Source organism: Panthera onca, chromosome X (assembly GCF_046562875.1).
Source record: "Panthera onca isolate mPanOnc1 chromosome X, mPanOnc1 haplotype 2, whole genome shotgun sequence".
Classification (NCBI taxonomy): domain Eukaryota; kingdom Metazoa; phylum Chordata; class Mammalia; order Carnivora; family Felidae; genus Panthera; species Panthera onca.
The window spans coordinates 76232469-76376647 of NC_138357.1; the positions used below are offsets into that span (position 1 = coordinate 76232469).

General features: G+C 37.9%; 1 protein-coding gene and 1 long non-coding RNA gene across 15 annotated transcripts; one reads left to right on the forward strand and one right to left on the reverse strand.

The window, feature by feature from the left end:
- Positions 1-2374: 2374 nt before the first annotated feature.
- LOC145714572 (uncharacterized) lies at positions 2375-97383 on the reverse strand. 13 transcript variants are annotated; one of them, XR_014136900.1, is made up of 8 exons: positions 96308-97383; positions 93402-93460; positions 92840-93222; positions 55733-57240; positions 53965-54066; positions 11730-27069; positions 9131-9324; positions 2375-6006 (listed from the first exon to the last, which is right to left on the reverse strand). It is a non-coding gene; the product is annotated as an uncharacterized LOC145714572 (long non-coding RNA). The 13 variants fall into 13 exon arrangements; XR_014136901.1 differs by having other exon boundaries at positions 26822-27069; positions 96308-96946; XR_014136895.1 differs by lacking the exon at positions 11730-27069 and having other exon boundaries at positions 51737-54066; positions 96308-96956.
- VSIG4 (V-set and immunoglobulin domain containing 4) lies at positions 48878-89857 on the forward strand. Of its 2 annotated transcripts, XM_081794172.1 has the most exons (8): positions 48878-48991; positions 54809-55165; positions 55901-56182; positions 75495-75557; positions 76085-76162; positions 86539-86643; positions 88780-88801; positions 89140-89857. In XM_081794172.1, the coding sequence occupies exons 1-8, from the start codon at positions 48937-48939 to the stop codon at positions 89375-89377; spliced, it is 1200 nt and encodes a 399-aa protein (XP_081650298.1). In that variant the 5' UTR covers positions 48878-48936; the 3' UTR covers positions 89378-89857. The 2 variants fall into 2 exon arrangements, with proteins under 2 accessions (XP_081650298.1, XP_081650299.1); XM_081794173.1 differs by lacking the exons at positions 88780-88801; positions 89140-89857 and adding an exon at positions 87544-87590.
- Positions 97384-144179: the final 46796 nt, after the last annotated feature.

A 144179-nucleotide genomic window follows, 5' to 3' on the forward strand; every position in this document is an offset into this window, starting at 1 on the left:
TGCTAACATTGCTGAGTAGAGCATTCTTAGCTGAAGATATTCCCCATTCAGCACGTTGAATATAGCATGTCACTCCCTTCAGGCTTGGAAAGTTTCTGTTGAGAAATCTCCAGCTAACATTATGTGTGTTCCTCTGTAAATTAAGGACTTCTCTTGTCTTGCTGCTTTCAAGATACTTTAATTATCATTATATCTTGCAAATTTAATTACAGTATGTCTTGGTCTTGACCTGCTTTTGTTGATTTGGATGGGAATTTTCTATGCTTCCTGAAACTGGATGTCTGTTTCCTCCTCCAGATTATGGAAGTTTTCAGCTTTTATTTGTTTACATAATTTTTCTGCCCCCTTTTTTCTCTCTTTTCCTGGGACTCTTATAATACAAATGTTATTATGTTTGATGGAGCCACTGAATTTCCTACATCTACTCTCATGCTTCATACTTCTTTCTCACTTTGTTCATCTTTATTATTTTCCATTATTTTGTCTTTTATATCATTTTTTGTTCTTCTACTTCTCCCAGACTTATGTTCTTTGAATTAAGCCTGTTTCAAATCTGTTATTACATTTATCATTTCTTACCAGTTCCTTTTTCAACTCTTTTATCTCTGTGGTAAGGGTCTCACTGAAGTCTTCCATACTTTTCTCAAGCCAAGTGAGTATCCTTATGATCATTGTTTAAAGTTTTCCATCAGGCATGTTACTGATGTAAGTAACTTACATCAGTAAGTTCCATTTAGACCTGTGGCCATGATCTTATCTTGTTCTTCATTTGGAATAAATTCCTCTGTCTTCACAATTTGCATAAGTCTCTGCTTTCTTTGCGTTAGAAAAACCACTTATGTCTCTTGCTCCTGAAAATAATGGCCTTATGAAGAAGATGTCATATAGCACCCTGGCCTGATGCTTCAGGGAATGTCCCTGAATTTACTCTGCTCTTGTATTTTAGCTTCTCTATCCTTCAGGCCAGTCATCTTGAAAGGCTCTATTTGCCTGAAGTGGGTAGTGTTTTGTCCCTTCTCTTAATGGTGGGTTTGAACTAGGTGTGCCCTGTTCTGATTGTGAAATGAGACATGTAACCACCTCTACTAGAACTGAGGCCTTTCAGAACTCTCTGCTCAGGATGCGTGAGGTGGGCAGAGGTTTGTGGTGGTCTTCTGGGGGAGGGACTAGCTACACTGGGACTGAGGCAAGAATGACTGAGAAGGGCAGTTCCATCAGAGAGAAAGGGGGTTGGGCTTGGTGTAAACAAGTTAGGCAGCCAATGTCAGCCCTGTGCTGCTTCCCACAGATAACTCTGTTTTTATGCTGAGGGGCAGGGTAGGTAAATAACGATAGCTAGCTCCTTTTGCCTGGAAGGGTGTCTCTGTGAAAGCTTCATCTCAGAGATGTGCTCTGAGAAGAGCAGATAATCTCCCTTTTGTGTGCTTCAGGTACTCTTCAGATAGCTGTTGGACTGTGTTCTCTCCAGGAGCAGCACAGTGTCCTCTGGGTTCTATCCCAGCCAAGCCTGCTAGCCTGTGAAATTCCAGGCTTTAAGCACTGCTGGTTGCAAGAACTCACAAAATTCAGCACCCTCATTTTCCAAGACATAACCTTGGGGAAACATTCTCCATGTGCATTCCCCTGGGTGCTCCTTTCTCTCTCTCTCTCTCTCTCACCTTTCTCCATGACCATGGCTCCCTCACCTCCACAGCATTCATGATCCATTTATCTTCTAAACAATGTCTTTGCCCTTCCTACCTTCTTGATGTGGTCTGTTCTTTACTTGTAGCTATAAAGAGTTCTGTCAGTGTTCAGGTCTATTAATGGGGAATTTAGCAGAATTTGATAGTTATCTACTTGTGTTGATGGAACGTGGTAAGCCTAGGATCCTCATATTATGCCACCATCTTCCTCTCCAAGCAAAAATTCTATTGGAATCTTGGTAAAGATTGTATTCAATATGTATAATGCTTTTGGTAGTAATAACATATAAAGCAATATTAATTCTTCCATTCTTTGAACATGGGATACTTCTCAATTTATATGTGTCTTAGATTTCTTTATTTTGTTTTCAAGGTTTTGTTTTCAATGTTTTGTTTTCAGGATATAGATCTTTAACCATTTGTGTTAAACTAATTCCTTAGTGTGCGTGCATGTGTGTGTGTGTGTGTGTGTGTGTATGATGCCACTCTAAATATGATCATTTAATGTCTTTCTTTTTCCAAATAATTTGATAATAGTCTACAGAAACAATACTAAATTTTATGTTAATTTTATATTCTGAAAATGTAACCTATTTTTTGCTTACATTTAATGGTTGTTTTAATTAAATCTTTAGACGTTTTCCTATATAAAATTATCTCATCTTCAATTAACAGAATTTTACATCTCATTTTCTAATTATGTTTTTTAATAAAATTTATTGTCAAATTGGTTTCCATGCAACACCCAGTGCTCATCCCAACAGGTGCCATCTTCAATGCTCATCACCCACTTCCCCCAGCCCCCATCAACCCTCAGTTTGTTCCCAGTATTTAAGAGTCTCTTATGATTTGCCTCCTTCCCTCTCTGTAACTATTTTCCCCCTTCCCCTCCCCCATGGTATTCTGTTTAGTTTCTCAGAATCCATACATGAGTAAAAACATATGGTATCTGTCTTCCACTGCCTGACTTATTTCACTTAGCCTAATACTCTCTAGTTGCATCCACGTAGCTACAAAGGGCCAGATTTCATTCTTTCTCATTGCCAAGTAAATTTCCATTGTATATACAAGCCACATCTTCTTTATCCATTCGTTCGTTTCTGGACATTTAGGCTTTTTCCATAATTTGCCTATTGTTGAAACTGCTACTGTAAACATTGGGTTACAAGTCCCCCCATGCATCAGCGCTCCGATATCCCTTGGGTAAATTCCTAGCAGTGCTATGGCTGGGTCATAGGGTAGGTCTATTTGTAATTTTTTGAGGAATCTCCACACTGTTTTCCAGAGGGGCTGCACCAGTTTGCATCCCCAGCAACAGTGCAAGAGGGTTCCCGTTTCTCCACATCATAGCCAGCATCTATACACTCCTGATTTGTTCATTTTAGCCACTCTGATGGGTGTGAGTTGGTATCTGAGTGTGGTTTTGATTTGTATTTCCCAGATGAGGAGTGATGTTGAGAATCTTTTCATGTGCCTGTTGGCCATCTGGATGTCTTCTTTAGAGAAGTGTCTATTCATGTTTTCTGCCCATTTCTACAATGAATTATTTGCTTTTTGAGTGTGGAGTTTGGTGACTTCTTTATAGAGTTTTGGATGTCATTTGCAAATATATTTTCGCATTCCATTGGTTCCCTTTTAGTTTTGCTGATTGTTTCCTTTGCAGTGAAGAGGACCTATCTTCATGAGGTCCCAATAGTTCATTTTTGTATTTAATTGCCTTGCCTTAGGAGATGTGTCAAGTAAGAAATTGCTGTAGCTGAGGTCAGAGAGGTTTTTTCCTGATTTCTCCTCTAAGGTTTTGATGGTTTCCTGTCTCACATTCAAGTTCTTTATCCATTTTGACTTTATTTTTGTGAATGGTGTCAGAAAGTGGTATAGTTTCTTTTTTCTGCATGTTGCTGTCCAGTTCTCCCAGCACGATTTGCTAAAAAGACTCTTTTTTCCATTGGATATTCTTTCCTGCTTTGTTAAATATTAGTTGGCCATACTTTTGTGGGTCCAATTCTGGAGCCTCCATTCTATTCCATTGGTCTATGTGTCTATTTTTGTGCCAATACAATGCTGTCTTGATGATTACAGCTTTGTAGTAGAGGCTAAAGTCTGGGATTCTGATGCCTCCTGCTATGGTCTTCTTCAAAATTACTTTGGCTATTCTAGGTCTTCTGTGGTTCCATACAAATTTTAGGATTGCTTGTTCTAGCTTCGAGAAGAATGTTGGTGCAGTTTTGATTGGCATTGCATTGAATGTATAGATTGCTTAGGGTAATATTGACATTTTAACAATATTTATTCTTCCAATCCATGAGCACAGAATGTTTTTCCATTTCTTTATATCTTCTTCAATTTCCTTCATAAGCTTTCTATAGTTTTCAGCATACATATCATTTACATCTTTGGTTAGGTTTATTCCTAGGTATTTTATGCTTCTTGGTGCAATTGTGAATGGGATCAGTTGCTTTATTTGTCTTTCTGTTGCTTCATTATTAGTGTATAAGAAATCAACTGATTTCTGTGCATTGATTTTGTATCCTGCACTCGAGAAGAAAGTATATTCAGTTGCTTTGGAATGAAGAGTTCTAAATATATCTGTCAAGTTTATCTGATCCAATGTATCATTCAGGGCCCTTGTTTCTTTATTGATTCTCTGTCTAGATGATCTGTCAATTGTTGTAAGTGGAGTATTAAAGTCCCCTGCAATTACTATGTTCTTATCAATAGGGTTGCTTATGTCTGTGATTAACTGTTTTATATATATATAGGTGCTATCGAATTCCGTGCAAATACATTTATAATTGTTAGCTCTCCCTGATGGATAGATCTTGTAATTGTTAGATAATGCTCTTCTTCATCTCATTTTACAGTCTTTAATTCAAAGTCTAGTTTGTCTGGTATATGTATGGCTACTCCAGCTTTCTTTTGACTTCCAGTAGCATGATAGATAGTTCTCCATCTCCTTACTCACAACCTTAAGGTGTCATCAGGTCTAAAATGAGTCTCTTATAGACAGAAAATAGATAGGCCTTTTTTTTTTTTATCCATTCTGATACTCTATGTCTTTTGGTTAGAGCATTTAGCCCATTTACATTGTGTTATTATTGAAAGATATGGGTTTATAGTCATTGTGATATCTGTAAGTTTCCTGCTTCTATTGGTGTCTCTGGTACTTTGTGGTCCTTGCAACATTTCACTCACAGAATACCCCTTAAAATCAATTGTAGGGCTGGTTTAATGGTGGTGAATTCCTTCAGTTTTTGTTTGGGAAAACATTTATCTCTCCTTCTATTCTGAATGACAGACTTTCTGGGTAAAGAATTCTTGGCTGCATATTTTTCCTTTTCATCACATTGAAGATTTCCTGCCATTCCTTTCTGGCCTGCCAAGTTTCAGTACATAGGTCTGCTACTACCCTTATGTGTCTACCTTTGTATGTTAGGGGCCGTGTATCCCAAGCTGCTTTCAGAATTCTCTCTTCATCTTTGTATTTTGCCAGTTTCACTATGATATGTAGTGCAGAAAATCAAGTTGCACCAGAAGGGAGGTCTCTGTGCCTCTTGGATTTCAATGCCTGTTTCCTTCCCCAGATCAGGGAAGTTCTCAGCTATGATTTGTTCAAGTACACCTTCCACTCCTTTCTCTCTCTCTTCTTCTGGAATTCCTATGATATGGATAACGTTCCGTTGGATTTCATCACTTCGTTCTGTAATTCTCTCCTCATACTCCTGGATTTTTTTTATCTCTCTTCTTTTCATCTTCCTCTTTTTCCATAATTTTATCTTCTAATTCACCTATTCTCTCTTCTGCCCCTTCAATCCGCACTGTTGCCACCTCCATTTTATTTTGCACCTCATTTATAGCAGGTTTTAATTCATCATGACTATTTTTTAGTCCCTTGTTCTCTGTAGCAGTAGATTCTCTGCTGTCTTCTATGCTTTTTTTCTTGACCAGCAATTAATTTTATGACTATTATTCTAAATTCTTGTTCCATTATATTGCTTAAATCGTTTTGATCAATGTGTTAGCTGTCGCTACTTCCTGGAATTTCTTCTGAGCAGAATTCTTCCGTTTCATCATTTTGGCTAGTTTTCTGTTCCTTATGCATTTTAAATGCTTGTTGTGTGCTCTGCACCTACAAGCACTGCTATGTTAAAGGAGGGTCGTCATCCACTGTCCAGGGTCTGGCCCTTCAAGAGATGTTTTTTTTTTTTTTTTTCAGAGAATGTTATTTTCTCTCTGTTGTGACTTTTATTATTCTATTACCCTACTCATAGTGATATTTTGGACCCTTCACCAGGTATGCTTTGATTTGTTCTTTGGAGTATCCCTATAAATGAAAAGAGACAAACAGAAGACAACATTATGCAAACACACAAATAACACAAACAAACTAATAAACAAAAACAAAAATACTAAAGACTAAAAACAAAACAAAAACAAAAACAAAAACACCAAGTACAAGTAAAGAAGAGGGTTGAGGTGGTGCTGATGGAAGAGCACATACACAGAGAAAAATGACAGGAGCCAGGAAAAAGCAGAAGTAAACATTGACTAGGCATAGACACTAAAAGGTTTAATCCAGAGAGAGAGAAAGGAAAATAAAGAAGGACCCGGTAAAAACAAACTGAAAATAAAGTTACCCAGAGAAACTAAATGGCTTGATTATTTCAGAGAGAGAGAAAGGGTGTAAAGAAGGAGGTGTAGAACATATATATGTCAAGACAATGGATTAAATATGTGTGTTTAGACAAACCAATAACTAGAGTAACCAGCCTAGGGCAGGGAAGAGATAAGGAGAAATGGGGGTGGGGGTGGGGCGGGTGAAATACATCTATATATCCAGAATTGACCTAGAGTTAATCCAGGCAATGCTGCAGAGCTTGTCAGGAGGAGCTGTCTGCAGGGTCTGTCCCACTCTGGTAGATAGGCAGTTACCTAGTGCAAAGTGGCATGGTTTGGTGTAGTCTGGACCCACCTCCACTATGGGCCCTGGGAGTGATCCCTGAGGCCCCACCTTGGTGGTGATGGAGGGGATATGGTGATCCCCCAGTCTCTTCTCCTCTGAGCCGGAACTGGTGGATTCAGTTTGAGTCATCCTCACTATGCCGCAGGCGCAGATGGGGCAGTCTTTCTCACTCTGCCAACTCCACTGACTCTGTGCTTGCCTAGGATTCAAAGTCCTGCTCCATGCACTCTGGCACTGAGGAAGCGCCTCTCAACATGACACAATATGTGGTCCTGGCTGGCTTTGTCTCTGCTGTTGCACTTCAGGGAGGACAACCTTCTCCTCCTGCAGACTGTGCCACCACCCTTGCCTCTGAACCTCGGGGGTGGCAGACACAGGCAGACACAGGCAGGTTTTATATTTTCCCACAGTACTCCAGGGAGGAGCTTTTTCCTCCTACTGTAGGCTGTGCTGCTGAACTCGTCTCCAAGCCCCTGGGGTGGCAGACACAGGCAGGATTTGTCTTTTCCCACAGCACTCCAGGGAGAGAGCTGCCTTCTACTGTAAACTGCACCCTTGGCCCAGCCACTGAACCCTAGCATAATTGCTTTAAATGCAAATTGTCCAAATACCCCCATCAAAAGGCATAGGGTGACAGAATAGATGAAACAGTCTCATCTATATGCTGCCTATGAGAGGTTCACTTCAACCTGAAGACATTTAAAGTAAAATAATGGAAAAGCATTTACCATGAAAATGGAAGTGTAAAAATTTCAGGGTAGCAATACTTATTCAGACCAAATAGACTGTAAACAAAATACTGTAAGAATGAAATCTTACTTTTTGCAACTATGTGGATGGAACTAGAGGGTATTATGCTAAGTGAAATTAGTCAGAGAAAGACAAATATCATATGACTTCACTCATATGAGGACTTTAAGATACAAAACAGATGAACATAAGGAAATGGAAGCAAATTTAATATAAAAACAGGGAGGGGGACAAAACATAAGAGACTCAAATATGGAGAACAAAGAGTTAATGGAGGGGTTGTGGGTGGGTGGATGGGCTAAATGGGTAAGGAGAATTAAGGAATATACCCCTGAAATCATTGTTGCACTATATGGTAACTAACTTGAATGTGAATTTAAAAAATTTAAAAAAAATTAAATAAGAAATACTGTAGCAAAAAACAAAGATGGGAATTATAAAATTATAAAGGGATGAATCCAAAAAGAGGATATCTATACAGTTAACATTGAAACACCTATATTCAAAAAGCAAATATTAATAACATAAAGAGATAAATTGATGGCAATACAATAGTAGGGGACTTTGACATCAAACTTACATGAATGGATCCATCATTAAGACAAAAAGTCAGTAAAGAAACAGTCTTTGAATGACACTTTAGACCAGAGGGGCATAACAGATATATATAGAACACACCATCCAACACAACAGAAAACACATTTGTTTCAAGTACACATAAAACATTCTTCAGAATAAATCACATTTTAAATCACAAAACAATTATCAATAAATTTAAGAAGATTGAAATTATAGCATAATCTTTTCTGACCACAACAGTATGAAACTAGAAATCACACACACACACACACACACACACAACTGTAAAATGCATATGTAGGATAAACAATGTGCTACTAAACAACCAATAGGTCAATGTATAAATCAAAGAAAAAAGTTAAAATACATAGTGACAAATGAAAATAAAAACACAACATTCTGATTTGGGGGGGGATGCATAAAAAGCCTACCTTAAGGCTCAAGACAAAGTTTAAATAAACAATCTAACCTTATACCTAAAGAACTAAAAAAAGAAGAGCAAAGCCCAAGATAAGTAGAAGAAAAACAATAACAAATATCAGAGAAGTAATAAATGATACAAACTAAAAAAGTGAAATTTTTAATGAAACAAAAAGCTTGAAAACATTTAAAAACTTTTGGATAAACTCAGTAACAAAAAAGTAGAAATCAATTTTAAAAACCAGAAATGAAAGGGGAGAAATAATAGCTCACACAACAGAAATACAAAACGATATAAGAGATTACTACAAAAAAATTATATGTCAACCAATTGGACAAAATAGAATAAATGGATAAATTACTTGAAACATAAAATATTACAAAACTGTATCAGGAAGAAATAGAAAATCTGAACATACCAATTACTACTAATGAAACTGAATTGGTAATCAAATAATAAAAGTTCAGAATCAGATGAATTAACAAGTAAATTCTACAAAACATTTAAAACATAATTAATATTATTCAAATTATAACAAAAATTTAAAAAAATAAAAGTTTCCAAACACATTTTATAAGGCCATCATTACCCTGATACCAAAACCAGACAAAGGCATCATAAAAAAAGAATACTACAAGCTAATATCCCTGATGAACATATATCAAAAAAAAAAAAAAAATCCTCCACAAATGATTAGCAAACCACATTCAACAGTATGTTAAAAGAATAATTTACCAAAATTAAGTGGTATTGACAGGAATACAAGAATAATTCAGGGACCCCCGGTGGCTCAGTCAGTTAAGCATTGGACTCTTGATTTTGGCTCAGGCCATGATCTCACAGTTCATGAGATTGAGGCCATCATTAGGCTTCACGCTGAGCATGATTCTGTCTCTTCATCTCTCTCTGCCCCCTGCTTCTTCCTCTCCCTTTAAAAAAATAAATAAATAAAAGAATAATTCAATATTTGCAAATCAATTAATGTGATACACCTCACCAACGAAACAAAGAGTAAAAAAATTATATGATTATCTCAATAGATGCAGAAAAAAGCATTTGAAAAAATTTAACATCCATTCATAATAAAACTCTTAACAAAATGTATTTATTTTTTAACAAATTGTGTTTATATAGAATGTACTTCAACATAATAATGACCATATATGAAAAACCCACACCTGATATACTCAGTAGTGCAAAACTGAGAACTTTTCCTCTAAGATGAGTAACAAGACCAGGATGTCTACTCTTGCCATTTTGCTAAACATAGAAATGGGAATCCATGCAAAACAATCAGATAAAAAAAAGAAATAAGATGTATTCATTGGTGGGGCACCTGGGTGGCTCAGTCGGTTAGGCGTCTGACTTGAGCTCAGGTCATGATCTCATGGTCTGTGAGTTCAAGCCCTGAGTTGGACTCTGTGCTGACAACTCAGAACCTGGAGCCTGCTTCGGATTCTGTGTCTCCCTCTCTTTCTGCCCCTCCCCTGCTCATACTCTGTCTCTCTCTGTCTCAAAAATAAATAAAAACATTTTTAAAAAATTTAAAAAAGATGTATTCACTGGTAAGGAAGAAGTAAAATTTTTACTGTTGGCAGATGACCTGATACTGTACATACAAAACCTTAAAAACTCCACCTAAAAACTACTCGAATTAATAAATGAATTTAATAAACATACCGGATACAAAATTAATACCTAAGTGTGCATGGGTGGCTCAGCTGGTTGAGCATCCAACTCTTGATATTGGCTCAGGTTATGATCTCATGGCTCATGGGTTTAAGCCCCACATCAAATCCTGTGTTGAAAACATGGAACCTGCTTGGGATTATGTCTCCTCCTGTCTCTCTGACCCTCCCCTGATGTGTCTCTCTAAATGGGTTAACTTTAAAAAAAATTCAAAATTAATACCCAGAAAATGGTAGTGTTTATATAAACTAAAAACAAAGCAGCAAAAAGAAAAATTAAGGAAACAATTGCATTTCAAATTGCACAAAAATAATAAAATGCCTAAGAATAAACTTAGCCAAGGAGGTGAGATATCTGTACCTGAAAACTATAAAACATTCAAAAAAAATTGAAGAGGACAAAAACAAATAGAAATATATTATATCCTTATGGGTTGGAAGAAATAATATTGTAACATGTCCATATGAGGCAAAGAAATCTACAGGTTCAATGCAATCCATATCAAAGTACCAACAGCATTTCTCACATAACCAGAGCAATTAATACTAAAATTTGTATGGAACCACAAAAGACCTCGAATAGCCAAAATAATCATGAGAAATAATAATAAAGTTGGAAGTATCATAATTCCAGATTTTAAGGTATACTACAAAGCTGTAGTAATCAAAATAGTATGGTATTGATGCAAAAATAGACACATAGATCATGGATCAGTGGAACAGAAAGAAACTCCAGAAATAAACCCATGTTTATTATTTGGTAATACTTAATCCATTATTATTATTATTATTCTTATAACAATCCACAATGAAGGAAGCATGGATATACAATGGGGAAAAGATAATTTCTTCAATAAATGGTGCTCAGAAAATTGGAAAACTACATTCAGAGGAATGAAACTGGACCACTTTCTAACACCGTACAGAAAACTAACTCAATATGGAGGGAGCCTGGGAATATGGAAAAGTATGAAGATCTTAAGCTGACGTCATCACATGGATACAGCTAGAAAATACCACATCAGTGTAACTATCACAAAAAATAAACAGAAGACTGGCATAACAGACACTCTACAGTTTAATTCCATAGAGGAGGTCATATCAAAAATGGTAAGAAGGGCATAGTCCTAGTAGGAAACCAAACTAACCTGCACGACTAAGCAATAACTGGATGTACCCAAGAAGCTCAGAAAAGTGAAAGAAACAAACCTCACATCAGGCCCCGCAGACATGTGGGACCATCATTGGGAAGACAAACCCCCATAATATTAGGCTTTGAAAACCCAAGAGGCTCAATTTTATAAGTTTTTAAATCACTGTGGCTTAACACTTTAAAATTGTTTTCAAAATCAGCAGACTCAGCTCTGGGAGACCTAGAGGGCAATAGAAAACTGAGTACCTGCCCTTAAATAAACAGCAAACAAACGACCCCATAATGATAAGCATGGAAACAGCAGTTTGAAAAGCACCTAGGGTATACAGGAAGGAGAATATATTTATTAATCTCAGAACATGTGCTGGAGGGTCATGGATCTTTGAGTGACTACTCCAAGAAGAAAAGAGCTGGTAGATACCATTTCTTTCCCCACTCCCCAACCTAGGTACCTGAACAACTGTGAAAGCCACCACACACACTCACCACCGACCTGGTTAACACTGTGTGCACTGGCCCCTACTTTCTCCTGCAGACTTTCCCCATCCAACCTGCTCCACTCAGCAAGTCACTCAAAAGCATCAGCTGATACATCTCATTCTGCAAGCAGCCCCAACAGTGGTCAGCATCACTCCTAAGCAACGCTTGTCCTGTGGAAAGGGGAAGAATCACACATGCCAGTTTGAGTGCAGCTCCAGCAGTGGGCTGAGGTCAGACATCTTATTTGACTACAGGCCCTGACCACCAACAAAAAACTCACAGGAGGCAACACAAAGAGGCATCCCTGTAGTTTGAGATCACTACAACCCCAAAAGATAGACAGGAAATGTATATCTACTCTGACTGTAAGCCCTGACCACCAACAAAAGCCTCTCAGAAAAAAATGCAAGAAGTGTGGCCTGCAGTTAGGTGCCACTTCTCTGGAAAATGAGCTGACAGTGAGCATCTGGTCTGATCCAATTACAAGCCCAAGGTAGCCCTAGACTAGCCACCTAACAGCACAGAAACAAAACCCTTCCACAACAGGCAAAGAGGACTGTTGCAGCTGACTGGATTAAAGGAAACTGTAGCTCAACCACAATAATAGGATACATTCAACACACATAAGAGACACCCCTGAAAAGCCAGGTTCTGGTGAACAGAAGACATTACACTACAGAGCACTACAGGACCTCTTCTTCATAAGGCCACTATTTTAAAGCTAAAGAGACATATATTACTTTTCCAATACATAGAAACACACACACAAGTATTTAGACTAAATAAGAAGACAGGGGAATATGTCCCAAATGAAAGAACAAGACAAAATCACAGGAAAAGACCTAAATAAAACAGAGATGAACAATTTGCCTGATAAAGAATTCAAAGTAATGATAAAAAAGATAATTACTGGACTTGTAATTGGATGGATTGTATGGGAATCCATAATGAAGAAAGAGAAAATGGGGCAGAAAATTATTTGAGGATGATAGCTGGAAACTTCCCTGATCTAAGGGGGGGGGGGGGCAAACATCCAGATGCAGGAATTACAGAAAACCCCTCACAAAGTAAACACAAAGGGGTCCACATCAAGACACCCGATAATTAAAATGACATAAAGTAGTCACAAACAGAGCATTTTGAAAGCATCAAGAGAAAAGAAGACAGTTGAATAAGTTGCATACAAGGAAAACCATATAGAGCTAACAGCTGATTTTTCAAAGGAAACTTCAGGCCAGAAGGGAGTGGCATGATAGATTCAAAGCATTGAAAGAAAAAAAAAAAAAAACCCTGCAACCAAGAATATTCAGAAAATCCCATCATAAAATTGCAGAATACACATTCTTTTCAAGTGCACATGGAACATTCTCCAGAATAGATAACATATTAGGTCTCAAATCAGGCCTCAACAAATACAAAAAGATTAAAGTCGTACCATGAAACTTTTTCAACCACAAAACTATGAAACTAGAAGTCTACCAAAAGGAAATATCTGGAATGACCACAAATAACATGGAGGTTAAACAACATGCTACTAAACAATGAATGGGTCAAACATGAAATAAAAAGAAATTTTAAAAAATATGGAAAAAAAAATAAAAATGAAAACGCAATGGTCCAAAACTTTTGGGATGTAGCAAAAGTGGTCCTAAGAAGGTAGTATATATAGGCATACCACAACATTCATGAAAAATCTCAAATAAACAAAATAACCTTAAACCTAAAGGAGATAGAAAAATAACAAGAAATGAAGCCTAAATCCAGAAGAAGGAAGGAAATAATAATGATTAAAGCAGAAATAAATGATACAGAAAGTTAAAAAAAAAAAAAACAGTCAATGAAATAAAAAGCTGGCTCTTTGAAAAAATTAATAAAAGTGATTAACCTCTAGCCAGACTTATCAAAAAGAAGGATAAAGGACTCAAATAAATAAAATCACAGATGAGAAAGGAGAAATAGCAACCAATGCCACATAAATACAATTATAAAAAATTAGATGCCAAAAATTGGACAATCTGGAAAAAAAGAATAAATTTCTATAAACATGCAAACTACCAGAACTGAAACAGGAAAAAATAGAATACTTGAACATACCAATAACCAGTAAAGAAATTGAATCAGAAATCAAAAAACTCCCAACAAACAAAAGTCCAGGGCCAAATGTTTTCATACGTGAGTTCTACCAAACATTTAAAGAAAAGATAATATCTATTGTTTTCAAACTATTCCAAAAAATAGAAGAGGAAATAGAATTTCTAAACTCATGCTATGAAGCCAGCACTACCCTGATAGCACAATCATGTAAGACTCCACTAAAAAACAGAACTACAGGACAATATCTCTGATGTACACGCATACAAAAATTCTCAATAAAATACTAGAAAACCAAATCCAACAATACATTAAATAATAAAAAAAATTTAACTACCCTATGAACCAGCAATTTCACCACTAGGAATTTATCCAAATGATAAAAAAAACTGCTGATTTGAAGGGGCACATGCACTCCAATGTTTATAACAGTGCTATCAACAATAGCCAAATTATGGAAAGAGCCCAAATGTCCATCAGCTGATAAATAAAGAAGATGTGGTGTGTGTATACACACACACACACACACACACACACACACACACACTGGAATACTACTCAGCGATGAAAAAGAATGAAACCTTGCCATTTTGCAACAATGTGGATGGAACTGGAAGGTATTAAACTAAGTGAAATAAGTCAGTCAGAGAAAGACAGAGATCATATGATTTCACTCATATGTGGCATTTGAGAGACTCAACAGATGAACATAGGGGAAGACAAGGAAAAATAAAATAAAAACATAAATGGAGGCAAACCTATATTTGAGGAACTCAAATACAGAGAACAAACAGGGTTGGGTGTCATATGTAAGAGATAAATCACTGGGTTCTATTCTCGAAGCCAAAACTATACATTCACCGCAATCAAGCAGGATTTATTCCTGGGTTGCAAGTATAGTTCAATATTTGCAAATCAATAAATGTTATACACCATATTAATAAAAGAAAGGATAAGAACCATATGATCATTTTAATAGATCCACTTGTTTTTCAGGAGGATGTGCTTTTTAAAAAATGTTTTCATAGTCCTGAAATTTCTTTGTGTAGACCTGAGAAAAGGAAGAAATATGTCAACAATAGCTTAAAAAGTCTTTGAGGAGTACCTCTGTGCAGTCATTCCCTTTCTTTCTGAGAAGCCCAGGAGCATTGTTTGGAATAGTGATAGGGACTTGGAAATTCAAGTCTTTAGCTAATAACTCCCAAATCTAGCTAACAGGTAGCATAGTTTTATGCTATATTTATGGTTTTACAGTTTAATATTGAATCTACATTCACGTCAAAATATTTACCAGACAACATTTTTCATTAAATTTAAAAAAATGTTTATTTATATTTGAGAGAGAGAGAGAGAGAGAGAGAGAGAGAGAGAGAGAGCACAAGCAGGGGAGGGGCAGAGAGAGGGAGACACAGAATCCAAAGCAGGCTCCAGACTCCGAGCTGTCAGCACAGAGCCCGAAGCGGGGTTTGAACTCATGAACCGCAAGACCAGGACCTGAGCTGAAGTCGGATGCTCAACCAACTGAGACATCCAGGCACCCCGACCAGAATTTTTGTTTTATGGAAAAACTAAACTGTGTTCCATATCTTATACTAGGACTTAGCTCTGGTGTATGGTTTATGTTTCTGAGGTAGTCTGTATGTTGATTTTTCAGATATGTATTTTTCTGGGGTTAGAAAATCACCTTGTAGTTCAAAGAGTAATATTATAATGATGGGAGTGAGATGTGATTAAGGAAGCATTTTCCTTGTATCTCTACACTGAATATTATCATTGTTTCTCATATACCAGAGATACACTTTTTCTCCCTCTGTAGTCTTCTGAGAATGAGACCCAGACATCCATACATTCGCCCTCCATCTTACATCTAAAAGTACACTTTTTAAGTAGGGTGAAACCTCCTGCTTGGCAAGGAACTGTAGGAGGGAAAAAAAAGATGTCTTCATTTCCCGAAACTAGGCGGTTGTGTTTGCTTCAGCATAAATACAACTAAATTGGAGCCATGAAGGCACTATCATCAGCAAATCTCTACCTATAAAATCCCTGAGTGGCATGTGGAGGAGGGGTGTCTGCCTAAGTTTCACCATCATCAGCAATGCTTACAATCATCTGTTTATATGTTTTATCATTTTATATTTTTACTATTACCTACTACTGATCTTTTTTTGCCCAACCCCAAGGAGAAAAAGATCAGGTGTGGGCCTTGATATATCTTTTCACATAAATAACTTCCTGAGAAACACTCAAAAAGGAGCCCTATGAACTTTCTTAGTCTTATCCCAAACTTTACTGCAGGTAATGTACCCTTGGACCTGTACCAAAGGGAACTAATCTAGACAATGAAATAATCTTTGTTTTTCTTGGCACTGAAGCTCCTTAGAACTTAGCTGATCATAGAAGCTCTGTCAATTGATGATTATTTTAGACAGCTTTAACACTAATGTCTGTGTTAGCCACGAAAGCTCAGTTGAAATTCTGCTTGATTGAGAATACTATAGAGAACACTCTTCCTGTGTTAGTGGGCCATAAGAATCTAGTGGCACCTGGGCCTCTTGAAATCATATTAAACATTAATAGTTGACAGTAATATCATAAATGATTTTCAGAGAACCTGATTTCTTAATGAATGGAACCATAAAATGAAGTCAATATCTGTGCCACAGGCTAAAGTCAAAATATGCAACGTTTTTTCCCTCACTGGCAACTGAGGTGTCTCCCTCCCTTCAAGTCTGAGGCTCTTATGTATTGATGAAATTCAGGTTGAATGTTTTTCACTGGGAAGAATATAGTCATTTCAAAGCCTAAATTATCTGTGTGTAGATTTTCATAGGCAGACCCTAGAGGTCATTTGGGTTAGCCACCTACATTGTTGTAGTACCTCACACCTCACTCTGTTCTGATTTATTGTCTACCTGACACCACATGAGCAAAACGGCATCCTTTGAAATGAGAGCTTTCTTTCCTATTTAGGATTCCTAAAATCTTATCTAGACTAAAATAGTCTTATGCCTTCTTTCTTCTATTCTTTTCTGGGTTTCTTCAGGTTACAAACCCTGGCACATTACTTGGAAGAGGGCCACTGTGATTGAATTATAACCAATAAATTATGTACTAAGATCTCATGAATGGGGTACCTGTGTGGCTCAGTCGGTTGAGTCCAACTTTGGTTCAGGTCATGATCTCACAGTTTGTTAGTTTGAACCTCATCTCAGACTCTGTACTGACAGTGCAGAGCCTGCTTGGAATTCTCTCCCTCTCCTCTCTCTTTCCCACCCCCAAGCATGCTTTCTTTCTCTCTCTAAAAAAAGACTTAAAAAGATATTATGAAAACAATAGATTTTACTGTCTGGAACTGAAATATCTATGAGTGGAAAATGTCATATGGTTTGTAGTTTCTTTATTGAAAACCTGCCAATCTGTGAAATTTATTACCTTTGGGACGATTTCTGAAAGACTGATTCTGGTAGTAGTTTCAGGGTTGTGTGTCCTTTGAAAGTCAGATTGTCATTTTCCCATCCTGCTTGGAGATGAAATTTATTGATTCCCCAACCCTCCATTTGTCATTTAAGGGATGAGATGTGCAAGCAATGCATTGAAGCTAATTTGATGGAGAAAAAGTCATTGCTGTCTGGGAAGGAAGTGTATGTGACTGATCATGTCAGTGAAGTAAGTCTGTCAATTCATTCTTTTTTCTTTTTAATTTACTGGCCCCAAAACTGACACATAGATCAATAGAACAGAATAGAAAACCCAGATAGGGACCCACAAATGTATGGTCAACTAATCTTCGACAAAGCAGGAAAGAATATCCAATGGGAAAAAGACAGTCTCTTCAACAAATGTTGGGAAAACTGGGCAGCAACATGCAGAAGAATGAAACTGGACCACTTTAGTACACTATACACAAAAATAAATTCACAATGGAAGAAAAACCTAAATGTGAGACAGGAGGCCATCACAAACGCCAAAAACAGGTGTTGGTGAAGATGTGGAGAAAGGGGAACCCTCTTGCACTGTTGTTTGAAATGCAATCTGGTGCAGCCACTCAGGAAAACAGTATGGAAGTTTTTCAAAAAGTTAAAAATAAAACTACCCTATGAGCCAGCAATTGCTCTACACTACTAGGTATTTAGTCAATGGATACATAAAATACTGTTTTGAACGGGTATGTGCACCCTGATGTTTATAGCAACATTATCAACAATAACCAAATTATGGAAAGAGCTCAAATGTCCATCGACTAACAATTGGATAAATAAGAGTTGGTATACTCCCCACCACACACACAATAGAATATTACTCAGCTATCAAAAAGAATGAAATTTTGCCTTTGGATGGAGCTAGAGTGTATAATGCTAAGTGTAATAAGTCAGTCAGAGAAAGACAAATACCATATGATTTCACTCACATGGAATTTAAGAAAGAAAACAGATTAACATAGGGGAGGGGAAAAAAGAGAGGGAAGCAAACCATAAGAGACTCTTAAATATAAAGAAAAAACTGAGGATTGATGGGTATTAAGGAGGGCACTTGTGATGAGCGCTGTTATATGTAAGTGATGTCACCTTATATGTTAACTAATTGGAATCTAAATAAAAACTTGATTCAAAAAGAAGAGAGTTTATTGCAAATACTTGTATTATGCAACAAAGAAAATGATACATGAAAACAGATACTGAGGATAAAAGGCCTGGTATTGAAGAATATTTGAATTCCTACCTTAGTTTTTTCACCACTTTAATGTATATGATATTTATTGTTGGTGTTCTGAACTGGAAAATGAAGAGGTTATTATAGCCTATATTCCTCATAGTAATACCACATTCATTTTTGCTATTATGTGTTTTGTTTTGTTTTGTTTTGTTTTTTCACTTGCTCCAATAATGTACAGTCAATATGAAAGTAGCCATAGAGGAGTGCCTGGGTGGCTCAGTCGGCTTAACTTTTCAGTTAAGTCTCTTGATTTTGGCTCAGGCCATGATTCATGGTTCATGGGTTTGAGCCCCACATCAGGCTCCACACTGACAGTGCAGAGCCTGCTTGGGATTCTCTCTCTCTCTCTCTCTCTCTCTCTCTGTCTCTCCCTCACTCACGTTCTCTCTCTCTCTCAAAATAAATTAATTAATTAAAAAAAGAAAATAGCCATTTAGTAGAATTGTGATGCTTTAATAATAGTTTTTCATGTATTCAAAGTTCCTTTTCTTGTCACATTATCTTTCTTCACTGTGTAAAATCTTTTTATTTCCCTATGATAACTGAAGTCCTAGAATTTAAGTTATTGTATTTAAAGGACTTTATTCATAATTATTTCTTTTTTTTCTTTTTTTTTGTAACTGAGTTTTTATTTGTTGTTCTGAAGATCAGTTACAGACACTTCAATTTGTTCACATTCTTATATACTGAAAATATAAAGAATCATGTAGTTGTGATTCTTTTGTAAAAGTTATCCCAGTGAGTTTCCAGCTTAAAATCTGGAGGCAAATTGTCCCTTAACAGTATATCAAGTACCAGTGTCTTCAAATGTTGATACACTGTTACATTGTTAAGTCCCATTAATTCACAATTTAATATCATATACACTACATACTCAAATTTTTAATCTTGCACGGCACATTAACAAAGTTACTAGAAAAACTGGACTACCACACAATCAATATTTTACAAAGTGCACAAAATTCTGACAGGGAGAGCCAAGATCAAGGAGTTGTTTCTGTTAGGAAATAATTCTACCAAAAACAACATGAGAATAGAAGTAATTTAAAATTTTCATGACATATTAAATGCACGAGGGACTCCAAACTGCCATTTCTTATACTTGGTATTATAGGATATAAAAACTATCCTTTCCATGGAATTTTAAACTAAGAGAATCAAACCCTCCCATATTCAATACCCCCCTATTTTCTGGTTGTACCAAAAAGTAAACAACCAGCAAATAATTTCACCTGCTTGAAAAAAGCATTTACATTTTAAAAATGAGATAAGGTGGAATTCCCTCCTTGTAGTTTATTAACTATAAAATAATTAATAAAAACATTCCTCTGGATCATACAAGAAGGGATACAGGGACCATTTATAAGACATGGTATATGATACTAATCAGACTTGGCTTCTTTCTCTCCTGCTTCATCAGAAGATGGACTTTCCTCATTTTATGCAAATTAGTACAGCCATTGGGAAAACAGTATGGAGGTAATTTCATTATTGGTTATTTATTGAAAGAAAATGAAAACACTAATTCAAAAAGATGTATGCATCCCTGTGTTTATTGCAATCTTTTTTTTTCTTTTTAACAAAACAGTTCTAAACTTCCTACTTTGATAACAAGTAAAACTGAAACTTTACTCAATATGGACATTATGGCAGAAATAAATGTGAGATTTATTTCTCTACTCTTCTATATTGCTGTTATATACTACCCAGCTGTAAGGAGCTGTATTGTACCTACACTAAGGAAGATCACATTATAGTTATTTTAAGCAGGAAAACTTTTCAGTTAAGTGAATAAAGCAGGGGGGCTTAAGGTATGCCATCTATATCCTTCCACTGTCTTGTACATGCTTTTTCTCCTCTGCCTTAATATTGACTAATTATAGAAAATTCCAGTCTAAATTAGTAATTTTTCAATAATGTATTACTTTGGTGTACATATAAGATACTTCAGAGACCAGCTTAGTAAAATACAAGTTATTTTTTCACACATTTGCAAATGGCTAGTGATGAAAATAATTGACAAGCCCTTCTCTTAAGTAAACTGTCACTTTTCCTGGCAGTTTATTTCTTTATAAATTATACAAACAAATTGTATTCTATACTCGTCTATATGACCACAAACTGAAAATATGTCTATTTTTAGTTGGCTTTTACTCTAGTTACCATGTTAAATAACAGAACTTTTTGGAGTACTTCTCATTTGTTGCCAATGAAACTGTGGAGAGTATTTAAGGGGGAACATTTAAAAAAATACTTCATCAGTCAGAAAAAAAAATAAACATGGGCAGTTTAAACACTAGCATTACCACATTACCCCTCTGATTTATTTTAACATTACTTTATGCCCTAGGATACCCACTTCATTTTTTACACCATAAGTTTGTGTTCATGGGTGACATTTTAATGAGAATATTTGATAAAGAGATAATCTATACATTTTGGACTGTGATGTGGTTAAATGTACTACTGTGAAAATATTAGGTATGTAACAAAATTTAAGTTATAAAAAGAAACCATACATTTTTACTGGACTGATTCAGGTGGTAAAAGGCCACGATTATAACTGGAAATTGTATGAGGACCAAAAAGACCAGAGCATCTGCTTTCTTAAATTGCCTTCATTAAGCTTTTCCTCAACTTTCTGTGAACAGCAAAGAAACGTAATTCCTGGCAGATAATTGTCTTTAATACTGTTCTTACAGGTGTCTTTCTCTTAGTTAATAAAGTCTTATTATTTTCATTGCTATTTTAAAACCAAAAAATTAAAAATAATTTAGTTTTTCTTCTCTTCCATAATTGTTTTCTCCAGCAAGGGAAGATCTATAGGTGGAACTTTTTTTGTTAATTTGTTTTGTCATTGACCAATAAGTAATGAGGGTAAATCCTGACACAAATCAGTTCTGGCTATATTAGTAAGGATAAATTGAAAGAAGTGTTTTTTCCTGTATGCCAGACAGACTAGGTATGTTTTATTAGTGCCATCTTTCAGGTTAAAATAAAACATTTACTATCGTTGTTCTGTCTTGGCAGATAAATATTGGTCAATATTTGTTCAAGCTACATGACAACTGGACCTACATTGTACAGTTGGTTCTCACAGCACCATCTATTGATTTTCTCTTTCCTGTATAAAGAACAGTTAGTAAAGAAAACTACAGTCTTTAGAAAATTAAGTAAATGAAAATATTTTTCTGTCCATTTTGTTAATCTCTCAAGAGATAGGCTTGCTACCCAAAGTATTTAACGAATCTCTAAAAATGATAGGCTGATAAAATACTAGTGCTTTCTAGACTCTAAATTTAATTTAAAAATGAATAAGGAGAGATAAGTCCACTTGAAGCTGATGGGAAAGAAAAAGTATGAAAGCATATTTGCAACAGGATCAGTAAACTTATGTCTTAGTCTTATCCCTACCTCTCTCTTACTACCTAGATGACTGGGAAAGTCACTTAACCTCTTTGAATCTGAGTTTACTTTTATGTAGACTGAGGATAATAACAATTGTTTTTCTTACTTTATAAGGTATTGTAAATATCAAATGAGACAAATATATATGAAAGAGTCCTGAAAAATATTGTGTAAACTTCAGACAATATATTATGATGTCTCTGATTTTAAGAAAAAATTATGGAAAAAAAAACCCAAAAGTGATATACTATAATAAGTTTGGGTTTGCATATAGCATTCAAATAAGTTCTTTCTTGGAAAGGGCTTCTTTGCTGCTTACTGGGCCTAGTCCTCCACAGTCTGCCTTAGATTTTATGGGAAGCAGAGATCTATGTTCTAGTGTTTAGCACTATTCCAAAATCAATGGATATTGATGTGACTACATGAATGATCTTTTTTTTTAATTTTGTTTTTCACATGAAAGACCTTTCTTCTGCTGTAGAAGCAATAAATTGAAATAGTGTATATACTAAAGAAGCTTTTAAGACTGGAGATTAAAGTACATTATTCATGGTTGAGATACCCTTTCAATAGCCAATTTGGAGAATGTGCTCAGAAAAGTGAGAGAATAACCCAAATCCTGTGCTATGATGCATTTAGAAGTATAAGATGTGAATTATACTTTCTCTTGGACCCCCTCTTCTTCCACATTATGTATAAAAAGCATAGTCTCTTGGATGTCTGGTTGGCTAAGTTGGTTAAGCATCCAACTATTGATTTTGGCTCAGGTTGTGATCTCACAGCTCATGAGTTCCAGACTCACACTGGGTTCTGTGCTGATAGGTTAAATTGTTACTTCCTGATACCTAAGCAAGATTTAATATCTAGGATGCAATTAAAGACCACACAGAACACATCAAAATTCTATTCTTTGATAGGGAATACATCAAAGCTAGAGGGAATTAAAAAGTTTTATTAAAAAAAAACCTCTAAGCATTCTTCTAATACCTTTTTGATATTTTAGAAAAGGAATTTGTGTTAAACAGCACAAAGTTTGGCATTTAGCTAAATAATTTGCAAATCCATGTAGCTTGATTCTACTTACAAAAAATGACTTATATCATTCCAGGTTTTTCTGAAACATATCTGATTTTAAAAATCAGGATTTTCTGTTAATATTGAAAATATGGGACTAAAGTTTTTCCTAGATTTTTCAGGCATATTTATTTTACAATTTTTAATAATTAATCTATAATTAAAGCTAGTTTTATTATTTATACAATTTGTAATTCTTGTGAAATTTAATTTTCAACATAAAATGTTCTTTTTATAGGGGCACCTGATCATCTGAATTTGGCTCAGGTCATGATCTCACAGTTCATGAGTTCAAGCCCCATGTCAGGCTTTTTGCTGACAGTGCGGATCCTGCTTCAGATTCTCTATATCCCTCTCTCTCTGACGCTCCTCCATTCACACACACTCACTCTCTCGCAAAAATAAACATTAAAAATGTCATTTTTATATACCAGTGGCCAGTCAAAGTTTTCTCTTTACTCAATGCCTTAAATCCAACCTAAAGCCTTGTGCAAAATCATCAAGAGTCATAATCTAGGTAAATTCTTCCCTAAAACATTAGGAAATCCCATAACAAGTGGATTATTAGAAAGAGAAATGACACATACACAGTCAATCATTTCTCATATCTCCCTTCTCCAAGATCTTTCTGGTTGCTTCAAGTACACTCTGACATACATGCAATTCTTTTCAAATTAATTATGTTTCAGAAACATTATGATGTTTATCAACCTGAAAAAGTTTTTATATAAACTTTTTTTGCAACAACATTCATATTTGTCCATTAAATGGGCACTACCACTCTTAGAATTTAGATCATTTATTTGGTAAATGGAGCATCTAAAACATTTTAGGTTTACAACATGAATATGAAAACTTCAAGCTAAAATTTTAAAAAGATATGTTAGTACCAATTTTTTACTATTTTACTCCCATCATTTATATTCCCCTTCTATAGCTACTTATTTTGTGCTTCTTCAATTTTATAGTTCTATGTGTGCTTTCGTAGCCTCTCAAATGAAGTCAATTAAAAAAAGACAATTTTGTCACTTTTTTTCAGTCAGTATATCTTAGAGCATTTTCATTTAATTTAAATATAATGGTTTGTACAATCTTTAATTTTTTTTAACATTTATTTATTTTTGAGAAAGAGAGAGCAAAGGAGAAAGAGAGCAGGAGAGGACCAGAAAGTGGGGTGGAACAGAAGAGCCAAAGCAGGATCCACATAGTGAGCACAGAGCCCTACATGGGGATTGAACTCATGAACCATTGAGATCATGACCTGAGCCGAAATCAAGAGTCAGACACCTAACCAACTGAGTTACTGACTGACCGCCTCAGGCGCCACTGCACAATCTTTAAAATTGGTAATGGAACTTAGCATGTATTTCCCACTATCCTCTTCTTTAAGGTAGACTGGGCCCTATAATAAGAAGCAATAAAACTTCTAGACATGTGTGCATGTAGATGTAAAATATTGTGTAAAATATGTATATATATGAATTTGTGTTTGAAGCATTTTTTATGATACCAAAAAAATCCAGACTGAGTGCCTTCTCATTATGTGGCTCTATGCAAGGTAAGAACATCACAGAATCATATGTATCACAAAGCAGCATGAACAAAAATAAGTTAGATTTATAGGTACTTCTATGTTTACCAGATAAGTAGACTTCAAGCTACTGTTAAAGATTGCTGAAAACAGTTAAAGACTGTTAAAAAAATAAAAAATGGAGTATTAGAGGTGCAGATGACATAGTTGGAGCAGGGACTACAAATAAGAACAACGAAATGAGTAAGAAAGGCAAAGTAAGGCAGTATTTCCAAGTCCATAGTTCAAGAGTTTATATTATATATATATATATATATATATATATATATATATATATATATTTAAGTTTATTTATTTTGAGAGACACAAAGACAGAGTGGGGAAGGGGCATAGAAGGAGAGAAGGAATCCCAAGCAGTCTCCAGGCTGCCAGCTCAGAGCCTAATGCAGGGCTTGAACTCATGAAACCACTAGATCATGACCTGAGCTGAAACCAAGAGTTAGACACTTAATAGACTGAGCCACCCAGGTTCCCCAAAAGTTTATATTTTAAAGTGATAAGCAATAAGAAGCAACTGAGAATATCTGAGGTGTGTGATGAGATTAAATTGGTGTGCTGTATAAATAATCTGGCTGTAGTTCTGCTAGTTTTAAGAATCAAACATTTATAAGTCTAGCAAATATTTTCCCAAAGTCCACAGATCACCCTAAATAGGTAATAAAATAGTCAATATACTTAGCTATTAGCCTCAAACAAAAGACCAAATGAATCAAGAGGTCTTAATGTTTACCAAGTGAATATTGAACTTGGGCTTTTCTGTTTTGGTAAGATTTTTTTTTTCTAATCCTATCATTGCATTGCTTTGCACAGCCTATAGAAGAAAGGAAATGACTGTGCTGAGTGGTATGACCACCTCAAAGTAATCTGTAAAAAATTTCCTCATATCATATCACTAAGTAAATTCTAAGAATGTGGGATTTGCTTTTCTTCTTCCCTTTCAGGGAAGTCATGGTCTCTTTACCAGGCCAGGCAAGTGTCGAACTGCTTTTATGGACACTCCTTCAAGGGAAAATGCCTGAAAAAGCTTAAAATCCTTTATTATAACAAATGTTTACTATGCAGAGGGTGGCAACTTTCCCTCAAAGTAGAAACATCGTGTATTATGAAATGTATAATGAAATATATTTTGGTATTAACTTGCTTGCTTCATGAAGACTTAGAAGCTACTAACAGTTGACCCAGCAATTTGAAAATATGAAAATCTTCAGGTCATACAATGAAAAGTTTTCAGTAAAATGTCCTAGCTCATTTTATTTTGCCTGTGCTCAAGGCATTATCCTTCAGCAATCAGAACTAGTAGATCTGAGTTTAGAACAATGGAGGAAAATCTCAGTTCCCATTTCTCAAGTGCCTTTTCAAGACACAAGGTCTTTAGGCAAAGATAAATCTTTGCTATTTAACTATTGTGCTTTGACAAAGATAGAGTGGAATAAAAGTAGTGAAACCCATCAATTGAAAAGGTGATAAACAACACCCTGATTTTCTATTGCTATGAGTCCTTTCATTTAACAAATATTTATTGACTGCTTACTCTTTGCCAAGAACTGGAAGTTAGAGGTCATCAAGAAAGGGTCCCTGCCCTCCCCTTAGTCTATTAGGGGAGTCATATTAATCACAAAACTATGTAATTGTGTTAAATGCAAAGAGTAAAAGTGGAAAAGAGACTTTGTTTATGTATTTTTGTTCATTCCTCCTAACTAGTCTATAAATTTCAAGAGCAGGGATTTTATCTTTTATTTCTCCCTATATTCCCAGAAACTGGAAAATAATAGCCTCTCAGTATGTGTTTGTTGAGTGACTAAATATATAAAGAATCGAACAAGCTCTCTGTTGATTAGAGGGAGTGGTTTCATGGTGCTTGAACAAAACCACAAGATCTTAGGACAATGAACTGTCTCTACACCCAGTGAAATTCCTAAAGAGGATACTCAATCTGGATCATTTCACTTACAGCAGAGAAATATACCTGGGAGAGCACTTGAAATAAAGCTAAAGGATATTCCACCTTTTATGGAGAGCCTGAACCTATCCTGTTTCATTGTGGAACCCATCCATAGACTGGAAAAAAAGTCTACTTTTTTTTTTCTGATTGAAATGCTAGTAACTATTTCCTTTTGTCTGCCTCCCAGTATTCATTTATTTCTTTTTAAAAATCTATTTAAATTTTAGTTAGTTAACATACAATGCAATATTGGTTTCAGAGTAGAATTTAGTGATTCATCACTTACATACAACCCCCAATGCTCATCACAAGTGTCCTCCCATCATCCATGTAGCCCATCTCCCATCCACTTCCCTCCATCAGTCCTCAGTTTGTTCTCTATCTTTAAGAGTCTCTTGTGGTTTGTTTCCTTCTCTTCTTGTTTTTTTTCTCCCCCTTCCCATGTGTTCATCTGTCATAGACTCTGGATCTGGAGTTCTCTTTTGTCCATCAAGACAGTGGACACAGGCTTGAAATGCAAGAGAGACTAATGTCCTGGAGGAGAAAAGAGTCCTGAGTAAGGGTTCTTGCTCCATTTTTATTAGGATCAGAGGGCTTACAAGTGTGATGGACATGCACAAAGAGACAATAGTACCACCGTGAACATTAACTCATGTGTGTCAGGGAAAGGGGGCTTTGAAGATATGCGGTGTTAGGGGTTTGGGTCAATACAAAAACAAAGTCCTGGTGCTGGGCAGATGGTTGTTTATGGCAGGCATGAGGCGACATGCCTGTTTATCTTAGCTAGCCTAGGGGACAAGACAGAGCATGCTACCTCAGGGTCAAGAAGGCACCTTTCTTTTGCTAATTAGCTCAGCTTTGGGCAACTTTGTCCTGCTGCAGTCTATAGCCCTGTTTACTTATTTTGGTCCTTCCTTCCTGTGAAAGCAGCTTTCTGCTATTGTACTAAATTGGGAAGCATTTCTGCCCTGAATACCTAATCTTGTTTACCTAATTTTGGATGCTTCCATCCTGAGATTTCCTATTCCTATACTTTTGTCCTATACTGGGGACCTTTGCCCTGTTTACCTAATCTTGTTTAACTAATCATGGATGCATTCATCCTGTTACTTTATATTTCTTTACTGCTTGTTAACCCATTGGTGCAAGCACAGGGAATTACTAAGCTTATTCCCCACCGTCATCCATTTTGTTTCTTAAATTCCACATACTCATTTATTTCTTTATATATATATATATATATATATATATATATATATATCCCACACTGTGGTGATGATCTGTAAAAGTGAGAGCTTAATCTGAATACAATAGGAGCCCAAAAGATTCCTATTCTAATTTTATCTTGGCATAATGAGCACAGTTATTGCATATATTATGATATAGATATAGATGATATAGATATAAGTATAGACATAGATAGATATAGATACCAACAAAGTTGACTAGGAAATGAATTTCTTAAAATAAAATTTTAAGTAGCATTGGTTTCCATTAAAGAAATAAATCACAGAAGGAAATAATAGAGTAGGAAATTTACCAAAGAATTGATTAATGTGGTTGTGTCCCTTTACATACAGGAGAGTGTTAAATAATAGCAATGCTAGAGCCTCATGGGATGGGAGGGTATTTGGCTTCTGTTATCTAATTCCAAGATCTCCCATTCCCTTTAATCTATTTATGCACTTTCTCAAATCATAAGAATTCTTCCCATACCTGGGAGCCACTGACTATACACTTTAATCACATGCCCATTAAGAGTAGCAGTTAGTTTGATTTCCCAGGATAGTATTTCTTATGTATGTTTATACCAAAAAGGAGAAAGAAAGAAGTTGTAATTCCTGGAAATCTTTCTAATTATATCTGTCGTCACAGTAATTTAAATGACACTTGGGTTTACACAATGATTACTCTAATGCAGTGGTTCTCAAACTTGGCTGCATATTGGAATCCACTGGGGAGTTTACAAAGCACTGATGTCTGGGAATACTTCTAAAGACTCCAATTTAATTTGTTTGAAGTACTATCTGGGCATTGAGACTTTAAACATTCCACTAGATGATTCTAAAATTTAAGCAATACTGAGAAATACTGCTTTACATATTTGATTGATTTTACACCATTCATCAGATGTGATAATAGTGACTTTCTAAATCCATAAAGTTGAGAACTTACCCTGAAGTAATTGGAACAAAACCAACTTTTGAAGCACCTTCTAACCAGCAATATGAATATATGTGGCCCAAAATAATATGAGGAGTATACATTTCTTCTGAGTACCAACTATCAGGCCTTTGGAAAAATAAAGCACTTTTGAAAGTGCTTTTTTTATTTCTTGTTTTTTTTACATTTTCATTAATGTATAACTCTCACTTAGAGACCATAAGAATTAAAGGGAGACAGACAAAAAGAAGTAGCACTCACTACAAGACTCTGAGATACTTCCTTGCAATGGCTTCCAAAGTGGAGATGGGCAACAGCTGTGTTTGAGTTGTTATATGGTCTGTGTATGTTGGAAACAAAGCAGCATTTACTGTTTAACACTTTGTATCCCTTCATATGATACAGCACCAGTGCAGTTCCATTAAGCTACTTTTCCCATAGGTAGCTGGGTCTATAGATCTTTGTCTTCCTGACTTATCTTAAATAGTGCCAGCAAGGAGCAGTTTTACAAAGTAACACAGTAATAAATTTAATATCACCACTCTTCATCTAGGTGAAAGTGATCAAAACAATCAAAGAAGTACAAGTGGTAGTGACTTCTGAAACTTTAAGAATTCTGGTGACTCCTTTTAATTCTGTTTTGGTTGTTTCTCTTACCTTCTCTCTCATTCCCAAATTTGCCCTATTGCTACATCATCCTAGTTGCTCCATAGTCTAGGGAAGTGGAGAGATGATTATACTATTAGGTCACCAACAGCATTTTTCCATCTCTGTCAGCACACCCTCTGAGAATCCTTTAATTTCCCAACTTCCCAGTCATGGGGTTGATTATCATGGCTTACTAGAATAGCCACTAGGAAGAAAACTTAATAAAGGCTCTCAGAAACTGCTCAAGGTAATGAGATCATGACCTGTGAATCAGGGTTAATGGAACTGGAATTATATATTATATAAATATATATATATTTATATTATATTATATTATATTATATTATATTATATTATAGAAATATATATATATATATATATATATATATATATATATAATATATTATATATTATAGAAAAGGCTTGGAGAAGGACTATTAAGAGAAGGAGGCATCCTTGCTAAGTGAAGCTATGCTTCACTTTCCCCACCCTTTCCACGTCTGGATTATTTGGTATGTATAACATGACACTTATTGTATGCATCCTAGAAGTCTAATTAGTTTTGTATCTATGCCTCACTCTGGATTTTGGGTTTTCTGAAAGCAAGAATATTTTGTACTCATTTTTGTACTCTGGCACCAGTTCAGGTTAAGACACATAGTAGGCACTCAACAACTTAATGAATGAGTACATGAAGAAAAGAACAAACTCTAGCAGTAAGTAGCTTAAGTAGCTTTACAAATTGGATTTTTTAGAAACATTGTATTCTTATTTAGGATATATGACTTCTAAGCTTTAAGGGCATGTTTAATTTCCTATTTGATCACTAGAAAGGAAGATGATAAAATATCATATCTTAAAGTGTTCATCTATTAATTAATTCATTCCTTCAACAAATATTTATTTAGCCCTCAATAGTTTTCAAGCATTGAAACATATCAGCAAACATAATACATGAAATCCCTCCCTCATGCAGCTCACATTCTAGCAGATAATAAATTAGAAGGAAGTTATATTTGTTTTATCCACTTCTACTTGTCTTCCATAAGACTATCTGGGATATTTAAGTTCAGAGGAGGAGTTGGTGGAGTTTTGAGAACTAAGAAAAGATGGCCAACATGGAGTGTTCGGTGGAAATTTAAAGCTAAATTTAATATAGCTAGGTCCATGAGGAAAAGCTTGTAACAATCCAGCTGTGAGCCACAAAGAAATTTACGGAGATATTTGACTATAAGGATAAAAAGGAGAGCACACAATGAAACACCTAAAAGAAGGGAGAAAAGGGAAGGAAAGAGTACTTAGTACTTCTAAAATTAGGGATACATTAGTAAAATGTATAAGCATAAGGAGCAGAATTAAGTTTAGAACATTTATATTGATTATGTTCATAATGGCATGTTATTGTGTCGATTTCAACATTCCTGCTTCAGCTAGGCCTTGTCAGCTTTTGCCACTTCTGCTTTGCTCCCAGACCAACAAGATAGAAGAATTTAGTTTGCTCAAGGGTTCTCAACCTCTGTGGTCAGTGAAAGCCCATGACCTAGCAGGACACATAGCTACTCTTGAGTCAGTCCGGAAATATCCCAGAACAGAACATGAAGGGTTCCACTTCTGCTTTCTAGTCCCTAAAGCAAAGAAACAGTCTGGGCGTGAAAGGTAATAGCTGTGTAAGGGACAAAGGGGATGTACCAGGGAAAGTCTCACTCTTTACTTGAATTGGTCTTGACAGTGTTGCACAATATGAAAAAGCACAAACTTGGAATCACACAGAACAGGGTAAGATTTCTGGTTCTACTATGTGTGACCCTGAGCAAGTTACTTAATTTCAGAGCCTCTGTTTCATCTATAGAGTGATAACTGACAGAGTTTGGTTAATGTGTGTGTGTGTGTGTGTGTGTGTGTGTGTGTGTGTGTATATAATTAGTTTTCAATAATCTTTAAGATCAGAGATTTGAGTCTTTTCCCATCCAGAGAGATCTTTTTCAGGTTACAATTTTCTGCTCCCCATAGGAAAGTTTTGGACAATTCCTGCTGACTTTGCTTGCCACTCTGACAGTTGTCAAACCATTATCTAAATGTAGGTTTTTAGGTATCTAAATGTAGGTCGTCAAACCATAAAGAATGCATGAAAATTATTAAAAATTAGAACTCTACAAAGCAGAATAAATGATATTTATTGAGCATTTACACACACACATTCCATTTTATCTTCAAGTCAGTCTTATGAAATATGTACAATTTTTAGGTTTCTGTTACATATGAGAAAACTGAGCTTAGAGAGATGATGTAACTTACATAAGTTTCTATGCCTTAGTAAATAGCAGGTCTAAGATTAAAATTCAATCCTCCTCTTTTGTAGAAAGTGAAAGTCCCCTATAAATCCACTCCATAGATTACAGTTTGTCATTTTCTCTGCACATAATTGTCCTATATTATCCTATAATATTGTATACTTTAACCTATTATTTAAATAAATTCATTACATATTCTTTTAAATTTTCTTTCTTCAAGTAAGAATATGTTGTAGACATCTTTTGTATCTGAACATACAGTATATATTTATCCCATTATTTTTATGGAATTCTTTATTATATTGATAAATTTTGCAAGTCATCAAGTTAACCTATTTACAGTGTACAATTCAATGGTTTTTAGTGTATTCACAGAGTAGCACAGCCATTATCATAATTGATTTTAGATTCTGTTAATAATATCCAAAAGAAACTTTGTACCTATTAGCAGTCACTCCTCAGTATCCCCTGTCTTCCAGCCCTAGGAAACAGCTAATCATTATTCTATAAATTTGCCTTTTTTAAAAAAAAGTTTTAATGCTGGCTTATTTGTTTCTACCTACCAATATGGACCCAGACACCTTCTTGAAATCTCTCAGATTATATGTGTCAAGTAATGTAACCTTATATTTAATATAGTATAAATTTTATTTCATGGTATGCAATTACACAGCTTTGGGTATGCCCTAGGTCAAATCTTTTCTTGAGGCAAAACAGCTGCTCAAGTCTGGGTGCTGAAGTCTAACATATTAGTCAAGGGTGGAGGTGCTGAAGAGAAAGTCATCCATCCACTCAAAAGTGGTCCTGCTTCACCCTGAACTTCACTTTATTTATTTATTTTCCTCTAAGACCAAGCAAGTCTTCAAAATCCATTTCAAATACCACCTCAAACACTTTCCCAACTCTTTGGGGGATTTAATCCTTCATTCCTCTATGGTTTTATAATACTTTAAGGTACTAGTTATACCATCTTTCACATTCAGTTTGGTTAAACGTAACAGACACTAAGCACCTGGTATATACCAGGCCCTTCGCTGGGCCCAGAATTACAGAGATGAAACTCATACTGTAAGACACAATATTGGATAATGGTAGCCAAAACATGAATTCTGGCTACAAAGTGTATAAGTTGTAAGGGTTAAATAAGGGACACAATCCCTGTAAGAAACCTAACACAAGCCTGACAAAAAGTTAGTGGTGAAATAGATTGGAATTAAAATGAAAGTCCATTCAGAAGTGGTCTAGGGGAAAGACTGGCAGGCACAGCCTGTCAGTGATCTTCCTAGGCATTGGGATATCAGTGTCGCTTGCTTAACTCTCCAAGTCAGTGGGTAGAGTGGGTGAGAGTGGGAAATTCATGAAATGTGGGCAGTGTGTATATATCACATCCATGCACTCACATTCACCACAACTGTTTTGCTTCCTTTTTTTCTGTCACCTTAAGAAGCAGAGCTCAAAAAATTTTAGGTTCTAATGTTCAGTCAAAAAGGAGCTGGTGGCATACGCTTGTTTCATTTTTTTTTTTGTTTCCCATTATGTGTACATGCATGTAACCAATGGATCCAGTCTTAATTTTTAAGTGCATTCTTGGTTGTTCCAGGAGATTGATCAATCCTATTAGTTTTATACTTTAGAGAGAGAAACTGGAACACAATAAGGACAAAGTAACTCTGCTCTGAACAGTATAGAAGAGACCTCTCCCAAATACATTACTGGGAGTTATTTAGCAAAACCTTCAGAATTAGGGGATGTAGCAGCCAGAGTGGCAGTGTGAGGTAGTTAAAAGCAGTCTGAGTTCTAATCCAACCTCTGACACTGATTTTTACCGTGTAGCGTTGAACAAATTCCATTTGCTTTCTAGGCTTCAATTTTTCCCATCTGTGCAGTTGAGGCAAAATAGGACCCATGGTGATCTCACAGGGTCTCTAGGCTCTGACTTTCTGTGATTCTAAGTATGGGTCTGGAATTGGTGGCAAACGAGGGAGTTGGATGTACTTGAACTGGTTTACCATTCATGGGTCTCTGCTCCTTTTTCTACTCTCCTCTTCTCAAGGGTATGACAAACTCCTGTGGCTTCACCATCTCTAAAGGATTGTCAAAGATCTCCCTCTAGCCATGACTTCTCTTCTGAGCTCCAGTCCTGCCATATTTCTTTAGGAAGACATCTCAGTGCAAGAGTTGCATCACTCTATTTTCACGTGACTAGTCTCAAACTATCTTCTGTTAAAAATAACAGAATTCCGTTGTTGCCTAGGTCATCCAGATCTACCACATAAGCAGTGTCTGTGTTTTCCATTTAACCATGATTCACTCTGATACAGCCAAATCCTAGCCACTCTTCTTTCTCCAGTCTCTGGCATCTACTTCTATTCTGATTTCTCTGCCACCATCCTACATTTACTCATTTTCTGTATAATCATCCAGACCGGTGTCACTGTTTTTACCTTTGCCTCTCTAGAGTCTACCATAGAGAAGCCAGGGAACTCCTTTTAAAACACAAATCAGGCCATGTCATTCCCATGTTCAGATCCCTCCAATCATTCTTTATCCCAGAACAGAAACAAAGGTCCTTTAAAAGACCTAAAAGACCCTGCATGATATGTTCCTCCTCAATCATCCCCTTTCTCACACATTCTCTACAAATTTTCCCCTTCACTCACTCTGCTCTAACCACACCTACTTGCACAAACCAGGCTTGTTTTCTCCTTAGGACCTTTCCATTTACAGTCTTCCAAACTTGGAATTATTTTTCCCCAGATATCTGCCAAGCCTGTTCCCTCACTGTATCAAATCTTTGTTCAAATGTCACTTTCTCATACATGCCACCTTATTAATCTATTAGTTTTATATTACTGCCATAACAAATTACCAAAAACTCAGTCACAGAAAACAACACAAATTTACTATCTCACAGTTCTAGAGGACAGAATTCTGCCACGGATATTATTGAGCTAAAATCAAGATGTCAACAGGGCACCATTTTTTCCTGGAGACTCTAGGGGGTAACCTATTTCCTTCTCAGGTTTTAGAGGCCACCCACATTCTTTGGCAAATGCTTTCCTTCCTCTATCTTCAAAGTCAGCACTGTTATACCTTTTATGATTTTTTTCCATAATAACATTTTCCTCTAACTCTGACTCTTCTGCCTCCCTCTTCCACTTTCAAAGACCCTAGTGATTGCATTGACACTACCTGGATAATCCAAAATAATCTTGATGTTGAAGGAAGCCGATTAACAACCTTAACTCTACCTATAAATATAAGTCTCTCTTGCCAAGTATTCTAGCATATATGTACAGATTCTTGGAATTAATGGACATTTGGGGGGGGGAGTCCAGTATTCTGCCTACCACACTCTCTGCCCCATGACACTTAATTTTAACAGCATGGTACTCATCACCACTTCTCACATTATATCTAGTACTCTTATTTTCTAGTTAAACATGCATGTAATCAAAATTATCAAATAGTTTTATGATGGCTGTTAAAGCATTTCCCCTTCTTCAGAGACAATTATTTTCAAACACTTTAACTGATTTTGGGGGAGATTTTCACTTCATAATTCTAAATAACATCCTTATATTGCTACCCCTCCTTTCATCTTTTATAAAAGATGAGATTCTAGCTCCCATTTTGCTCCCTTTATTCCATTCACCCCAATCCTGCACATACACACTCATGCATATTTCTTGTTTTCCCATTCTTCTAATAAATTCATAAATAATTTTGGTGGTGAAAGCAAGATTTGGCATTTATTTTGCTGAGACTTCATAGCTAAGCTATATTATATATTTTACTTTTATTTTCCATATTTTTAGTTGTTTGTTTAATATCTATCTCTTCCCATTAGAGACTAAGCTCTATGTCTGTTTGGTTTTATATTCCCGGGACCTGGTACAGTATCAGAAATATTGAAGGTACATAATAAGCATTTGTTCAGTACCTACTCTGTGTCTAGTCTCATATGTGGGCTTTTGTACCCAAACCTTGTAAAGCCAGACCTAGCAGGGCTTTTAATGACAAACCATGTCTGTGGTTTTCAAACTATTTAAGTTATAGACCCCTTTCAGACAAAAGACATGTTAGAACCCCAATAGATCTAGCAGATAAAATCAGAATTGTAGTGGTTAATGTGGGTTTAGAGAATTGAAACTGGTAGTATATGGGTAAATGTTTAAAAACAAGCTCTCTGAAGAAAAAAGAAAAAGAAGCCCTTGCTTATGGCATTTGCTGATTTTTGTGATGTAAATTTTCTACCATGGCTGATTTCAAACTATCAACATGATGTTACTGAGCATTGATTTGGGATGAAATATGCACAATTAGTTCTTCAGATTTGATTTGCCTCCAGTACACATTGGTTGAAATAGTCACATAAACCCCCCAATTCTCCCTATAGTGACACTTTTACAGGACTTCTGGGGGTCCCCAGAATGTAGCTTCAAAATCCATGGGTGAATATGACATTGTTAGGATACATATTGGAACACTGAGGCCCAGAGAAGGTGATAAATACAGGCCTCCCCATTCCCATTCCGATGTTTTTTACATTATTATGCTGTCAATAGCCTAATAGTCTCCCATCACCCCACCTCCCATTTTTCCACCTTATTCCATTGGTTTTCTGCCAACAGATTTGGCCCTGAAATACCTCCTTGAACAGCAGTGGCAGCAAGTGCCGGCCACACTCTAAAACCTTCTATAGCTACCATAGAAGCTTATAAGGTTAAGTTGAGGCATCTTGGCTTAGTTTTCAAGACCCGTCACAATCTTCTCAAGGTTTCCCTGTCCTTACCTTTATATATATATATATATACAGCAAGCTAAAGTCTAATTTTCTCCCTCTTTACCAGCATTCTTCTTACCTTTGTTGACTCCAGGCTTTTGTTCTCTTTCTCTCCTTACTTCTTACCTGGAATTCCTTTCCCCTTCTCTTTGCCTAGCAAATGCTAATTAAATCTTACATCCCAGCCCATGATCCAGCTTCTCTGGGGAGCCTTCTTAGATCACTGAAGTTCATGGGATTTGTTAACACGTCACTATTTCCATTATGCAAATTAGATTCTGTTTTTCCCCTGTTCCTTAGTATGTGAGATATTGCTAGTTTGCTTTTAACCAAATCTGCCTACCTTTTAATGTATCTTTTGTTAATATTTATATATTCATATATGTGTGTTTACATGAATGTTCATATGTTTATATGTATGTGTTGTCTGATGTTCTAATTGGTTGGAGGTGTCTGTTTCAATGTTTTTTGTGTGTATGTGTGTGGTTGTGTATATTTATGTGTCTATGTGACGATTTTGTGTGTCTGTATGCTATATACTTCTGCATGTATATTTTGTGTCTTTTGTGTAAATATGCTAATATTTTATGTCTATGGCCATTTCATATATGTGGGTACATCTGTGTGTTTCTGTGCATCTCTGTTTATATGTGGTATTTATGGGTTTATGTGTTTGAGTGTACTTGTGTTCTCAGGCAGGACTTGTGTCGACTTCTTGTTTGCACCACTGCTTCCCTCCAGTTCAGTCAAGCCCAAGGTGCACATGCATAGAGAAGGGTCTTAACTAATGTTTGTACACTAATGAATTATTCCATCTGTCTTTTCAACTGTTTTTTTCTACGATGGTAGGCTTTGGAAGTATAAGTAGGCACAGAGTCACAATAACTTCTGAATACTGGGCTTCAAAAGTTATAGGTTGTTTTCTCTGCTTATCACCATAGTCTGTGAGCTCTTACCATATGTATATTATCATCTCAGGAAGCACTGGGTTTAAAGATAAGGAAAAGGTCAACTCTCTAGATTAACATAACTGCATTTATCCCTCCTTTTCTTTTCAACCACCTCATCATTCTTGGCTCAGTTCAAGTGTAGCCCTAGGGAGTGGAGAAGAAGAACACAGACTTTGGAAATAGACCAACATGAATTGAAAATCTCCTTTCTTACACTTAATAGCTGTGTTATGAGGGAAAGTCCCTTGGTGTCTCTAGACTTTAGTTACCTCAACTAAAAAAAGAAATTCATAATGTTTTCCTTGCAGGGTACAGCCTAAAGATTCGGAGCAGAGTTCTATAAATGGTTTTCATATTATTTCCTCTGGGAAGTCTTTCCATATTGTTCAGTAGATGCTGTCTAAACCATAAGGCTTAAAGCTAAATTAATAATCCACCTTGTATGTACATATGTATGTATGTATGTATGTGTGTCCACTGGTGTGTCCATACATGTGTTCTGACACTATCTATACTAAAATTTAAATAAGCCAAGGGTCATGCCTAAAATTTTCTCTATGTTACAACATTCAGAGAAGGTCTGGAAATACTTCATAAGTGGTCATCAAAGGAATGAAAAAAAAAGAAAAGTGTGATGCTTAACAGTATCATTTTTGGAGACATACAGAGATGGATTTGGATCTTGTCTAAGCAGCAATTGATTTCTTTTCTAACAAGGCAATTGATTTCGTTATTCTAGGCTTCAATGTCATTTGTGAAATGTTGATTTATTTAATTAATTCATTAAAAATACTGTCTATGACTCTTTATGGCACTGTTCTAGGCACCGGGGAATATAGCAGTGAACATGCAAAACAAAATTTCTTCCTTTTGTGAGACTTATATCCCAGAGTGGGAAACAGAAAACAAACAAGTAAACCAGGAAATATATGATACGCCAAGTAGTGGTAAATTTTATAAAGAAAAAGAAAAGCAATATAAGAGAGTAAAGAGTGACAAAAGAAGACCATGACCAGCCACTGTGCAGCCCCCAGTCACATGGCCCCAGCTACCATTGTGAGTAGACCCAAGATATGCCCCACCATCACTGTGCACCACATCCAGTCTTGCACTTTTGGCCACCCCAGCGAACAGACCTAGCCATTGCATCACTTTTGGGGAGCCAGCATAGGACTAGTGGCCCAGCACAAATATTGAAGCACTGCTGCCTCACTCCCATGTTCTCCAACAAGCACACCCCCTCAGAGTTGGCCAGCCTGGGTCCCACTAACACCACAGAGAACAAGCACAGACCACAAAAGGCAGAGTCAATGCAGACATCTGCAATGAAAGTAAAAGTGACTCAGACACAACTGCAGGGGGTGAGCAACAAATAGAATACTGAAATGCCAAGTTCTGTGAACAGGAGACCTGCAAAAAATATTAAAGGGGATTTTTTTAGTGCAAAGGAGACCAAAAGTAACAAAGACAACAAAAGATCAGAAAAAAATTTCCACAAAGAATGACACAACAAAAAATACAATGACAATAAATACATATCTCTGAATAATTACTTTGAATGTAAATGAACTAACCACTTTAATCAAAACATAGGGTGTCATAAATAATAATAATAATAATAATAACAATAAAACAAGACCTATCTATAAGCTGCCTACAAGAGACTTACTTTAGTCCTAAAGGCACCTACAGAATGAAAATGAGGGGATGAAGAAACATTTATCATGCAAATGAATGTCAAAAGAAAGCTGAACTAGGAATACTTAAATAAGACAAACTAGACTTTAAAACAATGATTGGGTGTGCCTGGGTGGCTCAGTCATTTAAGTGTCTGACTCTTGATTTTTGCTCAGGTCATGATCTCTCAGTTCATGAAACTGAGTCTTGCATCAGGCTCAGCACTGAGAGTACATAGTCTGTTAGGGATTCTTTTACCCTCTATCTCTGCCCTCCTCCCACTAATGAGCTCTCTGTCTCTCAAAATAAAGAACTAAACTTAAAAATATACATAATTTAAAAATAACAATAAATAAAAAATAAAGCAAATACTAAAACAAGAGAAAAAGGACAGTATATGATAAAGGGGACAATACAAAAAGAAATCTAACAATTATAGATATTTGTGCACCCAACGTGGTACTACTCAAATATATAAAACAATACCAAACATAAAGGAACTCATTAATAATAATATAATAACAGCAGAGGATTTTAACACACCACTGACATCAATCAACAGATCATCTATAGAATAGATCAACAAGGAAACACTGGCTTTAAATAACACCCTAAACTAGATGGACTTAACAGTTATATTCAGATAATTCCATCTTAAAGCAGCAGAATGCACATTCTTTTCAAGTGCACATGGAAAATTCTCCAGAATACATCACACATTAAGTCACAAATCAGGCTTCAACAAATAAAAAAAAGATTAAAGTCATGCCATGCACCTTTTCTGACCACAAAGTTATGAAACTAGAAGTCAATCACAAGAAAACATCTGAAAACAATACAAATACATCATGTTTAAACAACATCTTAGTAAACAATGAAAGGGTTAACCATGAAATTAAAAAATAAATTTTCCATGTATTTAAAAAAATACATGGAAAAATGTAAATGAAAACACAACAGTCCAAACCCTTTGGAATGCAGCAAAAGTGGTCCTAAGACGGAAGTATATAACAATATAGGCTTACCTCAATAAGCACAAGAAATCTCAAATAAACAACCTAAGTTTTCACCCAAAGGAGCTAGAAAAAGAACAACAAATGAAGTCTAAAGTCAGCAGAAGGAAGAAAATACCAAATATTAGAGCAGAAATAAATGATACAGAAACTAAAAAATAATAATAAAACTGATAAATGAAATAAGGAGCTGATTTCTTTGAAAAAAAATTGATAAACCTCTAGCCAGACATATCAAAAGAGAGAAAGAGAGAGAGAGAGAGAGAGAGGACACAAATAAATGAAATCACAGATGAGAGAGGAGAAATACCTGACAAACATGGAAATACAATCATAAAAGAATACTAAGAAAAACTGTGTGTCACGTTTAAAGCAGAGATAATACCTATCCTTCTCAAGCTATTCCAAAAAATAGAAAGGGAAGGAAAACTTCAAGACTCATTCTATGAAGCCAGTATTACTTTGATTCCTAAACCAGACAGAGACCCAGTAAAAAAAAGAGAACTACAGGCCAATATCCCTGATGAATATGGATGCAAAAATTCTCAATAAAATACTAGCAAATCTAACTCAAAAGCATATAAAGAATGATTCACCATGATCAAGTGGGATTCATTCCTGGGATGCAGGGCTGGTTCAACATTCGCAAATCAATCAACATGATAAATCACATTAATAAAAGAAAAGATAAGAACCATATGATCCTGTCAATCGATCCAGAAAAAGCATTTGACAAAATCCAGCACCCTTTCTTAATAAAAACCCTTGAGAAAGTCGGGATAGAAGGAACATACTTAAACATCACAAAAGCCATTTATGAAAAGCCCACAGCTAACATCATCCTCAATGAGGAAAATTTGAGAGCTTTTTCCCTGAGATCAGGAACACGACAGGGATGTCCGCTCTCACCACTGTTGTTTCACATAGTGCTGGAAGTGCTAGCATCAGCAATCAGACAACAAAAGGAAATCAAAGGCATCCAAATTGGCAAAGATGAAGTTAAGCTTTCGCTTTTTGCAGATGACATGATATTATACATGGAAAATCCGATAGACTCCACCAGAAGTCTGCTAGAACTGATACATGAATTCAGCAAAGCAACAGCAATAATGCAAAGCAATAATGCAAATAAATGCAATAAAGCAAAGCAATAATGAAGCAACAGAAAGACAAATAAAGAAACTGATCCCATTCACAATTTCACCAAGAAGCATAAAATACCTAGAAATAAATCTAACCAAAGATGTAAAAGATCTGTATGCTGAAGACTATAGAAAGCTTATGAAGGAAATTGAAGAAGATATAAAGAAATGGAAAAAAAATTCCCTGCTCATGGATTGGAAGAATAAATACTGTTAAAATGTCAATACTACCCAAAGCTATCTACACATTCAATGCAGTCCCAATCAAAATCGCACCAGCATTCTTCTTGAAGCTAGAACAAGCAATCCTAAAATTCGTATGGAAACACAAAAGGCCCGGAATAGCCAAAGTAATTTTGAAGACGACCAAAGCAGGAGGCATCACAATCCCAGACTTTAGCCTCTACTACAAAGCTGTCATCATCAAGACAGCATGGGATTGGCACAAAAACAGACACATAGACCAATGGAATAGAATAGAAACCCCAGAACTAGACCCAAAAACGTATGGCCCACTAAAATTTGACACAGCAGGATAGAACATCCAATGGAAAAAAAGACAGTCTCTTTAACAAATGGTGCTGGGAGAACTGGACAACAACATGCAGAAGGATGAAACTAGACCACTTTCTTACACCATTCACAAAAATAAACTCAAAATGGATGAAGGACCTGAATGTGAGACAAGAAACCATCCAAACCTTAGAGGAGACAGCAGGAAAAGAACTCTCTGACCTCAGCTACAGCAATTTCTTACTTGACACATCCCCAAAGGCAAGGAAATTAAAAGCAAAAGTGAACTATTGGGACCTCATGAAGATAAAAAGCTTCTGCACAGCAAAGGAAACAACCAACAAAACTAAAAGGCAACCAACGGAATGGGAAAAGATATTTGCAAATGACATATCAGGCAAAGGGCTAGTATCCAAAATCTATAAAGAGCTCACCAAACTCCACACCTGAAAAACAAATCATCCAGTGAAGAAATGGGCAGAAAACATGAATAGACACTTCTCTAAAGAAGACATCCGGATGGACAACAGGCACATGAAAAGATGCTCAACGTCGCTCCTCATCAGGGAAATACAAATCAAAACCACACTCAGATATCACCTCACGCCAGTCAGAGTGGCCAAAATGAACAAATCAGGAGACTATAGATGCTGGAGAGGATGTGGAGACACGGGAACCCTCTTGCACTGTTGGTGGGAATGCAAATTGGTGCAGCCACTCTGGAAAGCAGTGTGGAGGTTCCTCAGAAAATTAAAAATAGACCTACCCTATGACCCAGCAATAGCACTGCTAGGAATTTACCCAAGGGATACAGGAGTACTGATGCATAGGGGTACTTGTACCCCAATGTTTATAGCAGCACTCTCAACAATAGCCAAATTATGGAAAGAGCCTAAATGTCCATCCACTGATGAATGGATAAAGAAATTGTGGTATATATACACAATGGAGTACTACGTGGCAATGAGAAAGAATGAAATATGGCCTTTTGTAGCAACTGGATGGAACTGGAGAGTGTGATGCTAAGTGAAATAAGCCATACAGAGAAAGACAGATACCATATAGTTTCACTCTTATATGGATCCTGAGAAACTTAACAGAAACCCCTGGGGGAGTGGAAGGAAAAAAAAAAGAGGTTAGAGTGGGAGAGAGCCAAAGCATAAGAGACTCTTAAAAACTGAGAACAAACTGAGGGTTGATAGGGGGTGGGAGGGAGGGAAGGGTGGTTGAGAGTATTGAAAGGGTATCTTTTGGGATGAGCACTGGGTGTTGTATGGAAACCATTTTGACAATAAATCTCATATATTATAAAAAAATTAAAAAAAGAAAAACTGTGTGCCAACAAATTAGACAACCTAAAAGAAATGAATAAAATCCTAGAAACATAAACTACCAAAAACGAAACAGGAGGAAATAGACAACCCGAACAGACCAATAACCAGAAAAGACAATGAGTCAGTCATCCAAAAAATTCCAAAAAACAGAGGTCCAGGCAACATGCCTTCACAGGAGATTTCTAACAAACATTTAAAGTTTATACCTTACCTTCCCAAACTATCCCAAAAGTAGAAAAGAAAGGAAAACTTACAACTTCATTATTTGAAGCCGGCAGTACTCTGATACCAGAACCAGATAAAGACTCCACTAAAAAGAGAACTACAGGCCAATATCCCTTATGAACACAGATGCAAAAATTCTCAATAAAATACTAGCAAACCAAATCCACCAATACGTTAAAAAAATAATTCACCACAATCAAATGGGATTTATTCCTGAGTTGCAATTGTTGTTCAATATGTGCAAATCACAATAAGAGAAAAGATAAAAATTTTATAATCATTTCAGTAGATGCAGAAAATATTTGCTAAAGTACAACATTAATTCATGATAAAAACACTAAACAAGGTAGGTTCAGAGTGAACATACCACAACATAATAAAGGCCATATATGAAAAACATGCAGTAAAAATCATCCTCAATGAGGAAAAACTGAGAGTTTTTTTTTCTCTACAGCTATGGATGAAACAGGGATATCCACTCTTACCACTGTTATTTAACAAAGTACTTGAAGTCCTAGAGATAGTAATCAGACAACAAAAAGAAATAAAAGACATCCAAAATCAGTAAGGGAGAAATAAAACTTCCATTATTTGCAGATGACATGGTATTCTACATAGAAAACCTGAAAGACTCCACCCAAAAACTGCTAGAATTGATACATGAACTCAGTAAAGTTTCAGGATACAAAATCAAAGTACAGGAATCTGTTGCATTTCTGTACACCGATACTGAAGCAGCAGAAATTGAAATTTAAAAATAAATCCCATTTACAACCACACCAAAAATAACAAGATATCTAGGAATAAACCTGACCAAAAAAGTGAAAGATCTGTGCTATGAAAAGTATAAAGTGCTAATGAAAGAAACTGAGGATCAAACAAGGAAATGGAAAGACATTCCACGCTCATGGAAGAACAAATACTGCCAAAATATCTACACACTATCCAAAGAAATCTACACATTTAATGCAATCCCTATTAAATAACACCAGCATTTTTCACACAGATAGAAAACTCCTAAAATTTGTATGGAACCACCCACTCACATCAAATACCTTAAATAGACAAAGCAATCTTGAAAAGAGAAAAACAAATCTGCAGGCATCAAAATTCCAGACTTCAAGTTATATTGCAAAGCTTTAGTGATCAGCACGGTACGGTACTGACACAAAAAAATAGACACATACATCAATGGAACAGAATGAAAATCCCAGGAATGAACCCACAATTATATGGGCAGTTAACCTTCAAAAGGCAGGAAATAATATTCAATGGGAAAAAGACAATCTATTCAACAAATGATGTTGGGGAACCTGGATAGCCACATGCAGAAAAATGAAACTGGAACACCTTTTTTACACTATACACAAAAATAAATTCAAAATGGATAAAAGGCCATTTCATTGTCTTTCAAAAAATGTGAAACAGGAAACCTTCAAAATGCTAGAGGATAACACAGGCAGTAACCTCTTTGACATCAGCTATAGCAACTTTTTTTGGATATGTCTACTGAGGCTAGGAAAACAAAAGAAAAAATAAACTATTGAGATTTCATCAAAGTGAAAACCTTCTCCATAGTGAAGGAAGCATTTAATAAAACTAAAAGGCAAATGGAATGGGGGAAGATATTTGCAAATGACATATCTGATAAAGGGTAGGTATCCCAAATATTTAAAGAACTTATAAAACTTAACACTCCCACAAAAATCTCAACACTGAAAAAATCCAATTTAAAAATGTGCAGAAGACATGAACAGATATTTTTCCAAAGAAGACATCAAGATGGGCAACAGACACATGAAAAGATGTTCAACATCACTGATCATTAGGAAAATGCATTTCAAAACTACAATGGACTATCACTTTACATCTGTGAGAATGGTAAAATCAACAACACAGGAAACAACAGGTATTGGTGAGGATGTAGAAGAAGTGGAACCCTCTTGCAATGTTGGTGGAATGCAAACTGGTGCAGCTCCTCTGGGAAACAGTATGGAGGTTCCTCAAAAAGTAAAAATACAACTATCCTATGATCCAGCAATTGCACTGGTAGGTATTTACCCAAAGAATTACCAAAATATTAATTCAAAGGGACACATGCACTCTTATTTTTTTTTCTAGAGCATTATTTACAATAACCAAGATATGTAAGCAGCCCATGTGTCCATCCCAGATGAATGACTAAAGAAGATGTTGTATTTATATACCATGCAATACTATTAAGCCATTAAAAATAATGAAATCTTGCCATTTGCAGCAACGTGGATGGAGCTAGAGAGTATTATGCTAAGTGAAATAAGTCAGGCAGAGAAACACAAATACCATATGATTTCACTCATATATGGAATTTAAGGAACAAAACAAATGAGCAAAGGAGAAAAAGAGAGAGAGAGATAGGCACACTACGAAACAGACTCTTAACTATAGAGAAAAACTGATGGTTCCTAGCGGGGGGGTGGGTGAGAGGATGGGTTAAAAAAAATAGGTGATGGGGATTAAGGAGTGCACTTGTCTTGATGAGCACAGGGTGATGTTTGGAGCTTTTGAATTACTACATTGTACACCTGAAACTAATATAGTGCTGTATGTTGACTGAATGGAATTAAAATTAAAACTTAAAAAAGTAATATAATTGTAATATATATAGTATATATAAATAGTATATAATTTTATTTAAATATATGATATATATAAATAAAAATATACAATATTTTTATAATATAAAAATGTTAAAAATAGAACTACCCTAGGATCCAGAAATTGCACTACTGGGTATTTACCCAAACAATATAAAAACATCAATTTGAAGGGACATATGCACCCCTATATTTATAACAGTATTATTTACAATAGTCAAGATATGGAAGCAACCTAAGTATTCATTGATTGAGGAATGGATAAAGAAGATGTGATATATATCCATATATCCGCAATGGAATATTATTCATCCATAAGGAAGAATGAAATGTCCCTTGTCACGTGCAATGACATGGATAGAGCTAGAGAGTATAATGCTAAGTGAAATAAGTCAGATAAAGACAAATACAATATGATTTTGCTCATATGTGGAATTAAAGAAACAAAAAGTAAAACAAGCAAAGGGAAAGAGAAAGAAATCTAGAAGCAGACTCAATTATAGAGGAGAAACTGATGGTTACTAAAGGGGAGTTGGGTGAGGCAGCATTAAATAGGTGATGAGGATTAAGGAGTGCACTTGCTGTGATGAGCACCAGATGTCTTATGGAAGTGTTGAATCACACTATTATCCACATGAAACTAATATAACACCATATATTAACTAAATGGAATTAAAACAAAAATTGGAAAAAAAGGAAAGAAAACAATATTTTTTATTAAATATGCCTCTGTGCTTGAGGGGGAAAAAATAAAAGAGCAACAGAAGAGACATAAGAGTAAGTGCAATACCCACCATGAAAGTACCAAATGATATAATCCAAAAAAGTGCTTAGTACAGTTCATGGAAGAGTAAATGATCAAGAAGTATTAGCTATCATTGTTATAGTCGTTATTGTATGTATGGTGCAGTTTGATTTTTAAAAATCAGAAACTACGTAAACATCAAGTCTAATAGCGCTCATGTTACAATTGGGGAAGCTGAAGTTCAGATTTAACTTGCTCAAATGCTCAGAATGAAGTAGATGCAGAACTAGGCTTCTTGACTTCCCCTTCAGTGTTCTTCTCAGGGTTACTGATCTCAACTGTAGGACAGGAATTCTTCCCCAGAGAAAGGCTGTGCATGTTTCCCAGGAAATTTCTTTATCTTCACATCTATAAACTCCTGAGAAGAGGCAAGAGGCAGTTCAAAAATACACTTACCAGGGACCCTGTGTGGCTCAGTTGGTTAAGTATCCAAACCTTGATTTCAGTTCAGGTCATGATCCCTTGGTCGTGGGATTGAGCCTCATATCAGGCTCTGTGGTGACAGCCCGCTTGGGATTCTCTCTCTCCCTCTATCTCTCTGCCCCTCCCCAGTTCTCTGTCTCTGTCTCTGTCTCTCTCTCTCTCTAAAATAAATAAATAAACATAAAATAAAAACAGTCACCAGGCCAGACAAATTAACACCATTTCAATGGGACATGGATTTTTGGTAGGCTCTTCATCAGGAAAGACTGTAAAGGAGAAGTGTGTGTGTGTGTGTGTGTGTGTGTGTGTGTGTGTGTGTGTTGGTAGTGGTGGTAGGGTATTAGTTCTAAAATACAAAAGGAGGGATCTCCAAAATTCAGGGTTCGTTGTGTGAGGACCCAATGGAAATCAATGACTGGAAGTTCAAATGAGGTGGACTGAACCAAAAATCAAAGGACAACCATACAAGAGGAATTGAATCTGGGAGGCAGAGGTGCTTGACAGAATTCCATGAAATAATAATATTAGACTCAAGAAATGCTGGAGTCTCCTCTTAGCCTTTGTCAAGTCCCAAATCACCTGTATATAACTACCCCTTGGGAATCATGTATAGGAGATAATGTCTGTCCTTGGGGTCTTACCATTTCTACGAAGTTCACCCCTTCTCTGATCAAGGCCTCTCTTATTCTTCCAATCAAAAACAAAAACAAAAACCATAAAAGCAAAGGCCGAGGTTAGACTTTACTTATATTTTGGTATGAATTTATTGGATATGTTTCTCCTTTTGAAGGTGTTTATATTTTCAAAGCTTGGTAGACTATGAGCAGTGCCAAACCTAAGGGTAGACTGCTGGTGAACTTACAGCTGCTCTGGGGTCTATGAAGAGAAGCAGTTAAGCTTGGAAGCTTAATTCCTCTCTCTCTCTTGCTAGTCATAGACATATAGCAATTGAAAATTATTGAAAAGTTCAACCTAATAGAGCATACCACTACAGGTCAATTGACAAGTACACTGGATGTTAAACTTAACTTTCCCTTAAATAAATAAATAAATAAATAAACAAAGAAGCAAACAAACAAACCCTAATGAGCACTTATGGGAATATTTACCACCAAAGAAGTGGAGCTATTGGAGGAAGTGATTCAAAAAGCTTCCCAAATGTGAGACATAGGGATATATATCCCCATAACGACTTTATCCATGGGCTTGCCAATTACTTACGTTTTGATTTACAGAAATCTCTTTCATACGTTTAATCTCTTGTACTCTGAAGCCCACAGGCACCCACTGCCAAAACTCTGTTCGTTTGCACAGGCGTATCAGGCAGGAGTTAAAGGTGTGACTGCTAAATATTGCATAGGCCAGTAATGTTGATCTCTCCTCCCTGGGCCTACCAGAAAGGAAAATATCTCTATAGTAGAGGGAGAAAACTCATACCCAAAGGTCATCCCCAGCCTCAGAGTCTTGTGGAAGAAACACAAAATAAATACATCCTGGGAGATCAAAGACCAGAAAGCCTTATTGGCTCCAGGGAAAGTCAAATCAATACCCTAACAGGGGGAGGAATTGCTTCACTCACCCTGAACCTCCAATACCAGGCAGGGGAGGGAGGGAGTACTCACATGACTTGTGCTGAAATAGGGAAGGAAGGAGAATGTGAGATGAGACTGGGAGTCCAAGTGAGAGATATAGAGAAGGAAGGGAAGTAAGCAGGCACAGAAGCTGACAGCCATCATAAGTTCAAGCCTTTGACAGCAGGAGGCTGGAATAAAGGAAAAAACTGTCTAAAGCTGTGATGAGGCTCTTACTGGACCTCCTGCTCCTGGGCCACCTAACAATGGTCACCTATGGTAAGGAAGGAAATTGCTATCTGGCCGCTACTGCTGTCACAGGCAAAAGGCTGGGGTGTGGGGATTGAATGGCTACTGAGGAAAGCCTATTCCTGCTGAATAGGTGAGTATTCTCAAACAGTGCTACAGACTCTCTCAGTTTGGGGCAGCTGAAGACTACTGAAGAAGCTAGAAGGTAAGTTTGGGTAGAAATTAAAAAGGATCCTCTCGAAAATATCCACATGATTTTCTAGTACTTGTCATATCTCAGGGACATTAAGAAGGTGCCCAATGCCACCCAAATCCTTCCTCCATCTTCTTTCACCTGAAATTCTGCCATTATACCTTAACTCCTCTATTTCTAGGTCTTGATCCCTGTTAAGATATATAAGCTTCAAGGAAGGAATGTTGCCCAAGAGTTATATAGGATCTTAAAAGTAATCTAGACCCATTTTTCATAGTTATGAACAAGTGCTCAAAATATCTGTTTACATAATTCCAGACATTGAGAGTTTACCACTTCCCCAGACTATCTAGTCTGTGCAAGAGTAGTTCCAAATGTTAGAAGTTCTTCCTTGTGTTGAACTAAATCCACTTCCTTGTGACTTCCATCCTAAAGCCCCAGCTCTATTTCTTGGAGACACAAAGAACATATCTACTCCCTTGATGTTGTGACAGCCCTTTAGAGTTCTGAGGACAGACACCATGTCCCTTTGATTTATCTCTTCTCCAAAATAAACAAGCCCTAGCTTCTTCAATTGCTATTCATAGGACTTGGTGGTTTCTTACCACCTCTTGCGGTAGCTCCTTTCCCTGTGAATATGGCCCAGTTTGTCCAGGCTACTTGGGGGAAATTAATGCTGGGTATATATCCTAAAAGAAGTCTGGCTATCCCATAGAAGCATTATTTCCTTGGGTATTCCCCCATTCTCATTTATATCCCTGAGAATTGAGACAGACTTTTAGGTAACTAAGCATGAGTAATAGATAAGTGAAACCCAAGATAGGGCAAATCGGTTCTTGCTGCATCTCTGCTTGTTCCATATCTTTAGAGGGAGAGGATGGATGGATGTTAGGTTGGTGTCCCTTTGTGGTCAGGAAGAACTCAGTTTTTCATAACAGACTCAAATTATGCTAATCTATCCTGGGCCTTTGTGACCCATCGGAATCTAGAGCCTCAAAGCTAAAAGAGATACTAAATCGAGTTACCTGAGAGGACAAGAATGTGCTCCAGGCCACAGAGCATTAGTGGCAGAGTTAATTTTCCTAAATAATAGTGCTTTTTAAAAATGGCAATATTTCATCATCTGCCAGGTTTTAGAGTACACCTTTCTACCTTCTCCAAATCTGTTGTTTTTAGCAGAGACTTACAGAAGCAGGACTCGGGCTCAGGGTAACATTCTGTACATGTTAAAGTTAAGTTGTGTCTGTTCACGTGAGTACTCTCATGTATATTGTTCCTTCTTCTGCCTGTGAGGTCCTCTAGACATGGAAGCAGAACTTTCTTTTGTGTGGAGTGTTTAACACTATAGATCTAGATCTCAGGACATACTGAATGGCCAATAACACCTTCCCTCTCCCTGGATCTCAGTGTCTCCAGCCTACTGTACAGTGATTATATCAGTTTGGCTGGCCTTATAGGGCCTCTAGGGGCCAGAATCAGCTGCTGGGTCAAAGACACATGTTGAAATAATAATAATAATGATAATAATAATAATAATAATAATAATAAATATTTTCACTTTATAAACATTATAAACATTTTATTAACAGCTATTATCTAAGCCAAGAGACAACCCAAGAGAGGGAGAGAGGCCACACATGAGGGTGTGGGGTTATGGGAAGATCCCACTCTCTGTGTGATGGTGAGAGGAGGAAGATTTAAAAAAGGACCTAACATTGGCCCTATAAAGGAACTCTTGCCCAGAAAACTAAGCTTTTCCTTTATTTAGGACTATTATACAGGCCCTGCATTTTGCTTTTCTAAGTCCAGTTCCTAGAACAAGTATTGTCCCCTGTTTCTCAAATTAAACTCTTTTCAACAAAGCCCCTTGAGTCAATGCCTAGCCCAGGTCTTTCTCCTGTAGAGGGATAATATTTAGAGAAAATTCAGTTTTTCCCTGAGAAAACAGAGTAAGACTCTGAAGGCCTGGGAAACACTTTTCAGAAAATAGCCAGCAGATGGAATTTTTTTTTTCAGCAAGTCAAATCAAGCAACTTTAAACCATGTCAAGTAAGGGTTACTAATTTCAGTTGTGGCTAGTGGTTTAATAAGGTAAGAAGGCAGTGTAGCATCCGAAAGCCTTTCTTCTTAAATCCCTAGGCCCAGTTCAGCCCCTGCTTTCTGTGTAACTTTTAGATAAGCATCTTTCTTTCTCTTGGCTTTCCTACATGTACCATGAGGAAATGCAACCAAAAGCTCTTGCAGCTATGCCATTCTAAAAGTCTCAAATTCTATACTTCCTGGTACCTCAATCCCTGTCAAAGCAAGTGCTTTGCCATTTGGTGGTTTTCACGGATCCATAAAAGGCAGAGCATTCCCCCAGGAGGTGAGAGTTTCCTGAAATAGATTTTCCCTACCCAGTCTTCCAGGAAAGTCATCTATATTGCTTAATTTGATCAACATTTCACATTGGCTTCCAAACAAGTCCTGTTGATATTTATACAGGCTACTTTATCCTTTCTGGCTCCTTACAATCCATAGATGGCCTATTTCCTGCTCATAACTTGGTAGGCTCCCCCAGGTTGGTGAGGGCAGCCGCTTACCTTCTCATGTGCTAACTCCTCCTTCAGGTCATCATTAAAACTGAAAATGATATAAACTAATTAATCTTTCCTCTGGAGAAGACATATAGAGGACTTCTGCAAGATAAGAGGAATCAAAACAAATATGAAAAGTTTCTCTTGAGGCATGAGACAGGACTGGCAATTATCTACCACCTACTGAATGCCATCCATTATGTTAGGTGCTTTCACACCTAAAAGCTCATTTGATCTTCAAATAGCCCTGAATGGAAGGTTTATTGTTGTCTCCATTTTATTGATAATGACCTGAATCTCAGACAGGTTTAGAAATTTACTCCAGGTCACACAGAGACATGGTGACACAGGTCACATGTTATGATAGACCTTGGACTTCGATTGGTGTTGTTCTTCTTACTACATCATGCTGTTATTCATTATTCTCCTGATCTCATTAGGTGCTTCTATTCAGTGTTTCTCTAGGCTCTCTGAGAATCACAAGGAAAGCTGGCAGGTGAAAGTCAATTCTATTGAGGTTACCTTCACTTTGGAGATCAGAATACATAATGTACAATGTATTTTTTGTGTGTGTGATGCTCTATGCCTACCATACACTCTGTCTCTGTGCTACTAATGAAGCAGGAGGAAGAGGGGAAAACAAGAAAAAGAAGGAAGAAGAATAGAAACCAGATGGAAGGACGGGTTGAAGGTAGTAAAGAAGAAAGGAGAGGGGAAGAAAAAAGTAAAAGGGGAAAAAATATGTAATTCTTAGAACTATTGTTTCTAACTCTGTCCCATGCCCTTATTCTGGAATGTGGAAGTAAAGCCCAACCAATTCTTTTTTTTTCTTTTTCTTTTCTTTTCTTTTCCTCCTTTGTCTTCTTTTTTTCAAGTAGGCTTCATGCCCAGCATGGAGCCCAACACACGACTTGAACTCACAACCCTGAGATCAAAACCTGAGCTGAGATCAAGAGTCAGACGCTTAACTGACTGAGCCTCCCAGGTGCCCCAAGCCCAATCTACTTTTAGAAGTGACTTTCAAGATTGAGAAATTGAGATTGGCTATTCATATTCTTGATAGACCACAGTGGGCTCTGTGAGATTCCCCAGGAAGTTCCCAGAAATGGTAATGTAAGCCAGTCCTTGCAGTTCCCTAAAGTCCCCCAAGAGGGAAGGCATACATACATATAGACAAAGGCATGTTCAGCTGTTCCAAATGTCCTCACAGCAGAATGCTGCTTTGTTGTCCAGGAGAAAAGTGTGAGAATGCTTTTCAGAAGAGGGGAGACAGATTTGGGGGAGCTGGAAGATTATTGGGAAAGAGCACATTAAACTGAGAGGCTCAGATGGTTTTCATGGGACTTAAGGCCCCATATGTGTGTTTGCAAGTGACACGTGTGTGTTCATGATGATGATAAGCTGTATTTGCATACATATGGAGGCCTACGCTAACAATAGCACAGTGAAACTCACCACCGCCTGGTGATAGTTCACCACCAGCTAGAAAATGTAATTATTTAACTTCCATTTCCATTACAATTAGTATTGAACCATCTAGGATTGGAAGGTACCTTAAAGAGTAATACTGTCCAAGACATAAACAAAGCTCAGAATTTCCCCCTGACAACTTAGTCCATCAATAAACAGATATGGATAATTATAAAGTTCATTTTTAGGGCAAACCAAAATCCACCCCTATTATGCTCCCATTCATGGGTTTGAGTTCTGCTTCCTGCACAATCTGAAACCCTCCAGAGAATATGTGGTGGATTTAACAACATGGACTCATGTTTGTTTATTCTTTTCTACTCAAGGCTTTTATCTTGTCCAAAATATGCTAGTTATGCTCTAAGAATTTCTGCTGAAGGCACAGACTAGAGACTTGACTTTAGTCTCCCCACTGATAGAAGCCCTGGTACTTGGCAATAAATTCTGGGAGGATGCCCCCATCCTGTATTCCATCTCTTTGACTGAAGCATGGGAATCTGAGCTACATAAAAGGCTTTTATTCAGTTACATCTCACAGTTTCAAGCTCATTCTTCTAGTACAGACATAAATAAATTGTCTAAATTCAATCCCTCACTCTTGGTCAGATTTAAGTAAAACACAAAGTCTTCAAAATACAACTTTATGAATGGAAATTTCTAAAGGGAAGTGATGGGTCTCTCAATACCCCCAACTCACCTTCCCCATGTTTCCTTCCCCAGCATTCCAAGGATCAATCTCCTTTTGTTCCTACTACCATCCTTACCATAGCCAGCTCTAGGATCTTATTCATATCCTTTTCTTCTCCAGACATTTTCCTCTCCATTACCCCTTGGGATGGGATTTTCCAATGTACCTTTGGTGAAACCTAAGAGAAAGCAAAAATAAAGAAAAAGAAATCAGGAAAAAAGTCAGGCTTTTAACAGCAAGTTTCAAAGTTAACAATAACTAATGAATTTATTAAACAGGAGTACATTTCACACATGTTTCCACCCTCAGAGTTGCCCTTTTCAGCAACCTTCCTCCCTTCTAGAGAAGAGCTTAGGGATGGGGACCCAAAAACTGAGCCCTTCTGTGGAGCAATGGGGAGTAAGCAGGGAATATGGCCCTTTCTTTCTTAGCCCTGAAGCCCCCATATTTCTCCAGGTACATAATTACATAATAAAATATCCCAAACACAGCTATTTAGCATTTGCTCCTACACTTCTTTTGGAAAATGTTGAAAGAAGCTTTTTTTAATAGACTTACAGAATTTCACAGTTTGAAGAATCCTTAGAGATCATTCCATTCAAACTCTCTACATTATAGATAAGAAAACGGGTCCTCATGGTGAAAATTGACTTACCCAGAGTCATCTCACAGCAAGGTAGTGACAAGAAAAGGACTTGAAACTGAAAAAAGCTAACGTGTTAAGAGCTTTCCTTCTGAGAACAGGTTCTGATTGATAGGAAGGCTGGCAGGGAACAAAATGACACATCAATCTGAAAGTATTATGGAAGGAAATTTGAGAGGTGTTTCTCAGAAGCCTCTTGAGATCTGCCACTTCTATCCTAGCTTCCAGATGGGTGGGCTATCTATGTCTGCTTTCTTCCTCTGTTTCTCCTCTTCAGGCCATCCCATCCTGGAAGCACCTGAGAGTGTGACAGGGCCTTGGAAAGGGGATGTAAATATTCCATGCACCTATGGTCCTCTGCAAGGTTACACTCAAGTCTTGGTAAAGTGGCTGGTACAACGTGACTTGGACCCAGTCACCATATTTCTACATGATTCCTCTGGAGACCATATCCAGCAAGCAAAGTACCGAGGCCGCCTACAAGTGAGCCACAAGGTTCCAGGAGATGTGTCCCTCCAACTGAATACCCTGGAGATGGATGACCGGAGCCACTACACATGTGAAGTCACTTGGCAGACCCCTAATGGTAACCAAGTGGTGAAAGATAAGATCATTGAGCTCCGCGTCCAGAAAGGTGAGTCACTGTGGGGGTAGGAAAGCACTAATAGATGAAGGCCAAATAAAGGGCTATAATCTTAGAAAACCTTGATAAACCCAGGGAATTTTGTCTACTTGTATACAGACTCTTTTCAGTTATATGTGCTAATCAAGAGAAGTGGACAGGCATAAGATCATCAGGGTCACCACTCTTATAGTATAATTTAAGAAGTGTTGAAAAGGGCTCCTCGTCTTCAAATATTTACCCCTTGAAGTTTCCCAGAAGTTCCAGCATCCACACTCTGGTTGCCCTCCTTGGGTTATGGGTCTTAAAACTCATGAAAATGAGTATATCTTTCTAATCATAATATTGGAGAGTAACTAGAGGTTGACAGAAAAGCTCTGGGGAAAGGAATGCTGGGGTCAGCCAAGATAAATATTGCTGACTTGACAATTTATGAAAGCCTGCCCTGGTAATCCAAAATTGCAGATAATCCAAAAACTCAATCTACTGATGCCTAAAAAAAATCTCTATACATTTAAAAAAAATCAGTTGATTTTTAATTCCAGATAATCCCCAACCCCAGATAACACAAAACAGTACCTAATCGTCCAAAGAAAGATTTTTTTTCTTCTCTCCCAAGTCAAGAGCCCCTTTTAGTTCCCTTTGCAGATATATACTTGTTCCTATACACAGGAAGCATGACTCAGCCTTATCTTCACGTATCCTTGTAACTTCTCAGAGCCTCCCCTCTTGTCTTCCCTTTTGCAGTCTCTGTTTCCAAGCCCACAGTGACGACTGGCAGTGGCTATGGCTTCACAGTACCCCAGGGAATGAGGATTAGTCTTCAATGCCAGGCTTGGGGTTCTCCTCCCATCAGTTATGTTTGGTATAAGGAACAGACTGTCACTCAAGAACCCATCAAAGTAGTAGGCTCGAGTACCTTACTCTTCAAGCATGCTGTGGTGGCTGACTCCGGCTCCTATTTCTGTACTGCCAAGGGCCGGGTAGGATCTGAGCAGCGCAGTGACATTGTGAAGTTTGTGGTCAAAGGTGAGCAATCCTTTCTTTTGGAGATCTTTTCAATTACAGTCCTTGTAATGGAGATATCTTTATTCCATAGAAGACAGTTTGTGTGTATGGAGGGGGGTGGTGTCCTGGGTTGTGCAATCACAGAGAAAGAAAAATTCTGAACTGATAATCACAAGGCTGGAGACAATGCCTGTCATGTTGTGGGTTAAGAAGACAAAGAGGGTAATGGGGAAAGTGACATTCACTAGGTAATTCATATTTTGCAGACACAATTCACAAGAACTCAACAGACATTTTATAATTGATTCCCACATCTATCTCATGAGATAGCTATCATCAGCCTAATTTTATGGAAGAAATGGAAAATCAGAAAGGGAAATATATTTGCCCAGGAGCTCACAGATAGAAAGTTCAAGTTGGAACTTGCATGAAGATGGCATACTCTTTCCATTACATCTAATTGTCTCTTATGTTTGAATCTTTATTAGCTCCCGGACACCCTTTGGAATCTATTTTTGTTGTTGTTATTTTCTTTCTTTCTTTTTTTTTTTTTTTTTGTATAGTTGACACACAGTGTTACATTATTTCAGGTGCACAACATAGTGAATTGACATGTTTATACATTATGCTATGTTCACTACAAGTGCAGCTACTATTACATCACTATTACAATATCATTAACTACATTCCTTTTACTGTGCTTTTATCCTCTTTTATTTCCTAACTGGAAGCCTGTATCTCCCATTCCTCTTCACACATTTTTCCCATCTTCCCACACTCCTACCCTCTGGCAACCATCAGTTTGTTCTCTGTGTCTATACATTTAATTCTGCTTTTTAAAATTCATTTTTAGATACCATATGAGTGAAATCATATGGTATTTGTCTTTCTCAGTCTGACTTATTTCACTTACCATAATATCCTCTATGTCCATCCATGTTGTCTCAAATGGCTTGATTGTATCCTCTTTTATGGCTATTTAACATTCCATTGTACATATATACACCACTTTTTCCGTATCCATTTGTCTATCCATGGACACTTATGTTGCTTCCATATCTTGGCTAGTGTAAATAATGCTGCAATAAGCATAGAGGTGCATATATATCTTTTCAAATTAGTGTTTTCATATTCTTTGGGTAGATTCCCAATAGCAGAATTAATGGGTCATATAGTATTTCTACTTTTATTTATTTATTTATTTTTGAAAAGACTCCATGCTGTTTTTAACAGTGCCTGTACCAGTTAACATTCTCACCAGCAGTGTATGAGAGTACCTTTTTCTCCACATCTTCACCAACACTTGTTATTTCTTGTCTTTTTGATTTTAGCCATTATAACATTTTTCTTTTTCTTTGTTTTGTTTAGTGAGGATTTTTTTGTTATTTTGTTGTTTGTGTTTGGTTTTGCTTCATGAAATAAAGCCCAGATATCTACATACTGTTTTTTTTTTTTATACCACCACCCCCCTTCCATCTTCTTCTAAAGTCAAATGAAAGTTCTGGTTGATGTCTCTGATTGACTCTGGTAAATCAAGGTCTGGCTGTTTCTTACAGAATTATCCTGGGAGCACAACAAATTATGTACATAAAGGCTGCAGGTTGGGGTTTAAACGGCCATCCCAGCAGTGGTATGTCTAAATGCATCTTGTTGCCTTCCAAGACATCTCCTTGGAAGGGAGGATGTTTATTCCAACAAGGCTGCCATTGCCCAAAACATGTTGGGAACTAACTAACTTTTAGGGACTTATCCTCTGAGCCACCTAAAAATTATTATCCTCAGAAGATAGCTCTGTATAAGGAAAATGAGCAAGCTGGCTCTCACTCACTATTTGGATTAGGAGATTAATGTTGGTTTGAGACTCCTTTGTTTTCTTGAAAGAATTTATTTCCCAAAGTTGAGTTGTAATGAGTATGTGTGTGTATGTTTTGGTCTGTTAGTTGTTGGGGGAACAAGGGCAGTCTGACTCTTAGAGAATTACATGGCCCAGTTCTCTGAGAGTTGACAAATGGTCAGGCAGAGAGGGCAGAACATGACCAGAAAGTCCAAGAAAGTATACTTCATAAAGCGATAGTTGAAAATTCTCACTTTTCTGTGAGTTAGTTCCTAGCCCATCTGGGAAGGACCTTGCTTACAACCAATCAACCTGTCCATTCCTTATCAAAGTTTATGCTTACAGGCAACAAAAATTGTTAGGCACTATTTATCATTGTCCTTTACTGATGAGAAAGGAAAATGAGACTCAGAGAAGTTACTCTCAGTCTTGCACCCTTCTCTGCTCTGTGAGCCTTCACCTTCTTTCTGCACCTCAACCTGGTTCCATGATTCTGGTTGCATTTTATCTCTGACCTACATAGCTCTAAATCCTCATTCCTCTGCATTACACTCTATGCCATTCCTCACTTATGATATAGCTCTGGATGCCATGCCTTTCTTCACATTCAGACAGCTAAGCTTTGATTTTAAAAAAATGCAGAGACGGGTGCCTGGGTGGCTCAGTCAGTTGAGCATGCGACTTTGGCTCAGGTCATGATCTCACAGTCTGTGAGCTTGAGCCCCGCATCGGGCTCTGTGCTGACAGCTCAGAGCCTGGAGCCTGCTTCAGATTCTGTGTCTCCCCCTCCTTCTGCCCCTCCCCCACTCATGCTCTCTCTCTCTCTCTCTCTCTCTCTCTGTCAAAAATAAATAAACATTAATTACATTTTTACTGTAGAGATGCTTTGGTCTCAGTTATCAGTTTACTTTCATGTTCTGTGACATCCACTGCCTATCCCCATACTGTTTACCAACTTGTGAATTTTTGTCCCATTCCTGATAGCAGCTGTTGAGAACACTTTTACTCTATTTTAAGCCTCCAGTTCGGCTCTCATAACATGAGAGAATACCCAGATCCCTCTCAGATGTGAATTCTCTCAACTACCCTCTCTGTCTTGACATTTCCCTACCAATTCCTTCTTGGATCAGAGTAAAATATGCCTTTCTCTCCACAGCAAACCCTCCATCTGTGCTTTTAACCTCAGCTAATCTAACTTTCTGACCCGCCTATTGAGTCATCACTAACCTCCAAATTATGAAAATTTTAGACCTTTTCATTCACACTCATCCTCTTCAACATCAGTGTAACAGTTAACATTCCTTCCTTCTCAAAGGTCTTTCAAATTCTATCAGCACCACCATTCTCTCTTGGTTCTCCTAAGAGCTATCTGACTGATCCTTCTAAGACCCCTCTGCTGGCTTTTCCTTAATTTATCTCTTGGATCATAAATGTTGTCAAAGACCTAGTTTGAAGCTTCAGCAACATCTTTAACTTTCTTCTCCCCTTCCATTTCAAATAATCATCAATATCACCAAGTGCTGTGAATTCAACTACTGAATCAGCTCTCTTATTAAGCTCCTCTTTTCTTTTCCAATACCCTCATTAGTTTCATCATATTTTTTCTTGAACAATTTCTGGGGAATGGAAATAAGGAGAGTGTCAGTTTTTTTTTTCCAATCGCCTTTTAAATGACTTCTCTATGTCCATCCATTCACACCAAACCATCAACTAAATCATCATTTATTGAGTATCTATTCTATGTCATGAGATATAAAATCCATGAGGGTCCAGCAAAGTACTTGGCATATAGGAAGCACTTAATGGATATTTGTAAATGAATAGACAAAATATACCACTCCTTCACCTTCAAAAACCTCACCACACTGTTGTCAGAATTATTTTTGCAAAATTTAGATTGGGCAATGTTTATTCCTTCCTCAGAAACTTTCCGTTGCTCCACATGGACACTTCTACAAAAAACAAAGCCTAAACTCCCTTAGTCTGTTCCCAGACAACCTATCCAGACTTATCTTTTCACATCTGTAACATAAAGTGCTGTTCTTCCTACCTGCAATTTTCTTCCTTCTTCTTAGTCTAAAGAAATTCTATCCACCTCCATTGACATCTTTTTGTCAATGAGATATACTTTGCATACTATAAAATTCAACATTTAAATGAATATGATTCAGTGGTTCAGATAGTTGCACAGTCATCACCATTATCCAATTCAAGAGCATTTTAAACACTCCAAAAGGAACCACGATGTTCTTTAAGCAATCACTCTCATCCTCCATTCCTCCAACCCCTAGAAATCACTAATCTACTTTCTGCTTACTTACCTTAGAATACTTATCTATTCTGAGTATTTCATATTAATTGAACCATGCAATATGTGACATTTTGTGTCTGGTTTCTTTTACTTAGTATGATATTTTCAAAGTTCATCCATGGTGTAGCATGTATTAGATTTTCATTCTTTTTATTGCCAAATATTATTCCATTGCATGGATATAACACACGTTATCATTCACTCGTCAATTGATGGGAACTGGGGTTGTTTCTACTTTTTTGTTATTATGAATAATGCTACTAGTAACAATCATGTACATGTCTTCATTTGAATTTCATTTCAATTCGCTTAAGTATAAGAGTAAGAATGGAATTTCTGGGTCATATAGTCACTCTACACATATCTTTTTTAGTAACTCCTGAACTCTTTTCCAAAGTGGCTGTACTATTTTACATTCTCATCAGCAGTGTATGAGGGTTGCAATTTCTCCTCATTTTTCAACTTATTTTGCATTTTATTTATTAAATTATAACAAATTAAGTGGGTATGAAGTAGTATCACCTTGTTACACTTTGCATGTCCCTAGTGACTAATGATGTTGACTATCTTTTCATGTGCTTATTGGCCCTTTGTATGCCTTCTTTGGAGGATAGATTATTCAAATATTTTGCACATTATTTTTTATTGAAGTGTAGTTTATTGAAGTATACAATAGTATATTAGTTTCAGGTGTACAATGTGGTGATTCAACATTAATAAACATGAAGTGATCACCATGTATAGTCTAGCTACCATCATTTACCATACAAAGTTGTTATATATTATTACATATTATTGACTGTATTTCCCATGTTGTGCATTGTATCCCCATGTCTAATTTTATAAATGTAATTGTGCACATTTCAAAATTTGATTGTTTGCCTTTGTAATTGTTGAGTTGTAATATTGTTTCATATATTCTTAATGCTAGATTATTTTCAGATATATTGTTTGCAAACATTTTATGTCATTCTATAGGTTGAATTTCACTTTCTTGATAGAGTCCTTTGATACACAAAAGTTTTTAATTTTGATGAAGTCTAACCTATTATTTTTTTTCTTTTGATGCTTATGCTTTTGGTGTCATATCTAAGGATCCACTACCAATGCAAGGACACAGATATTTACTCCTATGCTTTCTTTTAAGAGTTTTAAAGTTATATCTCATATGTTTAGATCTCTGATCTATTTAGAAGTAATTTTTATATATAGCAGGAGACAGAGGGACCAATCTCATTATTGTATTCTCTGGTTGTCCCAGCATTATTAGTTGAAGAAACTATGCTTGCACAATGAATGGTCTTAGCAGTATTTTCAAGGTTGAATTTCGAGTTCACTGGTTTCTACAACTATAGTAAGGGTCAGGTGTGAAGGAGGATCTGGCCCTGGGCAATGTTAATGGCTCTAGGGTTCCTTACAAGCTGCAGCCACATTCAGCTGTGTAAACATGTCCTAAGGCCTTGTAACTTCTCCAGCCCTTCCCTTTTGAAGTCTTTTCCTTTATTGCTTCTCTCCTGCAACTCCCAAAGATCCCACTAAAAAGAAGAACTATACACCAATTTCCCTGTTGAATATGGATGCAAAAATCCTCAACAAGATATTAGCCAACTGGATCCAACAATACATTAAAAAAAATATTAGCCCTAAGTAAGTACAAAAAGATCAAGATCATACCGTGCATATTTTCAGACCATAATGTTATGAAACTTGAAATCAACTACAAGAAAAAATTTGGAAAGGTAACAAATACTTGGAGACTGAAGAACATCCTACTAAAGAATGAATGGGCTAAACAAGCAGTTAAAGAGGAAATTAAAAAGTACATGGAAGTCAATGAAAATGATAACACCACAACCCAAAACCTTTGGGATGCAGCAAAGGCGTTCATAAGAAGAAACTATATAGCAGTCCAGGCCTTCCTAAAGAGGAAAGAAAGATCTCAGATACACCAACTAATGTTGTGCCTTAAGGAGCTAGGAAAAGAACAGCAAACAAAACCCAAAACCAGCAGATGACAGGAAATAATAAAGATTAGAGCAGAACTTAATGCCATTGAAACCAAAATAACAGTAGAACAGTTCAATGAAACCAGAAGCTGGTTCTTTCAAAGAATTAACAAAACTGATAAGCTACTAGCCAGTTTGATCAAAAAGGAAAAAAAAAAAAAGGAAAAGACCCAAACAAATAAAATCAAGAATGTAAGAGGAGAGGTCACAACCAACACAACAGAAATAAAAACAATAATAAGGGAAAATTATGAGCAAGAATATGCCAATAAAAACGGGTAATCTGGAAGAAATGGAAAAATTCCTAGAAATGTGTACACTATCAAAACTGAAACAGGAAGAAATATAAAAATTGAACAGACCCATAACCAGTAAGGAAATCGAATTAGTAATCAAAAATCTGCCAGAAAACAAGAGCCCAGGGCAAGATGGCTTTCCAGGGGAATTTTACCAAACATTTCAGGAAGAGTTCACACCTATTCTCTTGAAGCTGTTCCAAAAAATAGAAATGGAAGGAAAACTTCCAAACTCTTTCTATGAAGCCAGCATTACCTTGATTCCAAAACCAGACAGAGACCACTCTAAAAGGAGAACTTTAGACCAATTTTCCTGATGAACATGGATGCAAAAATCTTCAACAAGATATTAGCCAACAGGATCAAACAATACATTAAAAAAATTATTCACCACGACCAAGTGGGATTTGTACCTGGGATGCAGGGCTGGTTCAATATCCACAAAAGAATTAACGTGATTCATCACATCAATAAAAGAAAGGACAAGAACCATATGATGCTCTCAAAAGATGCAGAGAAAGCATTTGACAAAATACAGCATCCTTTTTTGATAAAAACCCTCAAGAAAGTATGGATAGAAGGAGCATACCTGCAGATCATAAAAGCCATATATGAACGACCCAACACTAATATTATCCTCAATGGGGAAAAACTGACAGCTTTCCCCCTAAGGTCAAGAACAAGACAGGGATGTCCATTCTCACCACTGTTATTCAACATAGTATTGGAAGACTTAGCCTCTGTTATCAGAAAACACAAAGAAATAAAAGGAATCCAAATCAGCCTGGAGGAGGTCAAACTTTCACTCTTCACAGATGACATGATACTCTACATGGAAAACCCAAAAGATTCCACCAAAAAACTGCTAGAACTGATTCATGAATTCAGTAAAATGGCAGGGTATATAAAATCAATGCACAGAAATCTGTTGAATTTCTATAACAATGAACCAATAGAAAGAGAAATCAAGGAATCAATCCCAGGTACAATTGCACCAAAAACCATAAAATACCTAGGAATAAATCTTACCAAAGAGGTGAAAAACCATACACTGAAAATGATAGAAAGCTTATGAAAGAAATTGAAGAAGACACACACCAAAAGGGGAAAATATTCCATGCTCCTGGATAGGAAGAACAAATATCGTTAAAATGTCAATACTACCCAAAGCAATCTACATATTCAATGCAATCCCTATCAAAATAACACAAGCATTCTTCACAGACCTAGAACAAATAATCTTAAAATTTGTATGGAGCCAGAAAAGTCCCAGAATAGCCAAAGCAATCTTGAAAAAGAAAACCAAAGCAGGAGGCATCACAATCCCAGACTTTAAGTTGTACTTCAAAGCTACAGTCGTCAAGACAGTATGGTACTGGCACAGGAACAGACACTCAGATCAATGGAACAGAATAGAGAACCCAGAAATGGACACAAAAACGTATGGCCAACTAATATTTGACAAAGCAAGAAAGAATATCCAATGGAATAAAAACAGTCTTTTCAGCAAGTGGTGCTGGGAAAACTGGACAGGGACATGCAGAAGAATGAACCTGGACCACTTTCTTACACCATACACAAAAATGAACTCAAACTGGATGAAAGACCTCAATGTAAGACAGGAAGCCATCAAAATCCTCAAGGAGAAAGCAGGCAAATACCTCTTTGATCATGGCCGCAACAAGTTCTTACTCAACACGTCTCCAGAAGCAAGGGAAACAAAAACAAAAATGAACTACTGGGACCTCATCAAAATAAAAACTTCTGCACAGCGAAGGAAGCAATCAGCAAAACTAAAAGGCAATTGACAGAATGGGGGAAGACATTTGCAAATGACATGTAGTCTTCCTTTCCAATATTGATGTGTTTTATTTTTTTATTGCACAATTTCCTTGGTTAATACCTCAGTACAATGGTAAATAAGCATGGTGAGAGTGGACATAATTGTCTTGTTTTTGATCTTATAAGAAAAGCATTCAGTCTTTTACCATTAAGTACAATGTTTGCTGTATGTGTTTTTTTTTTAATGTTTTTTTATTTTTCAGAAAGAGTGTGAGCAGGGGAAGGACAGGGAGAGGGGGAGAGAGGTTCTGAAGCAGGCTTTTCTTTGACAGCAGCAAAACCCATGTGCGGCTCAAACTTGAACTGTGAGATCATAACCTGAGTTTAAGTCAGATGCTCAACTGATTAAGACACCCAGGTGCCCCATGTGCGTTTTATATAAAACTTTTATCAGGCTGAGAAAATTGCCTCTATTCCTAGTTTGCTTAATGTTTTTTTTTTTTTTTTTATAATTAAAGAGTGTTGGATTACGTCAAGTGCATTTTCTGTGTCTTTTTTATTAATAGAGTGTATTTCATTGACACATTTCTCCTATGTTGAATCAATCCTGCATTCCTGGGATAAACCCTAATGGTCATGGTACATAATCTTTTTAATATGCTTCTGGATTTTATATGCTTGTATTTTATTAAGTAGTTTTACATTTATATTCATAACGCATGGTGGTTTTTTTTTTGTTTTCTTTTCTTTTGATGTCTTTATCTGCTTTTGTATCAGGGTATACTGGTCTCATATACGAAGTTGGGAAGAGTTACCTTCATAGTTTTTGAAAGAATTGGTGAAGAATAGGCATTAATTTTTCTTTAAACCTTTTGTAGAATTCATCATTGAAGCCATCTGGGCCTAACCTTTACTTTGTGGGAAGGTATTGGATTAGAGATCCAATCTTTTTACTTGTTAAATTTCTACCTATTCGAGTTTTCTATCTCTTCTTTTGTCAGTTTTAATAGTTTGCAAATTTCTAGGAATTTCTCTTACATCTTAACTAGTTCATTGTCTTACAGTTATTCATAGTATTCCCTTAGAATTAGTTTTATTTCTACAAAGTTAGTAGTAAGGTCCTCTTTTTATTAAATATATTAAATATTTTAACAATTTGAGTTTTCTTTCTTTTTCCCAGGTTGGTCTAGCCAAAGGCTTGTCAATTTTGTTGATTTTCTTTAATAACCAAATTTTGGGTTTGTTGATTTTCTCTATTAATTTCCACTTACTATTTCATTTATTTCTGCTAAGTATTTTCTTTCTTCTCTTTGTTCTCTGTTTAATTTGTTTTTCTCTTTCTAGTTTTCATTTTAAGGTGGAAGATTAGATTATTGGCTTGAGAGCTTCCTTATTTTCTGAAGTAGGTATTTATAGTTATTAATTTTTCTTTGAGTACTACTTTCACTGCCTCCAATAAGTTTCAATATGTTGTGTTTTAATTTTTGATCATCTCAAAGTATTTTCTTATTTCCTGATAAGTTTCTTTTGACCCACTGGTTAATTGGGAATGTGTCATTTAATTTCCACATATTTGTGAATTTCTCTAATTTTCTTCTGTTAATTATTTCTAATTTCATTTCATTGTGGTTGGAGAAAATATTTTGCATTGTTTTAGTTGTTTCAAATTTACTGAGCCTGAATTTGTGGCCTAACATATGGTCTGTTCTGGATAATGTTCCATATGCACTTCAGAAGCGCATATATTCTGCTATTGTGTGGAGTGCTCTGTATATGTCAGTTAGAGCCATTTAGTTAACAGTCTTGTTCAAGAAATTTTGTTCAAGTCTTAAATTTTCTTCTGATCTTTCATCTAGTTTTTCTATCCATAATTGAAACTACAGTATTGAAGCCTCAAACTATTATTGTTTAATTGTTTATTTCTCTCGAAAATTCTGTCAGGTTTTGCTTCGTGTATTTTGGGGCTGTTTTATTAGAAGTAGTTATGTTTATAATTGTAATGTTTTCTTGATGGATTGACTCTTAAAATTATTAAATGTCTTTCTTTATCTCTAATAACAGTTTTTGTCTTTAAGTCTATTTTCTTGAATACTTGTATAGCTACCCCAGCTGTATTTTAGTTACTGTTTGCATGGTATATCTTTTTCCATACTTTCAAAACATTTATGTGTATGAATCCTACATATACATACAATGCAGTTAGATTGTTTTCTTTTTTAATGTAAGTTGTCTTTTTAAATTTTGTTGTGGTTTGAGTACAGTTGACAAACCATGTTACATTAGTTTCAGATGTACAACATAGTGATGCAACATCTCTATATGTTATGCTATGCTAACAAGTGTAGCTACTACTTGTCACCATACAATGCTATTACAATATCATTGACTATATTCCCTATGTTGTGCCTTTTATTCCCATGACTTATTCACTCCATAATTGGAAGCCTGTATCTCTTACTCCCCTTCATGCATTTTCCCTTTCCCCTAACCCCCATTCCCTCTGGTAAGCATCAGTTTGTTTTCTGTATGTATAGGTATGATTATGCTTTTTGTTTATTTGTTTATGTGTCTTGTTTTTTTAGATTCCACATAATTCCACACTACCAATCTTTGCCTTTAGATGTGATAATTTAATCTATTCATAATTAATATAATTGTTTACAAAACAATGTGTCTGCCCTTTTGTTATTTGTTTTATATATATCCTGTTTTTATTTCATTTTTCAATTTCCCCTCCTTTATGCTATTACTGTAAAAGATTACATCTTTATACATTATAATCACATTAACATTATTGCTTTATGTAGTTGTCTTTTAAATCAGAAAAAAATGAGTTACAAATAAAAATTCATTTATACTTTCTTTATATTTACTTATGTAGTTATATTTTTGATGTTTTATTTCTTCATGTTGATCCAAGTTACTATCTAGCGTCCTTTTATTTCCAATTGAAGACTACCCATAGGATTCTTCATACGACAAATCTGCTGGTGACAAACTCTCCCAGTTATTGTTAATCTTGGAATACTTTAATTTCTTCTTTGTTGTTAAATTGCAGTTTTGCTAAATATATAATTCTTGATTGAAATTCATTTTTTTAGTACTTTGAATATTATCTCACTGTCTTATGGCTTCCATTGTTTCTACTGAGAAATCAGCCATAAATCTTTTTTTTTACATGAATGCACGTTATTTTTTTAAATTTATTTCTTTAAATTCAAATTAGTTGACATACAGTGTAGTACTGGTTTCAGGAGTAGAACCCTGTGATTCATCACTTACACATAACACCCAGTGATCACCACAACTAGTGCCCTCCTTAATACCCATCACACATTTAGCCCATCTTCCCATCCACCGCCCCTCCATCAATCCTTAGTTTGTTCTCTGTATTTAAGAGTTTCTTATGGTTTGCCTCCCTCGCTGCTTTTATCTTATGTTTCCCTCCCTTCCTCTATGGTCATTTCTTTCATTTCTTAAACTTTATGAATGAGTGAAAATTGAGAATCTCATATATGATAACGTGCCTCTCTCTTGTTTAATTGGCTTTGGCTTTTGATTATGTGTCTAATTGTAGATGTTTTTGTTTTTTCAAATTTTTTTTTTCCTACTGGGGTTCATTGAGCTTCTTATATTTGAAGAATAATGTTTTTCATCAAATTGAGATTTTTAAAGTTATTTAAAAATAATATTCCATCTGTAATTTTCCATCCTCTCTTTTTAGGACTTTCATTATGTGTACATTGGTACACTTGATGGTGTCCCACATGTCTCTGAGGGACTGCTCACTTTTCCTCATTCATTCTATTTTCTGTTTTTGTGGCTAATTTCAATTGTCATCTTTTCAAGTTTAATGATTTTTTTGCCACGTTAATTAGCTCTAGTAAAATTTTCTCCCAATGATGTTTTCTTTTGGTTATTGTACATTTCAACTGAAGAAGCATTTGTAGATGGCTCCTGTTTTATAATTTATGTCTCTTTTGATATTGTCTATTTGGTTTGAATCAGTTTCATTCTTTTAGGTCTTCAGACATGAAATTTTTAATTTTTGAACAGATTTAAAATAATTTATTTAAAATCTTGGTTTAGTAAGTCTAATACCTGTACTATGTCAGAAACAGTTTCTTTTTTTTTTTTTTTTTTTTCTTTTTTTTTTTTTTTTTTAGTATTTCTGTTACTTTTATTAGAAAAAAAATTTTTGAAGCATGGGTTTATTAAACTACTGTATTTTTAAATTATACAAAACATACGTGTGTGTATATTTATGTACCTATAGATACATGATTATGAGGTTTATATTTGGTAAAATATTTTAATAATGCTTTTCGTATTAGTTGCCCTAGCTTATTTAGATAGGATTTTTTTTTATTTTTTTTAATTTTTTTTTATTTTTTAATATATGAAATTTACTGTCAAATTGGTTTCCATACAACACCCAGTGCTCATCCCAAAAAGTGCCCTCCTCAATACCCATCACCCACCCTGCCCTCCCTCCCACCCTGCCCTCCCTCCCACCCCCCATCAACCCTCAGTTTGTTCTCAGTTTTTAACAGTCTCTAATGCTTTGGCTCTCTCCCACTCTAACCTCTTTTTTTTTTTTTTTTTTTTTTTCCTTCCCCTCCCCCATGGGTTTCTGTTATGTTTCTCAGGATCCACATAAGAGTGAAACCATATGGTATCTCTCTTTCTCTGTATGGCCTATTTCACTTAGCATCACACTCTCCAGTTCCATCCATGTTGCTACAAAAGGCCATATTTCATTTTTTCTCATTGCCACGTAGTACTCCATTGTGTATATAAACCACAATTTCTTTATCCATTCATCAGTTGATGGACATTTAGGCTCTTTCCATAATTTGGCTATGGTTGAGAGTGCCGCTATAAACATTGGGGTACAAGTGCCCCTATGCATCAGTACTCCTGTATCCCTTGGATAAATTCCTAGCAGTGCTATTGCTGGGTCATAGGGTAGGTCTATTTTTAATTTTCTGAGGAACCTCCACACTGCTTTCCAGAGCGGCTGCACCAATTTGCATTCCCACCAACAGTGCAAGAGGGTTCCTGTTTCTCCACATCCTCTCCAGCATCTATAGTCTCCTGATTTCTTCATTTTGGCCACTCTGACTGGCGTGAGGTGGTATCTGAGTGTGGTTTTGATTTGTATTTCCCTGATAAGGAGCGACGTTGAACATCTTTTCATGTGCCTGTTGGCCATCCGGATGTCTTCTTTAGAGAAGTGTCTATTCATGTTTTCTGCCCATTTCTTCACTGGGTTATTTGTTTTTCGGGTGTGGAGTTTGATGAGCTCTTTATAGATTTTGGATACTAGCCCTTTGTCCGATGTGTCATTTGCAAATATCTTTTCCCATTCCGTTGGTTGCCTTTTAGTTTTGTTGGTTGTTTCCTTTGCTGTGCAGAAGCTTTTTATCTTCATAAGGTCCCAGTAATTCACTTTTGCTTTTAATTCCCTTGCCTTTGGGGATGTGCCGAGTAAGAGATTGCTACGGCTGAGGTCAGAGAGGTCTTTTCCTGCTTTCTCCTCTAAGGTTTTGATGGTTTCCTGTCTCACATTCAGGTCCTTTATCCATTTTGAGTTTATTTTTGTGAATGGTGTGAGAAAGTGGTCTAGTTTCAACCTTCTGCATGTTGCTGTCCAGTTCTCCCAGCACCATTTGTTAAAGAGACTGTCTTTTTTCCATTGGATGTTCTTTCCTGATTTGTCAAAGATGAGTTGGCCATACGTTTGTGGGTCTAGCTCTGGGGTTTCTATTCTATTCCATTGGTCTATGTGTCTGTTTTTATGCCAATACCATGCTGTCTTGATGATGACAGCTTTGTAGTAGAGGCTAAAGTCTGGGATTGTGATGCCTCCTGCTTTGGTCTTCTTCTTCAAAATTACTTTGGCTATTCGGGGCCTTTTGTGGTTCCATATGAATTTCAGGATTGCTTGTTCTAGTTTCGAGAAGAATGCTGGTGCAATTTTGATAGGGATTGCATTGAATGTGTAGATAGCTTTGGGTAGTATTGACATTTTGACAATATTTATTCTTCCAATCCATGAGCAGGGAATGTCTTTCCATTTCTTTATATCTTCTTCAATTACCTGCATAAGCTTTCTATAGTTTTCAGCATACAGATCTTTTACATCTTTGGTTTGATTTATTCCTAGGTATTTTATGCTTCTTGGTGCAATTGTGAATGGGATCAGTTTCTTCATTTGTCTTTCTGTTGCTTCACTGTTAGTGTATAAGAATGCAACTGATTTCTGCACATTGATTTTGTATCCTGCAACTTTGCTGAATTCATGTATCAGTTCTAGCAGACTTTTGGTGGAGTCTATCGGATTTTCCATGTATAATATCATGTCATCTGCAAAAAGCGAAAGCTTGACTTCATCTTTGCCAATTTTGATGCCTTTGATTTCCTTTTGTTGTCTGATTGCTGATGCTAGAACTTCCAGCACTATGTTAAACAAGAGCGGTGACAGTGGGCATCCCTGTCGTGTTCCTGATCTCAGGGAAAAAGCTCTCAGTTTTTCCCCGTTGAGGATGATGTTAGCTGTGGGCTTTTCATAAATGGCCTTTATGATCTTTAAGTATGTTCCTTCTATCCCGACTTTCTCAAGGGTTTTTATTAAGAAAGGGTGCTGGATTTTGTCAAAGGCCTTTTCTGCATCGATTGACAGGATCATATGGTTCTTCTCTTTTTTTTTTGTTAATGTGATGTATCACGTTGATCGATTTGCGAATGTTGAACCAGCCCTGCATCCCAGGAATGAATCCCACTTGATCATGGTGAATAATTCTTTTTATATGCTGTTGAATTCGATTTGCTAGTATCTTATTAAGAATTTTTGCATCCATATTCATCAGGGATATTGGCCTGTAGTTCTCTTTTTTTACTGGGTCTCTGTCTGGTTTAGGAATCAAAGTAATACTGGCTTCATAGAAGGAGTCTGGAAGTTTTCCTTCCCTTTCTATTTCTTGGAATAGCTTGAGAAGGATAGGTATTATCTCTGCTTTAAACGTCTGGTAGAACTCCCCTGGGAAGCCATCTGGTCCTGGACTCTTATTTGTTGGGAGATTTTTGATAACCGATTCAATTTCTTCGCTGGTTATGGGTCTGTTCAAGCTTTCTATTTCCTCCTGATTGAGTTTTGGAAGAGTGTGGGTGTTTAGAAATTTGTCCATTTCTTCCAGGTTGTCCAATTTGCTGGCATATAATTTTTCATAGTATTCCCTGATAATTGTTTGTATCTCTGAGGGATTGGTTGTAATCATTCCATTTTCATTCATGATTTTATCTATTTGGGTCATCTCCCTTTTCTTTTTGAGAAGCCTGGCTAGAGGTTTGTCAATTTTGTTTATTTTTTCAAAAAACCAACTCTTGGTTTCGTTGATCTGCTCTACAGTTTTTTTAGATTCTATATTGTTTATTTCTGCTCTGATCTTTATTATTTCTCTTCTTCTGCTGGGTTTAGGCTGCCTTTGCTGTTCTGCTTCTATTTCCTTTAGGTGTGCTGTTAGATTTTGTATTTGGGATTTTTCTTGTTTCTTGAGCTAGGCCTGGATTGCAATGTATTTTCCTCTCAGGACTGCCTTCGCTGCATCCCAGAGCGTTTGGATTGTTGTATTTTCATTTTCGTTTGTTTCCATATATGTTTTAATTTCTTCTCTAATTGCCTGGTTGACCCACTCATTCGTTAGTAGGGTGTTCTTTAACCTCCATGCTTTTGAAGGTTTTCCAGACTTTTTCCTGTGGTTGATTTCAAGCTTCATAGCATTGTGGTCTGAAAGTATGCATGGTATAATTTCAATTCTTGTAAACTTATGAAGGGCTGTTTTGTGACCCAGTATATGATCTATCTTGGAGAATGTTCCATGTGCACTCGAGAAGAAAGTATATTCTGTTGCTTTGGGATGCAGAGTTCTAAATATATCTGTCAAGTCCATCTGATCCAATGTATCATTCAGGGCCCTTGTTTCTTTATTGACTGTGTGTCTAGATGATCTATCCATTTCTGTAAGTGGGGTGTTAAAGTCCCCTGCAATGACCACATTCTTATCAATGAGGTTGCTTATGTTTATGAGTAATTGTTTTATATATCTGGGGGCTCGGGTATTTGGCGCATAGACATTTATAATAGTTAGCTCTTCCTGGTGGATAGACCCTGTGGTTATTATATAATGCCCTTCTTCATCTCTTGTTACAGCCTTTAATTTAAAGTCTAGTTTGTCTGATATAAGTATGGCTACTCCAGCTTTCTTTTGGCTTCCAGGAGCATGATAAATAGTTCTCCATCCCCTCACTCTCAATCTAAAGGTGTCCTCAGATCTGAAATGAGTCTCTTGTAGACAGCAAATAGATGGGTCTTGTTTTTTTATCCATTCTGATACCCTATGTCTTTTAGTTGGCGCATTTAATCCATTGACATTCAGTGTTATTATAGAAAGATATGGGTTTAGAGTCATTGTGATGTCTGTATGTTTTATGCTTGTAGTGATGTCTCTGGTACTTTGTCTCACAGGATCCCCCTTAGGATCTCTTGTAGGGCTGGTTTCGTGGTGACAAATTCCTTCAGTTTTTGTTTGTTTGGGAAGACCTTTATCTCTCCTTCTATTCTAAATGACAGACTTGCTGGATAAAGGATTCTCGGCTGCATATTTTTTCTGTTTAGCACACTGTAGATATCGTGCCAAGCCTTTCTGGCCTGCCAAGTTTCAAAGGAGAGATCAGTCACGAGTCTTATAGGTCTCCCTTTATATGTGAGGGCACGTTTATCCCTTGCTGCTTTCAGAATTTTCTCTTTATCCTTGTATTTTGCCAGTTTCACTATGATATGTCGTGCAGAAGATCGATTCAAGTTACGTCTGAAGGGAGTTCTCTGTGCCTCTTGGATTTCAATGCCTTTTTCCTTCCCCAGTTCAGGGAAGTTCTCAGCTATAATTTGTTCAAGTACCCCTTCAGCACCCTTCCCTCTCTCTTCCTCCTCTGGGATACCAATTATGCGTATATTATTTTTTTTTAGTGTATCACTTAGTTCTCTAATTTTCCCCTCATACTCCTGGATTTTTTTATCTCTCTTTCTTTCAGCTTCCTCTTTCTCCATAACTTTATCTTCTAGTTCACCTATTCTCTCCTCTGCCTCTTCAAGCCGAGCCATCGTGGATTCCATTTTGTTTTGCAATTCGTTTAAAGCGTTTTTCAACTCCTCGTGACTGTTCCTTAGTCCCTCGATCTTTGTGGCAAGAGATTCTCTGCTGTCCTGTATACTGTTTTCAAGCCCAGCGATTAATTTTATGACTATTATTCTAAATTCACTTTCTGTTATATTATTTAAATCCTTTTTGATCAGTTCATTAGCTGTTGTTATTTCCTGGAGATTCTTCTGAGGGGAATTCTTCCGTTTGGTCATTTTGGAGAGTCCCTGGCGTGGTGAGGACCTGCAGGGCACTTCCCCTGTGCCTCTTCCGTGGGCCTCTAGTCTGCGCTTGACTCCGGAGACTCCCTTCTGCTAATCCTCTGGCGGTTTTCTGGGTTCTTTAGGCAGGTGTAGGTGGAATCTAAGTGATCGGCAGGACGCGCTGTGAGCCCCGCGTCCTCCTACGCCGCCATCTTCCGGCACCCAGAAACAGTTTCTATTCATTGAGTTTTTACCTGTTTATGAGCTGTACTTTCTAATTTTTTTGAATATCTCATATTTTTGTTGAAAACTGTTTTTTAAACAGTTTTTTTTTATATTTTTATATTTTAAACAATATAATGTAGCAATTCTGGAAGCCTGATTCTCTCTCTCTTTCTCCAGGGCTTATTGTTGGCATTGCTTGTTGTCTTAGATACTGTTTATTTGTTTAGTTACTTTACTGAACTAATTCAGTACAGTCTTGTATTCTTTATCATGGATGGCCAACAAAGTCTCTGCTAGTTTAGCTTGATAGTTAGCAAATGATTAGATAGAGAATTCCTTAAATACCTAAGACAAACAAATGTCCCACTCTTTTCTAAAGAGCTCTGTTGGCTGTAGAAATATGTCCTTAACACTAACCCAGGAAGCTTATAACTGCCATAACCTTCACTCCCTGCTTATGCAGAGCCCCAAGGGTAGCCAGAGGTAAGGACTTATGACCTTCTTATGTCTTTCCTGAACATGAACACAGCACTATGCTTGGCAAGTGCATTCCTTCTAGATTCTTAGGAATGTGTCAAAGATTTCCATAGCCCCTATTGACATTTAATTCTTCAGTTTTTCCTTTTAAACTTTTTGTCAGCCTCTTGTTTCCCTCAACTGTTATCCATTGCTTCAAGCAGATGTATGACACATATATCCTTTTCCCAAGGGAGAATTTTAGCACGGAGTAATCAATATAGACAAGCGTTTTGAGTCAGAGAACCGACACACATGTCAAATAATGACAGTTGTTGGAAACTAAACTGTTCTGCTAACTCAAGGCTACTAATGGCCTGGGAGGAGTAATGGATTTAGAAAAAGTTAAAATGCCACAAAATTGCTGTTATTAACAACATTTAGCTGTTTTTATCCTAAAAATGCTCCCTGGATTGATGCAAAACCTCTAGCTATTTTTTTTTTATTTTGGAAAAAAGTTGATTTTTGTTTGTTTGTTTGTAGAAAAAGTTGATTTTTAAAAACTTTGCCAGTTATTTTATTGCTTTTGTACAGAAGTAAATACCCAGAAGTCATAACTCTACCATTTCCACTGACATCACCCATAGCCACCTTCTTTGTAATACTTCCTAAATCTCTCTCAAGAAAATTAATAGCTAAATTTCATAAGTTATTAAAAGCAAAATATGTCTTTTTAATCCATGTTGAAAGATGCTCAGGACTATAGCTACACATTTATTAGAGGCCTATGAATCCTGGCTTAATCTTGCCTTAGAAAGATGTGAAGGATGACCAGGTAACGCCCAACTTTTCAGCATCATAAGAAAAGTGTTGAGACAGGTCCAGGTATGGAGCTGACTGACCCTTACTTACTTTCTCCTACTTAGCTTTCTTTATTACTTACTTAATAATTTCTCCAGACCATTCAACTGTTCACTCAAGGGTACCAGGGCCCTTGACTGGGCTCCCTTTTCCTTGCAGACTCTTCCAAGTCACTCAAGACTAATACTGAGACACCTACAACCATGCAATCTCCCTTGAAAGGTGAGTTTTACTATGGTTCTGTGGGTGCAATAGAGGTCTGAAATGATGTCATGGAAACCAAAGAAGGTTCAATGCCATTATATTTGTAATAAGAGGTTACTGGGTTCCTCAGAGAAAACATAGCAATAACAGAATGGAAATAAAAGAAAGGGAGAAATGATTAAAATGTTGTGAAGAAGTAGAATAATGAATATGTATATTCTTCTTTGTGAGAACATCTGAGGCAAAAGTAAGAAAAGAGAGTACTCATGTTGGAAAAGAGAAAACTCTGACTTATGTTTTGCTCCTAATCTGACTTTCTGTGGAACTTTGGATATGTTGCCCACCCTCCATGGGCCTCTTCCCACCACCAACAGTAAGAAACTAAGATACATCATCCCATAGTACCAGTGGTCAATTCCTTTCCAGGAATTCTGGAAAGCTCAGAATAAATTCCCAGTGAAGGTACCCAAACTTTTCAGCCACCCTTTGCCTCATAGTTTTTGGATGGAAAAGAGGCCTCTGATCCTAATACCTTGTTCTTATAGCAACATCTACAGTGACCTCATTTTGGAAGTGGACCACTGAAGTGGATGGCTACTCTGGGGACACCAGTGCTGAAACAGGTAAGGAAAAGGACAGGACTTCTATCTTTCCTTCTAGGCTCTGAACTTTGCAACTGAAACTTTTCACAATACACACTATTCTGTGGCATTCAACTCTTCAAATGAATGCTGCACAATTGTCAAAGGCCCTGGAGATGAGCTTAATGGGTGGGATGGGGAGGGACAGATGCAGATTCAGTAATGAGTCAGAGTGTGGTTAAGCGGTAGTTGTGTTTTTAGCTGGTTTACTGTTGTCATAGTAATACACCTCCCAAACACTCTAAGCAAGAATAGGAATTGGACTATGACCTCAGCCAGCTCTCTTAGGGATGTAGGTATTGGATCATATAAGGATAATGTGAGGGCCTCGTTACTTGAGCTCTTAACCAGGGCTCACCAAGAAGCTTGCAGCTGATTTCTGAGTTCTCGAGAGTTTCAAGGATCCCTAAGTCATGGTATCAAAGATCCAAACCCTGAAGAGAAGCTTGTTTTCCCTGGAACTTAGCTTTTTTGCACTGGTATGCCTACATTGATTGTTAAAATAGTGAAATATAGGGGCGCCTGGGTGGCTCAGTCAGTTAAGCGTCCGACTTCACCTCAGATCATGATCTCATGGTCCGTGGTTTCATGCCCCACATCCGGCTTTGTGCTGACAACTCAGAGCCTGGAGCTTGCTTCAGAATCTGTGTATCTGTATCTCTCTGTCCTTCCCCTGCTTTCTCTTTCTCTCTCTCTCAAAAATAAAAGTGATTTTTTTTTCAAAAAATAACGAAATGCGTTCATACTACTTGATAATTAACTACTTCCCTTAATAATCAAGATCCCCATTATCAGCAGAGCTGCCCTCACTTATCCCTTAGAACTCTCCAGATCACACATTGTCCTGCAACAAAAGTGTGTAGTAGAGACCCCAAGTTTATAGTAAACATCTATTTCGATTAGCTGATGCTAAATAGTGATGACTGTCACTATTGGTCTCATTCTCTGATTGTATACCGTTAATGGTGGACTTCTTAATGCCCATGTACTTCTCCCCTTTTGGCTGCACAACATTTTATCTTTAGGCATAGCCCAAAGCTGTTTTGTGGGCTACTTTTGAACTGCCACCTTTGGTTTGAAGGTTTCCATATTGCATGGCTTTTGCAGGGCAACATCCAATAAGACAAGGGAGATGAGAAGATAATTTTTGGAGAGTTATTTTGATAAAATGAGAAGATAACCCCAAGGGAATGGAAATTTTCAGATATTGGGTGTGTGCATTGCATCCTCTATCAAGTTTTGTTCTTGTTGTTGTTTTGTTTGTTTTTGTTTTTGTTTTTACTACTTGATTCCCTCCAAGGGAGATTCTTCCTTAAATCTCTAATGGTTTATAGCTTGGGTTCTCTTATTCCATCCTAAAGCATCAGAATACACATTCTTCTCAAGTGCACATGGAACATTCTCCAAAGTAGATCACATACTAGGTCACAAACCAGGCCTCAACAAGGACAAAAAGACTGAGATCATACCATGCATATTTTCTGACCACAGCACTATGAAACTTGAAGTTAGCCACAAGAAAATTGGAAAGACTGCAAATACATGGAGATTAAACAACATGCTACTATAGAATGGATAGGTTAAGAAAGAAATCAAGGAAGAAATTTTTTAAATACATGGAAACAAATGAAAATGAAAACACAATGGTCTAAAACTTTTGGGATGCAGCAAAGGTGATGATAAGAGGGAAGTATATAGAAATACAGGCCTACCTCAAGAAGCAAGAAAAATATCAAACAACCTAACCTTACACCTAAAGAAGCTAGAAAAATAACAACAATGAAGCCTAAAACCAGAAGGAGTAGGGAAATAATAAAAGTTAGAGCAGAAATAGATGATATAGAAACTAAAACAACCAAACAAAAACAGTAGAACAGATGAATGAAACCAGGAGCTGGTTCCTTGAAAGAATCAATAAAATTGATAAACCCCTAGCCATACTTATTAAAAAGAAGAAAGAAAGGACCCAAATAAATAAAATCACAAATGAAAGAGGAGAGATAACAACCAACACCACAAAAATAAAATTATAGGAGAATATTATGAAAACTTGCATGTTAACAAATTGGACAATCTGGAAGAAATGGAGAATCAAAAAATCAAAGAAATACAGCTTGGATTCTCTCAGCTTCAATCACAGTTCTGGGGACCACAAATACTAGTTGTTTTTATTTTTTTTTAATTCAAGTATAATTAACACACAGTGTTATATTAGTTTCAAGTATACAATGTAATGATTCAACAATTCTATACACTGCTGAGCACTCATCACAATAAGTGTACTCCTAATCCCCTTCACTTATTTTACCCATCCTTCCACCCACCTCCCCTATCACAATCACCAGTTTGTTCTCTATATTTGAGTGTTTTTTGTTGTTTCTTATTCTATTTGTTTCATTTCTTACTTAAATTCCACGTATGAGTAAAGTTATGTGTTATTTGTCTGTCTCTGACTTACTTATTTCACTTAGCATTATATCTTCTAGATCTATTTTATTCAAATGACAAGATAGTACTTTTTATAGGTGAGTAATATTCCAGAGAGAGAGCACAAGTGGGGGAAGGACAGAGAGAGAGGGTGAGAAATAATCCCAAGCAGACTCCATGCTGTCAGCACAGAGCATAATATGTGCTTCATCATATGAACCATGAGCTCATGACCTGAGCTGACATCAAGAGTCAGATGCTTAACCAACTCAGCCATCCAATGCCTGATATTCCAGATTTATAGACAAAGTATTTTAGGGTCTGGCAAAAATAAAGCCAGTTGTAGCAACAAATCCTAAGGATAATTGAGTTTCTTTCTCTACCCCTCTCTATCCACTGATCTCACCCCTTAGATTCAAAATATTGTAGCTATAAGTGCATTAGACATTATACAATCTTTTCACTAAACTTACGGGGAAACTAATACATACTCAATAATTTGACTAAAGTCACTAAAATTTATTTTTTTAAGATGGCTATAAAAATAAGTGCCTCAAACTTAGTGCCTTAAAATAACACAAATCTATTATCACACACTTCTGGAGATCAGAGGTTTGACACTTTGAGCTAAGATCAAGGTATCAGCAGGGCTGTGTTTTTTCTGGAGGCTTTGGGGAAAAATTAGTTTCTTTTTTTTTTTTTCTAGCTTCTAGAAGCTGCTCATATTCCTTGGATCTTGGTCTCCTTCCACCATTTTCAAAACTAGCAATGCAGCATCCTCAAGTCTCTCTCTAATTCTGACCTCTTTTGTTTTCCTCAACTTTTTAAAAATTTATTTATTTATTTTGAGAGAGAGAGAGAGAACATGAGCAGAGTAGAGGCAGAGAGAGGGGAAAGGAAGAGAATCCCAGGTTGTCTCTGCAGTATCAGCGCAGAGCCTGATGTGGGGCTTGAACTCACTAACTGTAAGATCACGACTTGAGCTAAAATCAAGAGCTGGTTGCATAGCTGACTGAGCCACGCAGGTGCCCCACCCCTCTTTAACTTTTAAAAGACTGATTACATTGAGCCCACCAAGGTAATTCAAAATAATCTCCCCATCTCATGGTCAGCTAATTAGCAACTTTAAATATATCTGCAACTTTAATTCTTCCTTACAATTTAAACTAAAATTCTCACATGTTCTGGGGATTTGGATGTGGACATTTTTGGAGAACTATTATTCTGCCTACCACAGTCATACAGCAAGGAAATAACAGATCCAAGACTAAAAGCCCAGTCCAGTGGTTTCCTTCAGCTTATAGGCATAATTGGGATAAACTCAGGAGACTCTAGAAATACGTTTTGAGGAAAAAGAAATCTGAATACTTGCCCAGAAAGTGTGAAGAAAATAATTCTTTTGGCTAGACATAATTGACCAGAGTATCAATTAGGTAGCATTTTGTGAAGTGGGGAAGTCAAGGTACTATTTTCCTTTAAGAGAAGGTGAAAATATCTTGTCTTGGCCCCCTGGAAAGCCTGGATGACTAGTTCAAATGCCCAAGCCAATCAGCCATCAGTTAGTGGGCTTGGAAGATTGTATTTATACATGGAGTCTCTTGCCTCTCTCAACTCTTTCTCATAGGTTTCGGGTCTTGCTTGTCTCTCTGGATAGAAAATAAAGCCAGGAGAAAATTAAAAATGGAAAAGAAAATGTTATCTCGCGCTCCCTGGTTGGCTAGTTGGTTAACTGGCCGACTCTTGATTTCAGCTCAGGTCGTGATCTCACGGTTTGTGCTTTTCAGCCCCACATCAGGCTCTGTGCTCACAGTGCAGAGCCTCCTTCAGATCCTCTGTTTCCCTCTCTCTTTCCCTCACCCACTACTGCTCTCTCTCTCTCAAAAATAAATGAATGTTTAAAAAAATAAAAAATTTAAAAAAAGTTATGGGCTGGTTGGGCTGTTCCTTGGAGTTTCTGTTTTTAAGCTCATTTTCTTTTTTTTTTTTATTTATTTTTTTTTATTTATTTATTTTTTTTAATATATGAAATTTACTGTCAAATTGGTTTCCATACAACACCCAGTGCTCATCCCAAAAGGTGCCCTCCTCAATACCCATCACCCACCCTGCCCTCCCTCCCACCCCCCATCAACCCTCAGTTTGTTCTCAGTTTTTAACAGTCTCTAATGCTTTGGCTCTCTCCCACTCTAACCTCTTTTTTTTTTTTTTTTTTCCTTCCCCTCCCCCATGGGTTTCTGTTATGTTTCTCAGGATCCACATAAGAGTGAAACCATATGGTATCTGTCTTTCTCTGTATGGCTTATTTCACTTAGCATCACACTCTCCAGTTCCATCCATGTTGCTACAAAAGGCCATATTTCATTTTTTCTCATTGCCACGTAGTATTCCATTGTGTATAAAAACCACAATTTCTTTATCCATTCATCAGTTGATGGACATTTAGGCTCTTTCCATAATTTGGCTATGGTTGAGAGTGCCGCTATAAACATTGGGGTACAAGTGCCCCTATGCATCAGTACTCCTGTATCCCTTGGATAAATTCCTAGCAGTGCTATTGCTGGGTCATAGGGTAGGTCTATTTTTAATTTTCTGAGGAACCTCCACACTGCTTTCCAGAGCGGCTGCAACAATTTGCATTCCCACCAACAGTGCAAGAGGGTTCCTGTTTCTCCACATCCTCTCCAGCATCTATAGTCTCCTGATTTCTTCATTTTGGCCACTCTGACTGGCGAGAGGTGGTATCTGAGTGTGGTTTTGATTTGTATTTCCCTGATAAGGAGCGACGTTGAACATCTTTTCATCTGCCTGTTGGCCATCCGGATGTCTTCTTTAGAGAAGTGTCTATTCATGTTTTCTGCCCATTTCTTCACTGGGTTATTTGTTTTTCGGGTGTGGAGTTTGATGAGCTCTTTATAGATTTTGGATACTAGCCCTTTGTCCGATGTGTCATTTGCAAATATCTTTTCCCATTCCGTTGGTTGCCTTTTAGTTTTGTTGGTTGTTTCCTTTGCTGTGCAGAAGCTTTTTATCTTCATAAGGTCCCAGTAATTCACTTTTGCTTTTAATTCCCTTGCCTTTGGGGATGTGCCGAGTAAGAGATTGCTACGGCTGAGGTCAGAGAGGTCTTTTCCTGCTTTCTCCTCTAAGGTTTTGATGGTTTCCTGTCTCACATTCAGGTCCTTTATCCATTTTGAGTTTATTTTTGTGAATGGTGTGAGAAAGTGGTCTAGTTTCAACCTTCTGCATGTTGCTGTCCAGTTCTCCCAGCACCATTTGTTAAAGAGACTGTCTTTTTTCCATTGGATGTTCTTTCCTGCTTTGTCAAAGATGAGTTGGCCATACGTTTGTGGGTCTAGCTCTGGGGTTTCTATTCTATTCCATTGGTCTATGTGTCTGTTTTTATGCCAATACCATGCTGTCTTGATGATGACAGCTTTGTAGTAGAGGCTAAAGTCTGGGATTGTGATGCCTCCTGCTTTGGTCTTCTTCTTCAAAATTACTTTGGCTATTCGGGGCCTTTTGTGGTTCCATATGAATTTCAGGATTGCTTGTTCTAGTTTCGAGAAGAATGCTGGTGCAATTTTGATAGGGATTGCATTGAATGTGTAGATAGCTTTGGGTAGTATTGACATTTTGACAATATTTATTCTTCCAATCCATGAGCAGGGAATGTCTTTCCATTTCTTTATATCTTCTTCAATTACCTGCATAAGCTTTCTATAGTTTTCAGCATACAGATCTTTTACATCTTTGGTTTGATTTATTCCTAGGTATTTTATGCTTCTTGGTGCAATTGTGAATGGGATCAGTTTCTTCATTTGTCTTTCTGTTGCTTCACTGTTAGTGTATAAGAATGCAACTGATTTCTGCACATTGATTTTGTATCCTGCAACTTTGCTGAATTCATGTATCAGTTCTAGCAGACTTTTGGTGGAGTCTATCGGATTTTCCATGTATAATATCATGTCATCTGCAAAAAGCGAAAGCTTGACTTCATCTTTGCCAATTTTGATGCCTTTGATTTCCTTTTGTTGTCTGATTGCTGATGCTAGAACTTCCAGCACTATGTTAAACAAGAGCGGTGACAGTGGGCATCCCTGTCGTGTTCCTGATCTCAGGGAAAAAGCTCTCAGTTTTTCCCCGTTGAGGATGATGTTAGCTGTGGGCTTTTCATAAATGGCCTTTATGATCTTTAAGTATGTTCCTTCTATCCCGACTTTCTCAAGGGTTTTTATTAAGAAAGGGTGCTGGATTTTGTCAAAGGCCTTTTCTGCATCGATTGACAGGATCATATGGTTCTTCTCTTTTTTTTTGTTAATGTGATGTATCACGTTGATCGATTTGCGAATGTTGAACCAGCCCTGCATCCCAGGAATGAATCCCACTTGATCATGGTGAATAATTCTTTTTATATGCTGTTGAATTCGATTTGCTAGTATCTTATTAAGAATTTTTGCATCCATATTCATCAGGGATATTGGCCTGTAGTTCTCTTTTTTTACTGGGTCTCTGTCTGGTTTAGGAATCAAAGTAATACTGGCTTCATAGAAGGAGTCTGGAAGTTTTCCTTCCCTTTCTATTTCTTGGAATAGCTTGAGAAGGATAGGTATTATCTCTGCTTTAAATGTCTGGTAGAACTCCCCTGGGAAGCCATCTGGTCCTGGACTCTTATTTGTTGGGAGATTTTTGATAACCGATTCAATTTCTTCGCTGGTAATGGGTCTGTTCAAGCTTTCTATTTCCTCCTGATTGAGTTTTGGAAGAGTGTGGGTGTTTAGAAATTTGTCCATTTCTTCCAGGTTGTCCAATTTGCTGGCATATAATTTTTCATAGTATTCCCTGATAATTGTTTGTATCTCTGAGGGATTGGTTGTAATCATTCCATTTTCATTCATGATTTTATCTATTTGGGTCATCTCCCTTTTCTTTTTGAGAAGCCTGACTACAGGTTTGTCAATTTTGTTTATTTTTTCAAAACACCAACTCTTGGTTTCGTTGATCTGCTCTACAGTTTTTTTAGATTCTATATTGTTTATTTCTGCTCTGATCTTTATTATTTCTCTTCTTCTGCTGGGTTTAGGCTGCCTTTGCTGTTCTGCTTCTATTTCCTTTAGGTGTGCTGTTAGATTTTGTATTTGGGATTTTTCTTGTTTCTTGAGCTAGGCCTGGATTGCAATGTATTTTCCTCTCAGGACTGCCTTCGCTGCATCCCAGAGCGTTTGGATTGTTGTATTTTCATTTTCGTTTGTTTCCATATATGTTTTAATTTCTTCTCTAATTGCCTGGTTGACCCACTCATTCGTTAGTAGGGTGTTCTTTAACCTCCATGCTTTTGGAGGTTTTCCAGACTTTTTCCTGTGGTTGATTTCAAGCTTCATAGCATTGTGGTCTGAAAGTATGCATGGTATAATTTCAATTCTTGTAAACTTATGAAGGGCTGTTTTGTGACCCAGTATATGATCTATCTTGGAGAATGTTCCATGTGCACTCGAGAAGAAAGTATATTCTGTTGCTTTGGGATGCAGAGTTCTAAATATATCTGTCAAGTCCATCTGATCCAATGTATCATTCAGGGCCCTTGTTTCTTTATTGACTGTGTGTCTAGATGATCTATCCATTTCTGTAAGTGGGGTGTTAAAGTCCCCTGCAATGACCACATTCTTATCAATGAGGTTGCTTATGTTTATGAGTAATTGTTTTATATATCTGGGGGCTCGGGTATTTGGCGCATAGACATTTATAATAGTTAGCTCTTCCTGGTGGATAGACCCTGTGATTATTATATAATGCCCTTCTTCATCTCTTGTTACAGCCTTTAATTTAAAGTCTAGTTTGTCTGATATAAGTATGGCTACTCCAGCTTTCTTTTGGCTTCCAGGAGCATGATAAATAGTTCTCCATCCCCTCACTCTCAATCTAAAGGTGTCCTCAGATCTGAAATGAGTCTCTTGTAGACAGCAAATAGATGGGTCTTGTTTTTTTATCCATTCTGATACCCTATGTCTTTTAGTTGGCGCATTTAATCCATTTACATTCAGTGTTATTATAGAAAGATATGGGTTTAGAGTCATTGTGATGTCTGTATGTTTTATGCTTGTAGTGATGTCTCTGGTACTTTGTCTCACAGGATCCCCCTTAGGATCTCTTGTAGGGCTGGTTTCGTGGTGACAAATTCCTTCAGTTTTTGTTTGTTTGGGAAGACCTTTATCTCTCCTTCTATTCTAAATGACAGACTTGCTGGATAAAGGATTCTCGGCTGCATATTTTTTCTGTTTAGCACACTGTAGATATCGTGCCAAGCCTTTCTGGCCTGCCAAGTTTCAAAGGAGAGATCAGTCACGAGTCTTATAGGTCTCCCTTTATATGTGAGGGCACGTTTATCCCTTGCTGCTTTCAGAATTTTCTCTTTATCCTTGTATTTTGCCAGTTTCACTATGATATGTCGTGCAGAAGATCGATTCAAGTTACGTCTGAAGGGAGTTCTCTGTGCCTCTTGGATTTCAATGCCTTTTTCCTTCCCCAGTTCAGGGAAGTTCTCAGCTATAATTTGTTCAAGTACCCCTTCAGCACCCTTCCCTCTCTCTTCCTCCTCTGGGATACCAATTATGCGTATATTATTTTTTTTTAGTGTATCACTTAGTTCTCTAATTTTCCCCTCATACTCCTGAATTTTTTTATCCCTCTTTCTTTCAGCTTCCTCTTTCTCCATAACTTTATCTTCTAGTTCACCTATTCTCTCCTCTGCCTCTTCAAGCCGAGCCATCGTGGATTCCATTTTGTTTTGCAATTCGTTTAAAGCGTTTTTCAACTCCTCGTGACTGTTCCTTAGTCCCTCGATCTTTGTGGCAAGAGATTCTCTGCTGTCCTGTATACTGTTTTCAAGCCCAGCGATTAATTTTATGACTATTATTCTAAATTCACTTTCTGTTATATTATTTAAATCCTTTTTGATCAGTTCATTAGCTGTTGTTATTTCCTGGAGATTCTTCTGAGGGGAATTCTTCCGTTTGGTCATTTTGGAGAGTCCCTGGCGTGGTGAGGACCTGCAGGGCACTTCCCCTGTGCTGTGGTGTATAACTGGAGTTAGTGGGCGGGGCCGCAGTCCGACCCGATGTCTGCCCCCAGCCCACTGCTGGGGCCACAGTCAGACTGGTGTGTGCCTTCTCTTCCCCTCTCCTAGGGGCGGGATTCACTGTGGGGTGGCGTGTCCCGTCTGGGCTACTTGCACACTGCCAGGCTTGTGTTGCTGGGGATCTGGCGTATTAGCTGGGGTGGGTAGGCAAGGTGCACGGGGGCTGGAGGGGCAGGCTTAGCTCGCTTCTCCTTAGGTGATCCACTTCAGGAGGGGCCCTGTGGCAGCGGGAGGGAGTCAGATCCGCTGCCGGAGGTTTGGCTCCGCAGAAGCACAGAGTTGGGTGTTTGCGCGGAGCGAGCAAGTTCCCTGGCAGGAACCGGTTCCCTTTGGGATTTTGGCTGGGGGATGGGCGGGGGAGATGGCGCTAGCGCCTTTGTTCCCCGCCAAGCTGAGCTCTGCCGTCCGGGGGCTTAGCAGCTCTCCCTCCCTCTGTCCTCCAGCCTTCCCGCTTTCCGAGCAGAGCTGTTCACTTATGACCTCCCAGACGCTAAGTCGCGCTCTCTGTCGGAACACAGTCCGTCCGGCCCCTCCGCTTTTGCCAGCCAGACTCGGGGGCTCCGCTTGGCCGGCGAGCCGCCCCTCCGCCCCGGCTCCCTCCCGCCAGTCCGTGGAGCACGCACCGCCTCGCCGCCCTTCCTACCCTCTTCCGTGGGCCTCTAGTCTGCGCTTGACTCCGGAGACTCCGTTCTGCTAATCCTCTGGCGGCTTTCTGGGTTCTTTAGGCAGGTGTAGGTGGAATCTAAGTCTTTAAGCTCATTTTCAACCATATACCTCTTGGCCTTGTTTTGCCTCCTAGGAAATGGCCTACCTACCTTTTCCATCATTCTCATCATTTCCCTGTGCTGTATGATGGTCTCCATCCTGGCTTATGTCATGCTCTGCTGGAAGACATCCCAACAAGGTCAGTTATGAGTATAACTGAGTGGCTTTTGCTCATTAATTCATTCTGACAGTATAGTTAAACATAAATTCTGTACCAGCCACTGTGATAGGCACTTCAAAGAGCTCCCAGCTTAGAGTGGGAGTGAGAAAAGAAGTGTATGGAGATAGATATGCAAGCCAACAATGACAAGATGATGTATGGAAGTTAATTCAGAAATCTTTGTTAACTAGCTTAATGAAAGCCATCACTGTAATGGTTTGTCTCATGAGGATGCAAGAGAAATCGAAGTCACAATCCTTGGCTTCAAGTTTATTACAATTTATTTAGAAGATTCAAAGTAGAAATATGAAGTTTATCAATAATCATACATAACAAAAAAGGCTATAGACTCAAAGCCTGGAGAATATAATCAATGATAAGGTTTCCAGAAGAAAGGAGAGTCAGTTAAGGCTGAAGAGATTAGCAAGAACTTTTAGGAGGAGGTGGGACTTAGACCAGGCCTTGGAGGATGAAAAAAAAAAATTAGAAGGCAGTGTTCCAGGAAGAAGGAATTACATGAGGAAAGGTGCAAAAGCTCAAAAGATGACGTTGAGTGGGGCCATCAATGTAGAAAATTCAGAGGAGAAATTCAAGAGAAAAGGAAATTTTATTATTGATAACAAAGTATCTTAAATAACAGGCTAAGGAATTTGGAAATTTTTTCTCTAGGCCTTGCAAAGGAACTAAAAGTCAGCAATTAAAAAAAAATAAATTGATGACATCATGGAGGTGCAGTTGTCAGGGCCATTTAATAACTGTGAGCCAACAGAGGAGTTAAAAGAGAATTTGGATGTTGATTTCTAAGTAAAATCTAAATACACCTCAAAGCCTGCTGCACTGGCCATTTTGCCTAACATTAGTGTGTCTTTTCCTCCATAGAAGCTTCTATTCCCAAGTAGCCTAGTTTCCACCATGAGTCTCTGAAGGTCTTGGCTAGTCAGGGTGGCTATGACTCATGAGGCTGAACTTGGAAGTAGAGATAACTCAAGTAGCCACAAATCCCAGCGAAAACAACATTCATCATAGCCTCAATGAGATTAGGTGTAAACTGTAACCATATTAGATTGTTTCCCACACAAAAACCTTATAGGGCTGTTCATAGCCCAGGGAATAGAAGTCAAAATTTGAATTCCATTCAAGGCCCTCTCTGATGTGGCTTTAGCCTATTTTCTTGACCCCCATCACTCCTTAATTTCATTTCCAATCACTGGGCTCAAATAGGCAAATATGCCACATATACCTAATGCCTCTATGCTTTTCCCCTTTTGGATTGCCTTCTCATGATTGCCTTCCCAGAATTTCTATTTTTATCTCTCTATAATGGAGATAGCCTTAGGCCATTAATTCAATTTAACATGTGACTACTATGTGCCAAAGTGTGGGTATATAAAAAATGAAATAGATAACACCTGTGGTATGGGAGCTATCAGGCCAGTGGGGCTGGTAAGACATGGAAACACAGGGCTGTATCACAAAGCAGAGGGCCTGTGGCATGCTCTGTTTTCTTTCTTGTGTTTGAATGCATGCATCCCCAGTTGCATTCTTGAAAGTTTATAAACTCCTAGAGGGAAGTACCAAGAAACATCCATGTTTGTATCAGGTTATAGAGCCTTTAAGCCTGCACGGACTGCAGATAGTTCTCCTCCACAGACACTAGGGGGAAATGGTGACCTACTTCAGGATTTTTTCTGAGTGCAGAGTGGAGATGAGTGCATTTGGAAATGGCTTAGGCCATGGTCCCTGAGAGGCTAATTTAACCCCTTCTGCCTGGGCCCTGGCCTGGTCAAGTTTTCACAAAAACTCCCTGGGGATCTTTGGCAAGATTTCTGGGTTGAGAGTGCGTCCAGCTCCAGTGTTCCTTCCTCTACCACACCAAGCAACTGTTCCAGCCCGATGTCCTGAACCAGAGTATACCAAAGAGGATAGTAACAACATGTACTTTTCCTTTCTCTGAGAAATCTGTATCCCTGTGTTTCAGTTTATCTTCCCAATACCTCCCAATAGAGATCTCTCTTTTTGTCTCTCCTTCCCTCATTCTTTGGTAACCAGTGTCCACGTTTGGCCCTTGTCCACTCCCCATGGAGACTTCTGACTTGATTTCTTCTTCTTTTCTAGAACATGTCTGTGAAGTGGCCAGGTAAGATTACCTCTGCTTTTCCATCTTCTGACCCCTTCCCTGCCCTCATTCTGTTTGTCACTGGCATGGAAGAAAGAGAGGTTGGCATAAACCCAATTCTAAGCCCCGAGGCCTTCAGGGTCAGGGAATAGCTTTCTTCCCCCTCTGAAGCACCTCCAGAGGATCTTTCTTGACCCACTGATGACATGGAATAATCCAGGCCCACTAGCCTCCTGTTCCCAGAAACCCTTAGTAACAAGAGCCTAAGGGTCAGTTGGCAAGAATTGGGGCAGAAGTGTGGGAAACTAGAGTCCCAGCTTCAAGCCCCTCTTTATGTGTGGTGGGATCTTGGGCCACAGGGCACATTCCAGGGAGGACAGCAATTCTGGTGAAACCTGGAGAGTGGCTATTTTCACAAGTGACTGCTCCAGTGAAGAGTCATCTTCCCAGACTCCGGGCATTGACTACTCTGACGATCCCTGCTTGGGCCAGGAGCACCAGATCATCGCCCAGATCAATGGTGACTATTCTCACCTGCTGCACACAGTTCCTCCAGATTATGAGCTTTTGACTACCAAAGACAAAAGCACCTGGTAGGCCATGGTCTGCTGACATAATTGCCTATTCAGCCCCTGAATTCTGCACAGCCATCTTCCCTGCTACTTCCATTCCTGGATAGCCCAACGGGTCTTTCATCACTGAAGTTCTAAGAGTGACTGGCTTTGCCCAAGAAGTTATATGCACTTCAAGCAAGCCTGCTGCTGGGTCATGTCTTAGACCCTTCTATTATCCCTTCTGCTTCTTCTCTTCAAACACCAGAGGGAAGTTCCGATAGCACTGAGATGTGGTCATCATGCTTCCAGACACCACACAGCTTTGGTCTCTTGCCACCAGAAGACTAGAGGGAAATGCAGCTTTGCCTGCTCAGGGGACCAGTTGTGTCCAGGATCACTTCCCTTTCTTCAGGGCCAGATACCTTTTTGTGTAACAAGCTAGGGTTAAGTTTTGCTCCTGAGCTGTGAGTCTAGTGCTCTGGTATTCTTTTGGTGCTCAATAAAAATCAAATCATGATAGCAACCTTGGTTATATTGGTCTTCTCTCAAGTACCCATCAAGTGATTAAAATGAGACTGGTTGAGATGTTTGGGGACTTGGAATTATGAATAGTACCTTTTCTTTTTTTGTCTTTCTCTTTCCCACACATACCATCTTTACTTTACTTCAGATGTGGGCCCATCTGGGACACAATGAATATTTGGCAAATTCGTATTCAACTGTCTTCCATTCCCTTCCCTGTTATCCTGCCAACTCCATTTGGATGACTCTCTTAAGTCAATTGGAAACCTGAAAATGAGGGACCCCCTCTTCTGTTTCAGGGGACTGTGGAAGTAGAGATGAAAGGCTCCATTTATTTCCAAAGTATGAATACACCACCCTCAAAGATTTCTACCTCCTGGAATCCTGAAATCTTTGCAGTAGTTGTCTTCACCATAAGTCATCTCTATACTCTGGCCTTCTTACAATGTGGGGGTCCAAGCAAAGAAATATTTTTCCTCAAGCACAAATGAAAACTAGGAGTGTGTGTGTGTGTGTGTGTGTGTGTGTGTGTGTGCGCACGCGCTCGCGCATGCATACATGCATGCATGTGTTTGACAATTTGCATGTGTGAACGCATGCATACACCTTTATTTCAATCTCCTCTATGAAGACCTGTTCTAGGTTGACTCAACACTTCTTCCTTTTCCTCATGTAATTCATGTCAAATAAACTTCTTTGCTCTTCATGGAAGCTGTTTTTGACACGTTGGGTTCTAATGCAGCCCAAGGTCAGCTCAGGTTTCACCAGGAGATTCTCTCCTTTGGGATGATTACAGAAGTCAAAATAGTACACAGAAGTGAACAAGAATTATTCCTTTGCTTCACCACCATCAACCTGTCAACTCCATGGTCAAAACCTCAGCATTTTCTTCATCCTCATATGCCAGCTTCACATAGCTGATGAAAGGAGCAACTTATTCTTCCCCATCATGCTTACAAGCCTCTGAAACAGGGACCCACCCAGTGGAAACCTCAGCTTCCTTCATGAAACAGCTGTTTCCAGACCCTCAGGCTCAGAAAAAAAAGCCATTATTCTCTTCCTACTACCCTTAGAGAAATAAATTATTGGAGTTAGGAAGACAATCCTAATTGCATGCCAATTAATCAAAAGATCCTCAGTGGTGCCTGGGTGGCTCAGTCAGTTGAGCACCCAACTCTTGATTTCAGCTCAGGTCATGGTCCCAGAATTGTGGGATTGAGCCCCAAGCCAGTTTCCTTGCTGAACATGGAACCTGTTTGAGTGTCTCTCTCTCTCTCTCTCTCTCTCTCTCTCTCTTTACCTCTTCCCCTCTCCCCCACTTGTGAATGTTATTTCTCTCTCTAAAATAAAAATAAATGTAATGGGGTGCCTGGGTGGCTCAGTCAGTTGAGTGTCCAACTTTGGCTCAGCACGAAATTACAGTTTTGTGGGCTTGAACCCCATGTCAGGCTTTGTGCTGACAGCACGGAGTCTGCTTCAGATTTTGTCTCCCTCTCTCTCTGCTCCTCCCCAGCTTGCTCTCACTCTCTATCAAAAATAAACATTGAAAAAAGTTTAAAAAAAATAAAAACACAAGCAAAAGTAAATTAATAAAAGGATTCCCAAACCCAGGAACACTCCCCTGCTACTCCCATAGAAGCTATGAATTCCCAAGGACATCTCAAAGTCTCTTATCTTAGAAATCTTGGAGATTATTAATTTTAATTCTCCCATATTACATATGAGGAAATACATCCTAGAGAGGGACATGACAGTATAAAATCACATACATCAAGTCAGTGATAGAGCAGAGACAAGAAAACAGGCCTGTGAACTGTTAGGATCATATATTCATTGCAGTAGGAATCATCTTTGCCCCAAAACTAATATTTTTTTTTTCCATACAAGTCAGTAAGAGAGTCATAGGTACAAGGTTATCTCAAAACTGTAGGATAGGCTAAACAAGCATGGGATGATAACAGAATTTGTCTTAGGCAAATAGCCATTCAGGGAAAGCTGGAAGAGGAAAAAAAAAAAGCAGATCTCCAAAAGAGAGACAGAAGATATGGAGTCCCTCTAGGGCATTTTCCCAGATTCTGACCAAGAGATGGCCCTGGGGGGGGGGGGGATCCACAATTAGATAGGAATAAAAAGTGCTTCATTCTGTAAATCTTTCTATTTGAGATTTCCAATGCAACATTAGAAAATTAAAGACACTGAAAATTCTGCAATAAAACACCTGTATAACTTTGAGTTACCAAATAATTTCAAAACATATTTGTCCTCTGAGCATATGTTTTTGCTCTTCCATTCTAGTCCTTGACCCTATTTCTCAGGAGGAAAATCCTTCAATGTTGATTATTACCTCAAATACCCTATAGCATTATGGTGACCACAGTTTAATTTTTTTCACAAATTTCTGAATAGCATCTTGACCCAAATCCAAGGATAATAGTCTAGTAGAAAGTCAATCAGTAAAGATGTATTATTTTCTGTAACCAGAGCTACTGGGTGCAGGGATAGAAAGGGGAGACAGCAATTCAAGAAAACAGTATTTTCCTCACAATTTCATGGGGGGAGTTAAAAATATCCACTGGAAAAGTTTATTAATAATTCAAGAGGTGCCATTGGACAATAGAAGTGGGTACATACAAGGGCTAAGGCAAGGTGTGTTCTTCAAATGAAGAAGAAAAAAAGTGTAGGTTGACTTTCAAAAGTCCTTGGAGAGACTGAAATTTTTCTGAGCCAGAAGTATGAGAAATAATTGAGTAAGCAGAAAAAAATAGATAAAGTATTACCAGAAGGAGAAAAGACATGAAGAAGAAAAGAAAGATAAGGTCAAAGTGTGTCTAGAAGCCAAGGCTGAGTGTCAGGAAAGTGGGTTTCTAAGCCCTATCATGAAGCTTGTGTGAGAAGTCTGGTGTCCTTTCTAGGAGACTCTGTAAGAGGAATGTGAAGAAAAAATACAAATCAAAGAGCACTTCCATCCCTGGATTCCATATACCTTTTTAAGACCATTATGTCCTGCTTGGGATCTGACAATGTGTGTAGAAACATTCCAGATCTGTGGCTTCAAGAGTTGCCTCATTTTTCCCCTGGCACCCTCAGATACAATGCTTCAGTTCCCTCAAGTCACTGAAAATAACCTGTGAAAGTTTAGTTTGTGTTTGGAGAGTGATCTTGTATTCAGCTGACAATTTATTTGTTGTATCCCAACTGCTCTGGCTTGGAGCTGTTAGGCATATGCCGCACTTGGGGTATTTGACAAACTGACACTCTACCACATGGAGTGTCCAACTCAGCTTGTCAAATACACGGAGTGTGGCACTGCAGGAGCCAGGCCAGGAGCTTCAGTGAGGAGGCAAGATCTTCCTGGGAGATATGGCCCTGGAGGGAATGAAAGAAAAAGGAGTCACACCCTGAGCCCCAGAGAAACTTCAAAGGCTAAGGACTAGCAGAAACATCAGAATAAGGAAGTGAGCAAAAACAGGCATAAGTCTCCCAACCAGAAGATGGATCCTTAAGGAAAGCCCAGCTGAGACTGCAGATGAGGCCCCAGTGCTCACCCAGAGGTCCTCGGGCTATAGCTTTAGCATTCCTTGGAGTTCCAAGCTTCAGTTGGCTCCTATATGCATAAGGGAGAGAATTTGGTCATTGCCCTGCTTCTCTGACCTCAGGAAAAGACTAGGCCCCAGATTAGTATCCACAAGCCCCCCCCCCCCCCACCCACTTTCCAATGTCCCACAGTCTTGTGGTTATGAACATAGACTTTGAGGTTAAACATGAGCTTAAATTTTAACTGTCATTAAGTAGCTGGGAAACCTCAGATAAATTATCTCATCTCTCTGAGCTACAGTTTTCCACATCCACAAAATGGGTTTGAGTACCTACATAATAAGTTATTGTGAGAATGGCATGAGTTAATGTATGCAAAGCCTTTAGTTCAGTATTTGATATTCAAAAAATGGTGGTTGTGCTATTGAGAAGGAAAGCAAGGGCCAGTGACAGTTGAATTAACAGGATCAGGACAGATGAAACAGGACTGTTGTATGGCTTTAGCCTTGCCTAACATGGGCCCCCTTGTCCCATCAAGACTCAAGAATGGAAGCTATAAAAGAAACATCATCTAGTCTTACCCACTCATATTATAAATGAGGAAATGAAGGTTAATATTGAAGAAGAAAGTAGCTGCAGGTTATACAAGTTGTTCATAGTTTAGGGTTAGGCCTTATATCACCTCATTGTGCCTTTCAGCTTTCCTCATTGTTTCTTTTAGCTCTCTGCTCTGTATTTATCTCTTTCTCTCCAGGAAAAGGGAGACACGTCCACAATGATGGCAAAAGACAAGCAGTAGATGTGGCAGTGAGGCATTGGGATCTTTCAATCCACAACCATTAGGGAACTAAGGAAGCTGCTAGGAACATGGTCATGTCTGGAATTTACAGAGTAATACCCTTGGCAACACCCAGATCTTGTTGATAAAAAAAAATCCAGGTTGTCTGTGTCAAATGCTTCACCTTTCCAGTTGTGGCAGTTGATCTGTGAGAAAGTAGCTGGCTCATATTAAATACTGGTATGACAAGTGGCAAACATTACACGATTGTCAGGAATAGAAAAGTACCCCATGAGGCCAGAAGGCCTTATTTGAGCTAAGACAAGGCAGAGGGACTTGTCTTTTAGGAACAACAATATTTTTTTAATATTATCTCCTTTAGTTTAATAGATGTTGATGAGGGGATGACATGCTTCTCCAATTTGAAATATAGGAGTGACTTTAAATACAAGTCTATAAACAATTTTCTCCATCCCCTCATTTCCCATACCACTCAATTCATCCCAAGCCACCCAGAGCAGCAAAAGCAACAATCTTGGTCACCATATACAGTATAGTGGGAAAAATCAGACAAATTTGGATTCTAATGCTGCATTGAGTACCAACTAGCCAATCATGGCATTGGGAAAATCTTTCTTTGAGCTTCAGTTGTCTTCTTTGGAAATGGGAATAAGAAGATTTACCTGGCAGAATTGTTAGGAAAGTTTTCTCAGCTTTTCAGAGCTTCCCATATAGGAGCTAATAGGCACTGTGACTCAGTCCCTGCAGTTGTGGGTGGAGGCCAGCCAAGAAAGTTGATTAATAGAGCTTGCATTCAAGGTGGCAAGACAGAACTGGACTCATGTCCAGAAAGCTCTATCATTACCCTCATTGGCTACCGGCTTCCGTGAGAAGACCTGGATAAACTGGAGGTGCCTGTAGCCTCGTGAAACCTCTTTCTGATTTCATGAGAGAGAGAGAGAGAGAGAGAGAGAAATATGAAATGGCTAAATATTCCTTCTTAGTATACTCGAAATTGAAGAGCCTTATAGACCATATCACCTCAATATTAATGGAAGGAGTCAGTGGCTGAGCTGAAACCAGATAGGTTTTATTCCCACTCTTGATGTTCTAGTGCATGCCTCTCCAAATGAGTGTATATAAGAAAAACAGGTTCGGGGCGCCTGGGTAGCTCAGTCGGTTAAGCGGCCGACTTCGGCTCAGGTCATGATCTCGCGGTCCGTGAGTTCGAGCCCTGCGTCAGGCTCTGTGCTGACAGCTCAGAGCCTGGAGCCTGTTTCAGATTCTGTGTCTCCCTCTCTCTGACCCTCCCCCGTTCATGCTCTGTCTCTCTCTGTCTCAAAAATAAATAAACGTTAAAAAAAAAGTTAAAAATAAATAAATAAATAAATAAATAAAAGAAAAACAGGTTCAATTGAAAAAGGCTTGCCAAACCCATGGGAAGAAAATGTGAATATCGACATAGAGGTATTAAGGAACTCTGAAAGTTTTTCTCTTAGTGTGTCATACTACACAAAATAAAATCATTTGCCCCTAATCTACCCTAGTAGGGCTAACACAACAAGCAGCAGGATGTATCCTGCTTCTGAACCAGTTGGACCTCCTCATACTGGAAGCAGTCTGGATTTTTTTAGGCATGGTTCAATCCCATTCAGCCCCACCCAGATATATTTATTCAGCATCTCTCTTATGTCTTTCTCAACAGAGGGTCGACAACCATAAAAATAAGGGATATAAAAACTAAATAAGCCTCTAGACACTATTCGTCTAATATTTCCCTTCCTTTTCTTTGCATAAGAGGCCAAAAATGTGTTCTCGAAAGGTGAGAGGACTTATCAAAGATACATAGTGCATAAATGGCAAATTCAAGACGGCTATTCAAATGTCCTGACCCATGATTCCAAAGAACACTCCATTTCCAAGTGGCTAGCTCCTAACAATGTTTTTGAGGAAGAAATGTTATCTTTCCTTCTCACCATTAGAATTTTCAAGATAGAAAACCAATGGGAACCTTCTCACCCACCCTTCACTCAGAATCCCTGAGGAGAGTCCAAAGAGAATAGGGTAGGTAGGTTCAAGCCACCCTTGGACCTCCCCCAGCTTGGGAATCCAAGCAGAGAGGGAAAATGGATATTATACCTGTTACTGGAGCGGTGCCTTGGTCTTGGAGGAGGCAAAGGTTCCCTGGTGATGAGCCAAACTGCAGTGGCCAGAGGTAACTGGGCTTTTTGCCTGGGGCAGGAACGTCGTGTGTTTTGAAGGGTCCTTGATGTCTTCAAGAGGAAACATAAATGAGGAAGTTAAGGCTGAGGTTAACCAACGGAAATCTGGGTGAAAAATGACAAAACAGTGCTATTGTGAAAGGGCCCATTACTGCAGCAACAGTTCCCACTGCCATGCACCCCCCAGCCCATTTGTAGCTGACCTCCTACAGACAATGGTTCTCCAAGCTGCAGAGAGTTGAAGCAGAAAGCCTCTGGCTGCCTTAGGCTCTACCTATGGGTCAGAGTTTTCCCTAGAGTTAATGAGGAATGGGTTAATGAGTTAATGAGGAATGTCAGAGCTGAGACATTATCAAATGAAAATCTACATTGTCAAAATTGAGAAACAGATCTGAGGGATGAAAGAAAATGATATCAAAAAGCAAATTAGTGGTATATGTGGAATTTAAATCCACTTCTATCAACTTCAAAGCATTTGTTCTCTCACTCTGTCAGAATGTCTTCAGGTCCTGAAACACCCTTTTTACTTCCCCTGGCACAGCTTCTCACCTGGTACAGCTACATAATTTGCAGGGCCTAGTGTAAAATGAAAATGGGGGGGGGGGGCTCCTGTAAAAAAAAAAAAAAAAGAAGATTTCAAAATGGTGACAGCAGAATAGTAAGCCAGAACACCTGGGTGGCTCAGTCAATTAAGCATCTGACTTAGGCTCAGGTCATGATCTCGTGGTTAGTGAGTTCGAGCCCAGCATCGGGCTCCTCACTGAAAGGGCAGCTTGGAATTCTCTCTCTTTCTGCCCCTTCCCCATTCTCTCTCTCCCAAAACAAACAAACTTTTCCAAAAATAATGAAGAAGAAGAAGAAGAAGAAGAAGAAGAAGAAGAAGAAGAAGAATATTAAGCCAAGTGTGAGGTATTTCTAAGTATGGGGACCTGGGAAACTTTACAGGTCACATGCCTATAAAGCTGGCCCTGCTGGCACAGCTCTGACCACAGATCACATTTTGGCATGAAGGGCCTTACAGAAGGAAGGGAAGAAAGAAATTCACTTCTATTAATAATAAAATTATGTGCTTTACATGCATTATCTTATTTAATCATCAACTCTTTGGTATGGTATGTATTATCATTATCCTTATTTATATGTGAGGAAAGTGAGGCACATAAAAGTAAAGTGACTTACCTAAAGTGAACAAAAAACTAAGAAATAATGGAGAAGATATAATTTCCACTCAGGTCTTTCTGGCTCCAAAAGTTAGGCTTTTTCTACTCTCACACACTGGCTACAAGGAGAGAAAAAAGTAGTTGACCTTGAGAAGAAAAATATGGTGCCAGATCCTTAAGTTCAATTGTGACTTTCAGGCTTCATGAAGGATGTGAAAAGTGTGAGAAGAAATTGAGTGACCTCTTGGTGCCACATGTTTGCAATCTTTGGGCAGTCCCCATTCATAGTTTGGAAGACACTGGATTCCCATTATGCAGTATTCTACATCATGAATCCTGATGGTATTGAAGAAGAGAGAGGCAATTTTTTTTTCAATTCTTTTAGGGTATACTTGTGATTGCCTTCAATGATTGCAGTGCTCAAGTCCCAGTCCTTAGTCTACATAGCAGAAGTAGTACCCTGGACCATGCTCAAGCTCTGTTGAATAATCTATCCAAGCTACATGCAGTCTTATAAATTCAAGTTCAAGAGAAAAGACCATATGCTTGGAGCCAGGGCTCTTGTGCCCCAGTCCTAGATTTGTCAGCTGTGTTTCCCCCCCTAGCTTGGGTTTTCCATTTAAACAACAAAAGCTGGATTAGATGATCTTAGTGGCTCAATACTCAAATACTCCCTGGTTTCTTTATAAGCTTCTCTATCCCTACCCCTCCCTCACTATGTACTTGTGGTTGCAAGGCTTAGAGGCTGTAGGCACAGCTTGGGATAGAGATTCACTTGCAGTTACACTATTATGCAGAAACTCCTTTCTACCAGAAAAATTTATTGACTAGTCCTTGAGACCAATTTCCCCAGATATGGCTTCTAGAAAGATTCAGTTCCTTTTTATTTTTGATTTCTGACTAAAGTTTGGGGTGGAGTCAAGGTTGTCCTGTGGTCACTTTCCCAGGGAGGGACTCCTTCATTTCTATTCACTCCACAGAGATTAAGTTCAGCTGCCCACTCTTTTTTTCCTCACCTATCAGTTAAAGTATTCTACTGTTTTGTTTTGTTTTGTTTGTTTGTTTGTTTGTTTTTTTAACACGGACCTTCTGGAAACAATGTCTTTACATAAAGTAGTAATTAATGGTGGCCCCTTGGAGCCATGCAGTACGTCCATGGAAGAGAGCATTAGAAGCCAGGAAGACCTGAAAATCATGCCATCTATGCAGAAGACCTGAATTAGAGCAAAGGCATTAGGATTTTTGGAGTTCCTCTTTACCACACAAGCACAAAGCATGCTGGGAAGGGCCAACTTTGCAGCAACAGCACAAAGGGAGCTTTACTTTAAGTCTGTTGTGCAACCAAAAGATACACAGTTCTCTCATTTTGGATGCTTTTTGACTTGGCTAAGTCTATGAAGGAGGATGAGAGAGAAGAGCGTTGGGTGGGGAAAGCTGTTTGTGCTGGAGTCCCACACTGGACTCAGTGCTGGAATGGAAAGAAAAACTGAATTTTAGGTCAGAGTCTTTTGTTTTGGACTGTAGGTTTTAGCCCTTGAGTTATAGACCCACCTCTATAACTCATTGACTATATGTACAAAGGTACAAGTGCTATCAGAAGAGTGGGTAAGAAAGGTGTAATTGTTCCAGGGCAGGGGCAAGAAGGTGGCTCTTAGAAAAGTAGTATTTTAGCTAGATGTCAAAAGATGGAGAGAGAAAATAATGATGCTCATTGTCTCTGAAAAGACTTCTCTGACTAGTCTTCTCCCAGTGAAAATAATTAATCCCTGCTTTGCTTGGCTCTGGTGTCCAAAACCTTTTCATACTACCTCATGTGTCTGTCTCTTCCAGGAGACCAAGAACAGCCCAAAGTAGGAACCATGTTTGGTCCATTATTTTCTTCACAGGGTCAGACATGAAATAGTTTCCCAGGAACTTCAAATTGAATAAATGAATTTATCAGTGAATTAGCAAAAGAAGGAATCCCCATAGCCCAAGTTGCCCACACTCTTTAGCTTGCCTCACCTCCATGAAGAAACTGAGAAGGCCTCCCTTTAACTTCCAGTTTCTCTCTCTGTTCACTTACCCCCAACTTCCTGTTGGAAACCTGTCAAGAAAAGTCCCCAAGAACAATTGCAAAGCTGAGGCCACTTCCTGTGCAAGAGGCCAGTGTCTACACAATCCACCTTAACCCTGGTGATTTCTGTGCACATGATTGCAATGGGGCTTCCTCTGAAAAGGAACTAAAGGCTGATGATATTTATAAGGCACCTCCAAGCCAGGACCGAAAAACTTCATGTACACCTGGGCCTGGGGACAAAAGATTTACTGTGATGTTCCACACAAGCCCAGTGACATTGGCAAGAGAGGTGGCAGCAATTAACCTACCAACTACAGTTCAACTTTATTCAACAAGGGTGTGTTGAGCACTTACTGACTACAAAGCTCTATACTTGGTACCAAGGAGAAAAAATAAATATATAACAGACCAGTAATATATATCTAATATAATGTAATGTGAGCTACAATTTTTTTCTAATAGCTACATTAAAATTTGAAAAATAAATAAGTGAAAATACTTTTGATAATATATTTTATTTAACCCAATGCATCTAAAATGTTATCTTAACCTGTAAGCAATGTAAAAATTTATTAATGAGATATTTTACATTCTTTGAAATGTAGTGTGCATTTTACACAATTAGACAATTTGGACTAGCCATGTTTCCCAGTGTTCAACTGGCACATATAGCAAGTAGCTAATTGGACAGCACATGTAGAAGATGTGGTCCCTGCCCTCAAAGAATTCACAGCCTAGTCTATGAGCCAGACTGATACATAAGCATGTATAAGTAACAAGTACTATAGTAGAGTGCATGGATGTCAAAGAGCACTTCACCAGAGTTTAGGAGTCCTGGCCTATGGTTTCTTCTCTGTCACTGATTTTCTGTGTGACCTTGAGTAAATCCCTCTCCCTCTATGGGCCTCCATATTTCCATCTCTACAACGAGGTTTAAATAGATTATTTTTATTCAACAAATATATGTTCAATGATTTCTAAGTATCAGGCATGGTGCAAGGCACTCAGGATACATAGATGAACAAGACACATACAATTCTTGCCTTCTTGACACTTGCAGTGTAGTGGAAAGTAGCTATTAAACAAACAGTTGTGGGTAAATATGACAAGAAAGAGGAAATCACAGAAGGTTGGGAGAACATATAACATAATGTACCAGGCTTGGATAGATGAAGGAAGCCTCTCACAAGAAGTAACCTTTGAAGGCTGTCTGAAAAATGAGAAGTGAACTAAGTAAATAATTGGTGAAATGTCATTCCAAGCAAAAGAAACAGCAGGTGTAAAGGTTCTGATATGCAAAAGAATGTGTTCTATTCCAGGAAAATAAGGAGGCTCATGTGGCCTCGAATTGAGTGAGCAAAGGAAAGAATAGCTCAAAGAATGGGAGTAGGAGAGGTAAGCAGGATGCCAAAGTGGGAAAGGTCTTGTATATTATGTGGAGGGTTTGAAATTTATCCAATGAGTCATGAATAGCCAGGGAAAGTACAGATGCAGTGCCCTTTAATCACCAAGACAAGGAATTTTTAAGTTCATATCATGGAAAGAAAAGTTAATTCCAACTAGTTGGACAAGAAACTTCACAGAAGAGGCAGTTTTAAAAGGTCATTAAAGAATAATAAGGTCACTAGTCAGAGAAGTCTTTCAGGCAGAGGAGAAGACATGAATAAAAGTGTAGAGATAAGGAAGAACATGGTGACCTTGTGTAAATTGAGGAACCACTTATGCAACAAGGTAAATATTAATCTAAGAAAATCTATGAATATCTACTGATGTACTAGAATAATTGAAGCCCAAAGTCCTATCCAACACACTAAATGTGTTCTGGGAGAAACCAGGCAAAGACATTGGAGCTACAAAGAGATTAAATTTGAATAATAATAATAATAACAATAACAATAACAATAATAATTAGGGGTGCCTGGGTGGCTCAGTTGGTTGAACGTCTGACTCTTGATTTCAGCTGAGGTCATGATCCCAGGGTCATGAGATCAAGCCCCACATTGGGCACTATGCTGAGCATACAGCCTGCTTGGGATTCTCTCTTTCTCAAATTAAAAATAAATAAAAATCATAAAAAATAGTAATAAATACATATTGTGAACTTACTAAGTCACAGGCACTGTTTCAAGCCCTTTACGTGTATTAGTTTATGTAATTTCCTCACAATGACCTTATGAGGGAGATATTATTATTATCTCCCTTTGATAGATGAAGAGCTGTCACTTGCCTAAAGTTGAAGAGCTAGTAAATGGCAGAGACAGGATTGAAATGTAATGAAACAATTTATGAAGGGTAGGGATTTTGAAGCAATCAACAAAAATATATAATATGGTTCTGACTAACAAATACGAAATTCAGGCCAGTTATCTTCACAGTCTACAAGGGAAATTTTAGGCAGAAAAGAACTCAATTTCCAATTTATGATCATTAGAAATACTGAGCTGAAGATGACCTTTGTTTATCTTCTTAGATATAAAGAATGAAGTAAATAAGATAGGAGTCCAAGAGAGTTAGATAAAGACTTAGAAAATCAAACTGGCTCCACTCTTAACACCCTGTACTTTACTTTCAAATTCACTCAGAAGTTTCTATCTATGAGATAAATAACTTAAGTGCCCTTGACAACCATCCGCATCTATTTTCTACAATAGTCCATCTAAGGGAAAAATCCCTAGGCAAAAGTTTTGAATGGGAAGGGAAGAAGGATAAACTAACTTGTGATAAGCTGTCACATATATTTGGAAAGAACGAAACTGCATTTTTTAAAAATATATATTTTCTAATTCAGAATGGGGTGCGTATCCCTACTGTCTTTGATTTGACACACACAGACTCTTTTCATCTTCCTAGTGTTTCCTCTGATGAAGGGAGACAGAGGGGGGGGGGCAGGGAGAGAATTTAGGCCAAACCCTTGAGCTTACACCACAGCTAAACATCTTCTAGAACTAGGATGCTAGAACTTGGTTTAACATTGATTTAGGAGGCAGTCAATTCCTACATACTTCTCTTTAGGGTTAGTTACCATGACACTCTTCCTTAATGTTCTGGTCCTATATTCGCATAAGTCAGTTTCTATAGGCTTATCTAAAGAGTTTCAACCATCACAATTTGTATGGCAATAGGTAGCTCAGAATCTCCAACATATAACCTGAACTTTTCTATCCCAAAAGTAGATGCTATGATGTAGATGACCAAATGTCTCTTACTGTTAAAGAATGTCACAACTGTATTGGGTGGGAAACAAAAACATCAGAGATGCTCAAAGCTGGTTTTTGACTGGTGGCAGGTATCCCAGGTTGTCACATGAGGTCTTGTGCTATAGTGAGTGACAAAAGCATTGAGCTTGGAGTTCAAGGACCTGGATTTGAATTCCAACTTACTAATTTCCAGTTTTAGGGACTTGTGGAAATTACTAATATTTCTAACTATCCATTTCCCCATTTCAAAATTGAGTTAAGAAATAGGTACCTCATGGGATTTCAGGAAAGTGATATACCTCAGAACTTTAGTCAAAACCAGATAATACAAGGTAAAAAAAAAAAAAAAACAGATAATACAAGCAAAGAAAAAAAAAGCTACATGTTGCCACAGTAAAGGGCACTGCTCTTCTATTCTCAGTCCTAGGAAGAATAACAAGTGAAAAATGGAAGGGCAAAAAAAAATTGTGTTTTTTTTTTGTTCTTAAGAATGCTCATATCTATTACATAACTCATTCTTTGCAACAATCCTGTAGAAATAAGAATCATTCCCATCTCAAAAATGAGGTCACTGAAACCCAAAGACATTAAACAATTTCCCTCAAAGTCACATATTTAGTAAGTGGCAGAGTTGGGGTTCAGACTTTTATTAGCCATGCCCCTAGAAAGGTATTTGAGGGACTACTCAAGAGTTCAACATTTGCTTTGGTTCCTTTAAACCCTGCAGGCAAGCCACTCCTTCAGTCTTAGAGAAAAAGGGGTTATTCCACTAGATTACAAGCTCTATGAGAGAAAGAACCATGTCTATTATGCCTAATTTTTTTATTAAGTTGCTGATTTTTTTTTCTAAATTGATTTTGGGAGTTCTTCATATATTAGAGAAATTTTCCTTTTGTATAAGAATTCAAATATTTCCATTATTTTATCATTTGCCTTTTGACTTTGCTTCTAGCATTTTATATTTTTATTTATTGTTGGTGCTCTACCAAGCTGTAGGAAGGCAATTTTATCTTATTCACAACAATATAGCTAATGACTAGAAATGTGCCTTATTTATAGTATGTGTTCAATAAATATTTATTGATGAAAAATAATTCTTCCTGTTGCACAGGCCTGAAAATAAGGTGACATCTAAATACTGAATTCCATGGCCTTCCCTTCCCCTGGTTCCTGATAACCTGGGACCTGAAATTAACCAGAATTGAAGATTCATTTAAAAAAGATGTAGACAGAGAATATCAGAAAACCCGAGTTTCAGACCCAGCTATGCCATGCCTTGTTGTATGACCTTGGGCAAGTTCCTTCTTTACTCTTCTTTATAGGAGTGGTAGTCTAGTTGGTCTTTAAGAGCTCTTTTCCCCCATTCATAAATTTCCCAAATGGTATGAGCAATAAAGATACCAAAGATAATATGACTAGGACCTTGACCTCCTGGAACTTATGTTCTAACGAGGGAAAGAGGCACTCAACAAACAATCTCACAATAAAAATGTGTTATGGAATATAAATATAGGGTGTTATGAGAGAAAGCAATAGTAAATGTAATCTGATATGAGAGTTTAAGTAAGTTTTTCTTCAAAACTGTCTAAAATTAAGAACCAAAGAATGATCCAGACTAAGTAAAATTCTCTGGGCCTTGGATTCTTTAACATACATATTAAGCATTAATGTTATTTATATCATATTTGTTTATATTATATATTTATTATTTATTATATAATTATATATACTTTTATTGTAAACATATTAAACATAAATACATATGTATATTTACATACACACACACATTTATATAAATCTTTACCTAACATGTGAAGAAAGCTTTTTAGACTGTAAAGTAATACAAATGTGAGTGATGACTTTTTTCATGTGGCTGGGAATTTCTTTGGACCTGTTTTAGGATACTATGGGTAGCTCTCACCCCATGGCCTTTTGAGGCTGGACCTGAGCATGAACCCAAGACTCTATGGGACTTGTAGGGTGATCTGCTGCTGTTTTCTGTAATGTGAAGCTGATGCCATCTGTCTCTGAAAATATATATATATATATATATATATATATATATATATATATATATATATGTTTTAGATCTAACTACATATTATGTCTACTTCTCTGGCCCACTGATGCTATCAGACATCATGGAAGCTGCCTGGCTTGTCTCAATGCTTGGCAATGGAGGCAAGAGGAGGGGTGTTGTGCAGGCCTCTCTCATCAGCTTGACTTTATCCAGGACATGGTCAGCTCTTGGAGATTGTGGCATGTATTACCAGCATCCACAGGTTTGTTTGGTTTTTTTTTTTCATATTCTCATCATCTATTAAAAACTAAAAGTGGGAGGAAAAGGGCAAGGCATCTTGGGACTCTAGCACACTGTATTGATAGGACTGAGGAGACAGAGAAAGTAATGGAAGAGAGCTAACAGTTGACTAATGACTACTCTGTCCCAAGCACTGTGCTATATGCTTTATGCATACCGCTCATATAATCTTCACAACCATTCTAGGAAGTGGGAATTGTTCTTCCCTTTCCACAGATGAGAAACATGAAGTTCAGAGTGCTCAAATGACTTACTTCAAGTCACCCAGTAAGCAAGTGAGCTGGAGTTCAAACCAAATTTACTACTTTCTTCTATACCACATGACACTTGGGAGAGTCATTTCAGTCCCACTACCCCCAGGCTGGGTCATACCAATTTTTATTCCAAAGAAGAGGGATAATTGTAAGTTTGGGGGAATTTCAAATATAGTTTCTCTTACTTCTCTTGTCATGAGTTATAGACCTCTGGTAAGAAGTTGGTCCTCTCATCTCACCTGAACCATGACTGTTGTGGTTTAAGTCAACTTCCTGTCCCCTTATCCTCCAAACATTTCCCCCTGAGTTGTATGCTGCAGCCTCCATGCTCTGGTGCCTCTTTTGAAACTTTGAACCTCTAATTTTGACCCATAAGCCAAGCAATGGGGTTTCAGAATTGAGATAAGGACCACTTCCACCACCTGCTTCCACTGCTCCACTGGCTCTACTTTCACAAAGTTTGTCAACCCAGTGACCTCTTCTCAAATGTCATTCTATTTGGTCCTTCCTCTATTGATCTTTCAGTCTATAAACATAGTAAAGTTACAATCAACCACACCAAATATCTTTCCAATGGCCACCCCATCATTCTTCAGTTCCCTCAATACAACATTCTTTTTTTTTCAACGTTTTTTATTTATTTTTGGGACAGAGAGAGACAGAGCATGAACGGGGGAGGGGCAGAGAGAGAGGGAGACACAGAATCGGAAACAGGCTCCAGGCTCCGAGCCGTCAGCCCAGAGCCCGACGCGGGGCTCGAACTCACGGACCGCGAGATCGTGACCTGGCTGAAGTCGGACGCTTAACCGACTGCGCCACCCAGGCGCCCCTACCCTCAATACAACATTCTTAGAAAGTAGTTTCTAAACTTTTAACTTTCTAATCCACCATAACTTAGCTTTTTGTTTGTTCTCTATTCCAATTTCTGCACTGACTCTGGTGTCTGGTGTCACCAAATTACCATGAACCCCTAATCAACAAAGTCAAAAGCCTCTCTACTATGCCTCATCCCACTCAATGTCTCTGTAGCAGATAACTCTGTCAGCTATTCCTTCTTTCTTTAAAGCCCTGTCATCAACTGGTTTAGAGGATATCCTCCCTCTTCTGACTGAATTTTATCATCAGAAGACACACAACCATGGTTCAGATGAGATGTAAAGATCAACTTCCTGCGAAAGGATCATAGCTCATGGTAGTGACGCCTCCTCCATTTTTTGATTTTTTTTTGTTAATTTTTGAGAGACAGAGAGAAAGAGAGACAGAGCACGAGTAGGGGAGGGGCAGAGAGGGAGACATAGACTATGAATCAGGCTTCAGGCTCCGAGCTGTCAGCACAGAGCCCAACACGGGGCTCGAACCCACAAACTGAGATCATGACCTGAGCTGAAGCCGGTTGCTTAACCAACTGAACCACCCAGGTACCTGACTGCCTTCTTCATTTGTTTCCCTCGTGCTTAACTCAGCACCTGATCCAGAGTATTGTTTAGTAAGAATTGTTAAATGTGTTTACCTATACTGTTTTGATTCACATATTTTCCTGACCACTGTCCTTGGTTTTCTTCATGGACTTCTCTTGCTTCTCATTATATGTCAGTGTTTCCCAGAGCTCTGTATCTTTTTGTGTGTATACATATGTGTGTCTGCATACTTGCTCACTGTCTATCTTCCCAACATCCAGAACTGTAGATTAAAGTCAATATTGAACATATCTTTCTAAATGTCTAAGTCTTCATGCCCTCAACCTTGCACCTCAAACAAACTTACTCATCATCCTGAAGGGAATCCGTATCTCCATGGAGGGAATCCAAGATAGAAAAATAAGTCATTTTTGGCCACCATTTTATATATATATATATATATATATATATATATATATATATATATATTATTAATACTTTATAACTCTTACTACCTTGTAACATGATATTTTATGCCTTTTCCATCATTATATCCAGAGATTCCCTCAAAGACAAGGATCTCTATATGAATTAATTTCTGCATACCCAGTTTTTGGCACAGAGTGAGCTACTGTTTAAGAAATATTGGGCTAAATGAAAAGCAATGAGGTCAGCTCCCAGAGTGCCTATATTAAGAGCAATAATCTTGTTTCCAATGATTTAGAAAAATGAAAAAATATATAAACATAATATTATTCATTTTTAGTCAATAACGTCTTTCTCCTTAAAGATTGGTATTTATTCCCAGAATAATCTTTTAACAACACAGCTTTGATGGTGTTATTCCACTGCTTAAAAAATGAACAGTGGCTTCCCATTGCATGAAGGTAAAAGTTCAAAATGCCTCAGTAAGGTGGTCAGGACCCTTCACAACCTGTCTACCAACTCCATCCATCCTATATTCCAACTACAACACATCTTATACTCTAATACACCTGCGACCTTTACACATATTGCTCTGTGGTCTTGAAAAGTTTTCTTGACCTCTAATGTTTCCAGGAGACTGTGTGTTTGTTCCTTAGGCCCAGCTCAATTTTTACCGCGTTTGAGAAATCTCTCTGGCTCCCCCAAAGTCTCTTGTACTTTGTGTTTTTTATGTGTTTTTATTTGAGAGAGAGAGAGAGAGAGAGAGCATAATCAGGGGAAGGAAAGAGAGAGAGAGAGAGCGAGAGAGAGAGAGAATCTCAAGCAGGCTCCACGATGTCAGCGCACAGCCCTACACCAGGCTCCATCTCACAAACCATTGGAAACCCCTTGCACTGTTGGTGGGAATGCAATCTGGTGCAGTCCCTCTGGAAAACAGTATGGAGGTTCCTCAAAGAGTTAAAAATAGAACTACCTTGTGATCCAGCAATCACACTACTGGCTATTTACCCAAAGAATAGAAAAACACTAATTCAAAGGATACTTGCACCCCTATGTTTAGAGCAGCATTATTTATAGCCAAGATATGGAAGCAGCCCAAGTATTCATTGATTGATGAATAAAGAAAATGTGGGGGCACCTGGGTGACTCAGTTGGTTAAACATTCTACTTTGGCCCAGGTTATGATCTCATGGTTCATGGGTTTGGGTCCCGTGTTAGGCTCAGGCTCTGTGCTGACAGCTCAGAGCCTGGAGCCTGCTTCAGACTGTGTCTCCCTCTTTATCTGCCCCTCCCCTACTCGTGCTCTGTCTCTCAAAAAAATGAATAAACGTTAAAAAATTAAAGAAGATGTGATATATACATGAATAAAACCTTGCCATTTGTAACAACATGCATGGGGCTAGAGAGTATAATGTTAAGTGAAATAAGTCAATCCGAGAAAGACAAATACCATATAATTTCACTCATTTGTGGAATTTAAGAAACACAACAAATAGAGAGAGAGAGACAGAGAGACAGAGAGAGAGACAGAGAGACAGAGAGAGAAGACAGAAGCCAATAAATAGACATTTAACTACAGAGAACAAACTTATGGTTACCAGAGGGGAGGTGGGTGGGGTGAGGGGTGAAATAGGTGATGGGAATTAAGGAAGGAGGATATTTGTTGTGATGAGCACTGAGTTATGTATGGAATTGTTGAATAACTATATTGTATACCTGAAACTAATATAACACTGTATGTTAACCATAATGGAATTTAAAAAAGAAAAGAAAAAGAAAAAGAAACAATGGACTCTTAGCAGATTTCTAAGGTTGTAGCCAGTGCTCTTTCTGCTCCCTACACTGCCTCCAGATGGCTATCAACCTCCAGATGACTAGACTATGCACACCTCTCACACTTTTTTATTACCTCCAAATCTTTTTTTAAAAGTTTATTTTAAATTTAGTGAGTAAATGACTGATGCTCCTGATAAAACATAAGTCAAGATAAGAGGAGTTGGTGTTACTGGCATCAATTGTATGATTAGGCTGAAACAAAGAAGCTGAAGGCATGGAAAGGCCAAATAACTGTTTAGTTGGATGGACATCAAGCTCCAGTAACAGCAGAGTTCAGGGTGTGGTCATGGAAGAGCAATTACTTAAAGGCAGTGGAGTAGGGAAAGAAGCTGCCTCATGGCCCATATCTCTAGACCTTGACATCTTCAAGTGTAAAACAGAGGTCATAATCTTTGTCCTGCCTAAATTACAGAGCTATTGTCAGATATGATGTAATAATAGATGTGAAAGAACAAAGTAGAATGGGGAGGGAACTCATGAGTGGGTGGCTTATCTGCTACCACTCCTAACCCAGGTTTGGCCTAAGGTAACCTATGTAACCACCTCCCAAGCCTCTAAATTGCAGATTCATTGTCAAAGGGAAGTCCTAGCAGCAGCAGTCTGGACTTCTAGCCCATACCTCCACAGTTGCTCAAGAATGACAGTTGGCTTTTGCATCAGTCCCTCTATACCATTCTTCCCCCAACCCTACCTCTCATACTGCCTCCCAAAACTTGTGTGGCAATTTCCAGCCTGGCATTTCCCCACCACTGTGGCAATGTTCTGGTCTCCCAGAGTCTCAGAGACCCTGGAGCAGTGAAGAGGTGGGAGGAACAGGTTCTCTGGATTCCTCAACATAACACCTGATCTATCTGGGAAAATGTCTGTCAGGCCATCCTATCCTCCCTTCAGCTACTTATACTTTTTGGGATCTAGATTAATTTGGCAACTTGCATCAGTCTTTTTAAGGCTCAGCATTGGAAATGCAGTTTAGATCAGATCAGATCCCATAACTGGTAAACAGGCTAGAAGCCTACACTAAGTTATACCTAACTGTACCTCACTCCCTTATTACCATCTTAATCACAGAAATCATTTTGATCATGTTAGAGGGTGGAAAGGGGAAGGCACTCATCCTTGGCAGTGTCTTTTTCCAATGTTTTCATTTGTTCATTTAACAAACACATGCACACATACTCTTAACTAGGTCCCTATATACTAGGGAAGATAACCAAATAAACAGACTTCCAATTAGCACAAAGTGCTCCTCACTATGATATGTTCAAGGATAATATGTAATATATTATGTATAAGCTACAGTGGCAAAACAGGAGTGATTGACTTTCGGGGGAGAGCAGGAACAATTTTACAAAGAAGATTTGGACTGAAACTTGAAGGATGAGTAACGAGATATCAAGCAGTTTATAGGTAGGGTTGGGGAAAAAAGGCATCATATGCATTCTAAAAGAGTATCCTATGTCAGCATATGCAAACACGTGGATATATAAAACAAGTACATTTGGGTGACTACAATTCTAAGTGGTTTGAGTGCCAAATATATGCTGAGGAGTGACAGGAGACAAAACTGGATAGATGTGCAGGTCCACGTCGCTGAAGACCTTGAGTGTATATTGACTTTAAAATTTGTCTCCAAAACAATGGAGACAAAATAGGAATGCTAAAATCCATTTAGCACTTGCCCAAAGTATATTTTCTGAACCCAGATATGAACAACCACTCTTAAAAATGTGCACATTGCTATGGGAGCAACAGGACAAAATTTTTGGACCTGAAGTTATGGTGGGAAATCTGAAATCTATGTCCACCATATTTAAGATTAACACTGCCTAAAGAAAGAACTGTACATTTCCATTTCTGAATTAAATATCTATAGAGCAAATTCTTATTGTGCTTGTTTCTAGAAAGGAAGTCAGGAGCCCAAAGTTTTCTAAAGTGATTATATATTGGCCAAAAAGGAGAAAAGAAACAGTCCCTTAGGAAAATAAAAAATAAAAAAAAATAAAAAAAAAAAACAAGATTATGCTAGCAAGGGAACAATCAGTGGTTGCCAAGCAACCCCAAAATTCTAGGAGAAGGAGGTGTAGATATTAAATGGCAATTAATATCTTTGATCCTTCCCACCTCATATCTTTTATCTCACAACATCTTATGTGGTTTTTATGCAGCTCTTCTCTATTTATTTAAACCTAAAAGGTGGATTAGTTTCAGCTCAACCTCTGAGTACAGTATCTCCCCACCAAAATTCCTATATTGAAGTCCCCAGAACCTCAGAATGTGATTTTGTTAGGAGATAGGGCCCTTAAATAATTGATTAACTTAATGTATGGCCATTAGGATGGACCATAATCCCATCTGACTAGTGTCCCTGTCAAGAAGAGGACATTTGGACAGAAAAGAGACACTTTGGATGTGTGTATGCAAAGGAAAGACCATGTGAGGATAAAGTGAGAAGGTGGCCATCTGCAATCCAGGAAAGAAACCTCAGGAGACCAAACCTTATAACACCTTAATCTTGGATTTCTAGCCTCCAGAACTGTGAGAAAATAAATAAATAATTAATAATAATAAATAATAGATTATGTTTTTTAAGCAATTCATTATATTTTGTTATGATGGCTCTTGGAGAACTAATGCAGGCAAGGACCAATTTTTTTTTTTAATTTTTTTTTCAACGTTTTTTATTTATTTTTGGGACAGAGAGAGACAGAGCATGAACGGGGGAGGGGCAGAGAGAGAGGGAGACACAGAATCGGAAACAGGCTCCAGGCTCCGAGCCATCAGCCCAGAGCCTGACGCGGGGCTCGAACTCACGGACCGCGAGATCGTGACCTGGCTGAAGTCGGACGGTTAACCGACTGCGCCACCCAGGGGCCCCCCAATTTTTTTTTTTAGTCCACTGTCCCCTGATGCCTGTCCCAAGGCATCAGGAGTCCCTGACAAAGGAATGGCTTCTTAATAGTCTGGTAAGGACTCTCTCCTCCTCTTTACCACTATGACCAAGGCACTTCATGGTCAGCAGAGCCTAAGCACTGAGACCAATTTCTTGTGTCTTTTACTTTAGGTTTGGACAAGGTGCCAAGTGATTTTGTCACTGGAATATTTTGTTCCCTCTTTGAGGTCCCCAGATACAGGATAGCCCTGGCAGGAGTCGCATAGATGGGAAATCCCACCAACTTTTAGGCAAAGCCAAATGGAAAGGCAGAAAAGCCCTGGATATGGATCAAGGAACTTCCTGTGTTCAGGAATAATTAGTTATTTCCTGTGTTCAGGAATAATTAGTTATTTTACTCAATTAGTTATTTTACTCAAAGGCCTTAGTGTCTCTAAACCTTGACTTTCTGATCAATAAATAGGTGACAATGTGTATTTCACTGGTCTCTTATAGTGGCTAAAGAACTATTATAAATTCTGGAGGAGTTGGAACTTGGATGGTTATTACAAAGGTGTGCCAAATTCCATTAGGGGGAAATTCTCCATCCAATCCCATCTCCTCTACTTGCTCATGAAGAGACCAAGTTAGACCAAATTTTATTTTGATTTTGTTTGGAAACTGGCCCAAACAGAATTACCAAGAAGCATATCAGCTGAACCCTGCAAAGGGCCTGAAAAAGTTCAGCCTGAAAGAAAAATTTGGACCCATAATATTGGTATGATGGAAATACAATGTGATCCAAGTCTCTGTCAAGGACCTAAGTCAGATTTTTAGGAAGACATAGATAACATGAATGGAATTTGGTATACAGAAAACAGTAACCTACTCAATTATGTTGTAACTTGGCTGAAGTTACTGTAGTGTTGTGTTGTCATAACAGAGAGGAGGTTGTTGGTGGAGATGGGGTATCCATGGAGGTTAGAGAAAAAGAAGAATAAAAAAATAAAAGAATAACAAAACAGCATGTGAAGATGTGGCACTGGCACTATCCAGAGAGAGAGGCCATTGAGTCTATGGTTCGACCTGTGCCACAGAAACAGAAATCTCCCAAAAGCTGGAGAAACCAATTCATACACTTACTCTGGCTCTAGGTAAATGTCCCAGAGGGCATCGAAGCCCTTTTGTCTTAATCTTCTGTTTTTCAAATTCTCTTCTGCACTCAAGTCTTCTCCCCTGAGTGAACTCACCCTCAGTCAGAAGTTGGATGAATAGCAGATATGGGTAATTCAGCTTTGCTTATGGAGCCTGAGAATTAATGCCTCCATGCCAGATATTTTGGAGAAGTTCTTACCCGGTTTTGAATTCTTTCTGGTCTTCTTTGTCTCTTCTCCCTAAACTTGCTACACACACACATACACACACGTGTGTGCGCACACACACATACACACGTGTATTCAAAATGGAGGAGATATGGCCTAGAAGCAGCATGTGTAATCCAGCTTAAGGATATTGGTAGGTAATGAACTCAGTATGTGTCAGTTGTGAGACGTGGTGGCCAAAAGTTAACACTATCTTTGACTGCATTGACAAAAATGTGGTGTCTAGAACCAGGAAGGTGACATTCTTGCTCTACCTAGCACTGGTGAGATGACAGAACATTTTCCTTATGCGCACCACACTCTGAAAGGAACATTGACAAACGGGGAAAGCCTCAGCTGTCACATTTCCCTTGATATGGTTGTGGGTTTACACCTCCCCCAGAGCAACCTTATCCTGCAAACTCACCACAACCCAACCCTGCTTGCAGCCTAGCCTTAAGCCATATCAGGAAGCTCTCATCAGCCACAGAGACATGAGTCCTGGAGAATTTAGGGTCTTATACTTTTCTACCTCTCAAGCATTAGGGGCTTAAAATCATGAGTCAATTCACATAAAGGCCATTCTACTTTGTTATAAAGCATAACAAATAGTAGCCTTTCAGGCTACTGCCACCCACCATAGGCCAAACTATTTTCTGCTTTAGGAAGACTTTCTTAGGTCCCAAGCCTATGTAGGTATCTCACATTCAAGCATGAAAAAAGTGGAAATGTGAGGGTACAAAACAGAGGAAATGGACCGCTTCCCCCAAATTCTTTGGACTTGTATACATATAAGAGTTTGAAGCAGTTCTTGCCTAGTATTGTGGTTTTCCTCATGGTGGATGGTATCTATACAGTGGATCATTGGAGTTTAATGGATCACCCTAGGGCCACACTTTACCCGCATTTCATGTCTCTTGAAGCTGGAGGCGGTTGCTCACTGCAGAGCGTAGCAGAAGTTGTAAGCACCTTTGAACATCCTTGTCTTTTGAAAGAGTAGGCACAGAAATGTCTGAGGGGCCCTTATCATCCTCTGTCCTCACACTGACTGTTGATGTAGTTAATGTTCTTGCTCTAGCTGATATTATTTCACTTGTTCTTATAGATCTTGATATTCTTGCTATTGCTCTGAGTTTTCATGTTGCTAACATTGTTGCTTCTGCTGGTGTTGATAGTGCTATAAAGGCAGTAGTGCACAGTCCTATTGGATTTCCCCAAGTCACAATTTCCCCAGTTTCTTCAGAAGATACTTGGTCTATTTATCACATGTTTTTTGTTGGCTTTCCTAGAAGGATTCTAGCAGTGCAGTTGTCTTGGGGATACAGATGATAGTCTCTGATTCATTTTGGGCCAAAGATTAATACTGAAGCCCTAGATCACACATTCAACCAGTGTTTTTATAGCTAACTTTATTTCATAAAGCAATACCTTCCAAGCAGATTGTGACACTAAAGCTACTGAGAAACAGTCTTAGAAGTGAATGTATTCAGGAAATGAGATATATTTTCCTATTTGTTCTGACCCTTTGAATAGGAGCAACTGTTACTCACCATTTCTATATTTCAGCCTACCCAGTGATCCACCAGCTTGACCATATCAAGCCTTCTAGTCATTGTACTTTTATTTGATATAATTACTTGTAATTATAATTATTTGTAACTCTATATTTGTGGCCATTTAATTAATATCAATCTCTCCCACTTAGCTGATCATAACTTTTATAAGGTTAAGAATTCTCTGAAGTGTGGAAGATAACAGGTGTTCAACAACTAGACAAATAAAAGAATAAGTACATGCTAAGAAAAATCTACTTGCCTTTCAACATTCAAAACGCTAAAAACAAGCTAATGTTGTATATATTTATCTAGTAGCACTTCATTCATAAATATCTAATTTGTTTCATAAAAAAATCAAAATGGAAAAATCAGCAAAGGATTTGAACAGGAATCTCACAGGAGAGGAAAAACAAATAGTTGTTAAACATATTTAAAAATATGAACAATTTCAGTACTAATCAGGTAATTACAAATTAAAACAATAATAAAATACTATTTCTGGTTAGCAAAATTTTAAATTTTGATAATTTGAAGTTTGGAAAATGTATTGAAAATAGGTAATATCAAACTCTGATGATGAAAATATAAATTGGTATAGTCGTTTTGGAGGCAAATTTTTAGCAAAACTAAATTGAAAAATAAGTATCCAGATGGTATGATTTGCTTTAAAATACACAATGTGTATGGGGGATGGAGTATAGATGAAACAAGGTTGGCCTGGTATTGATAATTGTTAAAGTTAACTGTTATGCATCCCATGAGCTACTAATTTCTCCTGTTATCTATCCCAAAGGAACATTACTACACATATGCACAAGAGGTCCTGTCAAGGATATTTATATCAGGGCTGTTGGTAATAGTGAAAAATTAGAAATTATTAAAACCCACATCAGTAGTGACATAGTGAAATAAATGACGGTGCATCTGTACTACACAATACCACGGATCAGTTAAATAGAAAGAAATACATCTAGATATCCAAGTCATGCTTTTGAATGAGAAAAGTAACTTGCAGATTAATGTGTTCAACATGATACCATTTATATAGAAAGGGAACACCATGCAGACCACTCAAAATAATTATATATATATATATATATATATATATATATATATGCCAAACTATATATATATACATATATAGGCCAAATATATATATACATATATATATATATATATACCAAATATATATATACATATATATATATATGTATATATATATATGTCATCACACACACAGATGATAGATACATAGATGAAAAGATAGAAATCTTTAAAGAGCCATCTGTAACAATACACATCAGATGATAACAATGGTTAGTTCTAAAGAGTGAGGAAGGGGACGAAGACTAATGTAGAGGTGAGACTGGTGGTTAAAGACAGCATTGATCTTATCTGCACATTTTATATCTTTCAATTGTTACAAGAGAAATACATTCAAATGTTATTTGAGTACCTTAAAGTAACTTTTTAAGATCCGAAAATAAAAACATTTAATAGCCTGGAAAGATGTTTATGTTAAATTGCAAGATGAAAAGAAATAGGTTATAAAACAACATAATAACATTGCAAGAATATAATGAAAATGTCTGAATGGATGTACAGCAAAATGCTTAGAAGAGGGAGGCAGTGGTGGTGAAATTGTAGGTAGTTTAATTAATTAATTAATTAATTAATTAATGTTTGCTTACCTGTATGTTTGCATTTTACTATAATAAATATGTATTGTTTGTATAAAAAAAAACAAAAAACAAGCTAAAAAATAAAGTATGATAGTCATGGAGTTTGTTTATATAAGAAAGCCTCCATAAGAAAGAAAGAAAGAAAGAAAGGCAAAAAGAAAAAGAAAAAGAAGAAGAAGAAGAAAAAAAAAGAAAAAGAAAAAGAAAAAGCCAGGGAGGCAGAGGAAAAGCCTAGATGGAAACTTCTAGGTAGAAGGGTCTCTATCTCTTTGCCATTCATTGTTCTAGTCAAAAAACATTGAAACGCTGAGCAGTTTATTCTGTCAGGCCCTGTTTAAGGTATGAAGAGTGGGGAACACGTGGTGGGTGGGGGGAGTGGTAGGATGAAAACGAAATTTCTTCCCTTAAGCTGAACTTGTGCTTGAAGCTCTGTCACTGTACTTCCCACTGCTACTACTTTGCCCAGACACCCACCCACTCTTTTCCAACCCCTACCATTACTGAACATGCAAGCATAGAAAATTTGCTTTCAATATACCCATTTCAGGTTCCAAATTCTTTTTGAAAAGCAACCAAAGTGCCCCAATTCTTTTAATAGCTACTTTCAGCTTTCCATGGGCTGCTCTAACATTGGCTGTGTTCCTTTTATTCCAGTCCCCTAGTTCCAAGAACCATCATATTTTCTCTATCCCGTTGGTGTTCTTCCGCCCTTTACTCCCAATCGCGCATGTACACATACACACACACACACACACACACACACACACACACACACACTTTCCTTTGTGTAAAATATTTTCCTTTTTTCTTGCTATTATAGAAGTAAAAGACGGTGAAAATAGAAAATTTCAAGAGTACAGAGAACAGGTTGTTTGGTTTTTTTGGTGTTGACATTTTTTTTTTTTTTAGTGTTGACTATATAAAGTTTTTATATATTTTGCTTATTAACCCCTTATTGGATATATCATTTGCAATATCTTCTCCCATTCAATATGTTTCCTTTTAGTTTTGTTGGTTGTTTCCTTTGCTATGCAAAAGATTTTTATTTTGAAATAGTACCAATAGTTCATTTTTGCTTTTGTTTGCCTTACTTAAGGAGACGTATCTAGAAAAATGTTGCTATAGCCAGTGTCAGAGAAATTACCACCTGTGTTCTCTTCCAGGATTTTTATAGTTTCAGGTCTTACATTTAGGTCTTAATTTTTTTATTTGTTTTTGTGTATGGTGTTACAAGTGGTCCAATTTCATTCTTTTATTGTAATTACTCTGTTTTTCCAACACCATTTATTGAAAAGACAGTCTTTTCCCCATTGTATATTTTTGCCTCCTTTGTCATAGATTAATTGACCATATAAGTGTAGGTTTGTTTTGGGGTTCTCAGTTCTGTTTCATTGATTTATGTATCTATTTTTGTGCCAGAACCATATGGTTTTGATTATTACAGCTTTGTAGTACACCTTGAAATCTGGGATCGTGATACCTCTTGCTTTTGTTTTGTTTTTAATTTTTTAATGTTTATTTATTTTTGAGAGAGATAGAGAGACACAGTGCAAGCAGGGGAGGGGCACAGAATCTGAAGCAGACTCCAGGCTCTGAGCTGTCAGCACAGAGCCCACAGTGGGGCTGGAACTCACAAACTGTGAGATCATGACCTGAGCCAAAGTCAGAAGGTTAACCAACTGAGCCACCCAGATGCCTCTGTTCCGTTTTCTCAAGATTTCTTTGGCTATTCAGGCAGGGTCTGTTGTGGTTCCACACAAATTTTAGTATTATTTGCTCTTATTTTGTGAAAAATACTGCTTGCATTTTGATAGGAATTGCATTGAATCTGTTGCTTGCTTTCTGTAATGTGGACATTTTAACAATATTAATTCTTCCAGTCATTGAACATGGAATATCATTCCATTTGTGTCATCTTCAATTTATTTCATCAATGTTTTACAGTTTTCAGACTACAGGTATTTCATCCCCTTGGTTAAGGTTATTCCTAGGTATTTTATTATTTTTGGTGAAATTATGAATGGAATTGATTTCTTAGTTTATTTTTCTGCTACTTTGTTAATAGTGTATAAAAATGCCACTGATTTCTGTGTATTAATTTTGTATCCTACAGCTTTACTGAATTCATATGTTACTTGTAGTAGATTTTTGGTGAAGTCTTCAGGGTTTTCTATGTATAATATCATGTCAAATGGTCACCTGCAAATGGTGACAATTGAACTTCTTTACCAATAAGGAATGTATTCAATGAATGATATTATAATAATATAGTATGGTGACAGATGATAGCTAAACTTGTGGTGAGTATAGCATAATGTATAAACTTATTGAATCAGTGTGTTATACACCTGAAACTAATGTAACATTGTGTGCCAACTACACTCAAAAAAATAAATAAAAAATAATAATCAATGGGGAAAATACCCCTTCAAAAAAGTACAGAGAACAAAATATATGTAATAGAAAAAAAATTCATTAATCTTACAACCAAGAGACAACCAACCACAGTTAACTTTGTTGGTTCATTTCTTTCCAGTCCTTTTTCTTTTCTTTTTTTAAATATGAAATGTTTGAAGATGGTGGCGTAGGAGGACGATGGGCTCACCGCGCATCCTGCTGATCACTTAGATTCCACCTACACCTGCCTAAATAACCTAGAAAACCGCCAGAGGATTAGCAGAATGGAGTCTCTGGAGGCAAGCGCAGACGAGAGGCCCACGGAAGAGGGTAAGAAGGGCGGCGAGGAGGTGCACGCTCCACGACTGACAGGAGGGAGCCAGGGTGGAGGGGCAGCTCGCAGGCCAAGCAGAGCCCCCCAGTCTGGCTGGCAAAAGCGGAGGGGCCTGACGGTCTGTGTTCCGACAGCAAGTGCGACTTAGCCTCTGGGAGGTCATAAGTTAACAGCTCTGCTCCAAAAGCAGGAAGGCTGGAGGACAAAGGGAGGGAGAGCTGCTGAGCGCCCGGATGACAGAGCTCAGATTGGTGGGGAACAAAGGCACTCGCCGGCGCCATCTCCCCCGCCCATCCCCCAGCCAAAATCCCAAAGGGAACCAGTTCCTGCCAGGGAACTTGCTCGCTCCGCGCAAACACCCAACTCTGTGCTTCTGCGGAGCCAAACCTCCGGCAGCGGATCTGACTCCCTCCCGCTGCCACAGGGCCCCTCCTGAAGTGGATCACTGAAGGAGAAGCGAGCTAAGCCTGCCCGTCCTGCCCCCTGCCTACCCACCCCAGCTAATACCCCAGATCCCAGCACCACAAGGCTGACAGTGTGCAAGTAGCCCAGACGGGCCACGCCACCCCACAGTGAATCCAGCCCCTAGGAGAGGGGAAGAGAAGGCACACACCAGTCTGACTGTGACCCCGGCGGTGGGCTGGGGGCAGACATCAGGTCGGACTGTGGCCCCGCCCACCAACTCCAGTTATACACCATAGCACAAGGGAAGTGCCCTGCAGGTCCTCACCACTCCAGGGACTATCCAAAATGACCAAACGGAAGAATTCCCCTCAGAAGAATCTCCAGGAAATAACAACAGCCAATGAACTGATCAAAAAGGATTTAAATAATATAACAGAAAGTGAATTTAGAATAATAGTTATAAAATTAATCGCTAGGCTTGAAAACAGTATAGAGGACAGCAGAGAATCTCTTGCTACAGAGATCAAGGGACTAAGGAACAGTCATGAGGAGCTGAAAAGCGCTTTAAACGAAATGCAAAACAAAATGGAAACAATGACAGCTCGGATTGAAGAGGCAGAGGAGAGAATAGGTGAACTAGAAGATAAAGTTACGGAAAAAGAGGAAGCTGAGAGAAAGAGAGATAAAAAAAATCCAGGAGTATGAGGGGAAAATTAGAGAACTAAGTGATACACCAAAAAGAAATAATATACGCATACTTGGTATCCCAGAGGAGGAAGAGAGAGGGAAAGGTGCTGCAGGGGTACTTGAAGAAATCATAGCTGAGAACTTCCCTGAACTGGGGAAGGAAAAAGGCATCGAAATCCAAGAGGCACAGAGAACTCCCTTCAGACGTAACTTGAATCGATCATCTGCACGACATATCATAGTGAAACTGGCAAAATACAAGGATAAAGAGAAAATTCTGAAAGCAGCAAGGGATAAACGTGCCCTCACATATAAAGGGAGACCTATAAGACTCGTGACTCATCTCTCTTTTGAAACTTGGCAGGCCAGAAAGGCTTGGCACGATATCTTCAGGGTGCTAAACAGAAAAAATATGCAGCCGAGAATCCTTTATCCAGCAAGTCTGTCATTTAGAATGGAAGGAAAGATAAAGGTCTTCCCAAACAAACAAAAACTGAAGGAATTTGTCACCACTAAACCAGCCCTACAAGAGATCCTAAGGGGGATCCTGTGAGACAAAGTACCAGAGACATCACTACAAGCATAAAACATACAGACATCACAATGACTCTAAACCCGTATCTTTCTATAATAACACTGAATGTAAATGGATTAAATGCGCCAACCAAAACACATAGGGTATCAGAATGGATAAAAAAACAAGACCCATCTATTTGCTGTCTACAAGAGACTCATTTTAGATCTGAGGACACCTTTAGATTGAGAGTGAGGGGATGGAGAACTATTTATCATGCTCCTGGAAGCCAAAAGAAAGCTGGAGTAGCCATACTTATATCAGACAAACTAGACTTTAAATTAAAGGCTGTAACAAGAGATGAAGAAGGGTCTATCCATCAGGAAGAGCTAACAATTATAAATGTCTATGCGCCGAATACCGGAGCCCCAAAAAATATATAAAACAATTACTCATAAACATAAGCAACCTTATTGATAAGAATGTGGTCATTGCAGGGGACTTTAACACCCCACTTACAGAAATGGATAGATCATCTAGACACATGGTCAATAAAGAAACAAGGGCCCTGAATGACACATTGGATCAGATGGACTTGACAGATATATTTAGAACTCTGCATCTCAAAGCAACAGAATATACTTTCTTCTCGAGTGCACATGGAACATTCTCCAAGATAGATCATATACTGGGTCACAAAACAGCCCTTCATAACTTTACAAGAATTGAAATTATACCATGCATGCTTTCAGACCACAATGCTATGAAGCTTGAAATCAACCACAGGAAAAAGTCTGGAAAACCTCCAAAAGCATGGAGGTTAAAGAACACCCTACTAACGAATGAGTGGGTCAACCAGGTAATTAGAGAAGAAATTAAAAAATATATGGAAACAAACGAAAATGAAAATACAACAATCCAAACGCTCTGGGACGCAGTGAAGGCAGTCCTGAGAGGAAAATACATTGCAATCCAGGCCTATCTCAAGAAACAAGAAAAATCCCAAATACAAAATCTAACAGCACACCTAAAGGAAATAGAAGCAGAACAGCAAAGGCAGCCTAAACCCAGCAGAAGAAGAGAAATAATAAAGATCAGAGCAGAAATAAACAATATAGAATCTAAAAAAACGGTAGAGCAGATCAACGAAACCAAGAGTTGGTGTTTTGAAAAAATAAACAAAATTGACAAACCTCTAGCCAGGCTTCTCAAAAAGAAAAGGGAGATGACCCAAATAGATAAAATCATGAATGAAAATGGAATGATTACAACCAATCCCTCAGAGATACAAACAATTATCAGGGAATACTATGAAAAATTATATGCCAACAAATTGGACAACCTGGAAGAAATGGACAAATTCCTAAACACCCATACTCTTCCAAAACTCAATCAGGAGGAAATAGAAAGCTTGAACAGACCCATAACCAGCGAAGAAATTGAATCGGTTATCAAAAATCTCCCAACAAATAAGAGTCCAGGACCAGATGGCTTCCCAGGGGAGTTCTACCAGACGTTTAAAGCAGAGATAATACCTATCCTTCTCAAGCTATTCCAAGAAATAGAAAGGGAAGAAAAACTTCCAGACTCATTCTATGAAGCCGGTATTACTTTGATTCCTAAACCAGACAGAGACCCAGTAAAAAAAGAGAACTACAGGACAATATCCCTGATGAATATGGATGCAAAAATTCTCAATAAGATACTAGCAAATTGAATTCAACAGCATATAAAAAGAATTATTCACCATAAAAAGAATTATTCACCAGGACAATATCCCTGATGAATATGGATGCAAAAATTCTCAATAAGATACTAGCAAATTGAATTCACAGCATATAAAAAGAATTATTCACCATAATAGAATAGAAATTATTCCTGGGATGCAGGGCTGGTTCAACATTCGCAAATCAATCAACGTGATACATCACATTAACAAAAAAAAAAAAAAAGAGAAGAACCATATGATCCTGTCAATCAATGCAGAAAAGGCCTTTGACAAAATCCAGCACCCTTTCTTAATAAAAACCCTTGAGAAAGTCGGGATAGAAGGAACATACTTAAAGATCATATAAGCCATTTATGAAAAGCCCACAGCTAACATCATCCTCAACGGGGAAAAACTGAGAGCTTTTTCCCTGAGATCAGGAACAGACAGGGATGCCCACTCTCACCGCTGCTGTTTAACATAGTGCTGGAAGTTCAAGCATCAGCAATCAGACAACAAAAGGAAATCAAAGGCATCCAAATTGGCAAAGATGAAGTCAAGCTTTCGCTTTTTGCAGATGACATGATATTATACATGGAAAATCCGATAGACTCCACCAAAAGTCTGCTAGAACTGATACATGAATTCAGCAAAGTGGCAGGATACAAAATCAATGTACAGAAATCCGTTGCATTCTTAGACACTAACAATGAAGCAACAGAAAGACAAATAAAGAAACTGATCCCGTTCACAACTGCACCAAGAAGCATAAAATACCTAGGAATAAATCGAACCAAAGATGTAAAAGATCTGTATGCTGAAAACTATAGAAAGCTTATGAAGGTAATTGAAGAAGATATAAAGAAATGGAAAGACATTCCCTGCTCATGGATTGGAAGAATAAATATTGTCAAAATGTCAATACTACCCAAAGCTATCTACACATTCAATGCAATCCCAATCAAAATTGCACCAGCATTCTTCTCGAAACTAGAACAAGCAATCCTAAAATTCATATGGAACCACAAAAGGCCCCAAATAGCCAAAGTAATTTTGAAGAAGAAGACCAAAGCAGGAGGCATCACAATCCTAGACTTTAGCCTCTACTACAAAGCTGTCATCATCAAGACAGCATGGGATTGGCACAAAAACAGACACATAGACCAATGGAATAGAATAGAAACCCCAGAACTAGACCCACCAACATATGGCCAACTCATCTTTGACAAAGCAGGAAAGAACATCCAATGGAAAAAAGACAGCCTCTTTAACAAATGGTGCTGGGAGAACTGGACAGCAACATGCAGAAGGTTGAAACTAGACCACTTTCTCACACCATTCACAAAAATAAACTCAAAGTGGATAAAGGACCTGAATATGAGACAGGAAACCATCAAAACCCTGGAGGAGAAAGCAGGAAACGACCTCTCGGACCTCAGCCGTAGCAATCTCTTACTCGACACATCCCCAAAGGCAAGGGAATTAAAAGCAAAAGTGAACTACTGGGACCTTATGAAGATAAAAAGCTTCTGCACAGCAAAGGAAACAACCAACAAAACGAAAAGGCAACCAACGGAATGGGAAAAGATATTTGCAAATGACACATCGGACAAAGGGCTAGTATCCAAAATCTATAAAGAGCTCACCAAACTCCACACCCGAAAAACAAATAACCCAGTGAAGAAATGGGCAGAAAACATGAATAGACACTTCTCTAAAGAAGACGTCCGGATGGCCAACAGGCACATGAAAAGATGTTCAACGTCGCTCCTTATCAGGGAAATACAAGTCAAAACCACACTCAGATATCACCTCACGCCAGTCAGAGTGGCCAAAATGAACAAATCAGGAGACTATAGATGCTGGAGAGGATGTGGAGAATGGGGAACCCTCTTGCACTGTTGGTGGGAATGCAAATTGGTGCAGCCGCTCTGGAAAGCAGTGTGGAGGTTCCTCAGAAAATTAAAAATTGACCTACCCTATGACCCAGCAATAGCACTGCTAGGAATTTACCCAAGGGATACAGGAGCACTGATGCATAGGGGCACTTGTACCCCAATGTTTATAGCAGCACTCTCAACAATAGCCAAATTATGGAAAGAGCCTAAATGTCCATCAACTGATTAATGGACAAAAAAATTGTGGTTTATATACACAATGGAATACTACGTGGCAATGAGAAAGAATGAAATATGGCCTTTTGTAGCAACATGGATGAAACTGGAGAGTGTGATGCTAGGTGAAATAAGCCATACAGAGAAAGACAGATACCATATGGTTTCACTCTTATGTGGATCCTGAGAAACTTAACAGAAACCCATGGGGGAGGGGAAGGAAAAAAAAAAGAGGTTAGAGTGGGAGAGAGCCAAAGCATAAGAGACTGTTAAAAACTGAGAACATACTGAGGGTTGAGGGGGCTGGGAGGGAGGGGAGGGTGGGTGATGGGTATTGAGGAGGACACCTTTTGGGATGAGCACTGGGTGTTGTATGGAAACCAATTTGACAATAAATTTCATATATTAAAAAAAAAATTAAAAAAATATGAAATGTTTTGTCAAATTGGTTTCCATACAACACCCGGTGCTCATCCTGACAGGTGCCCTTCTCAATACCCATCATCCCCCCCACCCCCCATCAACCCTCAGTTTATTCTCAGTTTTCAAGAATCTCTTATAGTTTTAGAGAGGGAGAGAGCTAGTCATTTTTCAGAATGTGCATGTGCGTGTGTGCATGTATGTGTGTGTATAATTTGTTTTACTTAACTGAGGTCATGCTCTTTATACTGTGTTGTGTTCTTCCTTATTCACTTAATGCCATAAAATTGGCATTTACCCCTGTTGGTAAGTATTCTTTGAAATGGCTATATAGTATCTTTTTTCAAATTTTTTAACGTTTTTATTTATTTTTGAGACAGAGACAGAGCATGAGCAGGGGAGGGGCAGCGAGAGAGGGAGGGAGACACAGAATCTGAAGCAGGTTCCAGGCTCTGAGCTGTCAGCACAGAGCCTGATGTGGGGCTCGAACTCACACACCATGAGATCATGACCTGAGCTGAAGTCAGACACTTAACTGACTGAGCCATCCAGGCACCCCTGAAATGGTTATGTATTATCTTTAACAATTATGTTATATTTATGTAGCCCTTTCCTGGAACATTTAATGTGGTTCACTATAAATCTATATGTATATGCATATATGCATATGTATATCTATATCATCTATATTTAATTTCTATTTCTACTGTACAGCCTGCTGTATTGGCAAAAATATAACCTCTGAAGCACCGAATACCTTTGTGCAGACGTCTTTGTCAGAATCTTTATTTCCTTAGGATAGATTCCTAGAAGTAAGCAGAAATTTTGAGTCAAAAGGTGTGAACTCACTTAAGAATTCTTATTCATATAGATTAACACATAGATAGTATATATCTTCATATATACCATTATAGCTAGTTAGCTTGCTACAAAACACTTAAAAAACTCAAATTCTTTTGCTGATTTCACATAAAGGGATTTTCCTAAGGAAAACTTCCTACCTGTATTCTAATTTATAATAAGGTACTGGCTTAGTCTGTAGCCCTTTAAGAAGAGACGGACACAAACCTCTTGCACTTCTACGCTGAAAGATCTCTGCCCTGCTTTGGAGAGCCATCATCAAAGATTGATCATGGTGAGACCCTTCTCCATGAAAAGTGCCCTGACATGTAACACTATTTTTCATGAAATTCATTAGGATTAGTTCACGCAGTAAGTGGGAAGTCATTCTCAGGACTACCATGAGAGTTGTATGAAAAGGGTATATGATTATTACTCAGTGAAGTGCTTGGCACTCAATACTTTAGTTCCATCTGATAGCATTCTGATAAGCATGAAGTGATTAACTGACAAGGTAATTGATTATTCAATTGACCACTGTTTCAATAATTTATTGTGCAAGCTATTGTCTATCCTGTGGACTGGAATCATTCATTCCAGATTCAAGTAATTTGACCTGTTGTCAAACCTGTACTTATTTAGATTTGGAAAATGGGTTCAGTAGAAGCATCTCTATTTAGATATTGTGCAAAAGCCACATGAGTGCAAAGAAGTGTCTCTACTCTTCAAAAAGTTAAAATAAAATTGAAAAGATATTTATCCTCGAATATTGATGGAAAGATTCAGAGATACCATGCTAACTGCAATAAAAATGTTAGGATATCCTAACAATGGAGTGTTTAAGAAAAGTTTTGTAGAGAAAGCAGAACTCGAATTAAGATTCCAAATATCTGTAATAGGTACAAAGAAATAGAAAAAGAATGGGGAGCAGGGAAGCAGCTTAACTCAAGATACAAGGGTCAAGAAGTGAGAGGCCCTGAATGCTAAAACTAAAATTAAGACAAAATGGATGACACTTTGATATCCAGGCTCTATAACTTATTTGGGTTCAAATTTTGCACTTGTAAACTGTTTGACTTTGGACAAATATCTTAATCTTTGTTATTATATTATGTATGACTTGGTACCCCACAAAGACATGTGGGAATCTCATCACAGAAAAGATGAAATCACTTAGAAACACACACACAGTGATAGAGATACAAGACACACAGAGAGAAAATGTTTAGAGAAAGTAGTGGCAGATCCTTGAGTCCCTTCCCCAGAGGTCAAGAGGTACAAAGGAAGAGATAGTCAGTAAGAAACACAGCTAAAGGCAGAACAATGTTTTAATGCTATTGAACAATTCAGGATTACAAGAGATGTTTTATCTAGTGAAGGAAAATATGTTAATTCTTTGGTACATTTCCAATTCCTGGAATTATAGGCATAAATGCTGCTTAAGTAGTATGCACTCCCTAGGGGCCTTTCTACCCTTGAAGAGCCCCATTTTGAAAGGTAAGAATGACCTTTGTCACAGTTTGTCTCTTAATGCACCACACTAGTCAGAGCAATGGCTCAGTGTGGCTCTTCTGGGTCTTGGAACCCTGAATCTGGAGAAAGTGTGCAGGAAATAAAAACTAACTGTGAGGTATTTTTAATGAAAGTTTTATTAATGAGTCTCTAAATAGCTTGAGGTTTTAATGTTCCTTTTATTACATTTACTGACAGGAACTGGATGGGTAGTAACAGTACTGAACTTGGGGTTTTGCTCTGCCTCCTTCCCTTAGCTGGGGGCAACCCCATCTATGAAATTTTATTTATTCTTTTGAAAAACAAGGAGGAGAATTCACCTCTTAACTTACCTCTTGGGATTGTTGAACATCCCAATGGTTGTGAGAGTACTTTGTTCATACAAAACCCCATACATGTGAAGAAGTGGAATTGGTAGGCTAGTAATTAATTAATACATGTACTCAGATAAAACATAAGAGAGTATTATTTGTAATAAATATGAGGATTCTTGTATAGTTTAAGGCTAATGTATTGTGGCTTGCATATCTTCAATGGAACTGCATCCATCCCTGAAAATATTCTGGAGATCAGTGGATACACTTTGGTGAACTAACATTTGCTTCTCACTCAATCCCTAGGTATGTAAGTAATATAAAAGTCAGAGTTAACAAGACATAGTCTGCATATTGATTTACCTGAGGCTGGTCCAGATATCTGTAATCTTACCCACTATTTTTGAGTTACTTTCTCCACATATGCCTCCTACCCTCCATTTTGATCAATATCAGAAGACCTAGAAGACAGGAGACCAGAGTTTGGGCCCTATTCAGCCCTGGGTTTACAGTGTGTCTCTGGGAAAGCTTAAAAATATTTTTTTTGCCTGCTTTACAAATAAACTAAATAGCTTAGTGTGTGTGTGTGTGTGTGTGTGTGTGTGAGAGAGAGAGAGAGAGAGAGAGAGAGAGAGAGAGCGAGTGAGCCTATAAAGTATATTTACTTATAAGTTTCAGGAATTGCATATCTTCTACCCCTTACCATTTCTCTGAAAATGCCATGTCCTTTCCACAAAGCTTGCTGGTCCCTTGTCCTAAAATCATCTCCCCTTTTCCTCCTTCTCTGACAGATAAATTATTCCACATCCTTGGTGATCTAGTATATTCAACATGAATCTTTCAATACTCCAATCACATTGGGTTCTAACCATCATATGCCTTCTTTACTGAGAGCTAGACATGAAGCTTTCTCTAAAACAGAATGTATTCATCTTTAGGTATTAGCACTGTCCGTGGCACACAGTAGTCACTTGGCATTTGTGGAAGGAAAGAATAGGGAAAGGTGGGGAGAGCAGGAGAGAATCCGCCAGGAGAGAACCCAGAATTCAAAATCAAGTCATAGGATTTTAATTCCAATCCATCCAGTTTTGTAAATTACTTAACCTTTCTTAGTTTCATTCTCTTTATCTGTTTTATTGAGTTAATATCCTCTAGTCCTTTCTGCTTCACTCACTTTACTCCACCATGGAATAAGTGAAGAAAAGAAAAGAGGAGCTAGAGATGAAAAAGAAAACAGAAAGAGATATAAAAGAAAACTGCAATTTGTGAGGAAGACAGTTTAAGCTCAAAGTTGTGTACACCTGGCTGTAGGAAGAACAAAGATCACTAGAGGGCAATATTATGGCAGGGAAATTTCCCCTAGTAGCATAGGGAACAGGTACAGCTGAATGGGCCAAGTTACATAGGAGCTAGGATTGCTAGAGGCTCAGTCAGAGCTTAGAGTTCCCTATTAAGTTTGGTATGTCACGTCCCAGATGATTGATACTACATAAATGGGCCACATCTGCCTAATGTTCACAGCTGTAAAGAATGACTCGCTATTCATTTGTTAAGATTATTGGTATCTATCACCAAATTTTGATGTGTTTGAGTTTTCACAAACTTCTGCCATCTCACAGCAGAATCCGGGGTCTGTCTTCCTGTCTCTGAGGTTGTCTCACTTCGCTGACCACTCAGTCCCTCATTGGCCCCATTCCCACAATCCTTTCCATTAAGTACACCTTGGATTACAGAATTACCTGTGGGAAATCAAATAGCTATGTCCTGGGGTAAGACATTATGGGGAACTCATTGCAAAACAGAACACTGCTTTCTAGCCTTGCTGAAAACAGCAGGCCATGCTTCATTTATCTAGTTAATATATAAGGAGGGGGCACTCACTTCATTTATCTAGTTAATGTATATCTAGTAGTTAGATTCTGCCTATACTCATAAATTCCTTAAATAATGTTATTGCATGGAATATTTTATCATGTCTTAACTTGTTTTTCTGCACATTTTCAACACATTCTTCCTGACACGTAGCCCTCTGATGTATTGCATGTTGTTTTCCTAAATGTATGCTTAATAAATACAGGAGTTTGAAAACAGCTGGATGACACTTCCCTTAGCCTCCCTCTCACCTCTCTTGACTTGCATAGAATCTTGAGTAATTGAGTAACTCTTTCTGCCACCCTCAACTTTGCTGGACAGTCAAAAGCCAAACCCGCAATTGGTGATCCGGACGTGATGGTGATAGCCTTGAGAGGAAGATTTTCAGGCAGCAGAATGGGCATTAAGGAGAAGAAAGTGAAACTGTCCAGACTTAAGGCAGACCTCATCCCGGTAAGGGACAGCAGTACCTACTTGGGACAACTACCAACGTGTCCGGCATTCAGTGAGAGTATTTCTTTTCTCTTTATTCATCATTGGCCAAAAAATATCAAAGAAAGAGCTATTATATTTAAAAACTTTACAGCAGCTTTTAAAGGCAGCTCATTGTACTGTTACAAAAGATTAAGTAAGTTGTTATGAACAATATGCGATGCCTGTCCCTAGTTCCCTGACCATGGTACAGTTGATTTAGATCTATGGGAACAAGTGGGAGGAAATTTAAAAAGAAACATGAAAAATGAGAGAAGGTTCCTACTTCCATTTTAGTGACCTAGAGTTTAGTCCAGGCATTATGGCATTATGTCCATTACATGTATTTACAGAGAATTAAAAAACAAAGAAAGCCTAACACACGCCTCTCCTACGGCACCTGCTACAATACAGGACAACTTCCCTCCATGGCCTCCTCCTGTCCCTACCACTCCTGATCGCTTAAAGCCAATACCAAATCGGAAGGATACAAGCCATCAATTTTTCAGCAGTGTTTAGAAAAGGGATATGCTGCTGGGGAGTTTCATACATTCCCCATCATTACCACTGCTGGACATCAACTTAGGCATGAGTCCCTCCCTTTTACTGTCTTTAAGGAATTTAAATGAAGTGTTGCTGGCAAAGGTATCCAAAGCTGCTTTACTAAGGGGATAATTGAAACAATAGGGCATGGATATGAAATGACCCCCTGGGATTGGAAGGCATTGACAAAAACCATATTTTCTCCTTCTCAGCATACTATGTGGACTTCAGAATGTCAAGAGGGTTGTGCCACACAGGCAATTCATAATAGAGATTTGGGTATTCCAATAGGAGTAAAAATGCTACAGGGCATCACCATTATACGACAGCTCAAGCCCAAGCCCAGGCCCGGGTAGATCATAGGTAATTCCAATAATGTTCTACTATTGCAATTGTTGTCTGGTCCTGTGTTCCTGACACAAAGACAAAAACAGTTCCTTTGTCACTATATGGCAGGGATCCACTGAACCTTATGTCAATTTTGTGAATGGGTTACAATAGAGTATTTCCAGGCAAATAGATAATGAAGAAGCTTCTCAAGTTCTACTGCAGAAATTGGCCTATGAAAATGCTAATCAGGACACTCAGGCCATTCTCTCTGGCATATGTACTCAAGCCAAAGGTATTGCTGAATTCATTAGGGCATGTCAAAATGTGGTAACTGAAACACATAAAGCACAAATTCTCGTAGGTATTAAATGTGGAAAACCAGGGCACATGCAAAAGGACTATCACCAACAAAGGGACAAACAAATAAGTTACCCAATAAGGATTGTCCCAGATGTGGAAAAGACAAACATTGGGCAAATCAATGCCAATCTAAACTTGCTAAGGAAGGATGACCCTTCTCGGGAAATGAGAAAAGGGGCATCAGCTCCCACACCCACAATCCCAAGTGGAGCAAAACCATACAAAACCCTGTTCCTCAGGTTTTCTTAAACCAGATCAAAGATGGGTTACAGCCTTTTGAGCAGCCACCACAGGAAGTGCAGGATTGGATTTATGCCCTACTTCAGAATTAATTTTAAAGGTACAAGATCATGTCTATACAATACTCACTGAGGTATATGGTCCCTTACCCCCCAACAAAGTGGGGGTTATTCTAGGAAGATCTACCACTACAAAAAAAAAAAAAGGAATTTTTGTACTACCTGGAGTCACTGACTCAGATTATACAAGGGAAATATGATAATAGTTAATAAGTTACACATTCCCCCCCCACCCCTGGGACATGATTAGCACAACTACTCCTAATCCCTTTGAAGTTCCAGGGACTTTAACACAACAAAGAGGAAATGAATGATTTGCAGCATAGGATTCAAGGAATTATACTGGACTCAGATCATTCAATCTGTCAACCTGACAAAGCTTTTTTTTTTTTTTATACAAAAGTTATTGTCAAATTGGTTTCCATACAACACCCAGTGCTCATTCCAACAGGTGCCCTCCTCAATACCCATCACCCACCCTTCTCTCCCTCCCACCCCCCATCAACACTCAGATCGTTCTCAGTTTTTTAAGAGTCTCTTATGTTTTGGCTCCCTCCCTTTCTAACCCTTTTTTTCCCCTTCCCCTCCCCCATGGTCTTCTGTTAAGTTTCTCAGGATCCACATAAGAGTGAAAATATATGGTATCTGTCTTTCTCTGTATGACTTATTTCACTTAGCATAACACTTTGCAGTTCCATCCACGTTGCTGCAAAAGTCTATATTTCATTCTTTCTCATTGCCACGTAGTATTCCATTGTGTATATAAACCACAATTTCTTCATCCATTCATCAGTTGATGGACATTTAGGCTCTTTCCACAATTTGGTATTGTTGAAAGTGATGCTATAAGCATTGGGGTACAAGTGTCCCTATGCATCAGCACTCCCGTATCCCTTGGGGAAATTCCTAGCAGTACTATTGCTGGGTCATAGGGTAGGTCTATTTTTAATTTTTTGAGTAATCTCCACACTCTTTTCCAGAGCACCTGCACCAGTTTCCATTCCCACCAAAAGTGCAAGAGGGTTCCCGTTTCTCCATATCCTCACCAGCATCTATAGTCCCCTGATTTGTTCATTTTTGCCACTCTGAATGGCGTGAAGTGGTATCTCAGTGTGGTTTTGATTTGTATTTCCCTGATGAGGAGCGACGTTGAGCATCTTTTCATGTGCCTGTTGGCCATCTGAATGTCTTCGGTAGAGAAGTGTCTATTCATGTTTTCTGCCCATTTCTTCACTGGATTGTTTGTTTTTCGGGTGTGGAGTTTGGTGAGCTCTTTATAGATTTTGGATACTAGCCCTTTGTCCGATATGTCATTTGCAAATATCTTTTCTCATTCCGTTGGTTGCCTTTTAGTTTTGTTGGTTGTTCCCTTTGCTTTGTAGAAGCTTTCTATCTTCATGAGGTCCCAGTAGTTCACTTTTGCTTTTAATTTCCTTGCCTTTGGAGATGTGTCAAGTAAGAAATTGCTGTGGTTGAGGTCAGAGAGGTTTTTTCCTGCTTTCTCCTCTAGGGTTTTGATGGTTTCCTGTCTCACATTCAGATCCTTTATCCATTTTGAGTTTATTTTTGTGAATGGTGTAAGAAAGTGGTCTAGTTTTATCCTTCTGCGTGTTGCTTTCCAGCTCTCCCAGCAACATTTGTTAAAGAGACTATTTTCCATTGGATATTCCTTCCTGCTTTGTCGAAGATTAGTTGGCCATACTTTTGTGGGTCTACTTCTGGGGTTTCTATTCTATTCGATTGGTCTATGTGTCTGTTTTTGTGCCAATGCCATGCTGTCTTGATGCTTACAGCTTTGTAGTAGAGGCTAAAGTCTGGGATTGTGATGCCTCCTGCTTTGGTCTTCTTCAAAATTACTTTGACTATTCAGGGTCTTTTGTGATTCCATACAAATTTTAGGATTGCTTATTTTAGCTTCGAGAAGAATGCTGGTGCAATTTTGATTGGGATTGCATTGAATGTGTAGAGAGCTTTGGGTAGTATTGACATTTTAACAGTATTTATTCTTCCAATCCATGAGCATGGAATATTTTTTTTCATTTCTTTATATCTTCTTCAATTTCCTTCATAAGTTTTCTATAGTTTTCAGCATACAGATCTTTTACATCTTTGGTTAGGTTTATTCCTAGGTATTTTATGATTCTTGGTGCAATTGTGAAAGGGATCAGTTTCTTTATTTGTCTTTCTGTTGCTTCATTATTAGTGTATAAGAATGAAACTGATTTCTGTACGTTGATTTTGTATCCTGCAACTTTGCTGAATTCCTGTATCAGTTCTAGCAGCCTTTTGGTGGAGTCTATCAGGTTTTTCATGTATAATATCATGTCATCTGCAAAAAGTGAAAGCTTAACTTCATCTTTGCCAATTTTGAAGCCTTTGATTTCCTTTTGTTGTTTGATTGCTGATGCTAGCACTTCCCCACTATGTTAAACAGCAACGGTGAGAGTGGACATCCCTGTCGTGTGACAAACCTTATTTTTAATTAATACTGTGAATGGAAAGTAATTTACAGGGTTAATTGATACTGGATCTGATATCTCCATCATAGCTTCCCATGAATGTCCTAAATAATGGGAAAAAAGACCTAGCTTCCTGGCTGTTACTAGAGTGGGAGGCACCAACCTCCCTTTCCATTACAAAACAAAAGGACTCTCACATGTGTGGTGCATGCCAGAAGGACAAATGTTTTCTTTGACCCTTTATGCCACTTGCTCCTATGTCATTATGGGGAAGGGACTACTTAAAGAAGGGAAAGTAGTCATTCAGTCTTTTTTTTAAATAGGGGCCACTATTAAAATTCCTCCCTTTCCAGTGGAAAATCTGGAAATTTTCCAGATGCCTATTTGGATTGAACAGTGGCCCCTTTTAGGGAATGAAGGGTGTCCCCTTTTAGGAAATGATCAAAACAAGCTAAGAATCTAGTTTTACAACAATTGGAGGCTGGTAATATTGAACCTTGGAGTCCTTGGAAAACACCTATTTTTAAAATTCCTAAAAAATCAGGTAAATGGAGATTGTTACATGGCCTCAGAACTATTAATGCCATAATCCAACCTATGGGGGCATTACAGCCAGGCTTGCCCAACCCTGCTTTTATTCCTTCAACATGGCCTATTACAGTAATAGATCTTAAGCTTTGCTTTTTTTTACCGTACCTCTAGCGGAACAAGACAAAGAATGTTTTGCCTTTTCTCTACCTGTTACTAATAATCAAGAACCTTTGTCTAGATATAAATGGAAAGTATTCCCTCACAGGATGATTAATAGACCAACTATATGTCAATATTTCATCCAACAAGCCTTACTGCCCATTCATAAAAAATTTTCCATCCTTTCTAATTTATCATTATATGGATGATATTCTTCTTGTTGCTCCTACACAGACCTTACTTTTCACAATATGTCAACACTCAGAACTTTCCACAAAAGAACATGGGCTTCAAGCTCTTGAAAAAGTTAAAATACAGGAGCCTTGGCAATATCTAGGACATATAGTCTTTGCTCAGAAAATATGGCTTCAATGCATCTCCTTAGATACCACTCATCTAAATACTTTAAATGATTTCCAAAAAAGTTTTTTTTTAATTTCCTTAATGTTTATTCATTTTCGAGAGAAAGAGTGCAAATAAGGGTGGGGCAGAGAAAGAGGGAAACACAGAATCTGAAGCAGGTTCCAGGCTCTGAGCTGTCAGCAAAGAGCTCAATGCAGGGCTCAAACTCACAAACTGTGAGATCATGACCTGAGCCAAAGTCAGGTGCTTAACTGACTGAGCCACCCAGGTACCCCAATTAAAAAAAATCAGGAGCTATTAATGGGATTCATCCAACTTTGGGAATTATTACAGGACAGCTTTCTGATTTATTTAATATTTTAAAAAGAGGACACTGCTTTAGACTCTCCTCGTGGTTTAACCCCAGAGGCAGAAGAAGAATTAATTATTATTGAACAGGCATTTGAAAACAAGCAACTGTATCACCAAAAGCTAGGTTACCCTATTTATTTATTTTCTCTACCCTCCATATGCCCACTGGACTTCTAGGCCATCTTATAAAAGAAATTTAATGTTTAGAATGGCTTTTTCTTTCCCACTCATTTAAGAAAACCCTCACTCCCTATATACAACAAATTACAGAGTTGCTATTTAAGAGCAGATATTGTTACCAACAACTAACAGGACATGATCCTGATTTCATATATCCTGGGATGTCTTATGAATGCTTTCTACGGATTCTTAATCTATAAAACTGCAAAGTGTTATGGCAGACTTTATTGACCAACTTGTTTACTCTCTGCCATCAGACAAATTGTTACAACTACCTCTTTTAAACATTACCCCCAAAAATTATCTCCACAGCCAATTTCACAAGCAATCACTTTTTTTTATAGATGACTCTGGAAAAACTACTAAATCTGCTATTGCTTGGTTTGAACAATGGTGGCATAAAATATTCTCTAAAGGATAAACATCTACTCAAAGAGCAGAATTAAAGGCTGCCATTATGGCTTTCCAACAATTTACTCACCAACCTACTAATATGGTAACAGATTCTCAATATGTAGTTTATGTGATACAAAATATAGAACAGGACTCTATTAGGGAATTAAAGAATTCCTTCCTTACTGTTGTTATTTTTGACTTTACAAGCCTTCAGACATGCCTTCTTTTTATCACTCACATAAGATTACATTCAGGCTTATCTGGAAATGAGGTAAGGAAACAAGGTTGTGGACCAATTTGTTGGCTACAATATGCCTTTTAAAACTGTTCAATTATCTCATGACTTTTGTCATCAAAATTATAGTCCCTTATTAAACATTTACATATTACAGTTACTCAGGCTAGACAAATTGTTGCTGCCTGCCCTGATTGTCAACAGCCACCAGGAGGACAAAAACAATGGGGAATTAACCCCAGAGGTCTAAATGCAAATCAGCTTTCGCAAACTGATATTACACACTATGCCCCATTTGGATGTCACAAATGTATCCATGTGTCTATAGACACCTTTTCAGGATTTATAATGGCCTCTATTCACACCAGAGAAAATGCAAGAAATATCATTCACCATTTTTTACATGGGTTTTCACAAGCCAGTAAACCTCAAGTAATTAAAACTGACAATGGGCCTGAATACCTTTCCTCCATGGTAAAGGAATTCTTCCAAAATTGGAATATACAACACATTACTGGCATACCATATATAATCCTACTGGACAGGCTATTATAGAACATACACATGCCACTTTAAACCAAATGCTTCACAAACAAAAAGGGAGGAACCTACATAATGCCTCCACTTGGAATTCATTATATAAAGCCTTATACACTCTAATTTTTAAAAAAAATTTCAGTGTATTTATTATTCCTGAGAGGAAGAAAGAGACAGGGCATGAGCAGGGGAGGGGCAGAGAGAGAGACGAGGAGACACAGAATCTGAAGCAGGCTCCAGGCTCTGAGCTGTCAGCACAGAGCCCGACATGGGGCTCAGACTCACGAGCTGCAAGATCATGACTTGAGCCGAACCCGGACGCTTAACCAACTGAGCCACCCAGGGGCCCCTATTTTTTTTTTAAATTGTGATTCCCATGCCCTCACAGCTGCCAAATGGTATTTTGCACCATCTCCCAGCTCAAATATCAGAGCTGAGGCGCTACTTAAAAACATATGAGGCAATAATTCATGGAAAAGACCTTATGAACTAATAACATGGAGAAGAGGAAGGCATGTGTTTGTCTCCCATCAGCATCGCACTGGGTGTCTGCCCATCTGATTAAACCAGATGGTGAGTTGGAAGGATCACCCCTTCAACCCTCTTTCTCAGATGGCCAATTTGTTCTTACAAGGAAAAGAGGGGAGACCATGCCCATGAACAATCAAGGCAAATAATGTCACCTGGGGACAACTTAAGACACTCTATCAACACGCCACTGAAATGACGTGCTGTGTAGGTGCTGTGTAGCACCACCGACCCCACAAAATATTTTTTTTAGCATATTTTTCTGTGGTTTCTCAAAACTCAGCTAAGGTAATGATTTGCTTAATCTCTTTATCCAGACTGCTGCTGCTTTTTCATCATTGTATTTGGTCTCATATCATAGATCCCCATTTCTTTGAGCCTGTTACATTATGGGATGAAAACCCACTGCTAGCTAGTAATGATTCTCTTTGGACTGGAGAACCTGGTTTCTGCCAAAAGGCCCTCTTGCTGAACAGAGAGATTGGTTAAAGCTGAGTACTTCTGTTCCTTTTGTGTCACTTTTCCCTCCTATTTGTGTAACCACTATGAACACTTCTGGATGTTTAAAAACCACAGCACAGATATATCTCCACTACATGCCTAAAACAAAGGACCATAGAGCAAATTTGACATTCATTCAGTAGCCACCTTCACTACACCAATGATTCTTAGCTAACCCCCATTTATCATTGCCAAATAAAGAAGATATGGTCCCCTAGTAACTGTAGTAATCTGACAGCCCTGGAAGACCTCTATTGCCCATAAAGAGGAATTTTTTCAAAATCTTACCTTCATTCATTGGGGTCATAAAAGACACTTAGCCTCAGCAGGCAAACCTATTGAGTTTTCAGAACCTAGCAACTCCTCCATCCTTCGGACTGATGGCAGACTTTCAGGGCCAATGTTAAGAATTAAAAACAAAGATTCATATAGCCCATAGCATTACAATTTATGGTGTTTTAGCCTTCCCTTTTTGTTACACAATCTCTCTCATGGATATTATGTTGATAATAGTGGTACCTTTTATATTAATCACACACAGAATGTCTCAGTGTCATGATCTGTACACCTCATCCCTATGCTTTGATAATTTTCACTAAACCAGTTAATATAACATTTTGACAACCCATATTATGTTTTTGAAGTACTTCCTCCAGCTTGATACACAGCCTGTATCAGTCATTATAATAGTACCAAATTTTCTATCTCACATGTGTTCATCTTAAAATGGCAACCTTAAATTTGGCTGGCATTAAATCTAACAAGGCCCTGGGAAGGGTCCAATGGTCTTGCTGAGTTATCCCAAGCTATTTCTAAGTGGAGACGTAAAAGATTTGTTGGATGGTTCATTGCTTTCCTTATCTCATCGGTTGTCATCTTATCCACAGCCTCTGCTGCAGTGGTCTCCCTGACAGTCTATCCATACAGTTAAGGTAGTCAATCACGTAATTACTATATCACCAAGGCAATTATTACTCAAATGGAGGTTGATAACAGTATCATGCAGAGACTGCAAGCTGCAGAAGCAGCACTCGAATGGAGGGGGACTACCAACCGGCACTTGTTTATCATCAAAATATACAATGTGACTGGCAACATGACAACATTTGTCTCACTCTCTTAAAATATAATATGTCTCAACCCTCCCGGGATTCAGTGAAAAAACACCCACAAGGAGCCTTTTCTACCAATTTACAATCTGAGATTAATGCTCTGTCTTCCCAGCTGCATCAACAACTGTTAGATATTCAATAGGAAACGCAGATATGAGTTGAACAGGAGTTATCTGACAATATGAAGTGGTTAAATCCAACCAACTGGTTCCAGGGCCTCAATTTACATGTTTGGATTATTGGATCTCTCTGCTTGTTAATCTTTTTTGTATTTCTCATAGCCCTCTGAATGATCTACACCATAGCGGCGTCCTTAAGGTATCATAAACGACGGATTGCCTTCCTCAACTCCCATGAATAAAAAGATTCTTCAAAAAAAAGGGGGATATGTGGGAAATCAAATAGCTATGTCCTAGGTTAGGAAATTATAGGGAATACATTGAAAAGCAGAACACTGCTTTCTGGCCTTGCTGAAAAGAGCAGGCCAAGCTTCACTTATCTAGTTAATGTATATCTTGGGGGCACCCACTTTGCTTATCTAGTTAATGTATATCTAAGGGATAGGTCCTGCTTATACTCATAAATTCCTTATACCATGTTATCATATGGAATATTTTATCCTGTCTTAACTTGTTTTTCTGCACATTTTCAACACATTTTTTCCTGACATGTAGCCCTCTGATATATTGCACATTATTTCCCTAAATGTATGCTTAATAAATATGGGAGCTTGAGAGAAGCTAGGTGAGACTTCCCTTAGCCTCTCTCTCACCTCTCTTGACTTACATGGACTCTTGAGTAATCCTTTCTGCTGTCTTCAGCTTTGCTGGACAAAACTGAAAGCCAAACCCACACTTACCTTCTGAGAAGCCACCAGTAATTCTTCCTTGCCTACAGAAGAAAGTTAAAAACCCTTAACCTGGTACTCAAGGTTTACTATAATGTGCTTCTGAAGAACCTTTGCCTATCTCCCTTCTCATCGTTTTATCAACTTTGATAGAATGACAAAGCTGGACTGCTCCCCTGTTTCTGAATATACCCCCTCTTTGCATAGTGCTATTGGCTTAACTTGGCTTCTTCTACTGGAGTCTTACACAAGATGAAACTCTAATAATCTTAGTGACGTAGAACCTTTCCCCCAAAAAACTCCCCTTATTAATGACATAGAATCTTTTAATGACGTAGAACTTCTTCCAAAAGAACCTCCCCTTATTCTACTAGTCACAAAACTGCAAGAGGTTAAAAACTCCTCTGTGATTTATATATGTTTTTCAATTAAATTAGATTTGTTTCATTTCATTCATTCGCTTACTCATTTATTCTTTTGCTTAGCGTATATTGACTGAGGATTTGTTATGTGCCAGGTACATGTTAAGAGCTCAGAAATGACCAAGGCTTAGTTGTGGCCCTCCAAGAGCTGTGTCCCCCTGGAAAATGACAGGTATATCACACCATATTGGTTGTGTATATATTGTGTGAAAATAAAGGTACACAGGTACACAAAAGTACTGAAAAGGACTGAGAAAACGAGGTTAGATCCAGATTAGAATGTCAGATAAAAGAATTAGGATACGAAGGCAAAGAGTATATCTTTGGATAAATGCTATTCATATACTTACCATGTCAACATGTGTTTGATTAATCACTCCAGTCAGTATAAAATGGGTCATTTAAAGGAATTTTTGAATTGGAGAGGGAGGTGAAGGTTTGTGAATAGGGCCAAGGATTGCAGATAAGGTAAGAAGGAGAATTACAAAAGCATCCATTTTTTTTTAAATCCTAGATATGAAGCTGTTTGGGAGCAAGAATTTGTCTTATCTAATTATTCCCCCACAGCACCTGAAGTAGGGTCTTTGTAATTGAAAGTTTATGCATTTGTAGTTTCTAAGTTGGAAGTTACCTTAGGGATCATCTAGCCCTTGTTCCACAAATGAGGAAAAGGAAACTCTAAGAAATGATTTGCTCAGAGTCATACAGTTTTTTTATTCTAAAACTTAAGACTGAGAATTCAAAGTTAAGTGCTCTTGTAGCTCCTCTACATCTCATCTCAAGCCTTCAACATCTCAAAACCTTTAACAGTCCCCATTGTGGTAGAGACCCCCAGCAGCAAAGTTCTGACATATATCTCCACCATGTTTGTTTTAGAGGGAAAGGTAAAGAAGATCTGGATCTCATTGTATACATGGGGAGAGTGAGACTTAAAGAGGAGAAGTGATTGGCTCAAGATTACAGATCTGGAGCCAGAACTCATAAGATATTTGTCAAATGGAATTGAATACATTCCCTGTAATCAAGGTATTATGCCTTGCATCAGCTAACAAGTAATTAACCTTCAGTTTAGAGAATAAACAGACCCCCAATTGACATCATTCATCATTTAGTATTAATCTCAAACACGTATGTCTTTACAAAAGTCTTCTCATAGCCTGGAACATTTTCTTTAGCAACAAGAATAATAACCAATGAGTTTCTGAGACCTCAAAGCAATTTGTAACTACCCAGAGAAAATTTTCCTCACTCCCTCTGCTTGGATCTTCTCCTCCTTCCTTACTATTTCCAAAAGAAAGAGAAAGGGTAAAACTAGACAGATAGATGGTATAGATATAGATAGATATAGATATAGATATAGATATAGATATAGATATAGATATAGATATAGATATAGAAATAGACAGATAGATAGATGGATAGATAGATAGAGATAGAGATAGAGATCTTTCCTGTTTCCCTCCCTCCTTTTCCAGATTTCCATGTCTGCCTGATGCAGATGATCATCTTGGTGAGTTTCTTGACTTCTCTCACCATGCACATACATACACATGCACAGAAATATATACGTGTGGTGATCTGAAGGATGCTTTTTAGGGCTTTTCAAAAATAAAATCAGATCAAATGGTCTGCAGGTAAAATTCAAGTACTACATCTATGATATTTTCCTCGCAGCATGAATAAGGCTTCCTAAGTTATAGGTCTCTTAGTACTTGGGCCTAGGGAGTCAGGATGAATGAAACGAGTATGATGGAAAGTTGATGAAGTTTGGGGGTCGCTTACGAAGCTATTAGAGCCAGTCAGGTCATTCTCTTTCTACCAGCAGGCCAAAAGTTTAAACCATTAGGTAGATAAGTTCAGCGTACTGAATTTCTACTATTTACTCTTATAGTGCTAGACAAATCATGTAGGCTCTCTGAACTTTAGTATTTTCTCCTTCAAAATTGGACAAACAAAGCCTTGCCTCATGGTACTGTTACAAGGAACAAAAGACAAAATCCCAGGTACTTAGCCAATTCTCAAGAAATGTTCATTTCCCTCCTTTTATTCATTAATTTTCCTGACTACATCTTCATTTGTTGCTATATATTTTATTTTATTTTATTTTATTTTATTTTATTTTATTATTTTTTTTTTTATTTGAGAGAGTATCAGGAGAAAGGGAAGGGGAAAAAGTAGAGGGAGAAAGAGACTCTTAAGCAGGTTACACGCCCAGAGTGGATTCTGACCCGGGGCCTGATCTCAACTGTAAGATCATGACCTGAGACAAAATCAAGAATCAGACACTTAACCAACTGAGCCATCCCGGTGCCCCTGATTTTTTTTTTAAATGTAGGCATACCTTATAGTTTTCTCCTTGGTCCCTTTTGCTTCTCCAAACTCTTCCTGGTTCCTCATTATTTCTTCAGTAGTAATTTTTGCCTTTAACAAAGGAGTCCTACATCTCTTCATCTGCTCTTACATCACTCCAGTCTCCCCTCTCTTTCCAAGTATATGTGTGTGTGTGTGTGTGTGTGTGTGTGTGTGTGTGTGTATACTTGGATGTATATATATATATAATATACTTGGATGTATATATATATATATATATATATATATACTTGGATATACATACATATATATACATATATATATCCATATTTGTCTAAGCACTGCTGCTTACCTCTATTTATCCATTCAATCACCATTTCAACTCAAAGCACATGAACAAATATTTACTGACCATGAATACATATCAGGCCGTGTGCTAGGCACTCAAGTTACAGATGACAGTCACTGAATACAAAGAACATTCAGTTTAATGGGGAAAGGTAAATGTTTTAATATCTACTGATGTTTAACAAACCATCCCAAAACTTAGATAACTATTTTAAAACTTAGATAAAAAGCAATTATTCTATTATGTTCATGGTATCTGTGGGTAAATTTGAGATAGGGCACAGTGAAGATAACTTGTCTCTGTTTCACAACGTCTTCAGAATTGGGGAGACTCTAAAACTGGAGGTAATTTGACAGGTGGAAGCTATCATTGTTGAAGCATCTTCAACTTAAATGTTGATTGGGATCTCAGCTATGGCTATACATGGACTAGCAATGGCAGAGCAGAAAGTAGACATCATTAGCAGGTATTCTTCAAAAAGAAGATGGCCAAGGACACTATTACACAGTTCTTTTACACAGAACTATTACACAGTTCAGTTTGGCAAAAAAACATTACTTAAGCAATTAAAATTCACAAGGAATTGCTACCCATGCTTCTTTTCATATGGTATCACAATTCTCCAGGCTTTTACTCATTTATTATATCACTGGGTCTTCCCAATCATACTTAAAGGTCAGTCTGATTGAACTAAGGTTTAAAGTCCTTCATTGATCTTTATGCAGAGTTGAACACCAAGCAAGCCTAAATGTAAGGGTTTGCAAATTGGTTGATTTATATAGCTACAAAAGAATACAATATTGACTGGGTGAGTGTGTGTATATGTGTGACACCAGTGTGACATGTTTCTGCCTCTATGTGGCTAAGTGTGGGACCAGCTGCAATGGATGGTTTGAAAAAGTTGATGGATTTGGCTCCAGTGGCCTGTCGTTTTCCAACTGTAGATCTATCTTGCCAGGTTAAAAACATCCTTCAGTCATTCATCTACAGTGAGTATGCAGGTAGTCCTCAAAACCAGAAAGGAAGGGGTAGGATGTTTGGAACACCCCTAGTGTCCTGAAATTCCAAACCCAAATAGTGGGACCTCTTTAGCCTATAGTTCCACAAGCTACCCCATGCAGAAGTAGAAAACCATTTGAAGTTGTGGAATGGGCCCTGGATAAGGAGGGATCAGGGCATGTGCCAAAAGCGCATATTTTGCTAACCATTTTAAACGTATGCCTCCATTTTTATTTGAATTCTAACCCAGGGCACTTGGGCGTCTCAGTCAGT

What these genes read in the sequence shown, in the direction of transcription:
- VSIG4 (XM_081794172.1), top strand. Translation starts at nt 48,937, where the DNA reads ATGAGGCTCTTACTGGACCTCCTGCTCCTGGGCCACCTAACAATGGTC. An exon ending in CCTAACAATGGTCACCTATG is followed by an intron (nt 48,992 to 54,808) that starts GTAAGGAAGGAA and finishes TCTCCTCTTCAG; the next exon opens with GCCATCCCATCCTGGAAGCA. An exon ending in CATGTCTGTGAAGTGGCCAG is followed by an intron (nt 88,802 to 89,139) that starts GTAAGATTACCT and finishes CTTGGGCCACAG; the next exon opens with GGCACATTCCAGGGAGGACA.